Source organism: Mesoplodon densirostris, chromosome 5 (genome assembly GCF_025265405.1).
Source record: "Mesoplodon densirostris isolate mMesDen1 chromosome 5, mMesDen1 primary haplotype, whole genome shotgun sequence".
In the NCBI taxonomy this organism is placed as follows: Eukaryota; Metazoa; Chordata; class Mammalia; order Artiodactyla; family Ziphiidae; genus Mesoplodon; species Mesoplodon densirostris.
In genome coordinates, this window is record NC_082665.1 from 12,820,944 (window position 1) to 12,963,075 (window position 142,132).

General features: G+C 47.3%; 3 protein-coding genes across 4 annotated transcripts; 2 read left to right on the forward strand and 1 right to left on the reverse strand.

Moving 5' to 3' along the window:
* Window positions 1–1,362: 1,362 nt before the first annotated feature.
* URB1 (URB1 ribosome biogenesis homolog) lies at window positions 1,363–67,715 on the forward strand. 2 transcript variants are annotated; one of them, XM_060098555.1, is made up of 39 exons: window positions 1,363–1,595; window positions 3,921–4,060; window positions 4,785–4,936; window positions 5,856–5,988; window positions 10,548–10,644; window positions 13,073–13,158; window positions 14,714–14,839; window positions 16,778–16,902; window positions 20,700–20,895; window positions 22,406–22,543; window positions 25,266–25,439; window positions 26,017–26,146; window positions 26,901–27,017; window positions 28,185–28,297; window positions 30,156–30,275; window positions 31,658–31,774; window positions 32,236–32,374; window positions 33,151–33,321; window positions 34,347–34,540; window positions 36,280–36,528; window positions 37,792–37,971; window positions 39,418–40,273; window positions 41,187–41,388; window positions 42,301–42,484; window positions 44,549–44,607; window positions 46,440–46,633; window positions 47,585–47,695; window positions 47,789–47,852; window positions 49,605–49,776; window positions 50,164–50,266; window positions 57,455–57,615; window positions 58,060–58,171; window positions 59,855–59,961; window positions 60,480–60,623; window positions 61,599–61,708; window positions 63,208–63,405; window positions 64,580–64,821; window positions 65,367–65,936; window positions 66,979–67,715. In XM_060098555.1, exons 1-39 carry the CDS (start codon window positions 1,454–1,456, stop codon window positions 67,158–67,160), a joined length of 6,810 nt encoding a protein of 2,269 aa, XP_059954538.1. In that variant the 5' UTR covers window positions 1,363–1,453; the 3' UTR covers window positions 67,161–67,715. The 2 variants fall into 2 exon arrangements, with proteins under 2 accessions (XP_059954538.1, XP_059954539.1); XM_060098556.1 differs by having other exon boundaries at window positions 60,483–60,623.
* Window positions 67,716–69,436: 1,721 nt separating this feature from the next.
* On the reverse strand, window positions 69,437–86,859 carry MRAP (melanocortin 2 receptor accessory protein). Its single transcript, XM_060098775.1, is given in 4 exon segments — window positions 69,437–69,685; window positions 69,687–69,795; window positions 72,027–72,150; window positions 86,754–86,859. Coding segments are annotated over 4 exon segments (588 nt in total).
* A 21,983-nt stretch (window positions 86,860–108,842) lies between these two features.
* Window positions 108,843–120,213, forward strand: MIS18A (MIS18 kinetochore protein A). Its single transcript, XM_060098557.1, has 5 exons — window positions 108,843–109,208; window positions 113,257–113,323; window positions 115,793–115,915; window positions 118,272–118,368; window positions 118,948–120,213. The coding sequence occupies exons 1-5, from the start codon at window positions 108,866–108,868 to the stop codon at window positions 119,026–119,028; spliced, it is 711 nt and encodes a 236-aa protein (XP_059954540.1). The 5' UTR covers window positions 108,843–108,865; the 3' UTR covers window positions 119,029–120,213.
* Window positions 120,214–142,132: the final 21,919 nt, after the last annotated feature.

Consider the following 142,132-nt stretch of genomic DNA (forward strand, 5'->3'; position numbering starts at 1 on the left):
CAATTAACCACAGAAGAGAACCCGTGTGGACAACTAGTCAGAATTAAGTTCGTCTTTGCTAACAAGAGTATTGCCCTTTACAGCCTGAATTTTGGGCATATCCCCTTCTCTTAGTACCGCTGCAAGAGCTCAGATCTTTTCAGGCCACTCCCTCTGACCTGCCTACAAGGTAGACATTTCCACAGGCACAATAGTCTTGTCAGGTGAGGGACTCAGGGTCAAGCCCATAGATTTTTTCTATAAGAGACTCTGAAACTCCAACAGGCCACAAAAAAAACCACGTTCTCAGATGCTCACTACAGATCTGCTTACAGAACACAGGAGGGTACTTCCTGAAACTAAAGGACAAGCTGACAGACAATTCCTGCAATCACCAAATTACTCATCTAATGGTTCATGATTTATTTGAACACATAACCAAGTATTGATGAAGTTGTATTAAAAAATGCACCAGCCTGTTTTTACTTATTTATGCCTCCATTTTATTTCAGAACATTTAATGTGACTCTCAAGCCAATTAATAACATCTTACAAAAACACACAGTACTTTTTTTCCCGTCAGAGCAGTTTTTCATGCATTGCATCATTTTCTCCACTCAGGACAGCTGGCTTTGCTGTCTCCATTTTAATGATGGTGGCTTAGATGTCGAGACCGATGTGCTGTCCACGAAGGGTTTTCACAGACGTTACTTCATTTGATCCTTTCCTCCCACCCTGCACGGCCGGAAGGGTGCCCGTCCTCCCATTAGTTTGGGGGAAGTGGAGGTCACTCTGGGGCGACATGCCACCAAACAAGCTAGTCTTGGTCCGAGATGTGAGATACGCTAGGGGTCAGGGTTAGGGGAGTCCACACGACCTCGGACCGGGTGTCTGACCAAGGACCTCCCCGCAGAAGCCCGCCTGGCATTTAGCCAGGGGCATCCACCCTCCCGGCCAACCCGCAGGGCCTCGAATAGGCAAAGCATCGAATCCCGCTGCATGACAATCAAGTTCAAAAGGCTTCATCAGAGCGCCCTCAGGTCAAGAACTAATCTGACTGTGCTGCTACCAGTCAGGTAGCAGCTCGGGCCCTCCGGGAGTGAAGGACCTGGGGGTTCTTCCTTCCAAGAACGCTCGAGAAGGCCGCCGATGGGCCTCTCCCCGCCGCGGCCGAGCGGGGGTGTCGTGGAGTGTCAGCTTGCCCCGAGTCGCCAGCAAGCCAGCTGGACCATTAGCACCAAGGGGGAACCCAAGACGCCGGGCTCCCGCACCTTCACTACCTGCTTCCCGTCGGACCGCCCTTCTCAGAGGTCCCGCCCCTTCCGCCGACCTCCCTCCGGAGGTCCTTCCTCTTCCGCCAGCCCCGCCCCTTTCAGCCCACGTGTTAGTCCGAGACACGCGTTGGTTCTCCGCGCGTGTCCTGTTGTCAGGCCCCCGGGTGTGTGGATCCCGGCGCGCCCCCGCCCTCTCGGCCATGGGGGGCCCCAAGAGGAAGGCCCCGGGCGGCCAGGACGGCGCGGTTCCCCCAGCGGGCGCAGCCAAGCGGGCCCGCACCGAAGAGCTCACGGGCGTGCGCTTCAAGGCTCAGCTGAGGGACCCGCAGGGCACTAGGCCGGGTGAGTGTGGGGCTCGGGGAAGAGAGTGCGGGCGTGCGAGGCTGTCTCCCGGCTTCGGTCTGGGTGGGGCCTCCTTGTGCAGACACAGCCACTCCTTTCTGCAGAGACCAGTCTCCCGATTTGCAGTCGGGAAACCGAGACCCGGGTGCGTTCGAGTCCAGGGCCCCGACTTGCTTGATTGTGACAGTTCCCTGCGACTGTATGCTTCCCTTTCCTGGGCAGCATCCCTCAGCAAGCTCTAAAATTCTTTACTGCAACTGCTAGGAAAGTGAATAACCGTACTACTCATTCACACCACAAATGATTTGTCGAGTCCTGTCTGTGAGTCATCTCGGGGCTGTTCAGTGAGCAGGCTTCCTACTACCATGGCTGTCAGCCCTGTTTTCCGTAGCTCTGATTCTCCAACGCTCACACTGACCCGATAACAGGTAATAAGCTATCACATGAAGCCACCACAGGACTTGTCAGTTGACCCGGATTAGACTAGTGACTGATACGAAGCAGATTCTCTAATTTCACTTTTTGAAAAGTGTGACCACCCGTCACAACTCCTGGTAATCCATCAGAAAGTATTTAGTTTACAAGGACGAAACACAATTGCATATGCTAGTATGTGGAAACACTTGGCACTGTGTCAAAATGAAACAGTGACAGTGTTTCTCTCAACTGAAAAGTTATTAAGTTAATGGCCAGAATCTCCTCAGTTTCCAGTTTGTCGTCCACAGATTTTGTTTTTAGGCGTTGGATACCTGCAACTGCTAGCCAGTGCTAGGAAGATGATACCTGCTGTAGCACAGAATTATTCATTTCATACATTCATTTGTTCATTATTTACAAGGGGTTGTTATTTGCTAGGGTAGAGATAAAATGGTGAGTAAGAATCACATGGGCCCAGCCACCGTGAAGCTTCTGCATAATCAGGTGGAAAGGCAGATATCAATCCATAAAATCACGTACAGTCTGTCCCAGCACAAGTCCTCTAAAGGACAGGGATAGGAAACTTTCTGGTGGAAGAAAGAGCACGTTTAATTGTTTGAAGGATTGTAACCGTAGACACGTTTGTGGTTTTGCCCAGAGCTCTGTACTTCTGGGCACTGCATTTGAACTGGTTGCAGAAGGAAACCAGGGTTGACAGGTGCTGGGTGCAGATGAAGGAGGTGGGAGGTGTGGCAGGGCTGAAGGCAGTGGGTGAAAGTGGGAATCCCTTGTGTGAGGCTCTGTTGGATTTGTGTTTGAATCTGGTCTCGGATTCTCCCTCCCTTTTGATATGTTCTCGTAACTTTCTGTGATAGGATCACCTCACTGGACCATCAGAGAAGTGGATTTGATCAATGTTAGGGGGTTTTGTTTTCATCCAGCTTTTAGGGAAGGTTTTTTTTCTGTTGTGTTTTGTTTTGTTTTTCCAGCTTTATTGAGATATTATTAACATACAGCATATGTAAGTTTCAGGTGTACAATGTGGTGATTTGATGCACATGTACAGCGTGAAATCATTACCCAAATAAGGTTAGTCAACACTTCCATCCCCTCATGTAATTACCACTTTTTTTGTGGTGACAGCATTTAAGATCTACTCTCTTAATAACTTGGAAGTATATGATACAGTATTGTTAACTATAGTCACAATGCTGTACATTCGATTCCTTGGAACTTATGCATCTTAGAGCTATACGTTTATACCCTTTGACCAACATCTCCTCATTTTGCCCATCCCCCAGTCCCTGGCAACCTCCATTCTACTCTCTGCTTCTATGAGTTTGGCTTTTTTAGATTCCACATATAACTGAGAACATACAGTATTCGCCTTTCCCTGTCTGACTTATTTCACTTAATGCCCTCAAGGTCCATGCATGTTGTCTCAAAAGGCAGAGTTTCCTTCTTTTTTAAAGGCTGCATAATATTCCATTGTGTATATTTCTGTATATAGGTCTAGATATACCACATTTTCTTTATCCATTATAGTCCCTTCATGGTGGTGGGGGAGGGGTGGGTAGGAGGGGAGAGCAGGGTTAGATTGATAAAGGCCCAGAGGGTGCTCAGGAGTGGATGGGTATCGACATCAGGGAGGATACCTGCATCCGGAAGCGTTCTGCTCTAAACCAGTGCCCTTGAAAGATGTTGCCTGTGACTTAGTGGTGATGGAGGAAAGATCGTGTCCTAACTCTTGATCTCCCCGTCTCCTCCCTGCTACTCTGTTCTCCCATCTCAGTCAGTGGTACTTCCAGTCACCTGGATGTTCCTGCTGAAATCTCCCTCTGTTGCAGTAGCGGCTGAGATTGTTTCTAGACTGTCCTCGTTCACATTTGATCCTACCTCTCATTTCAGCCTTGGAAGCGTTTGTTTCTGCGGCCAAGAAGCTGCCACGAGAAGATGTGTATGATGTCGTGGAGGGGTACATAAAGATTTCTGTTGAGTGTGCAGAGATTTTCCAGCTCCTGAGTGGGGAGAAGCACCCTGAAAGTGAAGTATGCTATTTCTTACCTGGCCTGATGGAGAGAAGAAGAAGTTAATGCCACTGTTGTGTTAAGCTTGATGAAGAGAAATGTGATATAAATTTCTAAGACATTACCAGCTTTCTGCAGAAAATGATGCTCTGTGCCTGTGCTGTAGGGATACGTTCATTTTTGCATTATAACCTTTGAAAGCATTTTAGTGGAAAATAGTAACTTGTTATTGGTGAATAATACCAGAAGGAAAGATCATAGATTCTTAATCTAAATCCACTTAGTCTCACCATGGTTTGCTTTAACAGAAGGAAAATAGGTAAAGACTGTGTGTCACAGGTACACACATATATTGAGCTGACTGTTGTTTTCTGGTTCCAAAGAGGTTCAAAATTTGGGATATTTATGAACCTGTTGAAATCTCAGGATTATTGCCATAAGGCTGTAGACCTGAATATCCCCAAAGCAGCGAGGCTGAATCAATAGCAGAAATTTCTCTTTTAATTTCATTTGGTTTAATTGTAAGCAAGCTTATCTCTATTTAGCTAGACAGTTGGAACAAGGCTAATTCCAGAGCCTGGGGCCTGGCAGATCCCTGTGTTTGGCTTGGGATGTGGGTAGGCGTCATCCTGCAAGTTGAAGGTTTTAAACCTGCAGGTGGCTGTGGCTAAGACGAGAGGAAAACATACGTAGAAGAGGAAAAGAAAGGAGGTGGTTCGTAACCATCTCAGTTCTGTCTTCGCAGATGCTTTTAATATTTCAAGTTTTCGAGGCCATATTATTGCGGACAGCCAGTGACCTTTCCCATTTTCATGTGGTGGGAACCAACATCGTGAAAAAGCTAATGAATAACCACATGAAGCTCATCTGTGAGTCCCTGTACGCTTCGGGTTACAGGTAAGTTGCCCGCCTTTCCGTGGCAGGACTGGCCTTGGGCTTGGTCTGCCTTCAGCGCCCCACAAGTGCCCGTGACCTTTCCTCCACTCGCAAACAGCGCGGAGCAGTTTCCGAGGCCGTCAGGACCATGGCTCTGCCCCTCGTCCTGTTGACCGGCCCCTCACCCAACCCTCTGCCACCAGGTGTCCCTCTCCTCCTGCCCTGCTGCTCTCTCTCCCGTCTCGGGAGCACTTCAGACCTCCTTCAAGCTGCCTGTCCTTTTGTCCCAACAGCTCTTCCCCGAGGTCCTCACGGGCACCCTCCCTCTCTGCCTTCAGGGCTTTGCAGAGGTATCATCTCAGGGAGGCCCTCTCTGGCCGCCGCATCCACGGCTATGCATGTGACCTAATATCCATATCCACATCCTGACTCGCTGTCTCTCTCCCCTAGAACTCAGGGTACCTGCAGGTGGAGGCCTTGACCGTCCTGTAAAACGCCATCCTCCCAGCACCTGAACGGTGCCTAGTATGTAGTAGGTGCTCCGTAACCGTGAATTTTGGGTAACTGCAGGATGGGAAGGCAGCCAGGAGCTTGCATTTGGAGATGCCCGCCGTGCAGAAGTGTTCCTCGTGCCCTGCAAAGGCAGGGGTGGTGTGGGTCCAGATTCATGACCATTTACTGGACACAGACGCGGCCATCTTCTTCTGACCTTGCCTTCTGTGTTCTTGGATCCTACTCAAACTCAGATTTTTAGCTTTCTTTGAAGATTTCCTGAGGGTTTTTTTTTTTTAAAGAAAGAGCGTGTCTGCATGTCTCCCTCCTTCCGTTTTCTGGTTTGGGGTTAGCAGACCACACAGCCAGGTGTGCAGCTGCTTCTCGGGGGGTGGCTTTGTGTTTCTGCTGTCCTGACACTCCTGCTTTCCTTCTTGTCTCTGCACAGGATGGCTCGAGCCTGCCTGAACCTGATGGCCGCCATGGTGACCCAGGGTCCCGAGGCTGCCAGGGACGTCTGCAGTCATTTCGATTTGAATAAAAAGACCTTGTACACGCTGGTGACCAAGAGGGATTCAAAGGTAGGAGTGCCGAGCGTCCTTTCCCTTTGAGGGGGCCAAAGTGTTTCACGTGTCCTCCTCTCTCTGGCCTCGGTCATCGCGTAGATGGGGCGGGAGGCCCCTGTGTGGAGAGACGTGTGCCTCGGCGGCCGCTGGAGCGTGTGACGAAGGGAGGCCTCACTCCTGGCTGGCGGTGAGGGTCCGGTCGCCTGCAGAGCCCGAGTGGCAGGGACGTCTGAGGCCAGCTTCTCTGGGGGCTCAGCATCGCAGTGCCTTCCTGGCCTGTGAGGGGGATGTAGCTTGTGAGCGTCTTCACAGAGCAGCGGAGACGGTCTCCACGTGCCTCGTGGTGAGGCCCTGGTGGTGGCCTCGTCCTCCCGTGCGGGTTCCGTCCACTTTGCAGAAAAGCCTTGGGAGGCCAAGCCAGTGACCTCATCAAAGAGGACGTTTATGGCTTTTTACTCTGTTTCTTGCGCCTCCCAGTTATAAGTCTTATCATGAGTAGGGGCTGGCTTGTGCCAAAGAGAATTAGAAGTGTAAATGCTTGGTTTTCAGGAGAGCTGTTAAAAAAAAAAAGTTTCCTGGTGGCTCCAGAAGTTTCACTTGGGTTCGGAAAGGTTCTTGAGGAAAGAGTATGAGTTTCAGGCCTCATAGGCTGGAGCAAGGGCGCCCTCCCGACACGTGTGCCGGCTGCGGGCTGCCGAAGCGCCTGTTCCCGTTTGTGCGTCCACTCTCCCTGCTGGTGCCCCGGTGGCAGGGCCACAGCCGCCCGGGCTCCGTGCTCCACGCCCCCTTCCTGAGCACCGGGACCAGGCCACAGAGGCCCACCCCTGTCTGCCCCGGTGGAGGAGCCACGTTAGAATAAGTGACTTCTGCAGCCAGGCGTCACCTCGTTCTCCAGCGCTTCCCGGGAGTTGAGAGTTTCTGCGTTGCCAGGTAGTAGACTGAAGGTTAATCGTGGGAACAGCAGTGTTGAGGGTTTTCCTCGGTTATGAGGAGAAAATTCCGGGTGTTAGTGTTTCATGGATACTACGATTAATGTGTCAGAAGTTCCATTTAATGAGTGCCGGTTCCTGGCGTCTAAGTGCATGTCTAATAAAAGGAATGTGTGTCCTGTTTGCATGCCAGGGCAGATGTCATGGCTCTTTGGTCTTCCCTGGCAATCAGCCTGGCAGTAATTACCTGACAGAATCCCTTCCCTTTCCCACCCCGTGTCTTGACCTCAGCCAGCCTAGCCATCTAAGTAAAGTACATGTCAGTGGACAGGCCAGTCGCCAGGACCCAGTGTGGGAAAACCCAAGCTGGGCTTCCAGGCCCGGATCCAGCTGCAGGACGGCACACGTGCTGCTTCATCTCAGGGCCTCGCACGTTATTTGACATCTCTCTTGATCTGTAAAACGGGAGTTGTTGAAATGAAAGTGTTTTTTTTACTTTCTTTAATCATCTGTATCAAGTATCTTAAATACTCTGTATATTGTAGGAAATGGTTTCTAGACATTAAAAATTTTTTCTAGTATGAGAAACAGCAGGGCCATTCAAAAATAGAGAACGGCACAATAAATTCCCACGTACCTGTCGTCCAGCTTCGGACCCCGTCACCCCTCCCACCTTTTGGGTTGTTTTGGGGTAGTCTTACAGCACATCCCACATACATTTCACCGTCAGTATTTCAGTGTGTATCTCTAACAGAAAGAACATGTTAGAAAACAAAACCATGGTGCCATCATTGTACACCATTAATAATTTCTCAACATCATCTAACGCCCCGGGTGGCCTCAGCTTTTCCCCGACTGTCTCAGAAACGTCTTTACACTTCGTGGTTCAAATCAGGGTCCAAACAAGAGCTGCACGTTGTGTTGGTTGATACCTTTCTTAAATCTCTTCATTGCTTTGAGTTTTCTGCCTCTCCCCCACCTTTTTTTTTTTTAAATGCCATTTAGTTATTGAAGAAGCTGGGAGATAAATTTTTTTGAGTGTTTTTAACATTTCAGAGGGACTTATTAAAGCTTCATGAAGAAAGAGGATTATGAATATTTTTTCATCCAAAGAAAGCACTGTTAAAAATCCTGTGCCAAAGAACAGTTTTACCAAATATGTGTTGGTCTATTTTAGACAGTGTTTTGCAGAACAAGCTGTAGAGTTCAGGATGTTTTCCTCCTGGGATAATAACCCTGTGAATTCACAGGGCGGGAATGAAGAGTAGGCGTGTGGCCTTCTTGCCTCTGATGGAGTTCGCTGGAGGTGGAAGGTGGGGCTCCAGGGCAGTGAGGGGCTGTGGTCAGGTGGAGAGGCCTGGTGGTGGCTGCTGGAGAGGGGCAGGGGCTATGTCTCGGGGGTTTTGTTCTCCACAATGTCAGGAATCTGAAATTTGGGGTGCTCTGGGATATACAAGGTGGATGCCAGCAGATGAGAGCTAACCTCTGTTTCAGTTCAGAATCCATTGCTGGAGGCACCCCTGAGAGGATCTGGTCCAACTCTGCTGTGTTTGCGCAGGATAGAAAGACCTGCAAGGACAGGTTGGGGCCAACATTCCAGGGCCCTGACTCCCAATACTTCAGTGGAGGAAAAAAACCCTAAAACTTGTGGAACCTTTCCTACTCTCTGGGAAAGGATAAAACCTAATTTAATTTTATAAGGCAAGTGTTAGCATTCTGCCAGAATTCTTTTGAAATGTAAGGTGTACGTAGACCAGGATAACAAGTTAACTGTGCTTGAATTAGGTGACACGTTTGTTTGAACGGTGAGACGTCTGGATGGCTTGGGAGCGGTTGTTACTTTAAGCTTCCTGAGGACAGGGGCAGTATCTGAGTCACCTTTGCATCCTCTCAGCCTGAGTTTATGGCATCTTGAGTGTAATTGGTGTTTTATTAACATCGAGTTCGTGAATGAAGCACTGGAGCGTCGCTGACAGTCTGAGGAGTGCAGCTCACTTTCAAGACTTCAGCCATCATTGTACCCAAACCCATATTGTGAAGAGGCCCACAGGGTGGTCCCCAGAACAAGAGGGTAGTTTGGGGCTCTTAGTGTATTTGGCATAAAGCAGCATTGATCTTGTGAGGTCTTGCTGACGTGTGTTCTGTGCTGTGGATGGAGATAAACTCCCCATCAGTACAAGGAACAAGCGAGGCCTCCGCCCAGATGTTACAGACCAGGGCTCGGGTGCTCGTTCTTTTCTCCAGAAGAAACATATCCAATAAAACAAGACAGAATTCATTAAGTACATAGAGGCCTAAATGGTGCCAACTGCGGTCCTTGCACCCTGAGAAAAAGTGGAACGAAGATGCCATGGGACCCCCGAGAAGAAGGAACTTCTCTGTAGGCAGAGGTGAAGCTGGGCATGAAGCAGTGTGTTTGTATGGATATTTCATATCATTCCAGTTCCAGTACTTACTCACGTAGTAGTTATGTAACCTTAAGCAAGGTTTTTAAAACCTCAGTTTCCCCATCTGTAAAACGGGTATTGTGGGCCTCTGTACCTCAGATCGTTATAAGGAGTAAATGAGATAACAGATATGTAGCGTCTGACATAGTGTCTGGCACATAGTAAGTGCTCGGTGAATGTTATTGATATCATCACCACCATCATCACCATCATCACTACTGCCCCCACCTCTGCTGCCACTACTAAGTGGAATGGGACTCTTGGAAGGCGGAGACTCCTTAATTTTTTCAGGCAGTGATTTTTCAGGGCAATGATTCTCCGTGATGTTCACTTACTTCTTGTCATCAAATTAAAGTACCTTTGGAATAACTGAAATAGGGGAAAGTTTTCGGTGTAAGCAGTGGAGGATCTGAGCATGTGTGCTAGTTCTGGTCCAACTGACGAGACCTGCATGATCCTATGCTGTGGGTTCTTTGGATGTAAAAAAGGAACGTGAGACACGGGTTTGTCTTAAAGTTACTGGGAGGGAAAACTGATCAGGTGGCCCTAGTGGTTTCCCCTGAGGTGTTGGCTGTTGGTCATGGCCTTTGGGCCCTCGCTGAGGATGCTCTCCCGGGTAATGGCTGATGCCTGCGGGACGGTGCAGATTGCAGTCCTGGGAAGGCCATGGTGGGTTTGTAATCAGACAGCATCTGTACTTGGGTGTCTGATGTAAATTTATAATGTAAAAGCCAGACGTCACCTCATTGATGTCTCATCAGAGTCAGCAGTAGCCTTTCCATTATCTCTGGGTTTTCAAAAACATAGATGTATTATTTCATTACACTAGAGTAGGTCATATCTGGACAGGCTGAGAGTCTTCTGCTGTATACCGAAGTGGTCCATGAACTAAAAGTGTGTATATATCACGGTCGGGGAAGGGGAGACCTAGACTTTTGTATTTAGAGAGAGTTTGAAAGAGAGGGAGAAACAGAGTAGAAGATTGAGGGGAAAGGGCAGAGGAAAAAACCCTTTGTTTACATAAAGAGATGACCGGTGGTTTTAGACTTAGACCCGCTAAGGGCACAAGCCCGGCAGGCCTCTGTGATACTGGGACGGGCGGGGCGTGCCTGCTGCGTGTCCCTGCTTCCCGGGGCAGGGGGTGGAGTGGGGTGGGGTGTGGATACGCACATGACACGCGGGTCTCCTTTGCCCCCAGGGAGTGCATGACGTCCGGCTGGCCTACATTCAGTTCGCGCTTTCCTTCTTGATCACAGGCGACGACAGCACGATCGCACAAGTGCTGGAGTTGAAAGGTAGGTGTGTCTCTTTGTCTCGGGGCACAGCCTGCTCGTGATTGTTTTGAAAAACCTACCACAGAGCATTTTGCAGGTTAATAAAAGTCTGCAGCCTTTGCAGCTGCCCTGTACACTGGGGTAAAGCGTGTGTGTGGCGCAAGACTTTGGTCAGTGCGGTTTTTTTTTTTTTTTTTTTTTTTTTTTTTGCTGTACGCGGGCCTCTCACTGCTGTGGCCTCTCCCGTTGCGGAGCACAGGCTCCGGACACACAGGCCCCGCGGCCATGGCTCACGGGCCCAGCCGCTCCGCGGCATGTGGGATCCTCCGGGATCGGGGCACGAACCCGTGTCCCCTGCATCGGCAGGCGGACTCTCAACCACTGCGCCACCAGGGAGGCCCCAGTGCGGTTTTGATATCGCTGGTCAGTGCGGACAGAGATATCCCTGTTTCGCTAGCTGGATGCTGAGCGGGCCTAACAAAGGAGAAGTGCACACTTCAGAGACTCCTGCAGACAAAGGAGGCTTTGTGGTTCCAGAAAGTACATGGATTCATAGCCGTGGCTACCCTGCTTTCCTTAGTAAGTGTGTTTTAAAAAAAATGCCCAGTGTTACCAGAATATTAGTAGTGGAGCTTCAGAGAATTCCACCAGCACCACCTTCCGATGCCAGTGTCTCTAGAGCAAGGCTTGGCGTAGTTTAATCTATTGGGGCTACTTGTGTTTTATCAAGACTGTGAATGGCAGCACGGAGAGGGCAGTTGTCCAGTAAGATCCCCCGGGATCAAGCCCTGTCTGGGGTGAGAAGCTGGTGTCCCAGCTGGGGCCCAGGGACTTGTCGGGGGAGGGACAGCACGGGGCCGCCAGCCTTTCCCCCACCTCCCCCAGCGTGGGAGCCCAGAGCCCCCTCCAGAACGAGCTGCAGAGACCATTTACGAGCAGGTGCGGGTACTGCTCCCTGTGTGTTATCAGCCTGGTCTGTATAGCAGCCCCTTGGAGGCGATGCTTCCTTTGCGTGGTGCAGTGGACACGTCCTGCTCGTTGCCGGGCCCGTGTGGGATGCCCTCCGCAACCAGGGCTGGGCGTTTCTTCAGAATCCTTCTGGGTCTTCTCAGCGTCTGGCCATTTATTAAATAAAGGGCACTGATTTGGGGTTATACATCCATGCTGCTTAAGGGGCAGGGATGCACTTCTGTTAAAGTTTCTGCAGGGCAGTTAGGCTGGTCCAGCCATTCCGCATCTAGTCATTTATACTAAGGAAATAATTAAGGATGTGAGCAGAGGTTTTGTTAGGGGACATTTTTTCATATTAGCTGAAGATTGGACTCCTCCTAACTACCCACCAGCAAGGGATTGAGCAATTTGAGGACTGGTCATAAGGAGGAATGCAGCTATTAACAATGATGTAGAAATATATATATAGATGTCAGATGTTTTAAGGATATAGGATTGGGTGTAAACTCAGTTATAAAACTGGTAAAGTATGATCCCATTTTACTGAAAGTTACATTTAACACAATATGGATATATCAGAAGGTTAACAGTTAACTGGTAACCCAGACATCAACAGTGTTAACTTTTGGGTAGTAGAGTTATGGTTGATTTTAAATTTCTGTCTGGTATTTTCTGAATTTTTTTTTAAGAATAATGAATTTGCTTTTGTAGAAATTATGTGTGCCCATTAAGCATGTATGGAGGAAGAGAAATTGTAATTGCTTTGCTGCTTTTCACCAGTATGTTAGTAATAATACAGCTTCAAGCCGTGGAGGCTGAGTCCTTGGTGATCCCAAAAGTATGAAGAGAAAGCAAATAAATAAATCAGTCCAAGTTCTACCGCGAGTCAATAAAGTGACAACCATCACTTTATTTTTATTTTTTTTATTATTATATATTTTTACAACTTTATTGGAGTATAATTGCTTCACAGTGGTGTATAAGTTTCTGCTTTATAACAAAGTGAATCACTTATACACATACATCTGTTCCCATATCCCTTCCCTCTTGCGTCTCCCTTCCTCCCACCCTCCCTATCCCACACGACCATCACTTTAAATACATCTCTGAGCAAATCTAAGCGAAGAAACTTTGGAAAACTGTAATCGTACCATACATTCTCTTTCAAACCGTCAGTATTAAATTAACTTTACCAAAGTTAATGAGAAAAGGAAAGTAAACCAGAACTAAAGGAACTATTGAACTTTAATGGTTCAGTCATTGTTTTGCCTTTAGATATTTATTTCCTATGTCACAAAAACAGTTTTTCCTATTGTGAACTTGTATAATTAAAAAAGACAAAACTTAAAAAACAAAAAGAAAAGGCAAGTAAATGGCATTGTTTGCTGTACCATTTTAAGAATGGTACAGCAAACAAACACTTGAAGAAGTAATGTTCTCTCATCGGTTTTCATTCAAAGTATTGTTGAGTCTAATGCTTTGAAACTTTTACTTTCAGAATTTATTCCTTGCATTTTCAGCTCAGGCATGAAGGAAGATAGGATCTCTACCATCAATATTTTGTTATCCACACTGAAAACAAAGGTACGTTTTTGGTGATCAATGTTCCTATCATTTGTTTGCTCCAGAGTTTTACAGGACTTTAGAGCTATAACATCGTAGGTTATGTGGGTTGTTGTACAGGTTGAATGGGAAACCATTTCTTAAGCAGAAACGTGGTGGTGATGAGCCAGTCCTGAAGGTTACAGGCACTGAAGCCACCATTTCAGTTCAGGTGAGGCTGTTGTTTCATCACAACAGGAGAAAAGCTGCTCCCTGCTCCCCGCTATTTCACAGGAAGCCACTGGGGTAACTGAGCTGTAAATACAACTCTTCTTCATTTTCTCACCTGGCAAAATGTTATTTTGTGTCATCTTGCATGTTCTGCCTTTTACACGCATCTTACAGAAATTTTAAAACTTGCTGAAAGGATAACTGTCTTTGATACAGAAGCCCCTTAAATGATCAGTTAGAAAAACTCTATGATCCTCCCAACATAAATAGTTGTCAAAAGGCCATGAACTGGCAGCCCACGTGAAAATGGCTAATTAGCACAGTATTTAGTGCTTCTCAGTGGGGCGCAGGTCTGCCCTCCACGGGCCATCTGGCAATTTTTGGTTGCCATAACTGGAGAAATGCAACTGACATCTGGTGAGTAGAGACCAGGGATGCTGTTCAACATCCTACAGTGCACAAGACAGCCCCTCACAACAGTTATTTGGTCCAAAATGTCAGTAGTGCTCAGGTTGAGAAACCCTGATTCAGAGCAGTGCAAGTAATGAGGTACAGGTCTTTTCACCTACCAGATTGGCATTGACTTTTCAAAACAGTGATATTCAGTGCCAGCAAAGATGCTCTGAGTCAGGTACTTTCCTGGAGGAGGTGTTGCAGCCCCTCTGGAAGACAGCAGGTCCAGCAGTATGTGTCAGAGGTTTTAAAAACGTTTGTACACCTGGAGTGAGGGATGGGATTGCCACAGAATCACCCAGGGAACGTATCTGAAATACATAAACCCTCAGAGATATGAGCTGGGGGGGGTAGGTTTGTGTGGAGCTGAGAACTGATGCCACGATTCCAAGTCCAGAGTCAGGGTTGTAGGGCAGGCTTTGTACAGGGATGCTGCTAGTCATGGCCAGAGTTTGGAAGCAACCTAATTATACACACCTGGGAAATGGTTAAATAAGTTATAATCGCTCATAGGATAGAATGACGTTCAGCCCTCCAAAATGATGTTCTAAAGGAATTTTTAATGATGTGGAGACAGCTCATGCTGCATTAAGTAAAAGCAGGCGCAAAACGATAATTAAATATATTCTCAAAGAAGCCAAGAAAAACCCCACCCCAACAAGAACCTAATCCATACACATGTATGTTTTGTGTGGTTGATGGGGACGGGGAGGCTGAAAGGAAATATACCAAAATGTGAGCTGTGAGTGTCCTAGGGTGGTGGCAATATTGGTGAATGTGTTCTCTTTACGTTTTTTCTTTTTCTGGCTAAATATTTTGCCGCAGGCCTACATTATTTTTATAATGACGAAATCCAATAAACACGATTTTAAAAATCAACTTCCTTGAAATTCATTTGTTTTTTTGTTTTTAGGTAGTTCACAACAAAAATATCACAAAAACCCAGAAGGTGCGTTTCTTCACCGGGCAAGTGCTGAACCACATAGCGTCTCTGTACAGCTGGAAGGGGATTGTCGACGTGAGCCTGGAGAATATTGAGGTATAGTCGTTTTTGGCTTTCGCTTGGCCTCACTGTTAGTGTGTGATACCCAGAGCCGGGAGACTGAAGAATCTACACATACACCTGCCTTCAAGAAAGTCCCCCATTTGGTGTTTCTTTTGGCTTGTGGTTATGTTAATTCCCAACTTAGTTGCAATATGATTTAAGAAAAAAATTTTTTTTTACAATAAGATTTTTTTCTAATCTCTGAGGTAGCATGATATTAAACTTTTTTTTTAAATGTGGAAACCGTCATTCCCTTTAGCTGTGTGGCATCTGAATTTTCCCTGCAGCTTGCACAGTAGACGTACAGGGTTGATCCTTGCTACCTCTCCCGCCTCACTTCCCTCTCCTCTCCCATCCATTCTTTTCACACTTTTCCAGCAGTTGGAGTTTCAAGGCCTGTTGCTTCTACTTCAGGATCCTAAGTACCTAGGGAGCCTCAATTTCCTCACCTACTGACATGTAGAGTTTACTTTGTAACAAGTGCTAAATTAGAACACTTACTCTCACATGGACCCAAAGCCAGTGTACTTTTTAATTCTCCTCATTTGGATTTTCCTCAGAGTGTTTCTGAACATGGACTTGGCCAGAGTCATGAAGGCTCAGACTTCCTGTTAACTCTATGATACTTCACCTCTCAAGAGCCCACTGTTTTGCTTCCTTTTATCTCCACGACTTGCCTATGTCCTCTTGTTTTGGACATGTTTTGTCTGTTCTATAACCGGGAAGCCTCAGGGGCTTAATAAAAACACTCCCAAATGCGGAACTTTATTCAAAAGAGCAAGAGAAATTAAGTCATTCATAAGCTTGTTTGAAAATACAGGTTTAAACTTGCCCCTCTTAAGAGTATTTTTTTTTTTTTTTTTTTTTTTTTTTTTGGCCATGCCACGTGGCTTGTGGGATCTTAGTTCCCCGACAAGGGATGGAAGCCGGGCCCAAGGCAGTGAGTGTCGAGTCCTAACCACTGGAGCGCCAGGGAAGTCCCGAGTTTGTTTTTGTTTGTTTTAATGGTTCTATTTTATAGGTGAGGACATTCAGAATCAGGGAATTAAGTGATGTTCTCATTACGGGTCACACTCTGGCATCCAGACCCCATCCTGAAGCTCTCCTGGGGCCCATTACGAGTTGCCTCATTAGAATGAAAGATGCCCCTATCACCTAGGAGATTCTGAGAGATTTAGGAGCTCTGTGCCAGGAGCTGGAGACAATGACCAAATATTTATTTCTTCTGTCACAGTATCACAATGCAGAAGCAAGAAAAAGCTTAGAAAAAATGTTCTATTTAAAGCATATGCTGTAAACAGAGAATCTTTAGTGCTGGGGATGCTAATACTGACGTGCCGTGTACTTCCTAACTCAGTGATGACTTCAGCTGTCTCATCCACAGTTTGCTCATTCGTGAGATGGGTGTCATCATGTTTGCCCTGCCAGACTCACGGGGCTGCTATAAGAATTATTGTGAAGTGCTCGGAAACAATAGCAAATGACATGAAATCTCAAGTTATCTGTAGTTTCTTGTTGTTCCAGCAACTCCCTGTTGGTTCAACTTTAAAAAGAACATTTTAACTTCAATTTATTTAAAGTAAAAAATAAACAAACAGAAAACCCCAGTGGACCCGTTTTTTCCCAGCCCCTTGACCCCCACTTCTGGCAGCCACTGATCGGCTCTCTGTATCTGTGAGCTTTTTAAAAAAATTGTTATTGTTTTATTTATTTATTTTGTTTAGATTCCACCTGTAAGAGTATTTTTAAATTTTGATTGGTGTTTCTGTTTTTTTGTGGGGTTTTTTTGTTTTTGAATTACACCAGATGTTCAATTTAAAATGTTTTCTAAGTTGCCATTAGGCATGTGATATGGTCCAGTTTTTACCCTGTAGTTGTTCGTAAGACTTACGAACTTGGGATTGTCACTGAATTTCTTTGAAACCCTCGTAGACTTCTGCTGAAGACGCAGGGAGAACCATGGTGAGGCAGCTCGTTCATAACTTCCTGATGGATCTCTGCTGTTCGCTCAAGCATGGGATTAATTTTTATGACGCGTCTCTTGGTACCTTCGGCAGGTAAAGTGTAACGCCCGTGTGAATCCTGAGTGTGAGTTCTCAGAGGTCATCACGTACGTGACTTACAGTGGAAATCTGTTAAGTAACGGAACTGTAGTGGGTTAGAACTAGCATTTTAGGCGTTATCTGACTCATTTTAGGGATGAACTCAGAATAGGACCCGGAGGGCTCCCGTTCGTTGTGTGCCTTTGGGGCAGAGTCTCAGGGTAGCAGTTGACTCAGACACACAGTGTGAGGGTATCTCACCCAGGAAGGTTCTGTGTGTGTTCACTCGGCAGCTATGTGCCAGCTGGATCTGAGAATAATTCTGTTACATCCTTCTTCCCAGAGATGGGGTGCCCTCTCATGCCTCACCACAGTCCTAGGCGGGTACCATTGTTACCCCAGTCTTGCAGATGAGGAAAATGGGCCCACAGAGGGCAGGTCACTCACCGTGAAGGTGGCCGAGCTCAGACTGGAACCTAGGCGATCTGGTTCCCAGCCCACGCTCGTGACAGCTACACAGCCCTTGTCTCCTCGGGGGCAGCTGCTGATGAGTTGGGATTTCACAGTTTTGTTTTTACGTTTTATTTCATATTTCACCATTCTGATAACATTTCATCAGTAAGGAAACAAAGTCCACAGCTAATGATTTAGATTATGTTCTTTTGGACTTTCTCTTTAGAGTCATAGACCTATAATACATATCCACGTTATTAATATTTAAACCAGAACGGCCTACTGTTAGATATATTGTTCATTAACCTGCTTTTTTCCCATTTGACAATTAAAAATATTGGACATATTTTCTGGTCATTGTGAGTGACCCTTAGTTTTACCCCCTTGACATTTTATTATAAGGATAGAGATGGTTTGATTCGGTTTCAACCGGTCAGAAAATGACTCATCCCTCGTAATGGGATTCATTCGGTGGGAATTCTTTTCCCTGCTTGTGGCTTTGAACTTGTTTTCATTCTGTGATTATTATGAATTAACTTGCCATGTCATTCCTTTTTCTTCTAATTTTGTTTTGGTGATATTGTAGCTTTTCTCTCATCAGTGAGAGAAAGCTTGCTTTCTTGCTGAAATGTAAGAGCAGACTTTTTGAGTCTTAATACAATATAACACCATGCTAAAAAGGCTTGTTTTCCCTATTAAGGAGACCCATAAAATAGATGATCATTTAATGAGCATATTGAGTTAACTAGCGGTTGTGGGTGTGTTTAAATAAGGTATGGTTTATGTAAAATTTTTCAGCCATGGGCAAAAGACAAATGTTTGTGCTTAGGAGAGAGGAAGGGAGTTTTGTTTGTGGGGTGTTAATGGAAAGCTTTGAGAAAATTGAAATGCCTCCTTTCCCAGTGGTCGTAAAGCTCCCTCGTTTCCTGTAGGTCTCCGTGCAGATGTCGCCACGTCAGAGAGGCCTTCCCTGGCAGCCCTCTTCTGAGATAGTCCTTCCACTGTCACTGCCCTTTGGCCTGGCCCTTGCTTCTGATGGTGACTTATCGCCATCTTGCATATTTATTTATTTGCTTGTTCACTACCCAATAGGCAAGAATTGGTGAGCACAGAGACTAGTCTGTTTTGAATCCCCAGAGCCTACGACTAGTCTGTTTTGAATCCCCGTGTGCCTGCCTGGCACGTAGTAGGCATTGAAAGTGAGGCATTATAGTGTAGGCAAGGGTTGGCAAACTTTTTCTCTGAAGGTCCAGGCAGTAAGTATTTTAGGGTTAGTGTGCCATACAGTCCCTACTGTGCCCACTCAACCGTGCCATTGTGGTACCCAAGCAGCCATGCTATAAATAAACAAATGGGTGTAACTGTGTTCTAATAAAGCTTTATTGACAACGGCAGGTGGTGGGCCAGAGCTTGCTGAGCCTTACTGTGGAGGTTCAGAGAACACTTTCTGGAGTGCCTCTGAGACCTCAGCGGGTTACTGTTTCTCTCTGCCAATGTCGCCTCATCTATAAAAAGGAAATACAATTAGTGCCCACCCCAGAGAGAGGCAGTGTGTGGTAACTGCCTCGAGCAGTATCTGGCACGTGTTGCAAACTCTAAATTAAATGCTATTCATTTTATTACATCGTTGATTAAAATTGTGTGTGTGTCTAGTATTTTTGGCACTCTCCGCAAATTTTTTTTTTTGAAGTTTCTAGGTAAACCTTTTTTTTTTTTTAATTTATTTTTGGCTGCATCAGGTCTTAGTTGCGGCACACAGGATCTTTCATTGCGGCACACGGGCTTTTCTCTAGTTGCGGCGTCCGGGTTTTCTCTTCTCTAGTTGTGGCATGGGCTCCAGGGCACGTGGGCTCTGTAGTTTGCGGCACGTGAGCTCTCTAGTTGAGGCACGCAAGCTCAGTAGCTGTGGCACGTGGGCTTAGTTGCCCCGTGGCATGTGGGATCTAAGTTCCCTGACCAGGGATTGAACCCATGTCCACTGCACTGTAAGGTGGATTCTTTACCACTGGATCCCCAGGGAAGTCCCACTCTTTGCAAATTTAACATTCCATGCATTTGAAAGCACAAACTATGTTTTGCTCATGATATTTTCCTATTAAGAATTCTAAGCTTTTTAAAGAATAGCTTTCTGATCAAAATTATACTCTTTCTAATTCAATTTTGGAAAAATTTTTATTGTCTGTAAAGTGTCATATTGCATCTTAGTTTTGGTCAGTTTATAAGGGGCTGCAAAACAGTGGTGATCCCAGAAGCCATCAACATGACACGCCAACGAGGCAAATTTTGATTTTTTTCTGGATATTATGACTTCCCAGGGACAAGCAGATATGAAAAGACATCTTTTCTTAAAAGGTATCTGGGGGTAAAACCTACTTGGCCATGTAGATCCTAGGCCAGGTGCTCCCTTTCTCCAAGTTTTAATATCTAGGTTTTCCTGTTTGTATCATCTTCTTATATTTTTGAAAACTGCCCACTTTGGGACAAATTTTGACTCTTCATACAGTAGATTATTCTCCCTATATTAGCTTCTTTTGGCTGTGAAGTGAAAGCGTCGGAGTTTGAAATTAGCTAGAAACAGAGGAAGCAGAAAGCCGTAGAAGGACTCTGTGCCATCTGGTTGAGTTTTAGAAATAATTTTGTGGCACTCTGGACTGTGGCAATTTGTGAGCACTTCATGGGGAAAAAACCATAATCCTTTTTTTTTTTTTTTTTTTTTTTGGTGGTACGTGGGCTTCTCACTGTTGTGGCCTCTCCCGTTGCAGAGCACAGGCTCCGGACGCTCAGGCTCAGTGGCCATGGTTCACGGGCCCAGCCGCTCCGCGGCATGTGGGATCTTCCCGGACTGGGGCACGAACCCGCGTCCCCTGCATCGGCAGGCGGACTCTCAACCACTGCGCCACCAGGGAAGCCCAACCGTAATCCTTTTAAAAGAAAAATGCGTTCTCTGTGTTTTTATAGTCAACGCACACATACATCTTTACATATGTGCTTTTCTGTGTGTGGTTGGAGGGAAGTGGTCAGTAAAATCACAAAAGAAAATTTTAAAATTTCCTCTTCTTTAAAAGTCAGCTGGAACTCAAGGGAGGGAAGGAGAGGTGGGGAACAGAACAAGGTAGAGACTTTTTCAGCCACTCAGAAGTGGAGGAGTGAAGTTCAGGCCCTCTGGTGGACAGCGGGAGCCCTACAGACCATGAAAACATCTCACTTTCTGACGGGAGGGAAATTCACCAGAAATGAAATTTGCCCATCCCTGTGTCACAGCCGTGTTGACCGAGCGGAGCTACCCCCGTCATCCTGAGCTCTGAGTGCTTTGTGAAGGCGCCCTGCTCACCCCTCTCTCTCCCCTCTCTCCCTGGCAGGGGAGGAAACCTGACTCTCCTGCACTTCCTGCTGGGTTTGAAAACTGCAGCAGACGACGAGCTGGTCGCTGAACTTGTGGTGAACATCCTGAAAGTGTGCCCGGACTTACTGAACAAGTACTTCAAGGAAGTGACGTTTTCCTTTCTCCCAAGGGTGCAGTCCACTTGGTCCAGTAACATCAAACTGCTCAACAAGGTGAAGGCCAGGGGCATTTCGAAGTCCGCTAGCTGGGGCCGTGGGCGGGTGGGCGTGAGGAGTTGGTAGTGGTGGGGGGTGAGTGACGCTCTGATGAACTCTGCAGGCTGAGGGGCTTCTTTCAGCCGCTCTTCACGGCGTACTTTAGACGATGTTAATTTGGTGTCTTTATCCTCTAAGGACATTTGACTTTTCACTGAGCTGAGTTTTGAGGTTTATGCTTTTGAATCCCTTGAGCCAGTTGCATGTTCTTCAACCAGAGTTTGCTCAGGGTGAGATCTTGATGAGTTTCGGCACAGCTGGGCCGGACTCAGTGAAATGTCTGAACCGTACAATAGTTTTTAAAGATTGCTGTTTCAAGTACTTAGAACAACTTGAAATAAGCTGTGATTGGTGGTCTGTCCAAGTGGATATGAATTAATTTCCATCTGATCATGGATGTCAACCTCCCCTCATCCACCAAAGGGAGTGCCTGCTACAGATGCTTAGGCAGTAATGCCCGGCTCGCTTCACCTCTCTCTCTCTCTCTCTCTCTCTCTCTCTCTCTCTCTCTCTCTCTCCCTCTCCCTCTCTCTGATTTATGGACTGCCTAATGGTGACGCACCTGGGATTATTGTCTTGTGCTTTGACCTGGGCATGGGGTTACCTGTAAAACAAACTTTTATTCACATATTCCCTCATTTTCCTTGAATGCCTGTGTGCGCGGTGGTCCCAGCGTGTATTTGGGTGTTTGCTTTTTTTTTCTTTTTATGGCCACACCACGTGGCTTGCGGGATCTTAGTTCCCTACCAGGGATCGAACCTGCACCCTTGGCAGTGAAAGCGCTGAGCCCTAACCATTGGACCACCAGGGAATTCCCTCCCAGTGTGTATTTGGGACAAGAAGGAGGCACTCTGCCCCCCACTTCGGTGACGGTATCCCTGTGGCCACCACCCGTGTCGGGAGCTGCCCTGCCGCTGCTCTCCGGAGGGGCAGGGACAGGCGCACGGCCGTCGCAGGGCAGGATGGGAGTCCTTGCTTCTCTGCCTTCTAGCCTCGTGGCCCTAGAGAAATTACTTAGCCTCATCGAGGTCCAGTTGTGTCATCTGTAAACATGTTTTATCTTGATATAAAATAGCCCTACCCCAAAGGGTTGTCATGAAGTGTTGAAAAGATGACATACTTGGTTAGGTGCCTGCCGAGTGCAGTAACTGGTGAGTCGATAATCCGGTTGTGAGTTCTAGCAGTGACTTGTTTGCCATCAGAGGTTTTAAGAGGCTCCCCAGACCACAGACCAGGCTCTGCTTTGAAGATCGCTGTCGCCAGTAACAGTCTCATGACCCGACTTGTCTCTAACAAGTGGATTTTGGGGTTAATATTCCAGACCTTGTTCCTTGTGGCGAGCCTTGGACCTTCGTTACTGTCGTTGTTTCACTGCAGCGGCTTTACTGTTGGGTACCTACAATTAGACAGACTCAGGCTTGCAAGCTAACCTCCGCCACCAGCTCATTCTCCGTTCTCCCTTCCCTAGATCTACGCCGCCCAGCCAGACATCTCCCGGGCGTTTCAGACCAGAGAGTTCATCCCGCTCCCCCGGCTCCTGGCCATGGTGATGGTGACCACTGCGCCCCTGGTGTGCACCAAGGTCATGTTCACCCAAGCCCTGAACGTGAGTGGGGACCCTGCCTCCAGACTCTCTCCCGCTTGCCCCACTGGCCGTGCTGGGGACTGTGCTGAGGATACCGGCCTGCATGTATTGGTTTGCGTTTTGTCAGAACCTCTGAGGCTTTCCACGTGTCCACTCGCCCGCGGACGGTGCGCTGGGGCCCGAGGCGCATGCCTGCCCTGCTCCAGCACAGAGCCGGGACGGCGGGACCCCTCCACGGCTCTGGGCCTTCCCAAGGGTGGGAGGGGAAGTGTGCTCAGCTACGGCCTAATGTCATGTGTTAAAGTCTCATTACTTTAGGAACTCTGGATAGGGCAGGACTGAAGTTTGCCTAGCAGATCCTTTCTTTTGTGGTTTAAATGAATAGTGTTAAGTTTTCTGGGGCACATTTACTTTGAGGACCAGCTGTTTCAGGAGTTGGGGGAGGACATGTTCAAGGAAAAAATGGATACTTCAAGTCCGTGTCATGATTTATTACAAAGGGTCCCGAGTCCCATCAGAAACCACACTGTGAGGGACCCGTGCCTTTTTCACCATAAATCATGGCCTTAGGTGAACAGCCATGAATTGTTGGCATACACGGGTCCTAGGCCAGCCAGCCCCTCCTAAACCCAGGTTGCCTCAAGACCCACCTAGGGGAGACCAGGTGTTCAGAGGAGTGCAGGGCCTGGGCTTTCCTCGGTGTGGGCGGAGTCCCCATCCTTCAGCAGGCTGGGTTGTTACCTGAACACAGCAGGACCAGGTCTGCCGTAGTGGGTCGACTCCGGTGGTGATGGGGCAGTTACCGTAAATTAGTGAAGACTCATTGGACTGGGCGGTGGGATGGAGCATTTCTTGATGCCCATCCAGGGGTTGTGCTGAGAGCGGCCAGGGGGCCGTGGGGAGGCGCTGGAGTAAAGAGGAAGAGGCCTGGGTGGGACCAGCCAGGAAGGACTTTTGCTGTGGTTGCCAAATCACAGAATCAAGGTTAGGACCCAGCTAGCTTGCCCGTCTGTTTTGTGAGAGACACAAGATGTCTTATTCCAGGGACTTGCAAAGTAGAATTGAAAGGAAGGTGTCTGATGCCGCCTCTTCACGGGTAGAAGATGGTTTCGATCTGGCCGCCTGCACTTACACTGCCCCTTGAGCTGACCCCGGTACATACCCCAGTCTGCGATATAAAAGGCTGTCTCGCTCCCTGTCACGCTGTTTCAGCAGAGAGGGGTTGTGCCCCTAGGGGGTGTTCCATCCGCCGGACGGGGTGGCCTTGGGTTGGGGAGAGCTCATGGCCTCCTCTTCTGCCGAGGCTGCTGTCCTGGGCAGGCCCAGGGCCAGCGGAGGGGAAGCCACAGCTTCGCCTTCTCGTCACTGGCGCTTTCTGAGCTGTGACAGTGTGTTCGTACAAGTGACACCAGAGACAGGTGTGTCTGGGGGGTGGACTTAGGAGTGCGTGGGGTTTTTTAATGACGTTTTTCTCGTATTCTTTACGGTGTTATCTGCAGAATTTTAATGGCGTGCATTTTAGATCAGAAAGAAAAGAGTGAGGGCTTCCCTGGTGGCGCAGTGGTTGGGAGTCCGCCTGCCGATGCAGGGGACACGGGTTCGTGCCCCGGTCCGGGAGGATCCCACATGCCGCAGAGCGGCTGGGCCCGTGAGCCATGGCCGCTGGGCCTGCGCGTCCGGAGCCTGTGCTCCGCAACGGGAGAGGCCACAACAGTGAGAGGCCCGCGTACCACAAAAAAAAAAAAAAAAGAAAGAAAGAAAAGAGTGAGCTCGTTTTAGAAGCAGGAAGCAAGAACGTGTTTGGAGACAGGGTCTCAGGCTGTGGACTGAGCTTTGCGCTCCAAGCTGGTGGGTGTAACACTCGTTTGGGTCCTGCCTTCGAAGTGATGACGGGTTAGGCGTGGTTATTGGTTTAAGACATTTAATGTAGCGCTGCTTTAGCGTACAATGTCCATGTAAAATGAGACGCCAGCCAGCTGGAGCGCTGGGGGCCTGGGGTGTTATTAAACTGAAGGCCCGTCAGAAAACCTTGTTTCTACCTGACTGTAAAGCTGCAGCATCCCAGCTAGTGCTCCCCGGACTTCTCTGTACTTGGGAGTCACCCGGGGCTGATGGCATTGGGCTGGGCTGAGCCTGAGATCGAACGTGTCTCCCAAGTGCCCAGGAGACATCCTCGCTGCTGCTGGCCCAGGGACATACTGCCACTGGCCAGGGCCTAGCCTTTCCCCCTTTGTGGTAATAGCACAGGTTCTTGAATCTCTTCAGCGAATGAGGATTTTGAAGGCCCTCCTGGCTGTCTGAATCCAGGTAGAGAGTTTGGATGTGGGAGGCCTGGGGTGGAGGCTGTGCGCCTAGAGGTGGCTGGCCGGACTCGGGTGCCTGGTGCCATTGCCCGTCACCTCTCCACCTGACGATAAGTGGAGAGGCCGGTCGGGTCCCGGTGGGATCTCGGCTGTTGTCGAGGCAGGTAATCTGTGGAGCCGAGTGGTGGTCAGGGAAGACTTTACCAAAAACAGACTGTGGAACAGCAGTTAAGAATAACTATCAGACGCCACCTTTAGTAACTGTGCTCCCGGCACCTGCTGAGGTCACATCTGCAGGAGGAGAAGCGGGCAGGGTCCCTGGGCCACCTCTGCACAGCGCAGAGGTCCGGCGGGCTCCTGCAGAGGGCCGGGGCCTGAGCACTCTGTGTCCACCAGTGCGGTCTGAAGACACTTGTGGATTTACCTCTTTTTCTTCCCAGCTGGACAGCAAATCAGTGAAACACACAGCTTTATCCCTTATTTCCGTCATTTTGAAGAGAGCCTTAAAGACCATTGACTACTGCCTGAATAAAGGGGCCTGGCAGGAGTCGGGCGTGTACACGGCCGCGATGATGGAGGACTTCGTGCGGCTCTTCAGAGAAGCCCTGAGCAAGGTAGGCCCGGGAGCCAGGCTTGGGCTTTGCTCACAGGGGTCGCAGGCGAGCACACCAGAGGGAAAAGGCAAGCTTGAGGGCCCAGAGGGCGGGTGCGAAGTGAAGGGAGGGGGTTGGGGTGCTCCTGGGACTCAGGTCTCATCAGGACTGGGGCTGCAGTGATGGGTAGCCTGCTACTTCCTCCCTGGGGCTCGGTCTGGTGATCAGGGAGGCCAGGCATCCACAGACTGGGTGGCTGCCCGGAAGAGCCAAGGGCTTGCTGGGCTGGGTACCCCCAGCCGGTCGTAAGGATGAGTTTCTTGGTTCCCAGTGTCCGGCTCCGGTGAACGAGTCTTCAGGGGTTTGTTTTAATGATCGGTGCTTGTGTTTTCACCACATTCTTACAGTGTTCAGTTCTGGGAATTACACCCCGAAACAGAGCTGCCAGAGGCCGGGACCCCTTTCAGTCACACACACACACTTGCACGTGCTGGCCCCTCTCCTCTGTTCTTTGCTTCTCCTCCTTAGTAGGTTCAGTTCCTTTGTTTCTCTTCCTTTTAACGTGACTGATTTTCTGTTTCTTTGTTTTCCCTTTTAGATTTTACCAGATCTGAACGCCATCGTGTGGGTCTGGCAGTCACTTAGGAAGCAGGAGACAGAACAGGATGATGACAAAGCAAAGAAAAGGGGCAACAGGACCCCTGCTACCTGCGTGGCTCCCCAGAGCGGTGAGGGGCCTCTTCTGTTTGCAGATACCACTAACACAGGCAGCCTGGGAGCCTCCTGTCCAGGGGGGCTGGTCTCGAGGGACTTGTGAAGGCCTCTCTGGCTCTGAATGAATCCTGTGTCCTTCTTTGCTTAGGGAGAAGAATGAGCATGGCATTGTACATTGAGTTGTTTTTTTGTTTTTTGGTTTTTGTTTTTATACATTGAGTTTTAACATCTGTTAGAAATGTGCCCAAGATTTATGCAAGCACCGTGTCTCTCCAAAAACTTGGATGATGAGTGTGATGTGCTCTGGCCTTTCCGTGAGGGAGGAGGCCCCTCTTTTGTTCTGCGGAGAGCAGTGGGCTACACAGTCCCCCTGGAAGTAAGATGTGTTGACTCAGACCTTGTCACTGGTGAAGCGGTGGGCTTCACGTCTTATATCTCTGTCCTGTTTCATCCTCGCGCGGCCCTGGAGGGGTAAGCACTGCTGCGTGTCCCCATTTTTCAGACGAGGACGCTGAAGCACAGAGAGGCAGAGTAGCTTCACCCTGTCCAAGTTCACAGCGGTGAAATCGGGATTTAGACCCAGCCTGTGTGAACCGCTTTGACTTTGACCACGTTGACTCCTTAAATCTCGCTCCGTGGGGATCTGTGTGCCCCTTCAGCGTTCCACACGCAGTTGACCGGGATGGGTCCCGGGTGGTTCGATCGCTCACGGGTTGAGGACAGAGAACAAGCATGTTTCCTGATTCAGGCTGTTTAATTCTGGTTCAGATGATGCAGAAACCATTCTTCTGAAAGCCGTCCTGCTCCAGGTCATCTGCCTCTACCAGGAGGTGGTCCCGCACGTGGTCACGCAGTACAACTTCGACTTCAGCAAGCTCCTGAGAGGTGCGTCTTGAGGGGTGGGGGGTGCCCCTCCGCTGGCCCTGCCGGTGGGGGTGAAGGAAGTGTGGATACACTGGAGCAGACGCTCCAGAGCCGAGGACTGGGAAGGCTGCTGGGCATTGTGGCCGGCGTGTGTGATCCACCAGCCTGGTGTTTTCATCCGGACCAGTGTTTTTTAAGTAGCTGGTCTTCCTTAAGGAGGTATCAGATGCACACTTGGCAACATCAAGAGAGAAGGGAGAAGCCAGCCAGGCTGAGTTGCCTGCCATGGGTGATAGACAGATGAGATTATGTGATGTTATTTCTAAAGCCTCTTTGCAAAGGAAGAGGGGTGCAGAAATGAGAGCCCCTTAGAAGGAGGTCCCGTTCATGCACAGGCACTTCTGACATAGTTACTCATATTTTACCCAGTGACGTTCAAACCACATCTTGTAAAAGTAACATTATGCTTGTCTGGCCCCGTTTCCTTGATGGAAAAGTTTGTCTAATAAAACTGACTTTGTGATTGGGCCTACGGAGGAAGACTTGCAGAAATATCATTCTTGGAATTTATATAAGCTACTGAAATAATCCTATTCAAAAAGCTGTAATTAACTTCTTGATGGTTTAAAGGCAAAAAGTTCTCTTGCTGTGAGAATATGAGATTTACTATAAAGTGGCCATGTAACATTTGGTACCACGTCCTTCCCAAGCAAAGGATTAACCCAGAAATCAGGCCAGAGGCTGAGGACTCTTTCTCAGACCCAGGCGGCCGCAGGCTGTGCGCAAGATGCTTGCTGTCTAGGGAGCAAGGCCTGTGCCCCGCACCAGGGGTCACACTCATGAGAGACTGTACCTGGAGGGCAGTGTGCACGGGGAGCTTTGAGCTGTAGGAGGAGGTGACTGTGGGCCGAGTGCAGGGAGGGGCAGACAGCACCCCCACTCTTTGGTGAAGGATTTGGCTAGACCTTGGGATGGGGGGATGTGTCCATGAGGTGTGTGGGCAGGAGAGTGGGCACAGCCTGTGTGAGGGTGACCGCAGGACAAGGACGGATGGAACCCCACGTCTTCTGCCTAGTTCCCTGGACAGTTCCCTGTCCCGTCCTCGTGGCCAGGGCGGCAGTAGCTGGGCCCCTGTGCCTGCCCCCCACCCCCCAACATCTCATCTATCTTCCTCTTTCCCACCCACAGGTGTCATCTCAGAGGAGGGCCTGCGTGAGGAGGTGCCTGTCACCCTGCAGCACCTTCTTCTCAAGGTGGCCCTGGTACTGCCCGCCAGCAAGTTTCTGTGGTTAAAGGCCCAGGTAGGAGGCCATGACCCCGCCTTTGTTGTTAGCTCACCTGCAGGTTTGTCGGCTTTCTGGCCTGGGAATTTCTAGCTGCATCAGAACCCTGACTGCTGGTTGCGAAGGAAGACGTTGACGGTTCTTTTAGAGAGAAGCCTCTAGAGCGGAGGCTAGGTCCTGATTTGTGAACCAGGAATCTCTTTGCTTTGCAAAGTAAGGTGCTTAGCTATCCTTACTGAAAATATATTATTGCTGGGTGCTGGGAGTTTTTTTTTACTTTTTTTCTCTTGACTCTTACATTTTTCTCGTCCTTTAAAAACCCTTTTGGAAATAAACAAAATACATTTCCTTCTCCTTTGTCCTCATCCTGGAAGGACTTAAGACAGAGATGGGAATAGACACCAAGCCACGAGAGGGTTGAGGCTGGTGGAAAAATCCGTCAAGATTGCTGGCATTGTTTTCTCTGTCTTTGCTAATGTCTTCTAGGGTTTCTGGAGAACATAATGTTGAATCGTAAAGGGAACTCAAGATGTAACAGATACTTACCTCTGTATTTAAACACAGGATGCCATGTCACTTCTATCCAAAGAGGGAAAATGACCAGGCCAAATTAAGCGTTGTCTGAGTGTGCTTCTCAGTAGCTCAGAGGACTTGTTTTAATGACTTAACGTCTTCTTTGGGTTCTTGTATGGAACCAGTAGTGCGGAAACGTACACTGGCACTTTCAGAGGTGATATGTCCAGAAAGGTAGAAAAACACCATGGCACTGGGATCTCTGTGTTCCCCTAAGTCCTCTTTCTAAGGTTCACCTGCCTCATAGTTGGGATAGTTCTCACTGAGAACTTACTGAATGCCAGGCTTGGCACGAGTGTGCTATGTATCATCTCATTTATCACCACTTACAGACGAGACAGCTGGAGTGCAGAGTGGTTAGGAGACTTCCGTGGGGTCCCAGCCGTAAGTAGGGGATCCAGGATTGGACCCAGGCAGTGTTGCCCAGACCCTGCTCTCAACTTGACAACCCCCGTAAGGTCGCTGCCAGGACTCCAGTGAGATGACGGATGAGTCTGGGGTGTTTAGTTTTTTACCCCAGCTGAACTGGGCCATTGGGGTCTTGACGATTTAGTTGGAAACGGAACAGAGGCCTCTTACCTTGAAAGAACTGGTATTAACATACTAGTTTATATCCCATGCTTCGTTTTTTGCTCATAAGATGGGTCTGCTGGGCTTTGTGAACGGTAGCCCTCACGTGCTCAGATCGGGGCTGCGGGGACGCTCCAGGGAGACACAGATGCATCGGAGTCTGGGCTGGGAATCTGGAGCTCCGCGTGTTCAAAGCCCAGAAGCCTTTGTTAAGAGGCTTGCTTATGTGTAAGGAACCGATTATATCTGCGCCGGCGTCTTGCTGAAATGCAGCAAGCGTGGCGTTGGACGGAGTCAGGCAGCCCTGGGTGGTGTGTTTTCCCGCCAGCCAGTGCTGCGTCTGCGCCAGGGCTCCTGGGCTTGAGTCCCACCTCGGTCATTAAACAGCCGTTACCTCCTTGTGCCTCAGTGTCTGCACATGTGAAATGGGGGTGACGGTTGTCCCCACCACAGGCTTGTTGGGAGGACAACGTGAGTCAGCGTATGTGAAGCACCTGCAGGGCCCCCGTGCTTCCTGCTGTGACTGTTGTTAACCTACAGCTGCTCTCGGGGGGGTGGGAGGAGCTCCTAACTCCTGAGGTTCCTCGTGTGTAGCATCCCGGCAGGCTTGCCGCGTGGTGGTTAAAATGAGATGAGATGAGAGGCCGGGAGGAACACTGGGCACGCAGTACCTGTTCGCTCAGCAAGCAGTGGCCTTTGTTCCATTTATCATATTCTGTCGTTCAAACTCCAGGAAGGCCCAGATGCAGAAATTATTGGAGGAAAGCGATCCGTGTTTTACTTACTGATGAAGATGTTTGTGACCAGTAGCCATTCGCATCTCAAGTCATCAACCAAACTTCTGATCGTGAAGGTGAGCCTTTTCTACCAGTTCCTAGTTCTAGAAGCGTTTTGTACAATCTTCCTTATAGTAGATGCTTAGTCAACAGTTGTTGAATTAAGGATGTATTAAGACTGAAGGTTTTATGGCAGTTTTAATGTATTCTGTCTTAACCTGGCTGTGTTCCCAAGAGGCAGCCTGGTGAAATGGGAAAAGCGGGCACTTTGAAGTCCTGTTCCAAGATCTGAGTCCTGGTTCTGCCGTTCCTGGGTGGCACTGGACAAATCGCTTAACTTCTCTGAACTTAGTTTTTTCGTGGTGAACAGGAATAACAGAACCATAGGATTGCAAGGGAGGTTACATGTGATCAAATAGTAGGCCATGCCTGGCACATTCTAGACTCAGTAAACATGAGATTTCGGCCCTCTGGGGAACAATTTAATAGGCGATGCCTCTTCCCTCAGCTCCAGACGCAGCCTTCTCCGGGGCCCTGGCGATTGACCGCAGCCATCACCCACGGCACAGGTGTCGCCAGAGTCAGCGGAAGGGAGTGAGGAGTTTGTTGGCATCTCTTCTTTCTTACACTTGAACTCATTTTCCAGGGCTACGTCAGGTCTTGCTGCAGCACTAGGAAATCTAGTTCCTTGGTTCCACTGGGCAGCAGACATCCCGGTCAGGGCCGGGGCCGGGCGGGTTGCTAGAAAAATCACATGCATTGTATTTAGGGTACAGAGATCTTACCTTTGACGTGCGAGTAGTCTTGCCACCCTTCAGCCTCACCTGAGCTGCTTGGAGGACGCGAAAGTCTAGGTCGTGACCTCTGCAAGGTTGTGCAGGTGTGATTTCGTGATCACTCCCTGCATGTGGGTGGAATGGCGCGTCAGGCTCTCCCTCGGAGCACTCTGCAGGGCTCATGCCGAGGGGCTGCCGAGACCCCGAGCTGTGTCGTCGGGCCGTTTGGGGACGTCATTTCACCAGGTGCTGCCTCGCTACAAGTTCTGCTCCCTTAGAACAGAACTAAGCTGGTGCTTCTGGCCCAGGCCTGGGTCTTGAGAAGCCACACTGAGATGATTCGGCCTGACTGGGTCACTGTCTTGGAGAATTTCATGCAGGCTGAGGGTTGAGTGGCTGGGAGGAGTCAAGTCCCAGGTTGAAAAGCAGACATTCAAGTAGCACCGGGATATTTTCCCTTTTTATTGTTTAGGAGTTGAAGGAGAGGAATAAGCAGCAGCGAGACGAGGGACTGTGTTGTCCTTGATCGAGCCCAGGGCGACCTCTTTTCCTCGTTTCCCTCAACAGTGGGTGTTGTTCTGAAGCGTAGCTTTTAGGGTAAAACTGGATGGAACATTTACCCGCTCTGTGCCCCGTGGGTCTCAGAGGACCCACGGAAAGCAGGTTCTTCCCTGACTTTTCAGATCCTGCGGGACACAGGGGTGTTTGAGCACACCTGGCAGGAGCTGGAGCTGTGGCTGGAGCACCTGGATGACACCGCAGAGGAGAACAAGGAGGCCGTGATTCAGTTTTTGGAACGCGTGAGCACGTATTTCCCACGTAAAGAAGCATGTTCGGGACGACGTACTAAGTGATCCTCTGTATAATGAAGGCATTTCTGATGTGCCAGAGCCCAGAGGCCTCTCCTCCTGACTCACTTCCTAATTCTTGCTGAGATGTCAGAACTATTTAGTTTTAGAATCTGTAAAATGGGACTATATTCCTGTGTGCTGTTAACTTCCTTTTGGGCGTTTGTTTTTGTAGGAGGGATTAGTGGTACACTAAGAGCAGTATTAAAAGCAATAGTCTGATGCGAAAAGGAGATATTTTTTAAAATTCTACAACAAAAAGTTTTTTTAAAAAAACTTTGCAGAAAAACTGTTGTTCTTTGAAGGCCTGTTAAGGTTTTTGCTCTTCCCTTTATTTTACCTGCGACATTTGGGGGCATTTTTCATTTCACGTGTGACCATCTAAGTATTTCCTACTTAACTCTAATGCTCAGGTTCTCCTGACATTGGTGGCGAATCCCTATTCATACACGGACAAAGCGTCTGACTTTGTCCAGGAAGCCAGCGCCCTGCAGGCCTCCGTGACGCGGCAGGACGCCGATGATGTCAGCATTCCCATCTCCCACATTGACGGTGGGTGCCGCTCCCCGCGCTCCTCGGGCTTCTGAAGAGCCAGCCTCGGTGGCGTATTAGAGGCAAAACAGAATTGCACTGAAGCCTTGTGCGGAGGGCAGACGTCCCATTTCTTTGCATCAGAGATCAGCCGCCTCTGGAATTGGAAATCCCCTTATTTGTTTATGTAACAGGAAATATGTACAGGGCTTATTAGCTGCGTTGTTTTTATTTGTGCAGTGTTTATACTTTGTGCCAGGTGATGCTCTAAGCTCTTAATAAATCCTAATTCATGTAACCTCATAAACAACCCCAAGTTGGGGGAGATTATCCTCATTTTATGTATTGACAAGGCAGCTGAGGCACAGAGAGGTTAAGCAATCTGCTCAGCCTCACACAGCGAGGACGTAGCAAAGTCAGGATTTGACTTCAGACACTCTGGCCCTAGTCTGTGCGTCAACCCTTATGCTCTGTGGCTTCTCAGATTTTGGCTTATTTCCATGAGTATCCAGGTTAAAGTTTCTGGGCTTCTCAGTGTCACGCGAGGAAACTTCAACCTGTTATCACCTGAGCTGGATAGTCCTGCATTTTGTCTGGCAGAGATCTTAAGATTTTATAGATAATGCCCTTATTTGTTTAGAATCAAACATTACACTAAGCATTTTCCCCCAAGAGAAGTTTAGCTTTTATTTTTTCCTCTTTTTGCAAACGTTCTCTTGCTTGCCCTACCTGTGGGATTCTTGCAGTAGACTCCTTGCACCTCTTGCCTGGCCTTGATTCCCAACTTTCTGCCTCAGATGTTCTCGACATGGTGGATGTCCTGGTGGAGGGCAGCGAAGGCTTGGATGAGGAGGTTGGATTCTTACTGAATGAAGACATGATCCTGCTCACATTCCCGTTCAGTGCTGTGGTCCCCGCTGCCCTGGAAGCCAGGAATAAGTTGCTCCTTGGAACAGAAAGTGAAGCAGGTACCTGTGTGTAGTGAGGATGTTCTGGCTGCATCAGGCCAGCTGGGTCTCTGTGGGGTAGGAGGTGGGATTCCAAGGGCTTTGGAAATAATTGCTGAAAACCCAAGGCAGCAAGGGTTCAGACCCACCAAAGTGATAGCTGCACAGCTGGTAGAACTAAGTGTACAGGAGTAGGAATCTAGAGGTTGGCTAGGCTGTTGGGAAATGGGTCGTTTGACGGATGAGTCTGAAGTAATGTGTTTGCGTGGCTGCACAGACACCTGCTGTAACACCGGTATTTTCTCTTCAGTCTTTATTCTTGATATCTTGATGCTAAGGTGCAAGTCCTTCATCCTTACTGGCTATCCAGGCAACAAAGAACCGAGAAAGCACTCACAGATCGCAGTGGTGTAATTAGTAAGGATTGCTCAGGCTTTGCTGCAGTAACACATACGCCCCAATGCGTCAGTGGTTTAAGGAATAAAGGTCTGTCTCTCGACTGTGTCATAGTCCAGGACAGGTCAGGTGCTCCCCTGAGTGGCTGTTGTCCAGGAGGTAGCTCAGGGATCCTGGCTGCTCCCATCCTGTAACTGCCATCTCAACATATGGCTTCCAAGGTCACTGTGGAAGAGGAAGAGAGAGTGGACAGTCAAGCGGAGGTGTTCTGGCCAGGCCTGGAAGTGGCTAAGCGAGTCGTGTGGTCCCAGCCTAACTGCAAGGGAGGCTTGTGCGCCAAGGAAGTGGAAATGGATTGGTTTGCACCAAGCAAGTCCCTGTCCCGGGTGGCCTTGGCCTCACCTCTTCAGTGCCTGGGTCTCCACTTCTGGGCCTCAGCACCCCAAGTCTGACTGTGTGCTGTATGTTTAATAAAAGTCTGGCATGGTCTGCAGTGGTAGCATCTGCCTTCCAGCGTGGTGGTGTGATCGCTTGCAGAATGGTCATGACTCTTTCTGGGTCTTGGATATGGGTGGGAGTTGGTGTTATTGATGGGTCACAGAAGGGTGGTCCCCGCAAGCCTCTCCCAGCCGTGTCTCCCTCCTTTGCAGGAGAAAGCATCGTGGCGTATCTGACAGGGGTGCTGACGGACCTCCTTCACACCCAGAGAGACCCGCTGGCTCTGTGTCTTCTGCTTCAGTCCTACGACAAGTTGGAGCCTCCGCTCCCACCTTGCTGCCGTCAGCTGTCCAATTTCAACAGATACTACAGCCTCTGGATCCCAGAGCCAGCCCGGGAGGCCTTGGTGAGCTGCAGCGACCGCCACTCCTGCGGAAACCTAGAAAGCCCCGGAGGTTCCTCCCTGTGGGCCATGGCGGGCTGTACCCCAGCTGTGCAGCTTTCACAGCTTCACAGGGTGAACGGTCTTCGCCTTCTCGTTTCCCCAGAGTAGGAGAGAAAGGCACGTGGTGTCTCTGCCGCTCAGCTAACGTGACGAGACCCCGAGGGGCTCCGCGATGCAGCAGAACTGAATTCGCCGCTGGCTGCACGTTTGGGCTTTGAGGCTGGGGTTGGGGGCGGGGTCCCCTTCTCCTCCCTTCCCGAGTGGTCTGTGTGCGCTCGCCTCACGGCCCTCGTCTGCACACCTCAGCGGCCCCTAGACTTGGCGTGCTCAGCGGTTAGACCTGAAGGCCGCTAGCAGGCTACGCTCTGCTAGACGGGAAAGTGAAAAAAGAAAGAAAGAAATGATTTTCTCTTGGTGGGGACTGCATTCTTAAAAGGGGTGCTGCAGGTCCTGCTCTGATGCAGCGTGCTTAGGATTGCTGGGTGGAGCAAGAAATTCACTTTGTGTGTGCGCTTTTGTGTGTTCACTCAGTTGTGGCTGTGCTTGAAAAAGCAGGCCGCTCAGGAGGACCTCTTCCTCTTATGAACTTGGTAGCCGGAGCCTGTGTTGATTTCATGTTCGCGGTTTGTTAGGGCCTCATCCCTAAGTGCATCACACATATTTTATGCCATTTAATCCTCACAACTCAGAGAGGGGTCTGGACTTAACTATCCTCCTTGTACACGTGGGGAAACTGAGATTCAGAGAAGTTCTGCCCCCAGGCAGTGGTGGACTCAGGATCCGGGCAGGCCTCTGGGCTCTAGAGCCCAGGCCCATCACAGCTATCGCCGCCTTCCCCCACTGACAGGCCGTGGTCAGGAGGTGGTCAGAGCCACACAGCAGCTTCCGTGGGTGTCAGCAGTCTGTGCGATGCTGCACGATGCTCCAGGTGTAGGCGTCCACTCCGTGGAGTCAGGCACTTGGAGGTTCTCACCCGTGAGGGCGTGTCAGGATCCCCCAGACGCTCGTTTAGACGTGGTCTCTGGGCGTGTGATTCAGCAGGTCTGGGGTGGGTCCGGGAATTTGCATCTCTAGCAAGTTCCCAGGTCACGCTGTTGCTGGTCCAGGGTCGAGCCCTGCTGAGTTTCAGGGCACCATGCAGCCTAGTTGTACTGGCCTTAGGAAACAGTGTTTGGAGTTATAACAAGAAAAGCCATGTTGGGTGAATAAAGAAGGCAGTTTGGGAATTAAGTTAGAAGAAATGACCCACTTGGAGAGGGAATGACTTCAGGAACTTATCTTCTGTCCGACCACGTCCTTTCATCCCCCTGTCCTCCTGGGGGAGGCCTTTGGAAGGCGTGCAGCTCACCCAGCCGGCTCCTTCCCAGGGTGGCATTTCCCAGTTTCCAGGGATTAATCACAGTGACTCCTGTGCCTAAAATCCTGTCTCTGTGCCGCGTGGCTCCTGTTCTCCAGAGCGTGTAAATACCTCCCTGGCTCAGTGCCCTCACGTGGACACACGCTAGGAGAATACGTGTGACTGAGCGTGTTGGGACTTCACGTGAATAAAATGCCACAGGGTCCCATAGATTTTAGTATCAGTAGGTGATTTTTGTGAAACGTCCCTGTGCGCGCGTCGCCCTGTCCCTGCTTTAGCACCCTGTGCCCTTTGCCCCTGGTGCTGATCTGTCTTTTCTCTTTCCTCCTCTGCTGTCTCCCAGGCGCTACAGACGTCAGGCAGCCCTGCTCTGCCGGACTCCCCGGCCCCCTCCTTCAGTGCCCTACTGCAGATGGCCTACACGGGCCAGGGCCAAGGTCAGGGCCAGGGCCCGGGCGCATTCCCGCTCCTGGATGAGGGGGTCCAGGGGCGGCTGCGGGCCGCCCTCCTGCACCTCCCGACGCACCAGGCCCTGCGCTCCGCCAAACACCTGCTGCTGTACATCAGGAGCGCCGTGGAGAACTTCGGCCAGGTCAGCACTGCCCCCGCTCCCTGGCTTCGCCACCTGCAGAGAGCGTGGCCTTCTGCCGGTCGGGTCCACGCTGAGTGACGGTGTAGATGGAGGCCTGGGGCCCAACCGGCGCCCCGTTCGTCCGCACGCGGGGAGGGCGGTGGCCAGTGTGCAGGGCCCCGAGCGGGCCGCGGTTTGGGAGCCCCGGCTCCCAGTGCTGTGCCCTCTCCCCGGGGCAGAGGCGCAGATCTCAGACTGGGAGCCACGCGCAGCTGAACGAGGTCGCTGGGGCAGCCGAGGCCGGGCGGGGCCCCTCCCACGGCTGAGCGGGTCCGCGGCACGACCAGGCGTCCCCTCTGCCTTCATAAGTTTTAAGTCGGCGGCTCATTGTTGGGCCTTCTGTCCCTGAGGTGGTTTACAGACTTTTAGTTTAGGTTTGTTGTTGTTGTTGTTGTTTTAATATTTATTTATTTGGCTGCTCCGGGTCTTAGTTGCCACGTGTGGGATCTTTTTTAGTTGCGGCAGGTGAACTCTTAGGTGCGGCATGTGGGATCTAATTCCCTGACCAGGGATTGTACCTGGGACCCCTGCATTGGGAGCGCAGAGTCTTAGCCACTGGACCACCAGGGAAGTCCCTTAGTTTAGGTTCTGAGGTGGGCTTTTCCCCCTCATCTTGGTCAAAATAAATCTGTGTGTTTCATCAAGATTTAGGAGGACGTATCTTATTAATAAATGACTTTGAGGGCTTCCCTGGTGGCGCAGTGGCTAAGAATCCACCTGCCAATGCAGGGGACACGGGTTCGAGCCCTGGTCCGGGAAGATCCCATGTGCTGCAGAGCAACTAAGCCCGTGCACCACAACTACTGAGCCTGCGCTCTAGAGCCTGCGAGCCACAACTACTGAACCCATGTGCCACAACTACTGAGCCCATGGCGCCTAGAGCCCGTGCTCTGCAACAAGAGAAGCCACCGCAATGAGAAGCCCGTGCACCGCAACAAAGAGTAGCCCTCGCCCGCCGCAACTAGAGAAAGCCCACGCGCAGCAACGAAGGCTGAACGCAGCCAAAAATAAATAAATTAATTAAAAAAACTTTTATAAGAAAAACAGAAATGACTTTGAGGTTGTTGGCAGTTTACTGGGAGTTGCCATTTTAGCCTGCTTCCCTCCTTGATTCTTGTTTCTGGCAACTCGCCCCTTCTGGCCCTGGGGGGACGCGGCAGTCAGTGTTCTGGTGACTGTCAGCCCTTCCTGGGCCTGAGGATTGTGTGTCTCTCGTCTTCACAGCTGGGCAGGAGGATGGGGCCTCCCCTGCTGCAGTTCCTCCTGGACCTCCTCAGGCACCTGGTCATCCACTGTCAGCAGCTGGACGCCCAGAACCAGCAGAAGCGCCAGGCCGCCCAGGCTGAGTCCGACCTCTTTTTGGACGTGGAGTCCGTGGCCTCGTTGGAGTCGGCCGATGACAAGGTACCGCCGCCCGTCCTCCCTGGGTCTCCTTCCGGTTCGCCTTCTCCTGTGAGGTCACAGCCACTGGCTTTCCCTCCGTTCTGGTTAAAAGCAAGTACGTGTTCATTGCAGGGAAGTAGGGAGACGCGGAGAACTCCAGAGGAGGCCCTGAGTGCCGTCCCCTGCCCACCCCGAGAGGAGCACCGTTTACTTGGGGCGCTCGTCTCTCCAGTCACTTCTCTGCTCACGCTTGGCCCTGCTGCGAGCACTTTCCCTCCCACCGTGCCGTGAGCGTCCTGAGAACTCGGGCTGCGTATTTTCCTCTTAAAGGGCTGCAGCCTGTGTTGAGCAAAGGCTGGGCAGTGGGTGGGGCCCTTCCTCGTGAACACACGCGGCGACCACACTGCCTGGGGAAGAGTGAGCCTTCCTCTCCTGCTGGCAGTCTCGTGAGTCCGCTTTTTACCTGGGGCCAGGCCACATCTTTCTCACCATTTGCCATTTGACCTGTTGTACTGGGTTCGGGTGCAGGCATGTGCCTCAGTTCACAGTCGAACGCATGGCTCCCTTCCTTTGATCTCCAAGGGGGGCTTTCTTGGGGGGGCATTTGTTGGTGCAAGACCGCCTGTTAGCCAGTCGTTGGGCAAAGCACTCCTGGTGTGTGCTTTTCTGTTTTTCTTTCTATTTGGGGAAGCTCAGCTGGAAGGTGTCATAGACTCCTCTTTCCTTCCTGAAGAGTAAATAAGGAAAAAAGTTTATTTCTGTCCCCGGGGACAGGGTGGCTTCATTGACCAGGAATCGCGTTCACCGAGGCTGCATCAGATCATCATCTAATCCAGCCGAGCACACTCAGCGGCTCTCTGCTCAGTGGTTGAAACTAGTCTTGGGGTCAGAGCTAGTTCTCAGGGGGTCACTCGAGGCCCAGTCTCCTTCTGAAAGTGGACGCAGTTTCACCTTCAGTTCTGGATCGTTGAACCCCTACCCATCTTCCCCAGCCACAGAGTCTCTCCAGAGCCAGGGTAGCCCTGCCCTGGTGGTCGGGTGGTACCCACGTCCCTCAACCAGATTTATTTAGGAGGGCAGGGCTGCTAGGGAGGAACCAGGAGACAATCGATCGTCATCCCATTTTGGCATTTCTGTGTGGCCCGGCCCTGCCCGAGTGACCGTGGAGGGCAGTTTCACTGCACAGTAAATTCATTCAGGCTGCATTCATCAGATTCCTGCTGGTCCGGGGGTCGCTGACTGAGTCACAGTCCAGGCCCCGTCATTGTACAGGGGAGGAGGTGCATTAGGATGGGGTTAGAGCTTTGGGCTCGGGTTGGGGTGCCGCGGGCACCCCTGAGGGGGGCACTGGGACTTGGGCTTGAGGCTGGAGTGGCTTAGGAAAGCTGCCTTCTGCTCTGCGTCCTCCTGAGTGGCAGCCGCTGGCTGGGCTGTGGGTGAGGCCTGTGCCCCGTCACTGTGTTTCAGACGCTGGAGGAGGTGCTCGTGGCCATCCTCAAGCACCCCACGCTGGAGGGCTGGTACCTGGCCCTGGAGCAGCAGGCACTTCCCCCGCACGCCCTCAGTCCTGTCCTCGTGAAGCTCCTGGCGGCCCACCTCAGCGCGGGGGTCCTTCGGCTGCTGGTGGCCAGTGCCCCAGTCCTCCAGAGCCTTGGTCAGCTGGGGCTCCTGGCCAGGTACTCGGAGGCCGTCACCCAGAGCGTCCTGAAAGAGCTGCGGAACCGGAGGGCCCACGCAGCCACGCCGATGCCGAAGACCCTTCCTCAGCTCGAAGCCCTGCAGGGGCTGCACCCGTACATGGAGGGTGCCCAGCTCCGGGAGGTCACCCTGGCCCTGCTGAGCCTGCCCGAGGCCCACCTGGTGGACCAGCGACCCACTAAGTCCCGCCAGAAGGAGAGACACCTGAACGCTCTCGGGGAGACCCTGGTCCAGCTGCTGACCAGCCGCCCCCAGGAGCAGCTGCAGAGCGGCGAACTCCTCCGGGCCTCCGAGTACGTGAGAGGCCTGGGGGCCTTGCTGCCCACGCTGGCCGTGGACGAGCTGGACGCCGTGCTCCTCCAGGCTCTGCAGAGAGAGCCGGCTCTGGCCCCCGCCGTCGGGGTCGCTCTGCTCGACTACTGCCTGGCCCGGCGGACGCCGGTGACCCTGGGCACCGCGGCCCTGCTCCTGCAGCACAGCTGTCCCCACCTGCTGCGGTTTGAGCGGTGGTGCAGGCGGGCCAGCCTGGGGCTCTGCCTGCAGGAGGCCCTGGACGACTTCCTTCCTGTCGTCCACACGTACCTTCAGTGCAGGACCCGGGAACACTTCATGCGCCCCGCAGGAGGTACAGGAAGGGGGGGCTTCGGGCAGCCGGGGGGGGCTGAGAACTGTGTGTCTACCCTTAAGCCCTGGGGCTTCACGTTCTGGGGATACCGTTTAGTTCTGTTTCTCCTCCGGTGTCTGACGCAGCTCTGAGGATGGAGCTCCCACCGACCCTGAGTTACCCACGGGAAGCTGGGGCCGGCGGTGGGTGGTAGCTATGGCCGTTGGGGGCCAAGGAAGGAGCGGCCCCGGCTGGGTCTTGTTAGGTCGAGGGAGTGGCGCGGGTGATGGTCCTTTGCCCCGTCTCCCTCTCCCCACTGCTGGGAGCGTTGGTGAGTCCGTGCTGAGCTGAGGCACTCGGCTGGGCCCCGCTCTCTCTCCTCTCTCCACCCACTGGGTTTCAGATCCAAGGCACTTCCTGATCACCTCCAATTCAACTTAATTCATTTTTATCGTGTGTATGAATGATTTTTCGCTCACTGCTTTGCCTCTGTGCTGCATAGCTTCATATCATCCATAACAGATGTTTTTAAAAAGTAAGAGCGCCCCTGCAGGAGGGCGCCTTCCGGCCAGTGGTTCTCAGGGCTCTTCTCATTCCCGAGTGAGTTCAGGACCTGGGTGCTCACCATCTCGTCATGACCCTCGAGCTGGGGCTATGCCCAGGGCCTGCGGGACTGAGCAGTCCCTGTCAGGGTTGAGTGATGAGAGGTGACCAGTGGCGTGCTGGTAAATGTTTTAACCACTGGCTCTTGGGGGAGACTGATTTGTAGCATTGCCAATTTCCGTGGCATCACAGCTCCTGCCGTGGTCCGTCTCGTGCTACCAGTGGGACATCACCCAGGTCACAGGTTTCCTGAAACAGAGCCCCAGCCCTTGTAAGCCGGTTGTAGCGCTCCACGGCGCTCACCTCCCTCTCCTGCTTGTCTCTGCCCCAGTATCCTCTGCTGTCATTCCTGTCTTGAGGAAGGCCCTGTGGAGGCCGCTGCAGACCAGGCTTCTCAGTGCTGACGGGCCCCTAGAGTCTGGGCTGCATCAGGAGATCCTGGCCCAGCTGGTCCCATTTGCAAGAGCCAAGGACCTCCGTGTCCTCATGGACCGACTGCCCCGCTTGCTTCAGGCTCCAGGCAGTCACAAGAGGTATGAAGGCTCAGATCGTTTAATGGCTCTCCCTGTCTCAGCTTCCCTTTTCCCTGTAGCGGTTATAAAGCAGTGGAACTTGCTGCATTGCTGTTGTGCAGTTGGGGAGAACGCAGTTCCTCCGAGAACTCTACTTCCATCCTGGCTGGAGCAAGTTCATCTCCATAAGTGGGTGGTTCTGATTCCCTTAGAGCCGTGGTTATCAACCAGGGGTGATTTTGCCCGCTCCAGGGAACATTTGGCAACGTCTGACACCTTTTACTGTCACGATATGGGTATGGGGGGCTTGTTGCTTCTGGCTGCTAGAGGGTGGAGGCCAAGGGTGCTGCTAAATATCCTGTCATGCATAGGACAGGCCCCCTCCCCTCATTTCAAAGGGCAAACTTTGAAATGATGAGCCATCTTTCATCAGGAATGGTTGCAGGAATTTGTCAGAATGCTTTTTTGTTGTTTTTTTGTCAGAATGCTTTTTTGTTGCATCTACTGAGATGGTTATATGGTATTGTTTTTTGTTTTGACTGTTAATGGGGTGAATTATATTAACTGATTTTTGAATGTTAAACCAGCCTTGCATTCCTAGAATAAACCTAATTCTCAAAGAGAGAATTATCTGGCCTAAAATGTCAGTAGTGCTGAGGCTGAGATAGCCTGATTTAGACAAAGTCTGGACAATATATCCTTTTTCTGGTGTGCTAATACTGTTTCCCCTAGTCGTAAAAGTTCTGGTACGTCTTTGAAGTTTGCATAAGGGGCAGGGGAAGCCTGTGATCTCTGTGCTTGGGTAGTTAGTGTAGGGACCAGGGCTCAGGGCATCTGCCTCATACGGCCCATTGTGATGTTGGATTATATATACTTAAAGCTAGCGGGATTCGGGCCATGCCTGTAACTCTTGAGTTTTGTCTTCTGCCGCAGTTGGGTCGTGGCTGACCCTGTCTCGGCTGTCCTGGAAGGGTCGGCAGAAGAGCTGCGTGCTTGGAAAAAGACTCTGCTGGAGGCCTGTGTACAGTGGCTGATCGCGTCCTTTAGCGGCGGCCAGCAAGATGATGGTACCCAGGATCGAGAGAAGCAGATGCTGCTAAGATTAAACGAACTGTTGGTAGGTGTCTCTTATTAGAGCCCCTGGTTAAATTTTTAAGGGAAAGAGTGAGATAGACAAACCCAGGTTTGCAGATACATTCAAGCCAGGTGGCGTGAATTCGACCCGGTGGGGGATGAGAGGAGCCATGTCTAGGAGGCGAAGGGCTGGTGGAGGGCAAACCTTGAAATGATGAGCCATCTTTTATCAGGAATGGTTGCAGGAATTTGTCAGAATGCTTTTTTGTTGCATCTACTGAGATGGTTATATGGTATTGTTTTTTGTTTTGATTGTTAATGGGGTGAATTATGTTAACTGATTTTTGAATGTTAAACCAGCCCTGCATTCCTAGAATAAACCTACTTGGTCATAATATGTTGTCATTTTTATGTAGTGTTGGATTTGATTTGCTGACACTTTACCAAGAAATTTTCTATCTGTGTGCATGAGGGGTATTAGCTTATAATTTTATTTTCTTGCAGTGTCCTTGTCTGGCTTTAGGATCAGGTAATACTGGCCTCAGGTTGAGTTAGGAAGAGTTTCACTGGGTACAAAATTCCAGGTTAACAGTTTTTATTTTCTTCAGGCATTTTAAAGATGTTGCTTTACTGTCTTCTGGTGTGCATTGTTTCTGATAAGAAATCTCATTCTTATCTGTATTTCTCTTTACATGATGCCTTTTTTCTCCAGCAGCTTTGAGGATTTTTTTCTTTACATTGCTTAAACAACATGGTTGCAATATGCCTGAGCGTCGTTTCTTCAGCTTTTCTGTGCTTTGGGTTCAGTGAGCTTCCTGGCTCTGTGAGTTTTGAGCTTTCATAAAATTTGGAAATATTTAGCTGTTTGGGGCCTTTATTTTCTTTCTTTTTTTTTTTTTTTTTTGCCGTATGCGGGCCTCTCACTGTTGTGGCCTCTCCCGTTGCGGAGCACAGGCTCTGGATGCACAGGCCAAGCGGCCATGGCTCATGGGCCCAGCCGCTCTGAGGCATGTGGGATCTTCCCGGACTGGGGCACGAACCCATGTCCTCTGCATCAGCAGGCGGACTCTCAACCACTGCGCCACCAGGGAAGCCCCCTCTTTTGTTTTTAATGCTACATTTTTGCACAGAGATCATTAGCATCCTGAAGCACTTAATGAGTTGTGTTACAGGATTGTGAACTTAAGGCGTGTAGAACCCTGACCCCGTAGAGCTAGGAAAGAGGAGGAGAAGCATTCCTGGGATGTGAGGGAGCCGAGCTGTGGAGCCGGGGGTGCTGGGCTCTGCTCTTCTAGGGATTTGTGTTCTCGGGACAGGTCTCCCTCCTTACCCGACTTGGCTGTTTTCTTTCTCTCTCTCTCTGGCTCTTGCTTCCCCCCCGCCTTTTTTAATAGACTTAACTTTTTAGAGCAGTTTTAGGTTCACAGCAAAATTGGGCGGAAGCTCAGAGTTGGCACGTGCCCCCTTCTCCCACACGTGCACAGCTTCCTCACCATCAGCATCTCCAGCAGCCCTTTCCTTGCAATTGAGGTGTGGTTTTCATCTCGTGGAATATGAGGTCTTAAGTGTGTAGTTCAGTGCTGACAGATACAAGTACCCCTGTGCTATCCAAGATTTTCATCATTCCAGAAAGCTCTCTTGTGCTTTCTCCCAGTTGGTCCCCTTCCCCCCAGAGCAGCCACTCTTCCGATGTAACATAATGCACCACGTTTGGAGATTTTTCTCCACGTCAGGGACTGTGGATCTCCGTTGGCCCTGTTAGGGCACAGTGGCCTTGCTCTGGGTTTAAACAGTCACATGTGGCTGCACTGCTGTGTGTTGCGGATCAGTCAGTGCTATTCACAATGGTGGACAAAGGGGAAAGTTACACAGCTATCTTGGGAATTTTCTTTAGGTCATTTGGTGATCATAGGTATGCTAAGACAGAGCTACTAGTGGAAATAACAAAACAATTTAAAAAAATCAAAGTAAGAAGCAACTATAAGCTTTTGCGAATTGCTTAGATAACTATATTCCATATTTACTGTAGGGCTGTAATTTAAATTCTGCGTGTATTTTAAATTAATTCGGATATTCCACATATATTTCTTGCTTACCTTATTCCTAGAATTCACTTAATGAAGTTGATCCTGGTGACTGGCAGAAATTTGTGAAGACTGGACTCAAGTAAGTTGAATTTATTTTCTTGGTGCTGTTCAGTAAGGCGGTGAGTGTCTTTGCTGGTGCAGGGCCAGCGGTGTAGCTTGTTATTAGCGTAAAGGACGTGGTGGAGCAGATGCTGCTACCATTTTGGGCAGACGAGACGAGACGGCACTGTTGGGGAGGGAAGATGATTTGCCCGTTGACATGTGTGTGCTTCTAACAGCGATGGGAGAAGCAGCCTTTAAAAAGTGAAATATTTGGGGGGAATTCCCTGGTGGTCCAGTGGTTAGGACTCTGTGCTCCCACTGCCAAGGACCCGGGTTCAATCCCTGGTCAGGGAACTAACATCCCACAAGCCACGCAGCACGGCCGAAAAAAATAATAATAAATAAATTTTTTTACTGAAATATTTTTTAAAAGCCAGAAATGTGCAGAGAACAACACAGGAGCACCCAGAGTTAATAAGTGCTGACAGTTTTCCCTATTTGCCCTAATTGCGTCTTTTCCCTCCCCTGCCCCAAAGTGTCACTCTTCTGAGGTTGAGTTTTGTCATGGCCCTGTGTGTTTAACACTTTGGTTGCATGTCAGTATGTCTCTAAACAGTAAACCACAGTGTTTATTGAGTTTGACATTGTATACAGATGTATGACTCTATTGTCCCTTTTTTGCACTCAGAAGTTTTTGAGTTACCCATGTTGATACATGGAGATCCGAGTCATTGCTTTTTACCGCTGTGGGGCATTCTGTCTTACGACCGTGCCCCAGTTCATGCAGGCCGGTGTCCTACTTGTGGACAGGATCTCCCTCCTTTCCTTCCCTCCTCCCTCCCAACCCTGCAGTGAACGTTGCATGTCTCCTTGTGCCCAGGTGCCAGATTTTCTGGGGGAGGGGTCGCTTGCTGGCTCTTAATGTGGGCACAACTCCAGTTTTACTAGATTTTTTTTTTTTTTTTTTTTTTTTTTTGTGGTACGCGGGCTTCTCACTGCTGTGGCCTCTCCCGTTGCGGAGCACAGGCTCCGGACGCGCAGGCTCAGCGGCCATGACTCACGGGCCCAGCCGCTCCGCGGCATGTGGGATCTTCCCAGACCGGGGCACGAACCCGTGTCCCCTGCATCGGCAGGCGTACTCTCAACCACTGCGCCACCAGGGAAGCCCTCACTAGATTGTTCTCCAAGCTAACGTAACATGGTGTGGAAGTTCGTTTTGTCCCCGCTTCCTCACCAGCAGTGATGTGGTCAGACTCTTTCTTTTTGGCAGTCAGGTAGTCATGAAACGGTATTTCATTGCACCTGTAATTTTCATTTCCCTGATTATTCATCAGTTTGAAACAGAGAAAAATACCCAAGAGAGAGAAATAAGTGAAGGTGAGTCAGAGGTTAATGGCAACGGAGGATTACCTTCGTGACATGACGACATTTCTTTGAGTCTCTGGTTCATTTGCGTTTCTAGAATGTTCCCTGTGTGCTAAGTGATTCTTACCAATATTCACATATGGCTAGAAACGTTTTTCTCCAGAGCATGATGCTTTCATTTCTTTAGTGGGTTCTAAAGGGATTTAAGATGAGAAGGCTTCTGAACCGTTGGAGGGGCGTTTTGAGTAGCTGAAAGGAAGGAAGGAGGGAAGCTGACCTGGCAGGTAGGCCAGGTCAGAAATGCTCCCTGTGATGGGCGGGCGACGAGGTGTGGGATGCTGCAGGTGTGCTGCAGCGGCACGGGTAGTTTGGGTGACGGGTGTATGACTGTGTGCTCTAGGGTTCTCGCCTGTGTGGCACGTTGGAAGTTTTCCTTGATAAAATGTCGAGAAAAAAGGTTTTCTATTGTTTATGAAGCTAGTTTTCCCTTTGGTTTTCCCTTAGATTTCGGTACCAGGACCATGCATTTTTAAAGGCCCTTTGTGCTGCCGTCCAGCTCCTGTATCTCCCGGAAAGCGCCACGCGCTCGCGGCTCACTCAGCTGTCGGTGGTCCACGTGATGCTCACCCAGCACTCCCTGTTCCTGCCCACTTTGCTGACGTCTGGAGAGGAGGAAACCCCAGGCAGTCCCGTCAGAGGTGATTCCTTACCCCACCTCCCACTTCAGACGCGGAGCTTATTTCCGGATTTCATGTGTTCTCAGAGCTAAGGAAGCATTACCCAAACGGTGTCCGAATATTTCATGTCTGTCAAATCCAAGCTCAAGAAATGTTTCCTCTGACTTGGGGTCACACAGCAAACGCAGACCTCTCTTCAGAGCCTATTCTGGCCTGCAGAAGCCAGATTTAAGGTTTTCTGCCGTATCGTGGGCGAGCGTTAAAACCTGGGAGTTAGGGGGAGTTAGGAGCAGGGGTTTCTCACCTGGGAGAAATTGTTTAGTTGCATTAAATGTGTTAATGGGGTGATTGAAACTTTTATCAAGGGTGAAGGGTTCTAAGGTCCCTGTTGGTGGGTCCCTGCTAGGGACTCGTACAGCCCAGGCTTCTTGCCTAGTCGGTTTGGTGAGCGTTTACGTTAGCATGGCGAAGGCTGTGGGAGATGGCAGAGGTCTGAGGGGTCCTGCCCTCCCGAAACCATACCCTGTTTAGAGACAAAATTGACATCCCCAAACTGTTAGGAATCACTGCAGAGCTGGTCTGTAATAAACTGCTGAACTGGAGAGAACCCTTACCCAAGTTCCTGGTACAGGCAGTAGAAAAAGTAGAAAGGCTCCCCGCTTTCAGGCAGGAGTAGAAATATTAGAGATTTTGGTAACATAATCATGGAGAAAAATGCTTAGGTTTAAAAATCTTTGTTGCCTTAAAGTTTGGGAGGGGGCTTGGAGAGGTTGATGGCAGCCTCGTCAAAGTTGTGTTTATTTTTAAAAAGGAAAAAGCAGGGAAGGGACCGGGTATAGTCCTCAGACCAGTGTTGTCTAGAGAAGGATATCTCAAGCATTTGTGTTTGCTGAAGTGCTTCCTTCTCCATGTTTACTCTGCATGTGCCCATCCCCCTGAATTGCTGGGCATCTCAGTGTTCTTTTCTTCCAGAAGCGCTGGTGGACCTAATGTCGGTGGCAGTGAGGCTGTGCCCCTCTGTCTGCGAGAACAGCCACTTCGCCGTGCTCCTCGGGGCCTACGGAGCCTCTCTCAGCGTCCTGGGTGAGGGTGCGGGGACTGGGCGGTGCGATCAGAGCGTATGAGATCTCGGGGGTCACCAGGAAGCTTTCTAAACTGACCCTCAACTGACTTTAGACCAGAAGATCTTACTTCTCCTGCGGGCCTACGAACAGAACAACCATAGCCTGGTCAACTTCAGGTGAGCGCTGGGCCTGGAGGTGAGAACGGCAGGCCTTGAAGGCCCCACCCAGTAAGCTCCCCCAGGGAAAAGGGGGGCTGGGTGGACCCCTCGGTTCACACACCATTGCCAGCGTGGGCTGCTCTGGCCTCTCACTGTGAGGATGGTCCCCAATGGCCGGGCCTGTCTGGGCTGGGCCACCTCACTGGTTGACAGTGTGTGTCTGTCACAGACCTGCCCTCGGACTCACTCCTGACCTGGGGGTCATTTAGTTGATTCTTCTGAAAACCTTTCTCTTGGTGCGTTCCTTTAGGTGGGAGTGACTTAGGTGGGGATCTGGGAAAAGACTGAGGAGCGCTGGCTGGATGTTAATTCCGCCCTCTTCCTTGTCTGTGTGTGCGTGCGTGCGTGTGTGTGTGTGCACGCGCACACGGTGTCTGTCCCTAGATTTGTCTCTTTCCTGTCTGTCTGTCTCTGTGTCTGTCTGTCTCTCCTGGGTTCCCAGGGGCCGCTTGCTCCTTGGCCAGCACAGCTTTGGGCCCTGAGGGGCTGGGCTGACGCCTCTCCCTTTGGGCCCTGCCTGAGCTCTGCGAGGGCCGGGGTTAAGCTATTCATAGACAGCATCTGAGATTCTCTTTGCCGCCCTAGTTTCTTTTCTCCTTAATTTGGGACCAGCACCCCAGCATCTGCCCAGTACATAAGAAGAGCTTTGTGTGCTGAGACAGGAAGTAAGCTTACTGGGCCAAGAAAAATAGTTCAGGAGAACTCTGCAGGGAAGGGAAAAATATATTTCCCTTGTAGAATTCTTTTTTTTTTTTAAAGATTAAAGATGTATTAGCCTAGAAGTCCCCCCTCCCCCGAAAAAAAAAAAAAAAACAGTAAAGAGAACCATTTTCTGCCTCTTAAAAGAGCCCAGGTCATGAATAAACATTGTCTCTCCCTTCCCCTCGTGGCCTCACCCACTTACTGCCTTGGAGGTGGTGCTGCGTCAGTGGTATTCTTTCTGGAATAAACAGCCCCTGTGCACATGAGGGAGAGGAGAGAAAACAGAAGCAGTCTCCCTCACGGTGAAGAGCGAGCCGTCCTACCCAACCCCCGCGGCCTCAGAACCCCGTCTCGGGTTAATGGACGGGTTCAGTCGCTTTCCAGGAGGAAGGCAAGGTGACCTCTCTGGGCGGCTGCCATGGGGACTGGTGGCGCGAAAGGGAGAGCTGGGGACCTGGTCCGCTCACGGCCCCGTGGCAACAAGGAAAGGTCTGTAACAGTAGAGCATCGTTGAGCTGCCAGGGTTCTGCCACTGTGTCCAGCACAGACTCTGGAGCCAGGCTCCCCAAATGTGAATTCCTGCTCTGCGACTCACCAGCTGGGCAGGGGACCAGCTGAGCAACGTTCCAGATCCTCTCTGTGTCTCTCTTCCCACATTTGCACAATAGGGATGACCATAGTACCTACCTTACGGGATAGCCGTGCAGATTACGTGAAATGAATACACCTGAAAGGCTTAGAATAGTGCCCGGCACGTCGTAAACTCTCCGAAAGTGTTGGCCTCCATCATCCCCGACACGGTCACACCACCTCATCACTGTCAACCTCTCCATCACTCCCACCTTCCCCCGAAGTTATCATGGGGATTAAATGATACGACACAGGACATGTACTCAGTGCCTGGCGTCCTAGCTGCTTGACAAAGCCACCTGCAGCGCCATCATCACCATCGTCGTCCCTGTTCCCGAGGGGGCCCTGTGACCAGTCTGCTCTCCCATCCGGCTCTAGGCTGCTAGCGTGGGGCCCAGCGGCCGTGGAGCATCAGAAGACGTGCCAGAGCCTGGGCAAGTCACTGTGGCAGCAGCCGAGCGTCGGGGACATCCTCCGCCTGCTGGATCCGGACCGCATGATGAAGACTGTCCTCCACTTCCCCCAGAACCGGAGGCTGCTGCCCGCCGAGGTGCGGGGGGGGCCCAGGGGGAAGCCATCCGGTTTTAGCCGCTATAAAATACAAGCACTGCTTTTCTTGTGATTTGTTAACTTTTTATAAGTAGAATTCCAACCATATGCAAAGGTACAGAGACAGGACCCGTATACCCACCACCCAGCTTCAAAACTTATCAGCACTGGCCATACTTGTTTCTCTTATAACTTCTTTCCACAAAAGCAAATATCAAAGGTATAATTTCATGTACAAGCACTGTTGTTGTTTTTTAATAGAACCATTTTTTAATGGGCTTGAATATTCAAAATAATTTGAACTCTAGGTAATAGTGGGCAAACATTCACATGGTGTTACACTTAGGCAGTCGAACCACACGTTTCTGTTTGTCTCGGGCTATTTCAGGACACAGAGGACCCGATATTTAAAGACAGGAGCATGATGGATCTCAGTGACCTTTATGACCCCTGTTTCCTCCTTCATCTCTTCAGTGAATTGACCAGGCCAGGTAATTGCAGCCTTCCGGGTGGGTTGAGGGGGCATGATTATTACCATAATTACCAAATTAGGACCTTAGTCTTGAAAATAATTCTTGAAGGATCTTCAGCTGCCTTCTCACCTTTCCATTCCAGTGATTTTCAGCAAAGTAACAGTTAATGTTTTGAATACACAGTGATTTTTTTTTAATTATAATTTTAAAATCTGGGAGTGTCCCTTTGTCTTTGATGTTTTCCTAATTTTAATGACGAGCCTTTTCTGAATTTTCACTGAATAGTGGTCACGTACCAGCAGAAATGAGAGACTTTGTCTTTGACAATGAGTGAGAGCCTGCTAAGGTTGGCTTTTTCTTGGTTTAAGTATATTTTTGAAATTGCATATTGTGTCTACTACCCTGAGGGTGGGAATCTTTGTGGGTGAATGCTTCGGAGAGACTGAAAGAACAGAAATGTGTATCAGTACACGCTGGTAAAGACCAGCGTCTGATTCCCAGGCCGGTCAGGTCTGGTGGTTTGGGGCATTTTGTCGGTGATTGGTGTGTACTGCTATCTCACTGTGGTTTGAATTTGCTTTTTTTTTTTTTTTTTTGCGGTACGCGGGCCTCTCACTGTTGTGGCCTCTCCTGTTGCGGAGCACAGGCTCCGGACGCGCAGGCTCAGCGGCCATGGCTCACGGGCCCAGCCGCTCCGCGGCACGTGGGATCTTCCCGGACCGGGGCACGAACCCGCGTCCCCTGCATCGGCAGGCGGACTCTCAACCACTGCACCACCAGGGAAGCCCTGAATTTGCATTTTCTTAATGGCTAATGATGGTGAACATCTTGTGGCTTACTTACCATCTGTAATCCTCTTTGGTAAAACATCAGTTCACGTCTTTTGCCCATTCTAATGGGTTTTGTTTGTTTATTTGTTTTTACTGTTGAGTTTTGAGGGTTCTTTATATATTGTACCTATTAGTCCTTTGTTTGGTATGTGATTTGCAAATATTTTCTCCCACTGTGTAGCTTATCTTTTCACCTTCTTAACAGTTAAGAGAGCAGCAGTTTTCAATTTTGATGAAGTCCAGTTTATCAGTTTTTCCTCTTACGGGTCATGCTTTGATGTCAAGTCTTAAGAACTCTTTGCCCATCGCTCCATCCTGAAGAATTTCTCCCATGTTTATTTCTGAAAGTTTTATAGTTGTAGGTTTTACATGTAAGTCTGCAGCCTGTTTTGAGTTAATTTTTATATAAGGTGTGAAGTTTAGGTCCAGCTTCATTTTTTCGCCTGTGGGTGTTCCAATCCCGTCCCCACTTGTCGGTCCTCCATCTGTTCTCCTCGCCCTACCTCCTGGTTACTGCCGGGCTGGGGAGTCCTGGCGCCCCTGCACTGACACTTCCTGGCTGGGAGGGCGGGAGTGGCCATTACTGCTCCTCACGTGGCCTCCACTGGCACCAAGCGGGAGCCTCGTCCTTCCTCTGTATTAGGGTCCCTCTGATGCCCAGTGGGGACCAGCCAGCGTGATGCCTGAGGGGCTCTCTCACTCCTCCTCCCTCCTGGTTGTAATGGCCATGTAGATGAGGTGCACCCGGAAACCATGCCTCACTGATTGCCCTGTGTTCTCCCCTTTTAAACTTGATGGTCTTTTTATACTCAAATGCTCTTCCCTTGGCTCCTAACAGAAAGATGGTCTTTGTTTTTTGTTTGTTTGTTTGTTTTTGCGATATGCGGGCCTCTCACTGTTGTGGCCTCTTCCGTTGCGGAGCACAGGCTCCGGACGTGCAGGCTCAGCGGCCATGGCTCACGGGCCCAGCCGCCCCGCGGCACGTGGGATCCTCCCGGACTGGGGCACGAACCCGTGTCCCCCACTTCGGCAGGCGGACTCTCAACTACTGCGCCACTAGGGAAACCCCTTGATGGTCTTTTTATACTCAAATGCTCTTCCTTATGGATTTGCTGATCCTCCACCACTGTCCTTAGCTCCTAACAGAAAGAGGAGAGGGCTGTGTTCTCAGAGACTAGTCTCCCCATGACCACTGGGTTCTGTGGCTGAGCTAGAGTTTCTTTGCAAGAGAGCAGGGGCATTTCATTTCATGCAAATGTCAGATGATGATGATGGCCAGCAGATATCTTAACTGCCCCGGTGGCTGCTAGCAGCGGCTAAGTGAGGCACATCTACTACGCTCTTTGATTCCCCCCAGGTCTTGGCAGTGCTGGCTAAGTCTGTTTCTCATCAAACATGAAAATAGATTTTCCACAGTCTAAAAATATGATGCAGCTTTAGTGAATTACAACAAATCATTTAGTCTGTTGCTCTTTCAGGAGAGCTTTTAGGAGATAGAAGGCAAAGGCTTGGAAAACAGTAGAGAGATATTAAAATCAGGACAGTGTTTTTCCCAGAATCTTGAATAGTTGGGGTAAGGGGGAAGGACAGGATCTGGAAGGCCTTTTGTGAAGAGAGAACTAGTAAATGCTCTTTCAAGTTAGGGAAATCTCCAAATACAGCCACGTTTACATTTTATTGGTATAATATAGGTAGAAAAATTTGCAGAGCATGTCTACCCAGAAAGGATTTGCAGTAGCTTAAAATACTGCTTACACCAAAATCATTCATGTTGAAGTAGAAAATTTTAAAAAGCATATAAGTGGATAGGGAAATAGATATGCAAAACAAATAAGCAAACCAAGAAAAACTAGGTTCATTAAATTTTGCTCTGGGCTACTTATAATCCAGAACAAAAAAAAAATGGAAGCATAATATTTTAAACAAATTTCATCATCTGATAAAAGGAAGTATACCAGTTCAACAGGAGAGGAAAATTCCTAGCAGTAAAATGATAAGTTGAACAGAACAGAAATCTGTGAACTGTACAATGGCCAAAGGTTTACTGTGGTTGAATTGTCACGAATCTTTTTTTTCTTTTTATTATTTTTTAAAAAGTTACTATTCCATTTACTGTTGCCCTGGTGGATAACTAAACATGAATAATGTTTTAAGTAAACTTTTATTGAAGTGTGATATGTAGACACCAGTGCAAATCATATATGTATGGCTCAAGTTTTGGTGAAACCACTGGCCAGATAGGAACAGAACATAATCGGCGGCTCCTCCTCAGGCCCCTTCCTGGCCAGTACCCCTTCCTCCCCAGAAGGGACCAGTGTCCTGTATTTGAACTTTATGTAAATGGCATTAAACACTTTATATTCTTTTGTATCAGCTTCATTTATCTGCATTATATTGGTGAGATTCATCCATGCTGTGTGTAGCAGAAGTTCTCCACAGCATGTCTTTACTTCCTGCAGTGGCACCTAGGTCCAAGTGTTGCTAAACATTCTGCAGTCCTAAATTGGGTGTGTGATTAGTTTGTGTGTGTGGTGGCCAGGCTTCAGAGAAACTCGTCTCACTGCTCCAGGTCAACCCTTTGCTGAAAACGGAACCTGTTTTCTTAACCTTACTGCTTCTTTTCTTTGAGTCCTTGGCCGAAAAGCAGGGCCAGCCAAGGCTGTTAGCAATGGCAGTGACAAATGCTTTTTCCACAGCAAATTCTTGTCCTCAAGAGAACCGGGCTGAACTCTTTGGCTCCTAATTCACAGAACAGGGAGGCCCACGTGTGGTTCTCACCAGACCACTGGACATAGGCTCCATGGACCCCTCCCTGTGACGAGGCTTCCTGGCCGGGCTGCCTCTAGGAGATGGTGTGAGAGGAGGCGTGACGAACGGCTCTTTCTGCTCCGACAGCACAGCTGCACTGCCACCAAAGCCCGTAAAATGTGGGGTGCTTTTTCTTTTAATCCTTGATAATTGTCCTGGTTAAGCCATTTTGGTTTGAAAATCTGTTATCACAAGGCCGAATTTCTATTTATGAGGTTCTTAAAACAAAGAGAATGGTATTTATAACTATTTTTTGATAGCCTATTATGTTTTCAACACTCAAGGGCAGCTCTTTTCCATACATGTTACAAAGCCAAGACTTCCGGAGAATAACAGAGATGACTACAGAACATGAAATTGACTTTTCCTCATGGACACGTGGAAAATCCTTTTCTCTTAGAGCGTGTCAGTGATTACTAAAAATACCCCTGCTAAGTACTAGCTATTTTTAGTGAGTGTAATATTAAATGTTGAGAGTGTTCTCTTTTCCAGATTTATTCCATTTATGTGTGTTTGTTATGTAGGTATGTGGGTGTATCTTAAACATATCTCATCTTTTCCAAAACAATATAATTTTATCCCTCAGTTTGATGCTTTGTAAAGCATTTGGCATTTTTTCCCCTTCCCATCAAAAGTAGTCACTTGTTAGAAATGAGAAAATTTAGTCCATAAGCTGTTAGAGCCCAAGAGTCTTCTAATTATTCTTTTTCCATCCTTTTACTTTTTCTTTCCTTCCAGTTTTATTGAGATATAATTGGCATACAGCACTGTATAAGTTTAAGGTGTACAACATAGTGATTTGACTTAACATACATCATGCAGTGATTACGACAGTAAGTTTAGTGAACATCCGTCATCTCATATACATATAGAATTAAAGAAATATAAAAAATTTTTTCCTTGTGACGAGAACTCAGCGTTTACTCTCTTAACAACTTCCATATATAACATGCGGCAGTGTTAATTATATTTACCATGTTGTACATTGCATCCCTCGTACTTATTTATCTTATAGCTGGAAGTTTGTGCCTTTTGACCGCCTTCATCCATTTTCCCTCCTCCTACCTCCTGCCTCTGGTGACCACAAATCTGACCTCTTTTCCTGTGGGTTTGTTTGTTTGTTGTTTTCAAGTATAGTTGACCTACAACACTGTTAGTTCCTGGTGCATAACATAGTGATTACCTATTTCTCTACATTTCAAAATAATCACCACTCCATCCTTTTACTTAAAATCTGCATCTTGAGGTTAAAAGTGGTTTCTTGTAGACAGCGTATACTTGGGTTTTGTTTTTATATCCAATCTGACCATCTCTGCCTTTTAATTGGAATGTATACACCATTTACATTTAATGTGATTATCGATCTGATTCCACTTTATTTTCTTTTTTGGCTTTTAGCTATAATTTGTGTGTATGCTTGTCAGCATATGTACGTGTGTGTGTGTGTATACGTGTTTTGTGTGCATGTGTGTGTTGGTTGCTTTAGGGTTTATGGGATATGTCTTCAATTTATTGTGGTTTACTTTCAAGTGAGATTATACCACTTCATGGACAGTAGAAGCACCTTACAATAGTATATATCTCTCCCCTCCTGGCTTTGCGCTATAATTATCATACATTTTCCATCTATTGATAAATGTTAAAAAGCCTACAATATGTGGTTGGGTTTTTTTGTTTGTTTTTTTTTTTTACCACTGTTGTGGCCTCTCCCGCTGCAGAGCACAGGCTCCGGACGCGCAGGCTCAGCGGCCATGGCTCACGGGCCACGCTGCTCCGTGGCATGTGGGATCTTCCCAAACCAGGGCACGAACCCGTGTCCCCTGCATTGGCAGGCGGACTCTCAACCACTGCGCCACCAGGGAAGCCCTATGTGGTTGTTTTTGCTTCAGACTGTCAATTACCTTTTCAAGGGATTTAAATATTTTGTTTACCCCATAGTTATCATTCCTTGTTCTCTTCATTCCTTTGTGTAGATCCAGATTTCCATCTTCTATCATTTTCCTTCTCCTCAGAATACTTTTAAGAATTCTTATAGTTCAAGGCTGTTGGTGATCAATTCTTTCAGCTTTTAATCTTAACTTTTGAAAGATTTTCATGGGGTAGGAAATTCTCAGTTGACAGGTTTTTTTCTTATTGTCCTTTAAAGATGTTGCCACCTTGATTCTGGATTGCATTGTTTCTAACAAGAAGCAGTGTTCTTATCTTTGTTCCACTCTATGTTTTGTGACCACTTTTAAGATTTTTTAAATCACCAGTTTCAAGCAATTCGATTATGATAAGCTTGGGTGTAATTTTCTTTATGTTTTTTGGTGGTGTTCATTATGTTTGGGGTGTTCATTGAGCTTCCTGGGCCTGTAGGTTTGTGGTTTTGTCAAATTTGGAAAAGTTTTGGCCATTATTTCTTCATTTTTAGGGACTCCAGTTATACATGTATTAGCCTGCTTGAAATTGTCCCACAGCTCAGTGATGCTCATGTTTTTAAAATTCTTCTTTCTCTCTGTGTTTCAGTTCAGTTAGATTCTGTTGCTGTCTTCAGGTTCACTGTTCTTGTTTTCTTCAATGTCTAATCTGCTGATCAGCCCATCTAGTGCATTTTTCTTTTTTGTTTGTTTGGTCTTTTGTTTGTTTTATTGAAGTATAGTTGATCTACAATGTATTTATGTCAAACCTAATCTCCCAGTTCATCTCATCCTCCCCAGGTGACCTATCCCTGTTCTGAGGTTTTTCTTGACAACGTTTATATTGTAAAAAGGCCTGGGTTTTTGTTAAAGAGGAGTTGAAGTGTCCCAAATTGCAGGTGTGATCAAGTGGGTCCCCTCATGTATCCGACCTTCTCTCCCGTCACATCCTCTCCTGGAGTAACGTGAGTTTTTCAGGGCCTCACAGGTGATGAGAGAATATCAGCCAGCAAGCTCTGGGCTGTAGCTTTTGTTCAGGCTTGGTGAGCCACTCTTCTGTGAGATTTCGTCATTTGTTTGAAGAAAGAACTAGGGTTGCAGAGTGGATATAAGTTAATCCTTCGTAAAATCCATAGTCCAGCTCAGATCAGTTCACATTGGCTGTATCTCCCAGCATCGCCGCCTTACGTATTTTCCTTGGCCGTGTTTGTAGGTGGGAACTCAGAGGCCGAGGGCTGAACAGGGTAGACCCGAGAGCCGGCTTTCTCTGCTGACCCTCCGGTTGTGTCCCCCAGGCCTCCGCATGCTGGGATCTCAGTGGTGGGTCCGAATGTCACCTCTGATCTCTGGTTCACTGGGTATTTGTGAGAAGTAATGAAAGATTCCTGGGATTATTGGGATTTACAAGCATCTTAGAAACTGAAGGCATGTGATTATTGCCATGGAAGAGGAGATAGTCTTTTACCCGGCTTTAGCAGAAGTTAAGGAGAGCAGGAGGAAGACTTGCATTTCTTGTACCGAGCACACACATGTAGCTGATGGTGGTAAGACGCAAGAACAAATGGAATTCTCTGTGTTGCACGAGCGTCACGGAATCATAGCATGTGCGTGTGTGTGTGTGTGTGTGTGTGTGTGTGTGTGTAGTTGATGCTGTATTTTATTTCCCTCAGAATTTGTGGTGGATTGTCGGAAATTTGTGGATTCAAATGCTCTGGGCCTAACTGTCACAGCCCTCAGCAGCTATGACCCCCCGATGCGAGCCGCGGCCTACTCCGTGCTGGCAGCCTACTACTCACAGCTGGAGGGGGCACGCTTCCGGGAGCAGCCCCAGGTGAGCGGGTCTGCGGGGACGGCTCTCCGCCCGGCCTGGTGGAAGGATTTCCTAAAGAAATCGGAGGCGTTGCAGGGAGATGATACAGGACAAAGTCTGTCCCCTGCTGGGGGAGGGTGGGTGATGCCTGAGGCTGTCTCGGGTCCTCAGCCCCGGGAGATGGAGACAGGTCTCCCCTTACAAGTGGTCTTCTTGTGTCGCGGTGGGCAGAGCAGTTCTAATTTCTGTTGAACTCAGGGGTGATGGCAGCTGTCACCCAGGACACACAGAGCCTCAGAAGCCGCGCCCTGAGGTGGTGGGGACAGGCGTCACCTTGGGTGGTCCCTGGGGCACGAGAAGCAGGCCACTCTGCAAAGCTGTGGCTTAGGCTGTATGAGATAAGGCTGCTCACAGCCGTTCTGCAAATTTTCTTTTTCTGTTTTCCCCCTTTTTCCTGGTTTGAAGGTACTGTACCTGTTGGACGTAGTCCGGAACGGGATCCGAACGAAGAACATGAGACTCACCTTCACCTTGACTCTCTTCATCGCCAAAGCAGCCTTGCAAATTTTGAAACCAGGTACCACTGACAGAATCAGGTTGGGGTGAGGTGGAAGTTTTGAGGCTGAGCAAGGCCACTTGGAGGCGTTCATCCCGCAGGCATCACCAGTCCACCACACGTGTGAGGGAGACGGATCAGGGTCACACGTGCCAGGCGCAGAAGAGTGTGTGTGATGGGGGAAGATCGTGTGCTCCTGTTTGCCTGTGGGGGTATAAAGCTGTGGTGAAAGCAAATCACAGCTCCCACCACAGGGACTGCTCGAGGGCGTCACGGATCCATACGTGAGCGCTTAGAGGGACCTGACACAGAGGCCCGTCCGTGCTGGCAGCTGCCGCTCTGAGCTCGGGGGTCAGCGTCAGTGTAGCATACCGCCTAGAGGACAAGCGGCCTGTGAGTCCCAGTGCAGGTGTCACCCAGAGCGTGGAACACAAAACACTCTGCTTTGTTCCTCACAGCAGGGCACTGCCGAGGTAGTGTGAGCACAAGTCAGTCTATCATAGGACCTTTTTTTTTTTTTTTGGTAATTAGTGAAAGGTCATAGAATGTTGATAACGTTAGGGACCACAGGGTTGTTTTTAGATGAGGAGACAGCCTCCCAGCTGGGGCCCCCAAGGTTCAATAGCTTGTTCAAGCCCCACAATCAATCTGTAGTCAAGTTGCTGTTAGAATTCAGATTTGATTTTCATCTCCTCCGTATCTTTATTTTTGGCTGCGTCGGGTCTTCGTTGCTGCACGTGGGCTTTCTCTAGTTGTGGCGAGCGGGGGCTACTCTTCGTTGTGGTGCGCGGGCTTCTCATTGCAGCGGCTTCTCTTGTTGCGGAGCACGGGCTCTAGGCACTCGGGCTTCAGTAGTTGTGGCTCGCGGGCTCCAGAGCGCAGGCTCAGTAATTGTGGCGCACGGGCTTAGTTGCTCCGCGGCACGTGGAATCTTCCCAGACCAGGGCTTGAACCTGTGTCCCCTGCATTGGCAGGCGGATTCTTAACCACTGCACCACCAGGGAAGTCCCCCCGTATCATTTTTATTACATGGTTTTTTCTTTACCTTAGAAATTACGGGAGGAAAGAAGGTAATTAGCCATTTAGACTCCAAAGGAACAAACTCTTCTGTGAAAATACCCCAGCAGAGGTCAAGGTGGATGGTCTTGGCCTCCCATCTAGTCTGTGCCCTCTAGGCAAGCTGTCCCACATCAGACCTCATGTCGGTGTTGGAGCACAGGGCAGCATCAGTGGTCCAGGGTTGGAACCAGGGGAGGAGGTGTCGGCCCCGTTGCACTCAAGAGCCAAGTGACTCAGGGTGCGTGTGAGCCCCCTTTGCTGTGGCAGTTGCCTCAGCGGGAGGCTGATGGGCTGGGTGTTAGCCCTGTGCTGTCTTAAGTGTGGCCAGGCCCCACTCTCCCCACCAGCTGATTAGAGTTTAGGCAGTGGGCTGATGCCCGGGGAGGGGTGACGTCTCCGAAGGACTGGACATCCTCACGTAGTTCCTGGGCTGCAAAAGAAGCCCGTGTGCTGTGTAGAACTAAGGTGTCTTAACTGCGTTTTAATTCTTGAGAACTAAAAACCTGGATCAGGATTGGAAAGCCCTGAGGGGGCAGGGGTTTATGTCTGACCCCCCACCCCGCCAGGGCCCTACTACACTACTCCAGCCGGCCACGGGCTGTCCTGTTGGCGCTCTGGTGAGTGACTGTCTGCTTGTGTTCACAGAGGAGCACATGTATTTGAAGGTCAACAAGTTCTTGCTGTCCCATGAGTACCTGAACATGAACAAAGTTCCAGGCTTCTACCAGTTCTTCTACAGCTCGGACTTCGAGGTAACGCTCTGAGGTCTCGGGGTCCTGGAAAGACTCCTAAATGGGATGCTCAGCCACTGCGCTGACGTTTCCCCGAGGAGACTGTCAGCTACAGAGCAGAGGCTGGGGTGGAGCCGGGGGCCAGGCGGGCCTGTGTGTGGAAACGCTTCCCATTCCACATCTTGATTCTTGGGTGGCTTCTCAGACCTCACAGACTACTCCAGAGGCCTCGAGTCATGGCATCCTCGTTGTATTTTCTTGGTGAAGCACTGGCTGGAATACTAATGTGCTTTTACAGAACACCCCCTGTGAGTGAGCACAGTTCACTGGGTAAACTTGACCTGGTCCCTTATTCCTGACCTGGAGAAATGGAAGCAGAGAGGAGATGGAGGATTTTTAATAACATACCCAGAAACGGAGGGTGGGGGCAGCCATGCTGCAGCCTTTGCCCCCAGTTGAAAGTACTGGTGTTGGAAGGGTTTTCAGGGGAAAAGGCCTTCACTTATTTAACGATAATTTCTTGGTTGCTTGGGTTACAGCAGAAGACGGAGCGGGAGTGGATGTTCGGGCTCCTGCGCCAGGGGATGCGGGACAAGTACTGCTGCAAGCTCTGCGCCAGGCGGGGCGTCCTCCACGTCATCCTGTCCTTCTTCAGCAGCCCGCTCTGCGACGACGTGGCCCAGGTAGGCGGCCAGCGCTCCTGGGGGGCCGAGGCCTGGGCCCTTGCGCGGGGTTCCACCTGCCAGTCAAGTCCCCGTGGAGCCTCACCCAGCCTGGCCTCCCGATTCTACAGTAGCTTCCGGTGCCCTGGCCTGGGGGCGGGGCCTGTGGAGAGGGAGGGAGGTAATGAGTACCCAGGTGGCTCTGGAACGGCTGAGAGCTCTAGAAACTCGTCACCCCATAAATGACTGAGGTGCTTGGAGACACGCCCGAGCCACCAGGATGTCTCACGATGCACAGAAGCTGCAGGTTATCAAAACTCGGCTGGGAAAATGAGTCACGAGTCGAAACTGCCTGCCTCACGGCTGACGAGGGAGTGTGCACATTAGCTCGGCCCCTGGTGCCAGAGCTCATGTCGCGTGAGACGTAACTGGGAGAATTCATCCGTATTTTGATTAATTTCTAGCCCGGTCAGCTTCTGCTTCTGGTATCATGTAAAATGTGGGTAAATAAGAGTGAGTTTGAATAAACCAAATTCGAGTGTGGTAGATTTCTGTTTTTTACAGCATGTGAGAACCCTAAAGCCCCCAGTTAACAGTTCCAGCGGGAGTCCCATCTTTCTATCCTCTCCAGGTGGTAAAATGAAGGCAATGAATGAGCCGCCAGCCGTTCGTGGCTGGGCTCGAAATGGGTCCGCCCTCCTCCCCACTCAGGCTGCCACAGATGCAGGCCGTGTGGCTTCCATGCTGTGTCTCTGCTTGTGATGGGTTAGCGGGTGGGCGTCCCCGGGCCTGAGCTCGCTGTGGCCGTCTGTGTCCTCTGGCTGTCATTGTGGGGAAGGGTGGTCCCCCATGGCCACCACCCTTACAGACTTAGCAGATGTCACGTGCAGCCACTGCCTGTAATTGGAACCTACCATTCTATTTTTTAAAGTGTTCCCTGGATCAAGTAAGTCAGGTTTTCCCACTGAAGAGTAACTTTTTGTTTTGGGTTTGCAGAATTGGATTTTGGAAATTCTGCAGAACGCTGCCCGGGATGCCAAATCTGCCTATGAGATCCTGCGGGATTACAGCCTCTTAACGTGGATCCTACACATCCTGGAGAGCAAGTAAGCACCGTGTGTGTTTGTGTGTCTGTGTGTGTGTGTGTCTCTGTGTGTGTGTCTCTGTGTGTATCTGTATCTGTGTGTGTCTGTGTGACTGTGTCTGTGTCTCTGTCTCTGTCTGTGTCTCTGTCTCTGTCTGTGTCTCTGTGTGTGTGTGTGAGAGCAGGAGAGTGTGTGTGCTGTGTGTCAAGCAGAAGGAGGTGACGCGGAGACCGGGGTGCCTCCTGCCGTGTCTCGTGTCCGCTGGAAGTGTCCCGGAGAATCTGTGTTCCCGAAACAGCATCCTCTACACCATCTTTCCGTCTCCTGTGCCAGGTCCAGGCTCCTCCCCTGGAGTGGCGTCCCCCATCCGAGGTGTCAAGGTCTCTGCCCTTCCTGAGGCAGAAACAGGGAGCTCCTGTTTCAGGCACGCTCGTGCGGTGATGTGGGTTCGCACTCCACTCCCGCCCGGGGTCAAGGTGCTGGGCGAAGAGCCGGTGCCGGAGCAGCGTCGAGGGCTGGAGTGGGTGTTTGTCTTGTTACTGGGGCTGCCGTCACCGGGCGGCTTAAACGACACAGTTTCATTTTCTCGCCTTCTGGAGGCTGGAAGTCCGAGATCAGGGAGTCAGCATGGTTGGGTTTGGTGACAGCTCGTTTCCTGGCAGACACGCTGCTGACTGTGTCCTCACGTGACCAGGGAGAGAGAATGAGAGAGCTCTGGTCTCCTTCTCTTCTTACAGGACATTAATCCCATCGTGGGGGCTCCATCCTCATGACTTCTAAGCCTAATGGCTTCCCAAAGGCCCCACCTCCAAATATAGTCCCATTGGGGTTAGGGCTTCAGCATCTGAATGGGGCGGGGGACACAGTTCAGTCCATAGTGCGATCTGTTTTGATTCCTAACACTCTCCTAAGTTTGAGGCTGTGTGAAAAGATGAAGACCTTGTCTCAGCAGACAGCCCTTGGTGGCAGGGATCTTTCTTTCAGACAGCTACCTATGATGATAAGCCTGGGGACATCCAGGCTCTTTCATGCATTTTTTTTTCCTTTTGTGCATTTTTAAAAAAGAATTAAAAGATTTTTCTCTGAAAGAAAGTGATGTCTTATATCTAAAGGCAGCATCGGCTGATTATCTGTTCCTGGCTGTTACCTTTATGCTTTAGGGTTGAGTTGTTCTCGTGGGCGGGAAGGCTCTTCTTAGGGTGCCGCAGCGGCTCCAGAATGTCCTTTAGTGGGGACTGAGGTGGTTGGCTGTCTAGAAAGGAGGGTTGGGGCCTCGCCCTGGGGTGGAGCTGCATTTCTGGAGCAGATGTCCTGTGTTCACTCAGACGCTGCGTCCCCCTCTTTGGGGGCTGCAGCGGGAGGTGCGAGGATAGACGGTTGGGGGAGAGGGGAGAAGTCTGCCACTCGGGAAGCTCACCGCCGTCGCGGTCTCCTGCATGGTTGCCGCCCACGCCCTCCGGGAGACGTCACTGGGAGGAGAGGATGGGACAGGCAGTGGACTCGCCCACGTGTGGTTTCAGGTTCCTGGAGGCTCCGCTGCTCGGCAGCCTCATCTCCCTGCTGCACACGCTGTGGGTGACCACGCTGGGGGACAGAGGCGTGCAGCCAGGGGAGCGGCCTCCTCGCAAGCCCGGGTCCCAGGAGCCCCCGAAGCTGCTCGCCCTGCATTTGGTCGACGAGTTCCTCCACGTCCTCCTTGTGCTCACGAAGCACCTGAGGTAAGCCCCTCCCCACTGGCCACGACCCCTTGGAGGTCACCTGTCGGCCTCCCCTTAGTCACGGCTCCACAGGTGGGCTCTGGGGCGGGGGGGCTGCCGTCCCTGCGGTGACGCCGGGAAACCTCCTTCAGCTGCTCGTCTTCCCGCGTCAACTTCAGGAGGTTCCTTTCAAGACCGTGAGAACCGAGCACATGTGAAAAACCTAAAGCCTGACGTGCCAGGTCATTTTTAGCAGGCAAACCGTCTATTGGAGTTTTGGATCCAAGCACTCAAAATGTTTTATAGAAAGAACGTATTTTCCATGATCTAAGCCTAGGAAAGTTAAGCTGTTCCCAAACTCGCCTCCGCCTTCATTGGCCTATGGGCTCCCTTATCCATGAATTTCCTTGAAAATGTCAGTATTTTCCCCTTGGAATTACACTCTTGGTTTCCTCAGGAGAGCTCAGTTCTTCTCAGATTCTACTGTGTTAGAGAAAGTACACCGTGTGCCCTCAGATTTCTGGTTTGGGAACAGGGGTATGCTGATTGAAACCAGAGGATCGATAGCAAATGGATTGTCATCTCAGAATGAAACTTTCTTGATAAAGGACAGGGCATTTGGTTTTCTGTTTTCTGAATTCAATTGTTGGATTCATGCCAGAGCGCCCGTTTCTTATTTTGGGGTTGTCTCTGAGAACCGATTCTTATTCAGAATACTGATCATAAATGTTAAAATTGTGGAAGGCAGATGGTTTTGAATTTTAAATTCCTTAGAACTCGGAGGGATGTGCGTCTTCGCAGCGCCCACCAGTCAGGTTTGGCCGTGGGTGGTGCCGTCCCCGGGCTTTGCCGAGCCTTTTCCCTCGAGGCTGAGAGCTCCTGAGTCGGAGAGGAACTGGCGGTCCTGGAACTGTTTAGCGTGGCAGCTGGCGCCCTCACCGCAGGCTCTGCCCAGCTCTCCCGGTTTCCAGAGCGCTTTCGGTGCCCGCAGGGTGGAGCTCAGACTCCGGGCCCCGTTCTGCCTCCCCTGGAGGGGCTCCCCGTTTCCTGTGCTGTGCGCTGGGCTCCACGCTCTTGTCTGTTGTAAAGGGTCGCCCGGGCTGTGAGTGGACGGTGTGCTGAGCCGCAGGACGAGGTCCTGGGCTGCCGGACGAGGAGGTGGCCCTGGCTCAGTCCGTGGCGTTGGCTCCCGCAGGCCCGCCTTGGCCCCCACCCAGCTCACCAGCTTCTTCGGGGCACTGGACTCCGTGCTGAGGTACCGGGCCACCGTGCTGCAGGCCTTCAGGGACATGAACCGCTTCACCGTGAACGAGACTGTGCTGTCCACCAGGGATGCCCTCGTCCTCCTGCACCAGTGGGGCCGCGTCGAGAGAGACGTCAGGCTCCAGGAGGACCTGAGAGCCGCCGCGGAGAGATGCCAAGTCAGGGAGCTGCTGAGTGAGTGTCGGACCCGCTCCCTAAGCTGTGCTCGCTGCCCCGCGGAGCAGCCGGCGTCTTACCGTCCCTGAGCGGCATGTCTGCAGCTTAGAGACAGGGCCTGTCCGACTTTGTAGCCCGAGAGGGGGCTGGGGGCCGGCTTTGAGTCCCAGCTCTGCCGCTGACCAGCGCTCGGCTGCTACGATAACAGTAACGACGGGTCACAGGGAAGCACTGAGCACTCGCTGTGCTCCAAGCGTGGGGACGCGTCCCGGGAGGGCACAGCCCGTGGGCCGCCCTACCATCTGCATGTGAGTGTGTTTGGGGGTGGGCGGAACACTAGTCTCACCGCCTTTTCTCTTTCCTCTGTGTGTGTGTGTGTGCGTGTGTGCGTGCGTGCGTGCGTGTGTGCATGTGTGTGTGTGTGCATGTGCGTATGTGCGCGCGTGCACGTGTGCGTGTATGTGTGTGCATATGTGTTTGTGCGTGTGTGTGCGCGCGCGTGTGTGTGCGTGCACGTGTGTTGTGCATGTGTGTGTGCACGCACACGTGTGTGTGTGAGACAGAAATGCTCAAGGATAAGAACAAGCCAGTTGGGCCAGCCCGAGCCAAAGGCCCCCGGGGCCGGAAGCGGAGGCCTGGGGAGGCCGAGGAGGCGGTGGACCCTGAGCTGCCGGCATCCACCTTGGAGGCGTGCAGGGGCCTCCTGAGGTCCATCCTGACCCACTGGGGGCCCGCGTTTCCTGACCCCGAACCTGAGAGCGAAGGCCCAGGCCCCGTGGGCGCCGTCACCGTCCTGGTGGCCAGCTGGGTGCTGCGCTCCGCGGCCGCGAGCCCGCTCAGTCGGGCGGAGACGGCGGGCCTCCTGGTCTGGCTCAGGAGCCGCATCTTGCCACAGCCGGCGGTCGTGGCCGACCTCCTTCAGGACAGCGCCGTGGCGAGCGGCGTGTTCAGGCTGTACAGCCGGTTCTGCGGCGCTGAGGGGCTGGCGGGGACCGAGCAGAGCGCGGCCGGCCTCTTCAACGCCGTCATGCTGCAGCTGGGGGTGGCCCGCGGCCCCGCCGGGAGCCCCTACTGGCCGATGCTCGAGCCCGTCCACCTCTCTTCTCTGAACGCGGAGGATGCAGCCACGCGAGGTAAGCCTGGTGCTCAGGTCGGAGGCTGAAGAAACGCGGGAGTGGGCCGGGGGTGGGGAGCATCTCCTGTTCCTTAGAGCCTGTCGTAAGCCTTTGGGGGCTCTCTCCATGGTTCTGGGGATTGCGGAGAGGGCCACGGGACCCTGAGTGTAGGGGGAGACGAAGTCTCTGCCTTTGCCTTCAGGTGAAAGAAACCTTTAGTGATGTTTTTGCTTATAGTGGAGAAACATGCTCACGTCACAACCTTGTGTCCCACCGGGACGCTCTACTGCAGAGCAGTGGCTTCCCTAAGTTTCTACTGTTATTACCCACATGAAGAGTTATGTTTCATGTCGTGGCCAGGTGTGTGTGTGTGTGTGTGTCTGTGTGTACACTCGAGCACACGTGCACAAGAGCGCACACAAACACACAAGTCACACAATTTATGTGCTTGGTGCTTAGCAGGTTCTTAATAAAGGTGTGACTGCACAGACGAGGGAACAGCAAAGGCTGTAGGAGGACAGGAGGGAGGCTGTGACCATGTGCAGGTGGCTTCTCCATCCGGGAGGGTGGACCCTTCACTGAGGGATGGGGGACACGACGGGGAGCAGGGAAGGGGGCGGGCCCACAGCGCGGCAGGTGGGCTCACCTGGTAGCCGGGGTGCCCTGCCCTCTCCTGTGGCCGCAGTCGGGGAGTTGAGTCTGGGCCTGTAAACCTTCTCACCTGTGCCACTGAGGTGATGATGGGAAGTGACTCCGGGCTGCTCCTCCCGATCTTCGGTTGTGGTTCTCGGCCTGGGTGGTCAGCACCAAGGAAGAGGCTTGACTTGTAGTAACTTTTTTTTTACATTTCACACACATTCATTCATCACATGAAAAGATAATTTTAAAATGAACAAGAAAGGTTAACCTAGAAGTCAAGCAAAGGTGGAATTAATTTATGGCAGTGGACGCTCACTGCCATCTCGGGCTTCGCACAGCCCCGGGCCCCTGTGCATGTGGGCGGGTGACTTGTTTTCCGACTGACCGGATTGCGTTCTAATGGCCTTGTCCCTTTCCTCAGCCACTGCTGCGTTCCTGGTGTCTCTGTACATTAAGGACGTCTGGCTGGGGGCCCAGCGGCCAGACACCCTCTTGACCCACGTCCGGATGGTCCTCGATGCCTCGGAGGACGTGGAAGGTGGTGACGAGGAGGCCGTCGTCAGGCTCTGCAAGGACATTGCGGCTGCGATCCCTGACACTTAACCCCCTGCGGCTGGCGCTTCCGGCTCCCGGCTCTAGGAGTCAGGTTGAGTCAAGGGTTTCCATGGAAGGCCTGCGAGATGACAAGCTCTGAATGTTGACCAGGTGTCCTGACAGGAAAAGTTGGCTTCATTTAACTGACTGATAAATAATAAGCTCAAGGGACCACATGTGCGAAGTGGTCAGGGTTACAGTGGGCTTGGGGACCTTCGGGCCGTGAGCCCCAGTCAGCGAAGACCCTTCCTCTTAGGGGCTCGTTGTTCCTCAAAGAAATACCACAGATCGAGGTTGTGCTTCTGAGTGCTTAAGGGATTCATGGACTTTAAAGCTGAAGTGTCCAGAGATATGTCAGACAGAAGAGCAAGAAGAGAGACGTTTAAAGTTTGCCTTAAGGCTTTAAAACAAAGCTTTGTGTAACTTTTTGAATAAATAAGCCTTGCCAGTGTTGTGTTAAATTACTTTAGTAAATAAAAAGGATGTTACACTAAATCCTTAAAGTATAAAATTGTTTTGACTTATGCTTTGGAAAGACAGCCTATATTTTTAAAATTCTGTTTCAAAGGGGGATTTAGAATTTTATAACTTGTTAATAAATGTCTATTTTTGTTAGGTTTTTGTGTTTTGTTTAATTGTTTTAATCACAGGCTATTTTTATTCTACAGAGACCTGCATTTCAGAGGTCAGGATTTGACTTTTAAGATTCCTACATTAATTGATATTGTAGCTGACGAACGTTGAATATGAAGTTTCATGGGTTTCCCAGATAAAATTTGGTCCTGATCATTTAAAGCTCTGCATGTACCCTCCTGCACACCCAGGTAGGTGCCCAGGGGTCTGCTGGGCCCTCGTGCCACGTCAGCACACGCATTCCCTGTCTGCCACCTGGGAGGTGGCTGTTGATTTGCCCATATGATGTTTATAGCACTGGCATGGCTTGGTTTCAGCTTAAACATTTACACTTTTGTCTCCTTCCAGTGTCGTTTAGACTCTTTTCTGGTTTCTTGATGACTTAAGATTTTTACCAAGACAAGAGTAACGCTTCTGTGCATTTGTCCCCTTCCCACAAGTGGGGCTCATCGTCTAGAAAACAAGGAGCATTTACCTCCCCAGCAAAACACCCACAACAATGTTCTTAGAATATCATGAAGCCAGAATCCTACGCTTAGATTCAAGTTGGAAAGCCTCTGTGGTCCTTTCTGCCCTCTTTCTGCATCTCTGGAGCCCATCAGTCTCCCTTCCCCCATCTTCCCTTCTGACCCACTGTCCCCCAGGCTGGCAAGGCCAGGCCTAGCCCTCACCTTACAGAATTATTTTTCAGTCTCCTGGGATGGGGTGGGGTGAGGTTTATGGGCTTTGTGGTATGGTACTGGCACCCTGCCAGGGGCAGGCTGTTGGGCACTAGAGAACTAGGTCCATCGGGGGTCTCAGATCAGAGGTCACATGAAGTCACACAGCATGGGATCCTCCTGCCACTTGGGCTTAAGCCTTGCCTGCTGGACCCGACTGCCCTGTCCGGGGAGACGCCTCCCTGGGCTCTCTCTGTGAAAGGCCTTGGGGAGGTCGGAGGTGTGGCTCAGGTCCCCTGACCACAGTCAGCGAGTCTGGCCGGGCACACACGGCCCCATCTTAGTTACAGTGGGTGTCAGTGGGGGATGGAGGCGAACCTGGCAGGCACTCCCTGGGCGTCCTAAAAAAGGTGCAGATCAGGGCTTCCCTGGTGGCATAGCGGTTGAGAGTCCGCCTGCCGATGCAGGGGACATGGGTTCGTGTCCCAGTCCGGGAAGATCCCACATGCTGCGGAGCAGCTGGACCTGTGAGCCATGGCCGCTGAGCCTGCGCGTCCGGAGCCTGTGCTCCGCAACGGGAGAGGCCACAACAGTGAGAGGCCCGCGTACCACAAAACAAACAAACAAAAAGGTGCAGATCAGCCAAGTGAACTCAAGAGTTGATAAAAAAACATTGCAGAAGTAATAGCTGAAACTATAAAGTGACATAGTAGAGATCAGTGAATATTTTTTAATCTTAATTCATCCATATTTTACTTTTCTATCCTTCCCAAAGCAAGCATAAGCAGTAAATAAGCAGGTTAAGTGCACTAAATAAAAAGCAATATTTGGGACTTCCCCCCTTAGCCAGATGGGCTGTTGCCAGCCTTGGGTAAATGCATACATGCGCCCCCTTGTACAGTCATTCTTGACCTAGTTGCACATCCTGCTACCTGTAAACAGGCTCTCAGACGGCACGTGCATGTCCGGGTTGGTTTGAGTTCCCCGGCTCACTCAACAGTGGCCCTGGTTTGAGCTGTTGGTTCTGCCATCGAGAGGTTCTGTCTGCAGGGGAGGCTCATTGGGCTTGAAGTTCCTGGCGTCAGCTGGTGCCGTGCGGGTCCCCATCGAGGGCCAGTTCCCAGAGGAGAGCAGGGTGGCCCTGGGGGTGGCAGGGGCCCGAGGTGGAGGGACTCTCCCGCTGCAGCTGCTGGGTGGGGCCCGATGCTCCGCCACCTGCTTCCTCGACTGAGCTCGGTAGAGGCGACGGGGTCCCCTGGGGGGCCCCCTGGTGCTGGGGTTGCTTCCACACACAGACGGGGAGGTTGAGGCCGAGACTCCATGGGCATGTTGGGTGGTGCTGGGCATTGTTCCTGCGGACAGAGCAGAGGGAAGGAAGCATTCAAGCTGCCCGGAGAACTGTCCTTCCCCGGGTTGGGGAGGGGACTCCCTGCTGCACCCTCCTGCCTGGCCAAAGCCTGCAGGGGAGAGTCACAGGGCGAGAGCCCCTCTGCCAGGGAAGCAGGCCCAGGAAGTGGGGGTGGGGCTCAGCCTGGCTCACCAAGGCTACCACAGTGGAGAAATGGAAGAGGAAGTGCTCGATGGTGACCCTGACCTTGGGGCTTTCCCTCTGACCTCACGTCACAGATTCACAGCTGGCGGAGGCAGCGGTGGGGGGATGGGAGGGGGGGAGGTTGACCTTCCGTCCATCCACGTGTCTGAGTGCAGCTCATCTCGTGTCCGTACCTCACGCCAACTTGTATCTGAGCCAGAAATCCATCCTCCCTAGATGGACCCTCCTGCACTCGAGGTGCTGGGGGCGCGGGACGCATCCCGCCTGCCTTTAGTTTCATTGGTGAAGTGGGATGATAACTGCCTTGTGGGGATCAGGACGAGCTGAGGCCATGTCCCGATAGCTGTCTAAGCTAGAGAACTAGTTCAAACGTGGTTATAATTGGAACGTGAATGAAGAAGGCCAGGAAGGGAGCACGAGGGCGCTAAGCCCTCCTTCCGGATGACTCAGGTGAGACTAGCACAATCTTTTTTTTTTTTTTTCCCCCCCCAGCATGAAAAGAATGACTCTTCGGGAAGCAACTCAGCATTCTCTTTCCTAAATCTAACTAAGGATCTATTTGGCCGCCCTGAGCATTCCTTGTCACAAAATTCCCAGAGAGCATTTTCTGTACTAAGCCACGCGGCCAGTCAGGGCAAAGAGCGTCACTATTTTGCCCTGTTGTAAAACTGTAGCCCAGAAGATGTGCAAAACCCCTGTGTGCTCACCAGACCGGGGAACCTTCCGCTGGGAGGGTAGCTGAGTCTCCTCGCAAACTGGCCCTAGCACAGGGCTTGCTCCAGGTCACCTCAGAAGAGTAGAAAAGAAAGTCAATTGCATTAGTTTGTCCCTCGGGGATCTCTTGGGGGGTAAATATCTGCTTGGCTTCAACGTGAGTTCTGAAGACTGAAAGAATGGATTTCTTCATTGCCCGAAAGCTGGTCCCCGCCTCCCACATGTGGCCAAGGGAACCAGAATGACCTGCTGTGTCTAGACCCGGTGCTTGAGACACTATGGACAGGGCGGGTGGACGAGGGGGTAGGAGAGACAGAGGCCCCTCCAGCCAGGTCTGTGAATCTGCAAATCCACAGGCCCTCGGGGAACTGGCAGGGGGACCCCGTCAGGCAGAGGGGCTGCCCTCTGGTTCTTTCAGGGGCTTGGAGGCTCCTCTTGCCCTCCTCTCAGAACGGCTCTGCCCACCTCTCCCTGCTCCCAGCTGCCTGTGCTGACTCACGGTTCCCACACCCCAGGACTTCTTGGTCCATAATGACACCCAGCCACCATCTTCCTCCGGCCCCCTCAGTGCCTCGTGGCCCCAGCTCCCCTGCCAGGCCATATGTTTCTAGGGCCAGTGGCCAGCCCTGGACCAGCCCTCTCCGGGTTGGTTGCCCACCCCTGGTCCCATGAGCTATGGCAGGGAGAGAGGTGGTATAGGGCCCCTTGTAAGCATTGTCCTTAGGACAGCGGTGGCTGTGTTGAGCGGATTCAGCTGGAAGGGAAAGTTGGATGCGGGAGGCCAATTGCGTAGCACAGGAGAATTAACGTACAACGAGCTCGGCTCTAGTTACTACTTGGAACGCATGGATTGTACCTCCAGTTTAACTTCTGCTTCACGGTCTGTAACAGCTTAACTGAGTTAGAGTCTACACACCACAAAGTTCACCCGTTTAAAGTTTATAATTCAATGGTCTTTAGTACGTTCCCTGAGTTGTGTGACCATCACCACAGTCCATGTTGGAATCATTACCTCGTGCCCCAAAGAAACCCTGTGCCCCTTAGCAGTCAGCCCCGCTTACTCTGCCTTCTCCCAGCCTTGGGCAACCGCCAGTCTGCTTCCTGTCTGTGGGTTTGCCTCTTGTAGACATTTCACATCCAGGGAATCACACCACGTGTGGTCTTCGGTGCCTCACCTCTTTCACATAGCACAGTGTTTCCAAGGGTCATCCACGTTGTGGCATGAATCAGGGCTTTATTCCTTTTGATGGCCAAATAATATTCCACCTGGGACATACAGACACCCCCTATTTAGCCCCTCAGGTGGCCACTTACCACATACCTCCGCCTGTCCTTACTTTCCTCGTCTGCGGGGAGGCTGGCCAGGACATGGACAGCAGCAGCAGGAACAGGAACACCACGAAAGCTGCCAGGCTCACCCAGAAGGCGATGACGATTGAATCTGTGGGAGGTGGACACGCATCAGTGTGATGTCACAGGGCCCCGGGAAGCGAGGGCCCGCATGTGCTGGGGATGGGGCTCTGGGGCTAAGTCTTCTCGGCTGTGATGGGGGGGCGGTGGAGGTACAGGGGCAGATTTTTCCATTAATGACAACCTTGGGAAGGAAATGGTCAACAGCAGGGACCTGGCGTTTTCCCAGGGCCACGGGCCTCTGCGTGAGTTTAGGGGGCTTCCTGAGGGGAAAACACAGTAAATGAAGTTGGGTGACACCTCATGGGTTTGCTTTTTCGGCTGCTACTGATGCTCAGAGAATGGATTTCCCCTCCTCCCTTCCTCTGGGGAGGGAGAAGAAAGAGCTGTGAGCAACTTCTCGTGGCAAGACGGCCTCCCCTCCCCTGTGAGGGCGGCAGCCCCTACCAGCCTGGTTAGGGACAGCTTCAAAGACCCCAAGATCAGAGACTTAGAAAAAAAGATGTGCGCTAGGCCACTGTGCCAGCCTGCCGCATGACGGGCCAGGCCCTTCCTGCTGTGGAGTTGTCACCCAAGGCCTGCCACGGCCAGCCTGCTAGAGGTGGAAAGAGCTTGTCCCTTTCTTTCCGAGGGACAGGCCCAGCTGCGGGGCAGTGGAAGGAGGAAAAAGCACTATCGCAGCCACTACTCTGGCTGTATCTGTGGCCGGAGGTGAAAGGACATAGGGAAAACAGAAAAGATGCTTAGTCTCTTCTGGGCCCTGGGTAGAACCTGGCAGGCCAGGAGGTTCCTTTCTCTGAGACTCAGGGTCTGGAACTTTCGGCAAGTTGCTAGGGAACTGCAGGGGTATAGTTTCTCGTGGGGGTTGTCTTTAGCTCTGGGCACAGAGTACCAGGCTCATAATAAGTGTCTGCAAGTATCTTATCCCAGACACACTCATGCCCCCAGGACAAGATGCCCCAGACCAGGATAGGCTAGGCACCTACATGTGTGACCAAAGGAAGCCACTGAAGGATGGTAATCAACACGCATGTATTAAGCACGTACAGGAGCCAGGCTTTGCTGGGGGCTGCTAAGGATTCAGAGGGGGCCAACCTAGCCCACCAGAAATCGCTGACCCCCTTCAGGAGGCTGCATCTCTCCCCCAGCCTCCTCCTCGGCACTCCTGCTGCACTGCCTGTGCTAGCCATGCCCTGCCTTCTGTTGGATTCTGTTCAAACAAAAGATGTCCTTGTGATGGATTCAAATGAAAAGATGTTTATAAATGGGCGAACAAATGAACAAATAACTGAATGAATGAATGGAGGATTAGAGATCTATGAGTCAGTCGTGGGGTAAATAATAGTAATTCAGTAAAGATCGTTACCTCTGCCCTCTATGATCCAAGACAGGCAGAGGGAGGAACTGAGACCTTGTAAGAGTTGATTTTAGGTCCTAAAAGTGTCAAAAATAGGTGATAAGGAAAAGATGCAGTATTTGCAAAAGGAGTCATGGACCTCCACCACCTAGTAATGCATCAGCAACTTGGCACTCACACTGAAGACAGGCAAGGACAGCAAAGCCCCCCAGGCTGACTCTCACATCCTCCCTGCTTTCTGTCCCTGACCTGAGAAACCGCTGGGGGTGCCCTAGAGCAACAAACTGTTGAAGGGGACGTATGGGCTCCTGGGAAATAGGAAATGAGGTGGTTGCCATCTGTCTTAAGCTTAAGGACTTTTCTTTAAATTTTTTATTGGAGTATAGTTGATTTACAATGTTATGTTAGTTTCAGGTATACAACAAAGTGAATCAGTTATACGTATACATATATCCACTCTTTTTTTTAGATTCTTTTCCCATATAGGCCATTACAGAGTATTTATTTATTTATTTATTTTTGTGGTACGCGGGCCTCTCACTGTTGCGGCCTCTCCCGTTGCGGAGCACAGGCTCCGGACGTGCAGGCTCAGCGGCCATGGCTCACGGGCCCAGCCGCTCCGCGGCATGTGGGATCTTCCTGGACTGGGGCACGAACCCGTGTCCCCTGCATCAGCAGGCAGACTCTCAACCACTGCGCCACCAGGGAAGCCCCCATTACAGAGTATTGAGTAGAGTTTCCTGTGCTGTACGGTAGGTTCTTATTAGTTATCTATTTCATATACAGTAGTGTGTATATGTCAATCAAAAGAAGCCTCTGGGGCTTCCCTGGTGACACAGTGATTGAGAGTCCACCTGCCGATGCAGGGGACACAGGTTCGTGCCCCGGTCCGGGAAGATCCCACATGCCACGGAGCGGCTGGGCCCATGAGCCATGGCCGCTGGGCCTGCGCGTCCGGAGCCTGTGCTCCGCAACGGGAGAGGCCACAACAGTGAGAGGCCTGCGTACCGCAAAAAAAAAAAAAAAAAAAAGAAGCCTCTGACTTTCTTAGTGTTCCTTGCCTGCTCACTGTGTATTATTCCACAATATCTGCTTCAGTTCAACTCTGTCCCAAAGAGTCACCATTTATTGTATAACCCTCAAAGTATAGGAGTATGTATGTTTTCAGAAAATATGGTTTGGGATTTTTATTGTATAAGGAAGTTTCAGATGTCTGCAGACACTAACGCTCTTTTACTTTCATAAAAGTAATGCAGGATTTGAGGTCTTTGGCACCCAAGTAAGTTCCGTCAGAGCCTCTAAGAAAACAGCTTCCAAACCTGAGCAGTTGAGACGCCCCCCCTCCCCTCTCCCAGGCTCACACTGTCTGTCCCAGCCCTTGGTCATTATCTCCAGATGCTGAGCAGGAAATGAGATGTTACCGCTCCCAGAACGCAGCGTCTTCAGAGAAGTGAAATTTTAATTTCGCCAGACCAAAAAGGCAAACAGTAGCCACTAGCTGTTTCCTGTACTGTATTCTATTTCATTGTGTTCTGTTGAAAAAGGCAACCAAGAAAATAGGGTTTTTTCCTCTTCTTCCTGAAGGTTCTGCCTAAGTGCTTGAGAGAACATTTTGTACCAAGGGTGAGAGCTGTCATTCCCCCGTGTTGGAAATGTTTAACCATCCGTGGGCTTGTCTTTACAACAAGGAGCGCCAGGCTGGCTTGACCATGAAACTGGTCCGGCCACGGAAATCTCCCCTTCCCTTCCCTCTTCTCCAAGGTCCTAGAATAAAATTAACCCCAAGGGTTTTCCCTTCTTGGGGAATAATAACAAGGTTAAGGGCCTAGGCTCTGGAGGCTAACAAATTCTGACTTGGTCATTTCCTAGCTGTTTGATCTCAGGCAATCTGAGATTTTTACATCTCTAAATTTATTAACAGATAAACTCCTTATCTGTTAAATGGGGATAACAGTATGTGTTTTTTGGCTGTTAGGCAAATTAAATAAACTAATATGTATATGCAATGTACATGGCACAATTCCTTGTTTAATGGTCGTGAACCAAGGTATAAATAGAACTAATATTATTTCAGTTATGAGGGCTTTGTGGCAAGTAATATCACGGCATCCTTCAAGCTCACTACAATGTAAGCTACGAGTGAAGGTAATTGTAGCATAGACTGCTGGCTGTCAATCCTAATGTTTGCTTTCGCATGCTTCCATAATAATAGAACCCCTCTTTTAGCAGGTCACATGGCTTCCTGGCATGAAGACTACATTTCCCAGCCTCCCTTTCAGTTAGTAGGGTCATGAGACAAGGTTCTGGCCAATGAGATGTGAGTGGAGCAGTTACAGGACAGCTTCTAGGAGTCCTTCTGCAGAGATGGTTGGATTTCTAAAACCCATGTCCCTTCTTATGCCCTTACTCCACTTTGTTGCCCAGAACATGGATGTGATGGCTAGAGCCAGGCTTGGATGGCAGGGATGGCAGAGATATGAGCTAGAACAAAGCCACTTCTTGAAGATTTCATGGAGCTGACCTACCATCCCATCTTCAAACTTGTACATGAAAGAGAAATCAACATCTGTTTTATCTGGAACTCTGTTAATTTAACCAATTTTCTCTATTGAATCTATAAAAAAAATGGACTTTTTAAATGAACATATCAAAACTGACAAATCCAAATGAATGCGGACTTTCAAAATAATCATCCGCTCTCTACCACAGAGTCATCTAAATTTTCCTAAAATACATACGATGATCAAACATTTATAAATTCTTCTTTTGCAATTACCTTGAAGGACACACACACACACACACACACACACACACACACACACACACCAATTTTGCTACTTTATGAGATATTTTATTTTTGACACCCAGCTGGTATCAATCAGCTTAAGTCCATTCACCTGATTGGTTTCTGGGTGATTCTTAACTATTTCCCAGAAGCAAATCCACTCTCCAAAGAAATACATAATTTATCTCTGTGGGCATTTCATAGAACGTGTCATGGCCACCAAAGTCATTTCCAAAGTAAGAGTTCCAAGCAGTTTTTGAGCAATGACAGACTCATTCAAGTTTGGCAGTTCCACATGGGGCTAGCTAGATGGGAAATTTGTTCCAAGGTAAACATACTCATATCTTTGTTTAAAAATCACTTTCACTGTTTACGTCATGTCCATGGGACTGACCATTTGCTGAAGACTTAAACATCATAATTAAATTTGTAACCTGAACTTGATCCCTCTGACCAAAAGAGAAGAGTTATATATAGGTCCTTTGTTCAATCTTTACCCTGAAGTCTATGCATTGTGTTCAGAAGAGATTGGTTAGTGGTGTGCTTTTGTTCTTCCTTTCCTAGCTGTCAGAGAAGCAGATGAATAGACTGCCTTATTATTATTTATTCTTTAACATCTTTATTGGAGTATTATTGCTTTACAATGGTGTGTTAGTTTCTGCTGTATAACAAAGTGAATCAGCTATACATACACATATATCCCCATATCTCCTCCCTCTTGCGTCTCCCTCCCACACTCCCTATCCCACCCCTCTAGGTGGTCACAAAGCACCAAGCTGATCTCCCTGTGCTATGAGGCTGCTTCTCACTAGCTACCTCTTTTACATTTGGTAGTGTCTATATGTCCATGCCACTCTCTCACTTCATCCCAGCTTACCAGACTTCCTTATTATTGAAGCCGCCAGAGGCAGTGCATCAGCAGAAGTCAATATGGGCCATGACAAATTCTTCCTAACCCCTAATTAAAGGAAGAAGACATATTGACCTGAGAAGTAAATAATATAGCAGTAAAGCCAGACACTACCCAAGGAAAATCAACTCATCTCACTGCTCCCTGCAAGGGAGTACTTGAGTAGTATCTGGTGACTCATGGTATTAAAATAATCTGTATGGTTGCTATAAGATTGGAATATGGGCTGCTTTTTTCTCCTAAGCTTAGCCGCTGAAAAGGGAACAAATAGAAGATCAAACGTGTAATCATTCTGTTCAGGCAGGGTCTCAGGAAACAGATTTGCATTTTCCACCTTTCTGACGGTGCTGGGAAGATTCTTAACCTTTCCGTGAAACAGAAGCCACGTCTGAAAAATCACAAGGCTAACAATCCTTGTGATGTCCCTGTAACAGAATCACACCAGACTTTAAGCCATCCTGGGAAAGGGCAACCCACAGCCTTCAAGTGAGCACTGAATGCTCATAAAAATATATCTAAATCCCTAGACGTTTCCAATTATCTGCCCAACCATGATGGAATAAATTGCACTGTCTGGGCATGAACACAAAAATCTTAAATTCCTTCCTGCTTGTTAGGTTAACACATGAGCTCGGGGATTTTTTCTTCTATTTTTGTCTTCTCTACTTGACATAGGAGTTGAACCCAGCCTGGACTTCGCCATGCCTACCAGCCGCCCTAGGTGACCTTCTAGTGAGACCATCTGAGCGAGAGCTTTGCCTCTTTGCCCAAAGCATTCCCAGCATCTTTCTGTCTTTGATGTGCACCCCTGCAGAGACCTGGGATAGGATGATTTCTGATTTGTTTGACTGGGTTGGCGATCCAGCCCAGAGGAACCGGCAGGGAGAGAAAGTCACATTGGTCAGCAAAGGAGGTCACCTGCTTGCTGTGGTTGACCTCTGTCCACCCTCACCTGGACTCACGCTTACCTTACCTTACCTTCGAAGCCAAGTAACAGAACATCCCTGAGACTGCCCAGTGCTGCCTTTTGCTGATCATCCCAGAAAACAAAAGTGACACAGTGATAAGGGGAGCACAGAGATTGGATGAGGGAAATTTCTGCTTTTGCACTTTTTAGGCTTTTTCTTTTTTAGTGAACTTTTTTGAATTCAAATACTAAGGACAAAAATAGGCGAGACATCTTTACTTAACACACAACAGTGGCAGAAGTATTTCTCTCCCCAAGGCCACTGCTTATAAGAGCAAAATTCTGCAAACGTAAGGTAGATAGATAGTGGGAAGCAGCCGCAGAGCACAGGGAGATCAGCTCGGTGCTTTGTGACCGCCCGGAGGGGTGGGATGGGGAGGGTGGGAGGGAGGGAGATGCATGAGGGAAGGGATGTGGGAACAGATGTATATGTATGACTGATTCACTTTGTTATAAAGCAGAAACTAATAAAAATAAATAAATAAATAAAATAAAATAAAATAAAATGTTTAATCAACCCCAAAAATAAATAAATAATTCTAAAACTTAAAAAAAAAAAAAGCAAAATTCTGGAAACATTCTATATGTTCAAAGATACATATTTCTAGAACACCATGCAGCTATTTGGCAAAATTTTTGTGAAAGAATATTTAACAACATGGGAAAACAAAATACTGTGAGGTCAGTAAGAGCAGGGTACAAAATAGCATGCACAGCCAGATCTGATGTGAAATACATCTAGGAGACAGGATGTGCAGAGCGAATTCTCTCTGTCTGCTTCAGCTGATGGCCAAGACAAAGGTGCTACTATAGACTGAATGTTTGTGTCCCCTCCCCACCATTCATATGTGGAAGCCCTAATCCCCAGTGTGATGATTTCTGGACGTGGGGCCTTTGAGAGGTAATTAGGGTTAGAGGAGGTCATGAGGGTGGAGCCCTCATTAGGATTAGCGACCTCATAAGAAGAGAAAGAGACACACATACACTCTTTCACCATTTGCACCAAGGAAAGGCCCTGTGAGCAGACAAAGGGAAGGTGGCCATCTACAAGCCAGGAAGCAAGTCCTCACCAGGCAGAGACTCTACTGCCACATTGATCTTGGACTTCCAGCCTCCAGAACTGTGAGAAATAAATGTCTGTTACTGAAGCCACCCAGCCTGTGATATTTTGTTATAGCAGCCCAAGGAGACTAAGACAGGACTTGACTACTTAAAATCTGACTTGGTGATGCTTAGCTCTAAGGAATTTTCTTTAGAGACAGTAGGTAGTATTTGGAGTCCCCCAAGACCCTCATCCTGTAGGAGAGGGTGCCCTGCCCTCGAGTCCATGGGGACAATCCAGGGCATTTCCTATGTGTCTGTTGCATACTTCCCAGCCTGCAGACCTGTGGGAAATAAATTTCTGTTGTTTATAATCCACCCAGTCTATAGTATTTTGTTATAGCAGCCTGAAAGGACTAATACAGGCTGCTGTAACAAAGTACCGTGTCTGGGGTAACTTAAACAACAGAAATTAATTTTCTCACAGCTCCAGAGGTTGGAGGTCCAAGACCAAAGTGTCAGCAGGGTTGGTTTCTTCTGGGGCCTCTCTCCTTGGCCTGTCTTAACCTGGGTCCTCCCATGGTCACCCCCCTGTGTGTGTCTGTGTTCTAATCTCTTCTTACAAGGGCACCAGTCGCTCTGGATTACGGCCCAGCCTAATGACCTCATTTTAACTTAATCATCTCTGTAAAGGTCTGATCTCCAAATACAATCACCTTCTGGGGTACTGGGAGTTAGAACCTCAACATAAGAATTTGGTGGGGGGCCGGGGGACACAATTCAGCCTATAACACCAAGGAAAGACAAACTTGGAAGGGGTTCAGACCTCCCTGGAGGAGATGTGGTTTGACCACTGCATGGCAGAGGGGGTAGGTCGTTCAGCCAGGCCTGAGCTTGCCTGGAGCTGCTGGACAAACCGTGGAGAGCCCTCTGGAGGCCTGGTGGGTGTGTGTGTGTTGGGGGGGGGGGTGTTGAGGGGGAAGGGATGAAGATGGAGGAGTTGTGGCGCCTCCCCCACCGACCACAGTTGCCCGGGAGCTTTGATTTCTTTGTCTACATGGCTGTAGAGAGGTTATTGCCACACCGAGGCTGCAAGATCTCAGGGAGACGGTGTTCTGGGCCAGGGACCACGGCTAGTTCCCCCAGACATCCCCACGCCCTCACTGCTGAACCCCCAACCCCGGTGCTCCAGCGGTGCCCTCCAGAGCCCTCTTCTGAGAAAGCCTAACACATGCTCACTTTAAAGAAAATTCCATCGTTGATCACAGAGCCTATTTTGAAGGGCGCATTCAGAGCTGAGAGGCAATAAATTGATCATTGGTGCAAATATTCATCATAAAAATTAATAAGGTGTGCAAGAGCCGCCTACTTCACATTAGTTTATTCATTCGTCCAGCAAACAGCTATTGTGTGCCTACTGTGTGCTAGGCACTGTTTAGGAGCTCGGGAGAGAGAGAGAGAGGTGGACAAAGGTTCCTGCTCTGCTGGACCTGACATCCTGGTGAGAATCTGCCCCCTGATCATGACAAGTGTCCTGGGAAGAGTCCTGAGGCATCAGAGCTGGAATTTAGGTCCTGACTGTGTGACTAGTCAGCTGGGTGACATTAAGTAAGTCACTTGGCCTCTCTGAGCCTCACATACTTCTATTCCCATGGCTGTAACACCAGAGCACGCTCATTCGTTCATTTATGCGGCCACTCCCTCCTATACTGTGAACTCCTAAGGGTAGGGATCTTTTCAACTTTATGCTTCCAGCCCCAGCACATGGCCGTTTCCTGCCCACATGCCACCACTACCCTACTGACCCTCACATTTATAAGTTCACCAGAGCCATTTTCTTAGCAAGCAAATTGGCCCTTGTCTCTTCCCTGCTTACAATTTTAAATGACTCCCTGCAGTTTACAGGGATCCTCTGAGGCTGGCCTGCAAGAATCTGGCCCCCGGGGATCTGGAGCTCATCCTTTGTCACTCTTCCCAAAACACCCTCCCCTCCCGGAAGCACATCTTTTATATACAGGAGTGTAACTGTTCTCTACCCTGCGCCCGCCCCCTGAGTAGCAGGCAAATTCCCATCGATTTTTTAGACTCAGCTTTGCCACCTCTTCCCTGGGAAGCCTTCCTTCACCTCTTACTTCTCCCCAGGAGTGTCCTTCTCTGTGCTCTGTGGGCAACTTTTGCAAATCTCCAGCCTAACACCATTAACTGAATAAACGTTTATTACTGATCAGTATCTCCCACTTGACCTGACGGTTGAGGATAAACAGAGTGACCTGCTTGATCTCTTCCTCGAGCCAGTGCCATCTACAAAAAGGGTCTGGTCTAGACTAAGAGAGACTCCAGGGACTAGACGCAGCTCATCAGCATAGAGTGGACAAAATAGCTCTCATGCACATTTGGGGGGAACTGGGAAAATTTGCATATAGACCGGAGATTAGATGATACTGAGAAATAATTGTTGAAGAGTTTAGATGTACTGTGATGTCCTAACTTTTAATAGTTGCCTAAATTTGCTGGAGGAGTGTCATGAGGTCTGTAACCTACTTGGAAATACATCAGCACAAAATAGATCAACATGGTAATAAAATAAAATAGTTGTTAAAAAAAATCGAGGATGTGGATTTAGTCCACTTGCTTTTATACGTCCAGCTCCCAGTGCAACTGTCTGACGTGTAATGGATAGTACAGAATTTTGATTGTTGACTTAATCATGAGCAATGGCCAGAAGGTGGGAAAAGGTATGGAGTGTTTCTGGTCTGGTGCGGAAGTGGATGTCTTTGAAAAGATTGAAAACAAAATTGACAGTGCCTAATTTCAGTGGGACTAGCAGGAGGAAAAGCAGGCGTAGACCTATTGGGGAGGGCAGAGGCAGGGAAATGAGCAAAGGGCACGTGGTTGAACCTGGAGTCCCTCCTATGCAAGGACGCCATGAACAGTTACACAGGCTGCACACTGCTCAAGGGACCCCACCTGAATGGGCTGTGATTAGCTGTGTGCCCAAAGGAGGAGGCTTTTTTCTAATTTTATCTACCATGGGGGTTAGTGGCAGCCCTGTTCTTATGTTTGTGGGGCTTGAGGAAGGAGAGGAGAATTAAGGTGACCATCCGATGTGCCTGGGTTTCTCAATATGCATTCATAGGACAGTCCTGGACAAGCCTAGAAGGTTGGTTGCCCTCAGGAGAGTGCAGCAAGAGAAAGAAGAGGTTGAGGAGATGGAAGTGAAGATGGAGAGAGACTGAAACCAGGGGGAAGAAGAAGATAAGCTTGTAGGGTGATGTTTTCCAAAGGGACCAGAAAATGGAGTCATGGTCACCAGCTGATAACACAACTTCCCGCAAGCTCAGCGGCCTGTCCTCCCCACCTGAGCTCTGCTGAGCATCCATAGGAGAGGATGTCTACTTTCCCACCCACTGGACCCAGCTTCATACAGTTACAGACAGGCCCAGGGAGGAGAGAGGGGACCCAAGGGAGTTCTCAGTTTCCCCTCAGCAGCTCCAGGCAGGAGTTATTACAAAACAGCACACAAAGTAGGAGTGCAATTGTATGTGGGTTTATAGGTGTGTGTGTATGCCCATGCATGCACATGTGTATGTGCCTGTGTGCACATGGGGATACAGACACAGAACAACCCTAATTGGCTAGGCACTGAAACGTTAACACTGATTTTTTTTCTGACTGGTAGAGTGAAGTAATTTACTAAGGAGCACATCAACCTTTAAAAAATATATTTTAAAAATGTGGTCAGGGCTTCCCTGGTGGCACAGTGGTTGGGAATCCGCCTGCCGATGCAGGGGACGCGGGTTCGTGCCCCGGTCTGGGAAGATCCCACATGCCGCAGAGCGGCTGGGCCCATGAGCCATGGCCGCTGAGCCTGCGTGTCCGGAGCCTGTGCTCTGCAACGGGAGAGGCCACAACAGTGAGAGGCCCGCGCATCACACACACACAAAAAAAAAAAAAAAAAAAAATGTGGTCATAGTAACACACCATCATTTATTTAGCCCATCTCCTGCATCTGCCTATGACATACAGTGCTGCAGTGAACATCGAAATACATGCATCCTTGTGGACACATGCAAGCATCTCCCGAGGTGGATGCCTGGGAGAGGGATGCTGAATGATGCCTGTGAACATCTGCAGCATCTCTGGTCCTTGCCAAGGTGCTCTCCCAGACGGTGAACCTAGATTTCATCCCATCAGCGGCATTTGACAGCACTGATTTCTGTACTTCTTACTCCAACACTTGAAATTTAATACCTTTTAATTTTTGCTGATCCAATGGGTGGGAAATGGTACCGGATTGTTCTTTCCCAGTGCATTTCCCTGATGACTTTTGACATTGAGCATTTTCTCATGTTCCTTGGCCATCTGAGTTCCTTCTGCTATTGTCTTTACATATCGATTGCCCATATGTTTCTATTATTTTTGTTTTTGTTGATGGATGGGTTGTGTGGACTTATGAAATAATAAAGTGGTTTCCATTTTAAGAGAAAAACAATATTTCCAAAGTAGTTTCCAAAAATATAAGGGAATAGTCACTGCAGTCTCTTTGTCATTCCTGGAATACACCAGGCGCTCCCCTGCCTCAGAGCCTTTGCCCTTGGTATTCCTGCTGCTTAAAAGACTCCTTCCCAAGACATCCTCAAGGCTTGATCTCTCACCTCTTCACAGGTCACCTTGGAGAGGCCTTTACCAACCACCCTAGTCAGGGTGTCAACCCTTCCTTGGGCCCCAGCTCTCCTAACCACCCTTCCTATTTGATTTTTCTGTGGAGCACATCTTGCCATCTGCCATATTTTTGTTGTTTATTGTGAATTGAAGACTGCCTCCAGTTTTTAATGCTTCTCCCACTAGAACCCATCTAATTCCCTCCTCCTGAATCTGGCCTGGCCTTGCTAACTTATTTGCCCACAATCACGGAGCTAGTAAGTAGCAGAGCTCAGATGTGAATTACAGCGGACAGGCTTGGGAGTCCATGCACCTAGCCCTGACGTAGCCACGGCCCCATGGCTGGCCATCCAGAAAAAACAAGACAATTAATCTATTCAGGGCATAAACACCCTGGTGGGGTAGGGATTTTTGCCTAGCCCCAAAATTCTTTTCCAGAGACATTAGAAATTAAATTCAGATAAGACATGAAGCCTGGGATACGTAAGACAGAAACAGGAATAAAGGATCCCAGAAGGAGCACCTCTCCCTGTGGGTGTCAAAGATTCCTGATACCTAGGGGTTGGGTATAAAATGGTATCTGATATCCATTGTAATAAATCTGGAGTTAACTTTCTAAGACACTAGGACATTTTTTGAGACAGAATATTCTTTTAAAATGGATTTTTTTAATAAATGAGATTTTAAAATTATTTTATTTTATTTTTTAATTAGTTAATTAATTTTTGGCCACACCACCACATGGCTTGTGGGATCTTAGCTCCCCGACCAGGGATCGAACCTGGTGCCCTCGGCAGTGAAAGTGCCGAGTCCTAACCACTGGGCCACCAGGGAATTTCCTTAAGATGGATTTCTTGATAGTTTAATTTATTTGTTTGGGGTTCCAATAAGCTGGGTGAGTTTCTTCAAATTGTAGATATCATGTTTTCTATTGTCTGTATGCAGATATGGGAGAGTTATTTTGTCAGTCCCCTAAGATGCATAACTTGAATCCTTGCTATGAAAATACCAATCGAGAGCTTCCCTGGTGGCGCAGTGGTTGAGAGTCCGCCTGCCGATGCAGGGGACATGGGTTCGTGCCCCGGTCTGGGAGGATCCCACATGCCACGGAGCGGCTGAGCCTGTGAGCCATGGCCGCTGAGCCTGCGTGTCCGGAGCCTGTGCTCCGCAGCGGGAGAGGCCACAACAGTGAGAGGCCCGAGTACCGCAAAAAAAAAAAAAAAAAAAGAAAATACCAATCGATGTTTACTCTTCATGGGAGTGATGACCCAGCAACTGGCTTCCCCCTGTAGGAGTCAAAAGCCCCCAACATCTAGCTTGTCTGGGGGGTGGCAAAGCAGTGTCTCTCTGGTAAGATTCCTCACTGAGATCATCTTTACTGGGTTTGGGAGTTTGAGGAGGAATTTCTTATTTGACCTCATTTCTAGCTCCCCAGGTTGTAAACTTCCAACTCTAGTTCAAGTGTGCAGGAAAGAACATCTCAAACCTCATACACAATTTAGAGAACACTAGCCGTTTTCGTCAGAAATGGAAGTTGTTTGTGGGGAAGGGGGGAAGGGCAAAGGACTGAGATCACGGGTTCTAAGACTCTAGAGTTGCAAACGGCCCTCCCACCCAAAGCAGCTGGGAGACTCTTTGCAGCCCAGGTGGTGGCTGAGAGGGGTGTCTGGCACACAAAAGGACAGGAGTGTCTGAAGCTGAGTCAGAATTTTATTTAATTCGTGTTAATTTCAAAAAGTCTTTCCTGAATGCAGATCTACATGTTGTCCAGATCAATATGTGTCCCGAAGTCCTGAACTTTTGATAATATACTTATGTGGGCTTTTATTTCAAATCTGCCACTTTCTCCCTATTACTATATGTCTTCCTTACTGTGAGTCCTAGGTGAAAAGAAATCTGCATTTTAATGTCATGATTATATACCTTGTATCAGAAAACACATGCCAAATCATTTTCCCTCCAGAGGTTTTGCTACAGTGCCAGGGATACAGGAAGTCCTCAGCAAACATGAAACAGAAGTCCTCAGCTTTTGCAAGTTGTAAATGAAACAGGAAACAGGAACACTTCCTAACCAGACATTCTATAGCACTTTCCCCAAGGGCCCTGCCAGGGATATGCCTCCTTTTATTAAATGATACCATCCGAGTTTTTCAGTTTTGAGCTGGTGTGTAACAGACTATCTTTCTTTTCATACGAGAAACATCGGTTCCTTCTAAGGACTGCGTTCATTTTTTGAAGGACATAGTGTGTGATGGTAGTGAAATCCCAAGGAACGCAAGGGACTTCAGAATAGGCAGAGAGGGTGGGCTCCTGAAACTGAGACTTTGTTTGTGTTTTGTTTTGTTTTTCATGTTAATTCACTCAGTTAACTCATTATCTTGACTGACTAGCTGGAATAATCAGAGGAGATTGCTGACAAAGTACCAAGTTACGCAAGAGATAAAGACTGGGCAGGGGCAAGGAGGAAAAGAATGTTTACTTGTCTGGTTGTCTTTTCTGAGACTGTGAAGATGAAACACTGGTGGGTATTTTAATAAGAATTAGTAAGTCACACATCTTAGGAGTGGACACAGTAACTCTCTCCCACATCTGTATAGAGACAACAGAAAACGTGAAATCTGCAATTTGAAGAAACTCATCTAGCTTATTGGAATCCCAGACAAATCTAACTCTATCAAGAAATCTATCTTACCAGTAGATTCTGCTCCCAAAGTGTCTTAGTTTCTCAGGAGGTTACTTCCAAACTTATTACAGAAGATAACAGATACACCCCCCATTCCCTTATATCCACGAGCTCAAGTCATGTTCTGGCTTCCCGGTGACATCTGTTGTAGTTCTTAAGTGAATGGAGAAAAGTCATTTGGGCCAAACCCCAGCCTCTGCCTGGCCAGCTTTCCCAGTTCGGGACTCACGTTTGTTGGCTTTCAGCTTCTTCTCATCCACGGGAATGAGGTCCAAGTAGTCCAGATAGTATTCGTAGCTGTAGTATGCGGTAGAGGCGTTGGTCCGGTTGGCCATGCCTGCGGCACTGGCAGGTGGCCCCTCCGGAGCTGCTCAGAGCTCTACCAGGAGGTTGCCCAGCTGATTTCTGTAAAATCATCCAAGTGTGTCTGTGGGTCTCCAGACTCAAGGCCTGCCCACTTATCAGAGCCGTTGGGCTCAGAGGAAGGTCAGAGGGGTGGGCCTGACATCTTCAGGGTTCAAGTAGAGCGTTCCATCGTGCCCTGCTTGACGGAACTCCAAAACAAACAGAGCCACAAGGCTGGAGCCTGCAGTCCCAGTGCAGTTCCAGGTTGGCCCTCAGCGTCAGGACAGGAAAACAGATCCCCCAGGGCCCCTTGAAAAGCAAGATGTGGACTAGGATTGGAAAGGACAGTCACTTTTTACCTTAAGTACTTAAAAAGTTAATCAACAAATCAAAAGCATGGCAGTGCCCTTGACTTGCATTAAGGCAGCGCTTGGTGCTATTAAGCAACCAGCAAATCACTGGCTTAGATTCCTTATCCGAGGGCCTGAGTGATGTCAGCCCTGAACTTGCAACCTCTCATGTCCACATCGGCAATTAATTAAACCAAAAGAACACTCCTCTCCAATTGAGCACACTTCCCAGCTTTCATCTGAGCCCCCAAGAAACAATCAGTCAGTTGCCTCTGTTCAGACAGGCTGTTTTTCGTGTCAAGATCCCACATGGATTGTGCTCTTGGGCAATAGGGCCCCAGGGTGAATAGGGTTCACCAGCCCTCTGCTGACGACACATGGGACAAGGATTCTGCTGGTCAGGGCCTGACTCCAAGTTGTACAGTCACTTTTCTAAGAGCACAGATGCAATCAAGAGGAACATTCCAAGTACTGGGAATAAGCAGGGCTAAATGTGAGAGGATCCCTAGAATTAGTTATGAAATCAAAATGCACAGAATGATGGGGACTTTCCCTCCAATATATGAACATTCCAGTCTTCTTGATTCAGGTCTACACTGCCAGAGGAAAGCTGGGCACTGATGGTGTAGACAGTGAACCAGATAACTTCAGGCCCACCGGGGGGGCGGGCCTGCAGCATTCCACGGGGACCCCTCCTCCTGACTGAACCTCGGTGGTTCAGTCGATTAGAAAGGGAGAAGTGAGCTCCTGCGTTTCCAAAGTGAGGAGATGAAAGATCCACTTGAAAAGACACTCCGTACAGCATGCACATCCCTGTGCACGTACGTCCAGCTGTGGCTGTGCATGCTGCTGTGCACGTGTCTCCTGGGAGTCATTGGTTAAGGGACAGTAGAGTGTAGGGGACACAAGCATGGCTTCTGGAGCCAGGCTGCCCACTTTGCATCCTAGCTGTAGCTCTTCCCAGCAGTGTGGCCCTGGACAAGTGACTTAAGCTCTCTGCAGCTGGCTTTCCTCAGCCGTGAAATGGGCATGACCACATCATGTGTCTCCTGGGCAGGGGGTGGGGGTGGGGGGGCTGGGAAGTATGAATGGGCACAGCCAGGCACGGGACTTACAGCAGCCTTGTCCGTAGGAGGCGCCCGTAAATATAAGCTGTTTTGCTGTCACCTGCCAGCAAAGGTGGCCTTTCCTCCCACCCCACCACGCTTCTTTTCTCATTTCTCATCCTCCATCGAGCCCATCTCCTCTTCATCTCTACTTTCACCCCCGCTCTTATAATCCATCCATCTCTTTCTGTGTACAACACCAACCTTGGATACAGATGAACTCCTTCTATTTCTTGCCTTAAATATTCACGTTCTCCAGCTCTCTGCCTGTCCTTTAAGGAGAACCTCTAGGAAAAAGTTTCCCAACCTCAGGTGACCATCATCACCCACCAGCATGCACCCATGTGCACGTGTGCACGCACACACACACACAGTATTTTCCAGAAAGTTAAGTGACATGTTCAGGCTTACCCAGCCAATTAGTGATTGAGTCCAGATAAGAACCCGAGTCTCCCGACTCCCAGCCTGCTGAGCTGCCCTTGGCACTAGGCAGTCTTCATGGACGTGACTTACAAAAAGCAATTGACAAAGAACATCATGCTCTTAAGACACAGGCATGGATACAGGGAGGGAGAAGAGACAGGGACTCCTTCTCCGCTGGGAATCGAAGGTCAAATGAGGTGACCTAGGCTATTAGCAGCAAAGCAATGTGACCAAAGAGCGGTTCAGTTTCAAGGCTGAGTGGGATCTTGTTCATAAAAAGATAAAGATAAAGGATCTCTGACTTTTTTTAAATTACTTTTTTATTGGAGTATAGTTGCTTTACAATATTGTGCTAGTTTCTACTGTACAGCAAAGTGAATCAGCTATATGTGTACATATATCCCCTCTTTTCTGGATTTCATTCTTATTTAGGCCACCACAGAGCACTGAGTAGAGTTCCCTGTGCTATACAGTAGGTTCTCATTAGTGATGGTTTTTTTTTGTAAATTTATTTATTTATTTGTTTATTTATTTATGGCTGCATTGGGTCTTCGTTGCAGCACGCGGGCTTCTCATTGCAGTGGCTTCTCTTGTTGTGGAGCACGGGCTCTAGGCACGTGGGCTCAGTAGTCGTGGCTCACGGGCCCTAGAGTGCAGGCTCAGTAGTTGTGGCGCACAGGCTTAGTTGCTCCACGGCATGTGGGATCTTCCTGGACCAGGGCTCGAACCCGTGTCCCCTGCATTGGCAGGCGGATTCTTAACCACTGCGCCACCAGGGAAGTCCAGTGATCTATTTTATACATAGTATCAATAGTGTATATATGTCACTCCCAATCTCCCAATTCATCCCACCCCCACCTTTCCCCTTTGGTATCCATACGTTTGTTCTCTATGTCTGTGTCTGTATTTCTGCTTTGTAAATAAGAGGATCTCTGACTTTTAAGGATGTGTTGAAACAAACAATTATGCTACCAGCTCTACCTTAATTGTGGTCGTACATGTTTTTACACTTTTAAGCAATTTAACATGTACCTGTCCAAGTCACTATAATTTTTTCTTCTCTCATTTTAAGCTGAGGAGGTTGGAAGGTTGGAGTCAAGGGGATTTGCAAAATTGGCAGGTGGGCTGATGCAGAGTGTGAGAATAGCTGGGTCAAGAGGGAGTGCTTGCCCCTTTCTCGGCCAATCCCTGGATCTTCCTCCTATTCGGTTCCTTCAAGTGCAAGCTCCCCATGGCCCAAGACCACTTCTCTGATCCTGCCGGGCCCCAGTGACTTTCCCTCCCCTCAACGCTAATCACATGTATTTGGCATCACTACCACCCTTTAAAAAACTATTTTAAAACTGATGTATAACTTACAATTAAATGCAAACACCTTATGGATATACCTTGATGACTATTATGCACACAGAAACATACACACACGTGAGCATCATCTAGATCAAGATACAGAACGTTTCCAGTGCCCCAGCAGGTTCCCTCGGGATCCTTCCTGGTGGATAACCAGCCTCCACTCTTCATACACACCAAGGAAACTGCTGTTCTGATTTCTATCATCACAGATTAGTTTTGCTTAATTTCAAACCTCATATAAATCTAATCATGCACTACAATATGTACTCTTTTGTATCTCACTTATTTTATTCACCATGTTCCTTCTTTTCCTCTGTGGTATTCCATTGTATGAATATTCTGTAATTTATTTATCCATTCTCCTCTTGATGAACACTTGAGTTCTTTTCACTTTTTTGGCTATTATGAATAAATGGGCTATGAACATTCCTTTTTTAAAAAAATATTTTATTTATTTATTTTATTTGGTTGCACCGGGTCTTAGTTGCAGGAGGTGGGCTCCTTAGTTGAAGCTCACTGGCTCCTTAGTTGTGGCATGCAGTCTTCTTGGTTGTGGCAATGGAACTCTTAGTTGCAGCATGCACGTGGGATCTAGTACCCTGACCAGGGATCGAACCTGGGCCCCCTGCATTGGGAGGGTGGAGTCTTATCCACTTCACCACCAGGGAAGGCCCCGAACATTCTTTTTCACATACGTGGTGGACATAAGTACTAATTTATATATCAGGTATATATCAGGAGTGGAATTGATGGGGATAGCTTTACTAGGTATAGCTAAACAGTTTTCAAAAGTGTCAATACCAGTTTACATGCTCACAAGTATATGTATGGAGTATTGCAAAAATGCCTACCATCCTCTTCCTTATATACCCAGTGACTTTATATTCTCTTCACATCAAAAAATGAAGCACATTTCTCCTTGATTTTGTGACTTGTTTTGGCTTTGACTAATAAGTAGGACTATTAAGTTTTGTATGTTTTAGGCCAACATATTAAGGCCTTAAGGCCATGTGCCCCCCCACCCCCACTGTCCCAGACCCCTGCCCAGGTACTCTGTGAATAAGCAGAAGCGAGCCTGCTGGGTGATCAGAGACGTGTTGCCCAGTCAACAGCCAGCTAATCTCTAGGAATGGAGCACTCCAGCTGACCAGCAGCTGACTGTAGACCCATGGGTGAGCACAGCCAAAATCCAAAGAACACCCAGCTGAGCCTGACTTACATGGATGATCCATCGAATCATGAGATTTTGAGCAGGTGGAATGGTTTTTCTTTTTTTTTTTTTTAATTAATTTATTTTTGGCTGCATTGGGTCTTTGTTGTTGCTCGCAGGCTTCCTCCGGTTGCGGCAAGCGGGGACCACTCTTCGTTGCGGTGTGCGGGCCTCTCCTTGCGGTGGCTTCTCCCGTTGCGGAGCACGGGCTCTAGAAGCATGGGCTCAGTAGCTGTGGCACACGGGCCCAGTCGCTCCGTGGCATGTGGGATCCTCCCGGACCAGGGCTCGAACCTGTGTTCCCCGCATTGGCAGGTGGATTCCCAACAAATGAGCCACCAGGGAAGTCCAGGTTGTTCTTTTTTGTTTGTTTGTTTTTAATTTTATTTTTTTATTGAAGTATAGTTAATTTACAATGTTGTAGTTTCAGGTGTACAGAAAAGTGATTCAGTTATACATATATATATATAACTGTATATAAAAAATACATATATTTTTCAGCTTCTTTTCCATTATAGGTTATTACAAGATATTGAATATAGTCCCCTGTACTATACAGTAGGTCTTTGTTGTTTATCTATTTTATATATATAGTGTGTATCTATTAATCCCAAACTTCTAATTTATCCCTCTCCTCCCACTCCTTTCCCTTTTGGTAACCATAAGTGAATGGTTGTTCTTTTAAGCCGTTAATTTCGGGGTGATTTGTTACACAGAAAAAGGTAACTGATAAAATATGAGATTTCCAGTTGCTCCACATCTTCACCAACCTTTGTTATTGTCAAATGCTTAAATACTCTGGTAAGGACCTACCACATTTTAAAATTCACTTCCGTACATGTCCTTACTTGCTTAACTGCTTTTTAAAGTTTTTGAAGACAAAGACCATGCTTTATACAATAACTATAATATCAGTATTTGTTGATAGTATCAATCATACTAAAAGCTTTCCATGAGATAAACAAAACTTATTCCTAACAACAAGAAATCTTAAGGCTGCAAAGAATGATGTAACAGCCGTCAGCTAATTCAGGTGCTTGAGGTACGAAATTATGAAATTAAAACCCAATCAAATAGTTTTCAATAATTGTGGAATGGTGTGTATCACACTAACCAGCCCACAGATAACAATTATAAAATCTGGATGATAAAGCAACTATTTGGAGGCACTGGAGAGGGGCTGAAAGCAGGCAGAAACTGAAGGGAAGCCAACTCTTGAGAAAGGGAACTGCACTGGGTGACATTTGTATTTATACAGCAGTTTCTCTGCTTGTATGTTTCCTCAGTCCTCATAGCATGGAACAGCTTGAACTCAAACAGAAAACTAAAGTTTCATTGGCTCGAGGAGTCAGGGGACAGAGCTTGGGGCAACAGACTGAATAATTGGAAAGTGGGAGGAGGGGAGTCCTGGAAAGTACAGGGTCACAGAAGAATAAACCCTCAAATCTGTGTGTCAACATTGCTCAGATCCTTGGCTATGGTACAGAACCAACCTGAAAGTGATCATGATAGCCAAATCTGGAACAACTTGAGCAAAATATATATTTAACAACAGTGTTGGATTATAACCCATAGGATAAACTAAATATCCATGAACCCACACTGATATAAATAAATGACTAAATAAACAAATGGTAGAGAAAGAATGGCCCTTCCTAACAGAAGAATTATAATAAATAAATGGAGAAGTAAGGATAGAAATAGAAAACCACCACTACAACACCATAGTAGTAATCGTTGGCAGGCAAGATCCACTGATGGATGCTGAAGTTAGTGGGTGAAAGTATTTGAAGAAAAACTACAGTTGCATAGTTTAAAACATAGGTACTCCAAATTATTTATTAGTTACACAGATAAAAATGATAACTTTACAATGAGAAATCCAGCAGATAACACCTTACACAAGTGATCAAGTTACCATCATCAGTTATAAGATATAGTGACATCAGGTACCCACTGAGGAGAGCACGTCACCTCAGCAGTATTCTTGCTAAAATGCATAAGCTCAATCTAATCATGATAAAACACCAGGAAACACCACATTGAAGGACATTCTACAAAATAACTGACCAGTCTTCTTCAAAGCGGTCAAGGTGATGAAAGTCAAGGAAAAATTGAGGAACTATCACAAACTGGTGCAGACTAAAGAAACGTAACAAGTAATGGGACGTAACATTCTGAATTGGCTCCTGGATCAGAAAAAAGACATTATTATGTTGTACACCTTAAACGTACACATGTTGTATGTCAAATATATCTTAATAAAACTGGAAAAAGTATTTTTTTAATTAAAAAGGACATTAGTGGGAAATCTGGTGAGATCAATATAAAATCTATAGCTTAGTTAATAGTATTCCAGCAATGTTAATTTCTTGGTTTTGCCGATGCTGGGGGCTCTTTGTACTATTTTTGAACACTTCTGTATGTCTTACATTATTTCAAAATATAAATTAACAAAAAATCCTTGGGTCACTCCTGAGCTGTATATGTGCAAGGGGAGAGTCAAAGGAGCCCGGTGGAAAGTAACAACTGAAAGGTTGAAAGAACGGAATGATTTCAGCTACCTCTCATTTCAGGAGAAGCAGAGTCTGGAGTCTGGATCCAGAAAAGTTAACTGCCTGTAGATAAAAAAATCAACACTGCAGAGTCTGATAATAGAATCCAGAGTCTCCATAACATGTCATCCACAATGTTCAGTATACAATAGAAAAACTAGAATTACAAAGACATAGGAAAGACGTAACTTCTCTCTCATCTGAAGAAAAGGAAGTCAATTGAAAGCAGCACTGAGATCATCTAGATATTGGAATTAGCAGGTAAGGACCTTAAAGCAACTATTATAAATATGTCCAAATGTCTAAAAAGAAAACATAACCAAAATGAATGAACAAATGGGGGAATCTGAACAAAGAAAGGGAAACTGAAAACAAAAACAAAACACAAATGGGAAGTCCAGACCTGAAAAAGTACGGCACGTGTAATGAAAAATTCTCTGGATGGGCTGAACACAGAATGGAGATGGTAGTGGGCACGGCTGGGGAACTTGAGGGGTGATAATCAGAACTTATTCTATCTGAAAAACAAAGAGAAAAGAGGTTTAGAAAATAGACGCTGCGATATGTGGGACAGTATAAAGCATTCTTGCATATGGGTAAATTGTACCCCAGAGAGCAAGAATGAGAGAATGGGACAGAAAAAAAATATTGACAATGTAATGGCTGAAAATTCCCTAAATCAGGTAAAAAGCAGAAATTTAGGGATTTAAGTTAGGGTCTTTAAAGATATAATTAAGTTCAAATGAGGCCATTAAAATGGGCCCTAGTCCAATATGCTGGTGACCTCATAAGAAGAGAAGACTAGGACAGACACATACAGAGGAAAGACCACGTCAGGATACAGCGAGAAGGTGGTTGTCTACAGCCAAGGAGAGAGGCCCCAGAATGAAACCAACGCTACTGACACCTTGATCTCAGATTTCTCGCCTCTGAAATTGTGAGAAAATAAATTTCTCTTGCTTAAGCCACCCAGTCTTTGGTACTTTGCTGTGGTAGCCCTAGCAAACTCAAACAACGATCAATCATCTAGACCTTATTGTTTGTATAGAACACTATACCCTCCAGTTGCAGAATACACATCTTTTCAAGTATAATTTATGCTTTCTGATACTATTAAAACTGTCTGCTGTTGTGTAAAAATAAGACCTATAACTACATAGGAATAAAATTAACAAAAGATGGGCAAGACTGAAAACAGCAAAATATTGCTGAGAGAAATTAAATAAGGCCTAAAACTTAGAGACAGAAACCATGCTTATGGGCGAAGCCATACCCATTGGTGTTATTAAGATGTCAACTGACCCCAAATTGATTTATATATTCAATGCAATCCCAATCATAATCTCAGTAGCTTTTTAAAAAATAGAAATTGGCATAGGGATAAACTGTATTTGGCCAAAATTAAAAAATTCTGCTTATCAAAAAAGACCATTCAGAAAATGAACAGGCAAGCCACATACTGGAAGAAAACATTTACAAGTTATATATCTGATAAAGAATTTATATACAGAATATATAACTCAATAATAAAAAAACCCAACCCAATTAAAAAATTGGCAATAGACTTGAATTGCACAAAGATATGAGAATAGCCAATAAGCACATTAAAAAGTGCTTAATAGAATTAGCTATCAGGGAAATGCGAATAAATCCAGTATATTTCATATATGTGAACTGCTAAAAAAGGCCAAAACTATGCCAAAAAATTTTTTTAGTTGCTTCTGGGGATGGCAGTTGGGGAGAGACTGGGAATAGGCAAAAAGGAACTTTCTGAGCGTGATAGAAATGTTTTCTATGTCGACACAGATGTGTTACATGAGCATATGCATTTTTCAAAACACTGAATTGTGCACTTAAGATATAATATATGCTTTTTCACTGTACGTAAATTTTACCTGATCTGTAAATAAAATAAATTGTCTTTAAAAGGACCGTTTCAAAACAACAGCAACAACAACAAAAAAACCCCGCTTAAGTCAATTTCCCCTGTCTAAAGGAATCACATCTGTAAATTACTGGAATTCACACTTCAGATTGTTAAAAATGAATTTATTGGTCTGGTAATAATCTTGACTTTTAAATACCCATGAAAGTGCCCTGGTAGAAAAACAGATTAAAAAAAATTTTTTTCCCCTTTGACATAAGTAAGAACTAATACTCCCATCAAGGTCAGTTCTCCGAGATAATAATGACATGTTTATATTAACAAATACCTCGAAGACCTTGACATTTGGTATTGTTTTTCTTCTCACTTTAATTTATAACCCCAAACTTGAAGGTAAAGTTGTTTTTCCTTCAATGTTTTCTCTTCCAGGAAATGCGCATGCTTGTTAGCTATCTTGTGATTACAGATGGAGTACAGGGGAGAAGGTAAAGGAAGAGAAGAAAGGAGGGAACAAACATTTACTGGACACTGACCTGAGCTGGCCACTGTGTTCTGTGTTTTCTGCGATTCTCACAATACACTACTCAGGTGTTGGGAGCCCCATTTTCTGGGATACAGGCAGGTAGGGCAGCCTGCAAGCTCTGCCCAGGACACCTTGGACTTGCAAACTGGGTGTATTCAGGCCCTATGGTTGCCATGACAAGTTACCACGGACATGGTGGCTGAAAACAACACAGATTTATTCTCTTACAGTCCTGGGAGTCAGAAATTCAAAATGAGTTCTGGGGCTCAAATCAAGGTGTTGCCAAGACTGGTTCCTTCTGGTGGCCTTTCTGGAGAAATCTGTTTCCTTGCCTTTTTCAGCTTCTGGAGGCTGCTCTCATTCCTCAGCTTGTGTTCCCGCCACGCATTTTTTCCTCTTGATTCCTTTGTCACATCACCTTCTTCTCATGTAGTCAAATCTCTCTTTTCCTACTTATGAAGATACATATGACATTGTGTCCACCCAGACAATCCAGGATAATCTCTCCATCTCAAAATCCTTAATTCAGTCACATCTGCAAAGTCCCATTTGCCATAAAGAGTAATATTCACATGGTTCCAGGCATTAGATGTGGACGTTTTGGGGGGCTATTATTCAGCCTGCCACATGGGGCAGAGAATGTCATGTTGTGGGTATACAAATCCTTAATGTAAGCACAGCACTTCTCTCTGGGGTATCCATTGCTGTCAAAGATTTCTGGTAAAAAGTTACATTTTAATATTGAAACAAGCATAGATATATAACAGAGTAAATACAAACTTTGCACGACTTTTTTGAAGAAATAAATTTTTATCATAGACAATTTCAAACTTTTGCAAAAGCAGCAAGAATAGTATTATAAAACTCCATGGAGGGCTTCCCTGGTGGCACAGTGGTTGAGAATCTGCCTGCCAGTGCAGGGGACACGGGTTCGAGCCCTGGTCTGGGAGGATCCCACATGCTGTGGAGCGACTGGGCCCATGCGCCACAACTACTGAGCCTGCGCTCCTGGAGCCTGTGCTCCGTAACAAGAGAGGCCGCGACAGTGAGAGGCCCGCGCACCGCGATGAAGAGCGGCCCCCGCTAGCCGCAACTGGAGAAAGCCCTCGCACAGCAACGAAGACCCAACACAGCCAAAAATAAGTAAATAAATAAATAAATAAAAATTAAAAAAAACCTCCATGGAACCATCACTCGACTTCAACAAGCATCAAGTCGTGGGTAATTTAGTTGCATCTGTAGCTCCCTCCACACTCCCAGTTGTGGACTATTGTGTAGCAAATCCTAAGTACATCATTTCATCTGTAAATATTTTAGTATGTATCTCTGAAGGAGGATTTTTTTTAAGTAAAACCATAATACTGTTATCCCACTAAAAATGAATAGCAGTTAATTGCATCAAATATCTAGTCAATGTTAAGATTTTCCCAGTGTGTCTCATAATTTCTTTATAGTTAATTTGTTCAAATCAGGAGCAAATAAGTTGCATGTGTTGCAATTGGTTGAAATGACTCTGAAGTCTTCTTGTTAAATTTGTAAGGCTTCCTCTCCCTCCTACTTTTTAAAATTTAATTTGGAATTTGTTTGTTGAGGAAATGAGTATTCGCCCCGAAGGGTTTGCCAGTTGGATCCCATGTGGGGTTAGTCATGTTCCCCATTCCCTGTATTTCCTGGAAAGTGAAGTTAGATCTGGAGGCTGGATCAGATTTACATTCAATTTTTTTTCTTTTTTGGCAAGAATACCTCATATGTGGTGTGGTGTCCTACACTCAGGAGACGCAGAGTGTCCAGTTGTGTCTTTTTGTGTGATGTTATCAGCCAGTGAGACCCTTTAACGCATTAAGCATTGTAAAAATGGTGATTTCTTTATTCCATCATTCCTTCTTCACTTATTAGCTACCATCCTTCTGAAAAAACAAAAGAAAATGAAACAACAACAAAAAAGAAAACAAACAAACAAACAAAGAAACCCTTCCTTTATGAACTATTTGGTTACTTGAGGTACAGTTCATATCAAGGTGGGACAAATATTTGATTTACTTGTTTGTTTCCTTCTTTCCTTTTCTTTTTGCCAGTTTTCAAAATAATAGTTGGATTTTCTAGCATCTTCTAGTAGTGAACAGTGAGAGGTTTTGTTTGTTTGTTTGTTTTCATTTTTATTCTGAATCACCGTGAACTCGTGCAATTAAACCTGTGTGCTCCAATCCATTACAGCTATTATCTTTACTGATGCACAGATTACCTCATACAGTATTTGGACTGTGAGAGCCTCTTCATGTTGGTTATATTAGTAGTTTGGTTTGTTTTGGTTTTTATAGCTTCTTTGCTTTCTGGAATGACAAGATATTCCAGGCTCATTTTGTACATTTCTTACCCCAGATTGTGGATTAAGCCATTTCTGCAAGGACTCCTGGTTTCTTTTAGTAGGAAATATTTAGCTATCATAATCTGGGTGCTAAGAGTGCTTATTGCTACTGAATTGGTTACAATGTTCAGGCCTAGTCAATGTAGAGAGCTAGGAAACATTTATTTTTTAAGGTAAAAAAATAATCAGTTCATACTGATATTTTGTTTGTTTTTTGTGCTTCTTTTCCTGTTTTTAATTATTTTCTTTGTTCTCACACTGATACTTTTAAATTCAAAATCATCACCGTGGAGGTTTTAATTAACCTTAACCTTCTTAGCTGCATCTCTTTTTTCCAAAATTTAAAATCCTATTCCCCCCAATAATTATAATTACTCAATATACAATACGCATACAATCTCAGAATAATAATATGAATATCAACAACATGATTACTGAAAACAGTTTTAGATCTTTTTTGGGGGGTTGGGGCAGGGTTTTTTTTTGCTGTTGCTGTTGTTCTTGGAGTATCTCCTACAAGATATGTATAGTCAACTTCATGTTTTAGTCACTTGAAATTGTTCTTCTGTATGAAGTTATGCTACCGCTAAATATATTAAATATTGCAATATTTAGAGATCATTTTAAAAGTTTTATTTTGTTTTATAATTATGTAATATTTATAATTATAAAATTTTTACCTGACTCCAAAATCAAATATACAAAATAAGGTGTATCTACAGAGCTCTAGCTTCTAGTCTTCTCTCTTCCTGTTACTTTCCACCCAGGTAAGCACTTTAGAAAAACAAGTTTTTGGTTTATCCTTCAATTAAAAATAAGTAAATAAATATGTATATATACTCATTCTTTCCCTTTCTCCCTTTTTAGATGTGCAGTAGCAAACTACATTTCTTTTTTTGTTTTTTACATCTTGCTTTTTTTCACTTAATTTATTCTGGTGACTTCTCCGTGGCATGTAGAGATATTTTTTCTTTTTTACAGATACATAATGCTGCCCTTGTGTAGATATATATGACAACTTATCCATCCAGTTTCCAGATGGTGGCTGTTTGGGTTGTTTTCAGTCTTTGTTATTGCAGATAGTGCTGTGATACCTTGGGTTCATGTTTTTATCATATTTTTGTCATTGCATTTTTGGAATCGATTCCTGAAAGTGAGAATTCTGTGTCAAGGGATACATACATATGTAATTGTGTTAGACGTTGACAATTCCTTTCTGTAGAAGTTATAATATCTTGCATTCTCATCAGGTAGGAAACTTATCTGTTTTCCAGGACAATAGTCTGGGCAACTGATTATGTTGTTAAACTTTCGGATTTTATCAAACTGATAGGTGAGCTGTTGCTTTTCAGTGTAGTTTAAAAATCAGGGTGGTGGAGAATCTCTTCATATGTTAAATATTTGCTTTTCTTTAACTGTGACCTTGCTCTCACATTTCTTGTTGCAACACATTTTTGAATAAGAAAGGATACGTTTAAGAAACATTTCTGAAGTCCAGTTATGTCTGAAAATGTCAACAGTACATGGATCATGATTCAAGTGGGTAATTCCCGTCTAAATATTATTTGCCCTCTGAACTTTGAACTTTCTAGCTTCTGAAATTGAGTTTCTGTTGAGAAGTCTAACACCATTCTGATTCTTGTACCTGTTTTTTTCTGTGAAACTTTGGAATCTTTTCTGAAAGTTGGAGTTCTGATATTTTACAATGCTAAGTCTTGGTGTGAGATTATTTCATTCTTTGTACTGGGCAGTTGGTATATCCTTTCTATCTGAAGAGTCATAATTTTCAGCTCTGAGAAATTATATTATTCCTTTGATTATTTGTTCTCCTTTATTTTTGCCTTTCCTGTCTGTTTGAACAACCTGTTAGTCAGACGTTGGACCTCTTGGACTGATTGCTTATGCCTCTCATCTTTTTTCCCACTTTTTATATTTCTTAGTTATTTTACTATATTTTCTGTGAATTTTCTTCAATGTTATCTTCCAGTCCTTCTACCATGGATGCAACATTGCCTCAAATCTCTTTAAAGGTACATAATTTATATCTTTGATACTTAAAGTCTCTCTAGTATTATTGCCGATCCAGGAGTCACAATCTTCACTTTTGGATCCGTCTGTGTTGAGTTTAGGTGTTTGGTATGGGTGTTAAAAACTATTCCCTAATTGAGACCTTCCTCTGGTTCTACACAAAAAAAGATGAAAAGCACTAGGGGGAAACAAAGTGGTGCTTGGAAAGAAAGGGACTGACTTAAGAATTTTATACTGGAAATATATATTCTTCCCTTACATGATACTGTAATTCTCGAGTCAGCCCCCTTGAGGGACTATATTTTGAAAACTACAAGGCATTATCAAATGTATGGTGTTGAATTTCAACGATCTGGTGTAGTGGTATGACCACTGTATTTAGGGTCAAGAGTCTGAGGTTCGGGATTCCGTGGTGGCGCAGTGGTTGAGAGTCTGCCTGCCGATGCAGGGGACACGGGTTCGTGCCCCGGTCCGGGAAGATCCCACATGCTGCAGAGCAGCTGGGCCCGTGAGCCATGGCCACTGAGCCTGCGCGTCTGGAGCCTGTGCTCCGTAACGGGAGAAGCCACAACAGTGAGAGGCCCGCGTACTGCAAAAAAAAAAAAAAAGAAAGAAAGAAAAAAAAAAGAGTCTGAGGTTCTAGACTGGAATCTGTGTATTTGTCACAACTCTTGGTAGTAAGTGACAGAAACCCGATTCTAACTAGCTTAATCACCAGTGGGTTTTAACGGGAACACTTTGTGAGGGGTGCCTGCAGAACTGGGGGGCAGTGTGGTGGGAACCGGGATGCTGCTGTTACTCTTGATCTCCACCTCACATCATGCTTCTCTCTGACGGTCAGTGTCACGCCAGGCTGTTCCACCTAGCTGGGGACATGGCTGATGACAGTTCTGGGCTCATGAGTCAAGAGGAAAGGGTGAGCAGAGGACACTCTCTCCAAGCTTTGACATGAAAAGCTCCAGGGATGGACTTGGACAGGCTCTAGTTCTGACACCTGCTCACCGAGACCCAACCTCTGTGGCCAGGAAGGTGGTGGCTGAGACTGGTGAGACCCCACCTCTGGGATGGGGCAGGAGTCGGGTAAGACCCTCAAGATGGGAAGCCCCACCACAACCATGCTGTTGCGGGGGAAGGGGAAACAGTTTTCCCAAGAAAGGGGAATAGCGCTGGACATCTAACAGCCCGGATGTCCACTGTTCTCTTTCACCAGCCAGATCCATGACTTCTGAGCCAAACCAGATCTCACTCTTCTATTTGTAGATACTTCATGAGGATGAAGTATCTCTGTGATTCTTTTCCAGCTCAAACACATGATTTTGCTGAAAAGTCACAAGTTCTTCTCCTTATTCTTTTTTAACTTGCCTGAGAATTAAACATCTCTGTTAAAGACCGGAAAATCGTGATTCCACACATTAACCAGGAGAGGGAAACAGAACTATTTAAAGAACATCCTGCCTCTGAGAATTTTTCAGAAGGTAAAGCATATTCCTGTAGTTATTGTTTCACCCCTGGAACACAGATATAAATATCTAACCACCCTTCTCCTACAGTGTATTTTATCGCCCTAAGGAGGCACGGATTGCAGCAGAAGGTCCCTGGGGGCTGACTACGTGGCATGGCTTTCTCTTGGTGCCAGCTAGTCGGCAGTGCAAGTGCCACTTGGCTCCCAGACACCTCTCTACCGGTAAGAGTTGGACAAAACACTCTTCAAATGCAGCTGCAGCCAGCTCCCTAAATACTAAAGGGGCTAGCTGTCTGACTCGGATGACCTGTAATCACACCTCTTTATCATTCTTTTTTTTTTTCTTTCTTTTTTCCGTGATCATTTCACAATACACACCTCATTGTCATTTCTATGTGTAAGTGTAAGGAAGTGCATGCAATTAACGTCTAGCCCCTGATTGTAAACAGACACCATTAATTTCTGATTTTCCCCAGTTGCCAGAGGACTTTTAAAAAGTCATAAATTTTTTCCATCAAAACTGTCAAGGTCTCATGCATTTCTTCTCCCACTTTTCCTGTTCCTTCTCTACCCTAGTTATAGTTTCTTGCTTCACCTCTTTCTCTTTCTCTAATGCTGGCCATAGATATTAAATTAGACTAGCATTTGTCTGTTAATTAGCCAGAAATGAGGGTTGAATCAGATAGTCCAAGTAACTGGTATGTTGGGCAAGATGGACCAAAGGATAGGGACTTCCCTGGTGGCACAGTGGTTAAGAATCCGCCTGCCAATGCAGGGGACACAGGTTCGAGCCCTGGTCTGGGAAGATCCCACATGTTGTGGAGCAACAAAGCCTGTGAGCCACAATTACTGAGCCTGTGCTCTAGAGCCCGCGAGCCACAACTACTGAGCCTGCACGCCACAACTACTGAAGCCTGAGCACCTAGAGCCTGTGCTCCGCAACAAGAGAAGCCACTGCAATGAGAAGCCTGCTCACCTTAATGAAGAGTAGCCCCCGCTCGCCGCAACTAGAGAAAGCCCGCGTGCAGCAATGAAGACCCAACACAGCCAAAAATACAGTATAAATAAATAAATAAATAAATTTATTTTTAAAAAAAGAAGATGGACTGAAGGATAGTATCAAGACAGACCTTATTTTGAACTTTGCTTCCTATTATGCCCTAAGAACTTATTTGGCGAGGATGGACTTCCCGTGCTCCTGGGCAAAGGTGGGCTGTGTGTGGGTTTCCTTCCAGTTGCCCCTCCAGATCCACTGTCTAACTGGATGTGTACGGATCACATCAATATGCTTCGTGCCCTCTGGGTTCCAGTTGGATTTGGGCAATGGGGAGCTCCAGCAGGAAACTGGAGGGAGGGATGAGAACATGGTCAAGGAATTTAAGTTACAGTCTTCCTCCCTGGGAGGTCAGCTCAGCTGGCTGCATCCCCTGATGGAAGGGTGATCCTCTCAAGGTGGTCTGCTCCTCCTATCTGTTTCCCTCCCTGCATACCTGTGGGTTGAGGGAGGGGTGGTGTCAGTTCCAATGCTATTAACCTAGGTTCCTTCTATCCCTGAGGTTTTCTCCTGCCACGCAGTCTCCACCTTTGTTATTTGACACTTTGTAAAGCAACCTTCCCCATGTTATTGGAATTTGAGTACTCCCCCACCCTCCCACTTAGGGAGTAAACAATTTTTTATTTTTATTTTTTTGCAGTACGCGGGCCTCTCACTGTTGTGGCCTCTCCCATTGCGGAGCACAGGCTCCGGACGCGCAGGCTCAGCGGCCATGGCTCACGGGCCCAGCCGCTCCGTGGCATGTGGGATCTTCCCAGACCGGGGCACGAACCCGTGTCCCCTGCATCAACAGGCGGACTCTCAACCACTGCGCCACCAGGGAAGCCCCCGGGAGTAAACAATTTTGCAGCCACTTTAGTTGCAAACAGAATCTCAATGATGAAAGGACAGCAGTCAGTCCAAGATGTTAATCAGCACTGCAATCCTCACTCCGGCATAAGTCTCATCCCCCGCCCCCAGGTAGGATGTGTAAGTGGGCTCCTGCCTCTAGTGGGGGAGGGCACGTGGCTGTCTCTGCTCCTTTTCACACCTCAGGTGGCCCCTGCTGATCCCATTCCTAGACTGAAGTGGGGGACAAAGGGGACAGGGCAGTTTCACTTGAACTGGTTCTGTCATAACCTGGTTTTGCACCCTCTGGCCTGGCATGATTAGAACCAGCTCTCTCTCCTGGTCCCTCAGAAACTCCCTGTACCCCACCCCCCAGCGGCACAGCCATGAGCGGGAAGTCTCCCCTTGGGCTGCTGCTCCCCTGGTTCTGCAGGGGCCCTTTCACACTTGGATGCTCCCTGTTGGAGAATCTTCATCCTTCCAGGTCATCTTCTTGGGCAGAACTTAAAATTCTAGGTGACCCTCCCACCAGCAAAATTCGAATCTAGTTGACAATCTATCTGGCTCACCTTTTTTTTTTAATGTATACATGTTTAATTAATTAATTTAATTTATTTAGTTTTGGCTGTGTTGGGTCTTCGTTGCTGCATGCAGGCTTTCTCTAGTTGCGGCAAGCGGGGGCTACTCTTTGCTGCAGTGTGTGTGCTTCTCATTGCGGTGACTTCTCTTGTTGCGGAGCACAGGTTCTAGGTGAGCAGGCTTCAGTAGTTGTGGCTCGTGGGCTCAGTAGTTGTGGCTCGAAGGCTCAGTAGTTGTGGCTTGCGGGCTCTAGAGCGCAGGCTCCGTAGTTGTGGCACACAGGCTTAGTTGCTCTGCGGCATGTGGGATCTTCCCGGACCAGGGCCCGAACCCGTGTCCCCTGCATTGGCAGGCGGATTCCTCACCACTGTGCCACCAGGGAAGTCCCTATCTGGCTCACCTTTGTTGTGTCCCCCCCCCACCCCCCCAAAACAACTCAACAGACGAATTCTCCTGCAGGCCACTGTGTCTGCAAACACCTGGGGACACACAGGCTCTGGAATGGTTCCTTGAAGTCTCCTCTCAGCCAGACTGAAGCAAGTGGGCAGATACCCTTCACCCTATGTATTGGGGAAGAGGACTGGAACTCACAACCCAGCCAGTCTCCAAAGAAACGCTCATGAAGTCATCCCTGTCACCACTTACGCCAATCTCTAATATTCCCCAAATGTGGGAGGAGGTTTAAGGGTAGGAGGGAATTAGTTCTCCAATATCTGCTCTGAAGATTCCTCCCGGGCGTGGGGTGGGAGAAGCAATGGGTCTCACACATTCTGGTAAGTCATCTTTACCTCATCTTGGACTCTCAGTCAAAACCTCAATTTTAACAGACTGTTATCTATGCTCTTTTTTTTTTTTTTTTTTTTTGCGGTACGCGGGCCTCACTGTTGTGGCCTCTCCCGTTGCGGAGCACAGGCTCCGGACGCACAGGCTCAGCGGCCATGGCTCACGGGCCCAGCCGCTCCGCGGCACGTGGGATCTTCCTGGACCGGGGCATGAACCCGTGTCCCCTGCATCGGCAGGCAGACTCCCAACCACTGTGTCACCAGGGAAGCCCCATATGCTCTTAATTGCTAGTAAAAAGATACAAAACAAAACAGTTCAGACTGGCTTCCACAATACAGAGAATTTATTGGTTCACATAATTGAAAAAGTCCAGCCATCAGGTGCTCCATTTCTCTGTAATTCTCTCAGTTCTGCCCATCTGTGTTTACAAGGTGGTTGCCATACAACATGGGTATGTGCTTCCTTGTGCACATCCAGCGAACAAAGAGGATATCTCTTCCCTCAACCACTGAACAAGAGTCTTGAGATTTACTCTGACTGCATAAAATTTGACAACATAGGTCAAGTTCTTATCCCGAGTCAATTCCTAAAGCCAGGGGAGCACCATGTGCCGATTGGCTCAAGTCTGGGGTAGGAGCCATCCCTGCTCAGTCACAGTGGGAGAGACATGGGTTAAACCTCTGGGGACCCATTCTTGGAATTGGCGGTGATGGTCGTGGTGGTGATGGGGCTTAGACTCAGCCTTATCCACACCTCCTAGTTGTGTAATTAAGAAGAAGGGTGGGAAGGGTTGTTCAGCAAGCAATTACACCCACCCAGTCCAAGGTCATCGTACCCAAGCATCCTTTTGTCCCTACATAAAACATGATTTTGTGGGTATCTAAATATTTTATATTCGTAATACAAACATACTCATGACTTTAAAAGGCGTTTATTTTGCCTTGGGGACGACTTTTCCATTAGACACAGTGCTGAGGGCCTGTGATATTTTTAGGGCCCCACGAAAATGTTTTCATTTTGAAGTCAGCAGGAAAAAAATGAACTTTTAGGTCAAAGAATATTTTAAAATATAATATTTGTATACGTATCTTTATAGCAATACTGTTGTAAACTATTAATATTATTATGATTTATTTGAAAACAATTTTTTAAAATTTAAATGGAGGAATGGGCCCAGCAAGGCACAAGTTCCTAGGACCACTGAAAGTCATCAGGCAGTCCTGCTCTGCATTCCTTCCTTACTGGGATATCCCACAGTATTTAATGTTGCCAGTAGGAACCCAAAGTCTGAGGCAAAGAGATTATCCCTTGAATTCCAAGATTATTACCCATTTACTTGTACCAGAGATATTGTGCTTGAAAACAGCAGTCCTGCGAGGTCAGGCTTGCCTCCACAAAAGCAGCAGAGGAGGGAAGGCAATTCCACAGGTGAAATAAAAGCCTAAAATATCTGAAGAATTTTCTCCCACTTGGAGACTAATGAACATGGGCACAGTTTGCTAAAGTATTTTCATGCATATTATATCACGATCCCCATAACAACCCCACTGCAGTACGGACCCACATAAACCATGAAAAATTAGACTCAGGGAAGGCAAGTAGCCTTTCCGGTTTCCTACATGGTTATACCTCCTGGAGGGTTAGGTCAACCCAAGGCTTTTGACTCCAAAGTTTTTGCTTGTTGCTGGTGGCCAGAGGCACTAAAGTTGGAAGCAAATTTTTTGGTAGATAGTTTACCTGACCAAGCAAAGTGGGCAGTGACTTAGGACACACCCAAAGGATTCTAAGAGCAGATGTAGGAACTTGGGGGTACTTTTCTTCCCAGATATGCCGCCAGGCTGTCCATGATGCAGCTGGTCTATTTCCCACCATCCTTTCCTGTCCTAACCTGTGGTGCTTTAAAGTCAGAGGCCAGCTTTCTGGGGCAGCTGAGGAAGGCTGTCCTTACCAGACAGAAGGAATGCTCACTTGGTGCAAGGGGCGAGGGGCTCCCAGATCCAGACAGCAGAGGCACTTCCATGCTTCCCAGCAACACTACTGCTGCCTACACCCACCTTTCCAGCTTGTCCTTGCAGTGCTAGCCTGAGTGATCTGGGGCCCTTTCCGGGGTCTCGTTAGAGCAATAACAATGCATAAAAGGAACATGTGACAGGGTGGCTCCCCAACAATCCTTGCTTTCTCCACCTCAAGGAAGTTAGGCAGACAAACTAGAGCAGTGGCAACCAAAAGTGGAGGGGCCCTGACTGACAGCATCCGCATCCCCCAGGAGCCTGTTAAGCAAATTCTCGGGCCCATCCTGACCTATTGATGGAGAATCTGTGAAGGGGGTGTGGACGAAGAATGGTGCCTGCCATAGGAATAAACAAAGGATGTTTTGGCTATCAAGCCATCAGCCACTGTAGCTGACCTGATTTCAATGAGCCCAGATTCTTGCATCTTCCCATATATAAAAAAGCGCTAAATTCATTAACTTGAGATGTCTGGTTTTCTTTAATTAACAGGGATCATTTGGGACTTCCCTGGTGGTCCAGTGTGTAAGATTCCACGCTCCCAGTGCAGGGGGCCCGGGTTTGATCCCTGGTCAGGGAACCAGATCCTGCATGCCTGCCGCAACTAAGTGTTCACATGACGCAACTTAAGAGTCCGTATGCCACAACTAGAGCCACAACTATGAAGGTCAGTCTCAGGCCGCAACTAAAGGTGCCGCATGCCGCAACTAAGACCTGGCACAGCCAAAATAAATAAGTAAATAAATGTTTTAAAAAAGACAATGATCATTTGATGTTCCAACTACCTGCTTTTGTTGTTGTTGCTGATCTGTCTGTTTTTCCAATATCTCCTATGCATCCTGGCTCCTTCCTTACCTCTTTGGAGCAGTCCCTCCCAACTATCTGACAGGCTGCCTCCTGGGCTGAAGTCCCCAGCGAGTCCACCACATAAAACATAATTCTCAACTTTTAAGTCGTGCATTGTTTTTTCAGTCCACAGTGGGACTCAGAAATCTGTGTCCCATCTAGCTCCCAGGTGACTCTCAGGCACGCTAAATTTGAGGGGTTGTAGCCACAGAAACATAGAGGGAGGAGGCCGGAGAAAGCAGGACTGCACCCCAACTCCTCTATCTCTGAGCGGTGTATAGGCGGCATATTCTCTTTCGTAACCATTGCCAAGGTCTCCGTGAGGGGCTGGTAATGTAGTTCGGTGGGACTAACTTTTTCAAAGACGCTTCCCCTCCTATGTAAGAGCCTGAACTCTCTCCCCAAGCAGCCTAGCGAGCGGATCTCGGGCAGCCTCAATTTCCCAAGGCTGGAAAGCACGATGCAGGCTCAGTGACTCCCCCGCCAGGCCCAGCTCCACGGCGAGCAAGCGCGCTCCCAAGCCGTCTGCCGCCCCTCCTCCCTCACCCTGCGCCGCCCTGCGCCGCCCTGTCCCGCCTCACGCATGCGCAACGGCGTCTTTCCCGTGACCCTCCGCGGCGCAGGCAATTTGTCGATAATGGCGGGTTCCTGGTCTCAGGCTTATTGCAAAAGATGCTCCTCTACTAGCTGTGCGTGTGGCGACAAGGGCAAGTGGAGCAACTCCTCGCTCTTAGGCAAGCGGCTCTCAGAAGACTCGAGCCGCCACCAGCTGCTGCAGAAGTGGGCGAGCATGTGGAGCTGCGTGAGCGGGGACGCGTCGGTGGCCTGCACGGAAGGGACGCGGCGCGAGGAGGCTGCGGAGCCGGCGGAGGAGGAGGACAGGCCGCTGGTGTTTCTGTGCTCTGGTTGCCGGCGGCCGCTGGGCGACTCGCTGAGCTGGGTGACGAGCCAGGAAGACACCAACTGCATCCTGCTGCGCTGTCAGTTAGGGCGGGGGGCTTAGGACTTAAGACCGCCTTCTTCTGGGTGTGCCGCACCTGGGCGGCCCCGGAGGAGGCGGAGGTGTTTTGGAGCCTCCCGGGGTCTTTATTTTTATTTATTTGTTTATTTATTTTTAATAAATTTATTTATTTATATATTTATTTTATTTTTGGCTGCGTTGGGTTTTTCGTTGCTGCACGCGGGCTTTCTCTAGTTGGGGCGAGCGGGGGCTACTCTTTGTTGCGGTGCGCGGGCTTCTCATTGTGGTGGCTTCTCTTGTTGCGGAGCACGGGCTCTAGGCGCGCGGGCTTTGGTAGTTGTGGCATATGGGTTCAGTAGTTGTGACTCGCGGGCTCCAGAGCGCAGGCTCAGTAGTTGTGGCACACAGGCTTAGTTGCTCCGCGGCAAGTGGGATCTTCCCGGACAAGGGCTCGAACCCGAGTCCCTGCATTGGTAGGCAGGTTCTTAACCACTGTGCCACCAGGGAAGACCCTCCCAGGGTCTTTAAAAGCAGAAAAGTCTGAGACGGTGAGCTGTCCCAGAAAAAGGGGAGGAGGAGAGTCATCCCGGCACCTTGGACTCACGAGTGACAGGTTCTTTTCTGAGGTTCCCCCATCCCAGAAGAGCAGTGGATGAATCAGTGTCGTCGTGAGCATTACTTAGAAAAAAATGACCAACTAGGTTGTAAGCATTTAGGGTGTAGCTATTCTGTGTTACTCCTCATAGAAATTAGCGGGCTGTTAATCGGTAAATACTATTGTTAATGGTTTAGGACATTAAGCTTTTCAGCTGCCTGCTTCCTTCGGGGGATGTCAGGGTTGATTTCTCAAGTCTTTATAGTTGTATCAGCGGACACCTTTACCGTCTGAAATGTTAACAGCCGTAGAGTTGACAGAACATAATGGTATCAAAAAAATTAAAGGAGACTTGCAATAAAAGCACCAACAACCCTATCAAAATTGGAGAGGAAGGAGGATGTAGTAAACGTACAGGTAACTGATAGAGCCAGTATCTTTTGAAACCTGTATGTTTCCCCAACGTTTCCTGGTTTTGTTGTTTTCATAGTATTTATATAGGGGAGTGGTTCACATATTTTTTCTGAGTTGGTGTAAAAATGGCTGTTCTTTTTGGACTTGTGGTTTTCAAGATGAAATTTATGCTCTGTTTGAATTCTGTAAATATTTTATGGCAGAAATTCACCACCGATTCGTTGACATTTGTGGAATGTTTTCCTTCCCGGCATATATTGGGAAGAAAGCAGGACAGCAGTGTCCACCTGTTAACCTGAAACTTTTTGGAACTTCTTTTCCTTAAGGATGCAATGAACGATAATTGCTGAGTCCCTTTCAGTTGTTAAACAAAAGCCTAAGAACATACATTTCCCATACAACTCATTGAGATTAACCCTTTGCAGCTATTAAAATCAATGCAAAAGGACTTATCCCCCAATGCTGACACTCTCATGTCCCCAGAGTTCAACATGCTTTATTCTCATTTATACTTCCAGATACTCTCCGTGCATGTATGAGCATGTTTAAATATGTAAATTTTTTGGAACTCCCTAAACATGTAAATTTTTCAAAACATACTTGAGATGATATTATTTATACTGTTAAGCATCCTTACTTTTTTATTCTGCACATACATTCTGAGTGTTTTTCCATATTAGTGCATATAGATATACTTCACGTTTTTAATAGCTGCTTGTTGTACCCCCGCTGAGAGGCAGTATAGATGATGGCCCTCAACTGTATGGGTTTGAATCCTGGCCTGCCACTTACTAGCTGTGTCTTTTGGGGCAAGCTACTTAGTCTCTCTGTGCCTCAGTTTTCTCCTCTGTAAAAATGGGGATAATACTTAATGGGGTGATTAGGAGGATTAAGTGAGTTAATGTGTATCATATGCTCAGAAGACATAAGAAGTGCCTCGTAAGTGATATCTTTAATGGAGATGCCGTTCCTCCTCCCAGTCTGCCCCTGTTGGCAGAGGTCTGGGTTTTTTCCCAGTGTTGCCACCATTAGAACAACATGTATGTATTTGGGTTGATTTTGATACAGTAGGAGAAGCTCTTCCTTTTAGTAGGTGAGTTTACGTCATTTACATAAATGTCATTGACATTTGTGTCATTTATGTTATTTTTAAGAAATAATATATGTTTGGTGTTAAATCTTTACCATCCTTTCTGTTTTTACGTCTTTTCTCTCCTTTATCACGTGGGCGCTTTTGTTTTATCTATGAAAACACTATTCTGTTATTTAGTTTGTCTGTACCAGTAGTTTTTAAAATTTAAAAAGTGTATATAAATATCCTTTTTTATCAGCTTTAGACAAATTGATTAAACCCCCTCCCCCCCCGCTTCCTCCCAGTGAAAGATTAGAAAATGAACATTGGATTAATTTCCACTCCCCTCCCCGCTCCAATTGGAGTTAGTTTAATTATTTTTACTTTGTCAAGGTTTATAACGTTTACATACTGTTCCGTAGCCATAGCATCATCATTTAGCTTTAATGTAATGTTTCTCTGAACTTATTTCTCTAGTCCAGGACTCTTATTAATAATGAGAAAGCTTATTAATAGCTTTCTCATTCCTGAGTTGTTTATTTGATTAATCTTCACCATGGTTTCCCCATCCCCAAGAAAACTTCAAGTTTGAGTGCTTGAAAATGTCTTTCTGTTGTCTTTATACAGGCCTGTCAACTTGGCTGCATGTTCAGTTCTGGTGTCATGCTCTTTGCTTTTTCCAGGCACAGGGAGCAGCGAGTGCAAAGGCCTTGAGGCTAGCAAGGCTAGCGAGGAATAGTAGATTAAAGATAAGATTTAGGGAGGAAGGAAGGGGCCAGAAAATTTAGGGCCTTGTAGGCTGTTCTATGGAATGAGAATCTATTCTAGTGAGTGAGTTGTTGTTTAAGCAGGAGAGTGATATGACCCAGTTTTTTCTTTGGAGGATGCACTGAAGAGAAGAATAAGCACGGAAGTGGGCAGGAGCTAGTGCAGCTGTCCGGGCAGAGGAGGTGGTGGTGGTGGTTTGGGGGCTGGACTGAGGGTTGTGAGGTAGAATTGACAGGACTTACCTGTGGAGCGTCTGTGCGGGGAGAAGGGTAAGGAGACAATGAATTGGGTGATACCGGTTCCTGATTTGAGCGATGGGTAGATGGAAGTGGAATTTACTGAGTTAAGGTAGACTGTAGAGGAGGCGAAATCAAGAGTCTGTTCTGGCCATTGTAGGTCTGATGTCCTTTCTTCATGTCTCTCTGCTCCGGATTCCCCGCCTTTAGTGTGTTCTGAACTTGGGAAACGGGAATGTTTCCTGCTGCTTCTGGGGTTCAGCTGTGATCCCTGTCCAGGTTGTGGTCTAAAAGGTTTTTGGCTGAGCTCCTGAGGACCCTCTCAATTACTTCTAGAGAAACGAGCTCTGCGTGTGAGATCTGGAGATGTACGCACAGGCTTTTATCCTCTTCCTTGGGTTGATCTTAGTTTTACTGTGTCTGGCAGGTATTCTTTTTTTTTTTGCTGTACGCGGGCCTCTCACTGTTGTGGCCTCTCCTGTTGCGGAGCACAGGCTCCGGACGTGCAGGCTCCAGACGCGCAGGCTCAGCGGCCATGGCTCACAGGCCCAGCCGCTCCGCGGCATGTGGGATCTTCCCAGACCAGGGCACGAACCCATGTCCCCTGCATTGGCAGGCAGACTCTCAACCACTGCGCCACCAGGGAAACCCCTATGGCGGGTATTCTTGATAGTCTGTGATTTGAGGTTCTAATTGTCCCAAATTTTACTGTCAGTTGAATTTTTTCTTCCTAATTTTATTCACTTTGTTAATTTCAGTGTTTTCTGGGAATGGAAGGAAATAACTCTTATTCTGCTATCTTTTTCCAGAAGACCCTGTACATTTAGTTTTAAACTACCCTGTGTGTATGACTTTTGAGCCTTTATTTTTTTTCTGGCCTTCTGGGTTCTAAAATAAAAGTTGAATTAGAAGTTCTCTCAATGTCTGCATGTGTATTGTAACAAACTGCATTAATAAATTATTGTTACTTTCTTCTTTCTAGGTGTTTCCTGTAATGTTTCTGTGGATAAGGAACAGATACTATCCAAACGTAAAAATGAAAATGGTTGGTGAGTAAGGCTCTATCTATGTGAATATGTCCATTAGAGAAAATGTTTATTTTTCAAATAAAAGTCTTTAAGGAGATCATCAGCAGTAAGATTTGGGATAAAACTTTTTTCATGGTAATCAGTATAAAATCAGTCATTCTAATATAGCAATTCTTGAGTGCTGGTGGTCTCCTTTAGATATGAGATGGAAGAGTTTCTAAACCTCTCAGGGCACATTCTGACACTCCCTTTTTGGGTGTTTGTGCTTGTTGTGAAGAAAATCGAAAATAAAAATAGGAAAGGAAAATATCTGTATCATGGAATCTCCAAGCCAAAGGATGCTTTAGATTAATGCTCCCTACCTTTTTCATGTCATGGCACCCATAGAAAATGCTAAGGTCATGCATACACACATATACGGTCTATTGAGGTAAACAGACAGGGCTGCAGAAACAACAGCATGGGGCCTCCACTCACAGGCCCTGAGCTGCCACTCCAATGGTTGAAGTGGTCAATATCTTGCTAAACCTGCCACGCATCTGCTGCAAGTGGCATACTCGGCAAACTGAAGGGGAAGTTCTGCCTCCTAGTGTTGTTGCCCAAAACATGTCATCCTGATGTATATGAATAAGTGGTACACAAGCAGTTAAACAGAAATTAAGAATCATGTATTTTTTTATTTTAAAATGTTGGTTTTTAATTTTAGGAACGTTAGATTGTCCCATTCAAATAAAGTATTTTAATTTAAAAAATTACTCTATTTAAGGAGAATTAAATTCATAATAGGACCGGTAGTATGTGCATATAACAAAAATTGTACTGTTGGCATGCTGGTGATTACAAGTTGGAAAACCCAGCCTTAGATCATTTCTCATTTTGTAGATGAAGAAAGCAAGGCCTGGGGAGGTTACGACTTCACTAAGGACACAGGACTAATTAGTAAGAGCTAGGATGATGCTGTTATTTCTCTTTGTTTCCTGCAGAGTGTGCTCTACTTCCCAACTCTAGTCATTTTGATGTCAGCCTTACCATTTTTGCCATATGCATGTGACAGCTGTGCTCTCATGTACTTAATAGTTTTCATTAAATTGACTCCTCTTTTTTTTTTTTTTTTTTTTTTTTTTTTTTTTTTCTTTTTTTGCGGTATGCGGGCCTCTCACTGTTGTGGCCTCTCCCGTTGCGGAGCACAGGCTCCGGATGCGCAGGCCCAGCGGCCATGGCTCACGGGCCCAGCTGCTCCGCGGCATATGGGATCCTCCCAGACCGGGGCACGAACCCGTATCCCCTGCATCGGCAGGCGGACTCTTAACCACTGCGCCACCAGGGAGGCCCTGACTCCTCATTTTTATTTGAATTTATTGAAAAAGGAATCTTTATATTACTGCCACAAATGTGTCATTTGCTGGAACTGGAAAGTCACCGTGAAGATAATTACACTGAAAACACATGTTATTAAATTCTAGCTGAGATCGTATTGCCTGGCTGGTTCTGAGCCCGAGGTCTGTTCTCTTACTGTTGAAAGATTTGCAACTGTGAGATACAGGTTAAAGGCATTCTAGCACCAGACCGAGACTTTCTTCTCTTTATATATAACCAGGATTGTTAGAGAATTGAAAAGGGAATTGACTCGCTCTGAACCAGTGTTGCTAAGTCCTGTTCACTTGTATCACCTGAACCCGTCCGTTATGCCAAACTATGGCCCATGGGCCAAGCACCGGTTTGTTTGGGTTTTTTTTTAAGATTTTTTTTTTTGATGTGGACCATTTTTAAAGTCTTTATTGAATTTGTTACAATATTGCTTCTGTTTTATGTTTTGGTTTTCTGGCCCCGAGGCATGCGGGATCTTAGTTCCCCCACCAGGGATCAAACCCGCACCCCCTGCACTGGAAGGCGAAGTCTCAACCGCTGGACCGCCAGGGAAGTCCCAAGCATCTGTTTTTGTAAATACATTGTTATTGGAATACAGATCAGTTATGTGTTATCTGTGACAGCGTCTGTGCTGACAGTGGTAGAGGCAAGGAGTTGCAACAGACACCATATGGCCTGAGAGCCTAAAATATTTGTTCTCTGGATCATTACAGAAAAAAATTCGCCTCTCCCTTCCCCAGAATGTTAATGATCCTTGGTGGACAATATAACATTAAAAGGACATGTAGAATCTTTTTGTCTTATTTCAAAATTTTCGTTAATTCTTCTTAATACTGAATTGAGGCGTTTGCATTCTAGGAAAACACCACCTTAGTACACTCTCTTCTTGTCACTTTTGTACATGCCCTTTGTCACTGGATACTTAAGGCAGTGCCGCCTGGAGGTGACTGTCTACATTTCTGATGTGAGCATCTTACTATCACTTTATTCCTTTTTTTGCATATGACTTAGTAGGGTCAGAATAACATACTTTAGCAACTTAAGCGTTTAGGTTTTTATGGAGCTCAACAATGGGATTTTTGTTATAACCAGTTGCTAAAGCAGTGGCATTTCTTGTTGCAGCATCCTGGAGACTTTGTACTGCACAGGATGTTCACTCAACCTCGGCTACGTATACAGATGCACACCCAAGAATCTAGACTACAAGAGGGACTTGTTCTGCCTCAGTGTTGAAGCCATTGAAAGGTAAGTTTGATGTGTAAATGAATAGCTCATAACTGAATTCTCAGAAACTTGCTTGCAGAGACATTGGTATGAAAACATTGAAACTAAATCAACACTGGTTAAAATATATTTTTAAATAACTTCTGACAATAAAGCTAGTGACTTTTTGTTTGGACCCGATTTATTTGGTATTGGAAAAGTCTGTCTTTCTAAATTGTAGGAGAAAACACTGAGAACATTTTTCAGAGTAAAAATACGTTGTTTTTCTTAACAATCGAATTTAGTTTAATAGGATTTTTTTTAAAAGCCATTGTGTGGATCAATGTATTTTGTCCATTTTATTTTTCCCTCTAGTTTTTAGTCTCCTAGAATATCATAAAGAAATAGGAATTTCAGAAATGGTCAGGAAAGAAGTCTCTTTGGTGTTCTGGAAAAGTAGAAATACAAAGTCCAACTATTTCCTTGAGGGTGGTGAATAATTGTCTGCTTTTTTTTGAGAGATGCAAGGAAGTACCTTCATTTTTCAAGACTTCTAAAAAGCGTTAGGAGACAAGGTGAATTAGGGTCTGATGACAGATATCTTAATGGCCCTCTAATTCACTAGCCTTTTTAAAATAGGAAACAGAATTAATCAGTTGACCCCAGTGTATTTTCACTTATCCTGGAAAAGATGTAACCCTCAAGATTTTAAAGATGCCGAGGAAACCTTAAGTATCAGGAAAGAAGAACAATTTAAGAAAAAAAAAAAAAAAGCCTACACTTTTATTACTCGAGGTATTTCGTCACTCTGGTTGAATTTCTTAGAGTTTCTTTTTAAAGAATGTAAAACAGTATTCTTACTATAATTTTTCATTTAATTATTCTTTGATAACTGCAGTTTTGCCACCTTCTTTGAAACTAGACAGGTTTAGGTCAAAGTTATAAACTCTGCAAACTTTTTATATTCCTTACACGAGAGAATAATATAGCAAGCACTGCTCATTGATGTAAAGCATGTAGGCCTGCCTAGAGAGAGATCAGATCTGTTTTGGTTTTAAATAGAAGACCCAGGCCCAAACAACTGCTCCCTTAATCTCCATGAGAATTTTACTAAGATTTGTGAAAATTATGTGGGGGGGGAAGAGTACAGGTATAAACAACGTGAACTCTTCAGTACAGTTGGTACAGAACTTTAAAAGTGATGCATATCTGTATAAAAGAAAATGTGTGGAAGATTTCTCCATAGAGGGTCATAGTATTGAAGCTATTTTTTCCTGAACAGTTGAATACCTCTTGGGACAGAATTTTAATGACAAGGAGCCTGGTTTGTTTTAGAAATGGATGCCCTCTCTAATGTTTATTTACAGTGTTATAAATTACTCAATACCATTTAATTTCCCCCCATCTCATTTTTCTTTTCTAAACAGGATATTAATTGCCTTCTGCAATTTTGCCTCCCATGACATTTTTCAGAAATTTAATCAATTTAATCTTGGGTTTCCAAGAGAAGACTGTTCTTATTTGACGAAAGAAGTGACATATTGAAGTTGTTAACATGTAATGAAAGACTTCTACTAAAGAAATGCAAAAGAATCAAGTTTCTTTTTTGAGAAATACCAGCACCTTCTTCCCTACTGTTTAGATTTATTTGGTTACCAAAGCTGGGCCTCTTTTCCTTCCATTACCAGGCCAATTTTTCTGTTCTTTGTATTTTCTAAACCACAGCATCTTAGCGCCCCAGAGAGTGGAGCAAAACATAAGTTATAGGATAACTGTTGAAGTTGCCCAAACCTAGGTAATCAAGAGTTGACTACACAAATTATATACTAAAAGTCAAACTTGAAAATGCACACGTTCCTGAGAAGTTACATTAAAAAAAAAAAAAAAAAGTGATATAAAGCAGTGGCTTCTTCAGGATCTTCTAAAACTTTAAAATAGAATTTTGAGCCATGAGTGGTAATGTTTTGCCACCCAACTTACTACAGAGCAAGTTTATTTCCAATAACAAAATACTTATAATATTGGGAAATATGTAGGGCTCTCGGACAAAGCTGTTATGGAGAAAAACATGATTTCATGTAGTTCAGCTTCCTTTGTAGGTTGCTATTAGCAAAAGTAGTTGTTTTATGTGTTTACTTGGTACTAATTTATAGTTTGATATACATATTCAAGTTTTAGTATCATTATTTTTTGTATTTATTTATTTATTTATTTATGGCTGTGCTGCGCTGCATGTGAGATCATAGTTCCCCGACCAGGGATCGAACCTGTGTCCCCTACAGTGGATGCGCAGAGGCCTAACCACTGGACCACCAGGGAATTCCCTTAATATTATTCATGTAAATTTTATATTTACTCCCTTTTCATGTTTTAACTTTGTACTGTTATTATACTTCAGTTATGTTTTAGGGTCCTCTGAAAAGCAAATTGTGTCAGAAGATAAAGAGCTTTTTAATCTTGAAAGCCGAGTTGAAATAGAAAAATCTCTAAAGCAGGTAATCTTGTTCTGCACTTTTTGTATCTTTGTATGAACAACTTCCAGTCAGTGAACAAGTGCTCCTCCACGAATAATCCTTAATGTGTTTTCTGTTTTGACCTTAGCACTTTCATGGTAAGAGAGTGCTTATTTTATTCTTATTTATTTATTTCAGTTGTTAGTAAAGTTGAGTTTTTGGGGAGCCAAACTACAAATTAAGCTAAAGCTTTATCAAAAAAATAATAAAGAAGACATTTCATACTAAAATCAAAGTAGTATATATTCTAAAACTATTAAAATAGAAATATATCTTCTTAATCAAATCAATATTTCACAGTAAAAACAGCCTTGTTTTTGAATGTTAACATCCTCTCACAGATAGGCAAGATGGTGATGAATGTATAAAAAAGCTACAGGTTAGAGGTTGAGAACTACTGTTAATAAACTTATGTCTTATTTAAATGGAATTCTGTTAAATACTTAATATCTATGTGTAATGCATAACGTTCAGAAATTGTATTAATGGTGAATATTTTAGTCATATTTAACCACGTATGATTTTAATCATGTATTTTTTTTAATATTCTTAATTCAATAGATGGAAGATGTTTTGAAAGCATTGCAAACAAAGCTTTGGGAGGTTGAATCAAAGTTGCCCTTTACCAGCTGCAAAAGCTGAAATCTGTTCCAAGTCTCCCGTTCTGGAGTTCTTCGCTGATGGACACTTGTTTCATATGTAGCAATTCTTATTATAATTTACTTCACTTAGAACTGAAAGAATTCAAAATGATCATGTACTTTACATTCTCTTGAACTGATCAAATGAGAAGAATTGTAGAATTACTTTTCCAGCTGTATTTGATGGTAAAAAGATGATTGTTTCCTAAATTCCAATTTTAAAGTCATGATACTTCCTGGAAGTGAAATTTCGTAGTTTTTATTTTGATAAACTGCCATAATTTTCTGAACGGTTTTCTCCTCAGTACCAAATTCGTTATTCTTTATTTCTTATTTTTTTTTAAACTTTATTTCACCTTTAATACTTTGAACAATATTGAATATTGAGTGGTAAGAAAATCTTAGAAGTTTTCCCACCCACTGTGTGGTTGAACCTCCTCTGAAAACTATTGCGTACAGCTCTGTGGAGAAACTGGTCAGTTGAGTTATCTGTCAGAACTATTCAAAACCTTGCACAAGAGCAGAATAGCATGTATTCTAGTGGCGGTAGAATTCCACTTGATCCTGTTTATTTACTACTATGTGCCAAAAAAACCTGGCAGAATATTTACCAAAAAGAGTAGTAATCATTTCTGAGGGTGGGATTCTGGGGAAGTTTTCAGTTTTCCAGTTTTCTATGATGTAAGACTTAGAGTAAGCACATGTTATTTTTATAATGAGGGAGAAAATAAAGATTAAAACAAGGTGCTTTACAGTTGATTTTTCCAAAACAGTTATTTAGCTGAGCTCAGAAATCCTGGTGTCATGAATTCTACACGTTTACTGGGCATGGCAGTGTGAGGGTCCACCTTAGGACCGTCAAGGTAACCCCACGTTTCCCCAGGCCGTCTCTGCTTTTGAGTGGACATGAGGCCATGTAATGTTGGTACTCAGCATGTTTGAGAACTTCCCTCATTATGTCTGAGGAGACTTAAAGTTGTCGTATAAAAGTTCCCAAGTCAGGGCCTCCCTGGTGGCGCAGTGGTTGAGAGTCCGCCTGCCGATGCAGGGGACACGGGTTCGTGCCCCGATCCCGGAGGATCCCACATGCCGCGGAGCGGCTGGGCCCGTGAGCCATGGCCGCGGGGCCTGTGTGTCCGGAGCCTGTGCTCCGCAACGGGAGAGGCCACAGCAGTGAGAGGCCCGCGTACAGCAAAAAAAAAAAAAAAAAAAAAAAAAAAAAGTTCCCAAGTCAAATTGACTCGATCATTGATCATTCACAATTATTGAGTTCTTTTTTGATGTATCTGTCTGCAGCCTCTAATAATTTGAAATTAGGGAAGCCGTCCAGGTCTCTTCTCAACACCTGCTGGCAGCAAAACAGTCATCCTGCCTCAGGATGCTTGAGGAAGTCCCAAGGGTCTGCGCTTTTAGATGCTTCAGTGGTACTTGCATGAAAGTTCATTTAGAACAGATGGGGGAGTATTTTAACAGCGAGATTCAGCTAAGTTTCTGGTTGCACGGGTAACAGAATTCTCCAACAGTCACTTTCCGGGCCATTCCAAAGAGGTAGGCAGTTTGGCTCCCTGATTCCTCTTACCCTGTTCATTCTGGGGCAGAATTTCTAGCTAACCCATACATCTTGAAAACTACTCATTTCACCAACAAAGAGTAATTTCTAAAATCCACAGTGCTAACCAAGCCTCTGTTGTGGTTTGGGTAATAAACAACCCAAGTGCCTTTGTGGCTTCTCCAAGTGTGGGCCTTTGATTAGTGTTGCCCTGCAAATTCGCCCCCCCACCCCGGAATTTTATCTCCAGTTAGGGTCCTTCAGATGAAGTTAACTAACCGCCCCTGGGGTGTAGGTGGAGAGCTCGCGCACATTTGTATCACGTGGTCTTTGCTGAAGCATCTAAAAGCAAATCCCAGGAAATATATATATTTATATATAATATATATATTTATAAAATATATATCTCTCTGTAAGGCACAGTCCATATCTTTGGCTTCTGCCTGTGATGTCACTGAAGGGATGCCCTTGCCATCCCCATGGGGGAGAGGGCTCTGAGGCTCCCACACTGCTTGCTCGAGGGGTCCACGTGGGACTGCTTCCTCCTCCCTGTGTGCTGCTCTGTGGCGCTTAGGAGGAGGGGGACCTTGCTCACACTCCGGGCCAGCCTCTCCTGAGGCCACCTGTTCCCTGAAGGCTGGTGGCCTGGCTTTTCTGGCTTTGCATGATGTCTCATCAGAATGTTATTATTATTATTTTTTAAACTTGCCTTATGTAGCCACGTACTAAAACCTATGACTTGAGGAATGAGTTCTTGTTCCTGTTCCTTATCGCTGAATAATGCTGTGCGCTGTTGTTTCTGGTTCCTAAGCCCTGGCAAAGCACTGCCCATGAGCAGGAGTAAGGGTCCTGAAGCAAGAAATGGACATTCCAGTGCACGTTGCACAGGACTCAACAAAGAGGCTTCAGATAGGATCTAGCCAGAATATGTTTCTTCAGCCATCTCTGTGAAGGGAGAGTCCTTTAGGGCGAAGCTGTGGAGGCTAGTATCAGGATCTGTTACATGACATTTACAGATCATTGTAAATGCATGTGTGTAGACCATTGTACATGGTTTTCATCCCAGAGTGTGGGTTCTGCTGTTCTCAGCAAGCTATCCTGTTATGTTCATAAACTTCCAAGCTGAAGCGCTTGCTCTGGGGGTTGCTTGTGTAGGATTGATGCCTGGATGGAGTGCGTCCTCCCTGGTGATTCTAGTCAGGCTTCCGGCATTTAAAATGGGCAAAACCAGGAGAGTGCCTCCTCGCAGAGGTGGGTCTGGGTGTTCAGTAGGAACTTCTTGAGAGAAGGGCCCCTGATGAGCAATGTGATGAGATTTTGAGGGAAATCTCAGGGGTAGCAGAAATCCTGGGCTAGAGTCCCCCCTTTAATTGCTTTATTAGCCATGTGACCTTGGGCAAATCATTTAGTCATTTTGAGCCTGTTTCCTCTTCTGTAAAATGAAGTATAATAACCTGCTTCCCTTGCATCAGATAAATTAGACAGTGCTTATGATGGTACTTTGAAAGCTGTAAAGCATCAAAAAACAAGTGACAAAGATTTAACCTTGTTTAAATAGGGTTGACCTGGTTTAGTCTTCTAGCCAGTCTACCCATAAGATTGTATGGATGTAAAAGAAAAAAATATGAAACACCGTATTAAAAATATATATATATATATATATATATATATATACACTGGATTTAGTTGTTTCTCTAATTACAAATACATGAACATTGTAGAAAATTTGAAAAGTAGATCAATAGTAGAAAGAACAAAATAAAACCCACACACAATCTCACAACTAGAATAATTATTCACTTTTTGGAGTATATCCTTGTTTTATATGCAAATTTGGAATTGTTCTTGTCATATTGTTTTTAATAAAAATATAAACATTTGTGCATCATTAAACATTCCTTTATCACCTGATTTTAATGACTACCTAGGATGAAATATCTACTTTAAAACCTGTTTAAAAGTGATCCTATGGTATGAAATTCACACTGTTTAGTGGCTTAACAATTTTTACTTGTCAAATAAGACAGGAGGCATGAAAGAAATCTTCATCCAGTCACCTCTTCGTCTAACGCCAGGGTGTGCAAGAGCTGAGAGCCAATGGTTAAAATTTCAGGAATTTGTGAGCCAGTTGTTCAATCCTTGGTAGCTTCAAATTGGCCATGATGAGGAATATTTACACCAGAGAACTTTGCAAGTCCTAAAAAACTCAGGATTTCTTCCCCCCAAAGAGCTGGTTTCCCAGCACATTACTGTGTGTTTTGAACCTCCCTCTATACTGTTTGACTTGAAGTTTGAGAAGAGAAAATGACTTCTCTATTCAACACCCAGAAGACCAAGTCCTAAGATCTTTTCATTAAATAAATCTAAAATGAAATGCTGTATCTTTAGACCTTAGTGATACAGTAGTCACAGTCTTCACCTCTTCTGAGGAAAAAATAAAATACCTGAAAGCAAATGACTTAAGATTTTATATAGTCAGTGTTGCACACGTCTTTTTTGTTCTTCCTGAATAAGATAAATTACTGGGCAGTTGCTTGCCTGGGAACATGCAGAGAAAGTTCATTTGCCATCACTTTTGAACTGAGGGAAGATAATTACTCTTCAACCCAGACATGTTCTGGCTACTGATGGTAAATTTTGTTGAATGAGAGCGGGGTTCCATCTGTAGGGTGTTTTGTTATCCAGTCCTCTGATCACGATGGTCCAAGTGCAGTCAAGGCCAGTCTATATAATTGTAGTCTCTTTGGAGTGTTTACACTTGCCTAAAATCTTGTGATAATAATCTGAGAGGCAGAGAGTGTGAAGTGAGGGGATCTGAGGAAGGGATGTGCTGGAGTCTGGAGTTTTATTGGCCCAAATGTGATTTCAAAGAGAACTGGCCTCATTTCGTTCAAATCAGCCCCCTCTTGACTTCTGGGAGCTTGACAAAATTTAATGAACTCGATAACTTTTTTCCCCTAAACAGTGACCACCGTGGTTTTTAGATCCTCTATTTAATTTTAAGGAGGAGAGGGGGACAAGGTAATTTCTCGAGGGCCCTTTGAACCTTACAACTCATGTAAGCTGAAAGGAAACCAGAAATAACTCAAAGGAAGGAAATGAGAATCCAGGAGCTGACTTTGAAGACTTGAGGATAATTTAGTTCTCTTAAAGCCGTCACCTTTGTGTCTCTTTCAGCTGCAGGCTTGTAATTTCAGAGGCTTCTTGAGAATCATAGAAATTTTGCAGAAGTAGGGTGTATGTTCCATTGGGTAGCACTTTCCAAAGCAAATACAAGAGTGACCATTTTGAAGGGAAACCTTGGGAAGCCATCAAGGAGTTTTCCCTGAAGGGGACAGATAGCTGCTTTTGACTGTCACAGTTTCCTTCCCAGGGGTGACCTTTCTGTTCTTAGGCAGCTTTCAGTGATCATTTACTGTGTACCAAGGGCTGTGCTCGGAGCTCCACCTAGCTTGTCTCACCCCATTCTCAAAAAACTGTCTTTCGTAGAAATCCTTATTCCCATTTTATAGATGCAGAAACTGAGGCTCAGAGAAGTTAAAGTGCCTGAAGTCCCGCTCAGCTGATGGACGGAGCCTGGGCTTTCCTCCTGTGCAATGCTCCTTGTTCTTTACACTGGGTGCATTTGTGGTGCTTCCTTGCTTCCTAGCAGTAAAACACATAAAGGGAAGCTATATCCGTTACTGTAGTATTAGCAATTTAGTGTCCAGAGGGTTTAGAAGTCATGAGCTTCTCCCTTGTTTTTTTCCTATAGTTGAAGCTGATTGAGCCCCCTTGATGTGAGTTGCCTTCCCTTCCTTTGTCCCTACCTTGAGATTCTCTGGCTGTCGTATCTCCCGGCCTCTCCCCTGCTCTGCCCAGAGGTGCTGGCTGGCCTGTTTCAGGCTCTCACCTTTCCATGTATCTTACGTCTCCCTTGCAGCCACCTTCCGTGTGTCATTGATTTTACTGCACTTATCACAATGAACATCATATTTTATGTTTGTGTGTTTAATGTCTGTCTCTATTGGAGTGTTATCTCCACGAGGGCAGTGATTTTATCTGTCTTTTGTGCTGCAAGGAATGCGGCCACGTGGTAAATGCTCATTTATTGTTCAACGGACTGAATGAAGATTGCTGCATCACGTACCTATTTTCTCACACCGTCAGCCTCTGTCCGCTCTGGTTTCTCAAATCTCACCCTGCAAGCATGCCCAGGTCCCTTCTTGGGGACAGACCTCCTCCGTGTGACCCTGCTGTCCTACTTGTAACTGTACCCACTCCACCCTCTGTGGTATTCCACCCTGGGCATTACTGAATACACTCTTTTGAAAGCCACCAAGGAGCTCCTTCAAAGTGCTACCGTCTCTGAAAGCCCTAAAACTTCCAACACTTTAAAATTGTCCTCCCCTTTAAGATTCTCTTCTCAGTTGTCCGTATTTGTCAGTGACACATGATGAAATATGCAGGCGCAAGATGCCATGAGGCCTGGGATTTGCTGTAAAACGTTTCAGTAAAGTAAGTATACAGCAAGAGGGAGGGACCGCATGGGCATGGCTTGATCACTGGTCATGGTTGCATGGGTATTGGGCTTCATTATATCTTTATTGTTGTGTGTGTGAAAGGTTTTGTTTGTTTGTTTGTTTGTTTTTTGTGGTACGCGGGCCTCTCACCATTGGGGCCTCTCCCGTTGCGGAGCACAGGCTCCGGACTCGCAGGCTCAGCGGCCATGGCTCACGGGCCCAGCCGCTCCATGGCATGTGGGATCTTCCCGGACCGGGGCATGAACCCGTGTCCCCTGCATCGGCAGGCGGACTCTCAACCGCTGTGCCACCAGGGAAGCGCCGAAAGTTTTTTTAATAAATTTATTTATTTATTTATTTTTAGCTGCGTTGGATCTTCATTGCTGCACGCGGGCTTTCTCTAGTTGCATCGAGCAGGGGCTACTCTTCATTGTGGTGCGCAGGCCTCTCATTGCGGTGGCTTCTCTTGTTGCAGAGCACGGGCTCTAGGCACACGGGCTTCAGTGGTTGTGGTGTGTGGGCTCAGTGGTTGTGGCTCACGGGCTCTAGAGCGCAGGCTCAGTAGTTGTGGCGCACAGGCTTAGTTGCAGCATGTGGGATCTTCCCGGACCAGGGTTCGAACCCTTGTCCCCTGCATTGGCAGGCGGATTCTTAACTACTGAGCCCCCAGGGAAGTCCCTGTGCGAAAGTGTTTGTCGGACCAAAAAACAAACGCTCTCGTGCTCCATCCTTAATGGCATCTGAGCTGCCCTCCTCCTTGCTGCCCTTGCCGGCCGCTCTCCTTCCTGTTGCCTCCCTTTGCTTCTCCCCTTGCCTCTGCCCTTGCCTTTGTTTTTCTCTCTCTAGGCTCTCTTGGATACTTCCCACCCTGCCATGACCTCAGTGGCCAGTGCTGGGTCTCTAACTCCTACAGCCCTGAACTGTCTCCCCAGGCCCTGCTCTGAATTCCCAACGACCTGAATCCCTCCACCACCCTAGCCCCATGCCCTCCAGATGCACGCAGCATGTTTGCTCTGATGGGAACTGACCGTTTCTTCTCAAGGCCCTGCACACCCCTGTCCCCTTCCCATGCCTCCCGAGTTCTCAGTGACATTGTCCTCCTTCCTGTGCCCTGGTCGAAAAACCCTAGAGTCACACAGCCTCTTCGCCATTCCTTGCCCCACCTCCAGTCAACTGTCAGGTGCCCTCTCTTCTTTCCCAAAGCCTCTCCTTCCCCTCCCTGCCCATTTCTCCGTTACCATTTATCCTTATTCAGGCTTCATTTCTTGCCTGAATTATTGCTTAGTTGGTCTTCATGCTTTAATTCCTACCCCCTGATCCAATGAACTCAACATTGTCAAATGAATCTTCTCACGTTCGGCATTACATCACAGCACACGGAATACAGTCCTCTTAATCTGAGACTCCAGTTCTCCTGATCTGGCCCCAGATGGCTTCCCAGCTATGTTGCCCACTTTTCCTATCTGGCACTCTGAGCTTTTGTCAACCAGAACACGCTTGTGTCTCACCCCTGCCCTTTTTCTACATATATAGTTCTTACTGTCCTTCGGGGTCCTGCTTGAATGCCACTTCTTCCAGGAAGCCCTTGCTGATTTCTCAGTCAGAAGTAACTTCTTCCACCTCACCATTCCTGAATCACTTCAGGATGTTCTTCTTGCCTCATATGATTGCATATAATAATTTTGTGGGAAACTTTCCTGCAAGACTAGGATTTTTTTTTTCCCCATGGCCCAATGTGTTACGAGACTTTGTATGCTGGAGATAATTAATACTTGTTAAATAAGAGGAGAATTTTAATCTCTTGTCTACTTTGTACAGTTATGATGATAAACGGGAAAATGTGAAAAAGGTCTAAGCTGAGAAAAAATTTTATACCCAAGCATTCTGAATTGCTTTTAATATTTCAGAACTGACATATAAGACTAAAAAGAAACTGCCCCAAAATGCAGTGGTGGTGTGGGGTTAGAATTCATTGTTAACCAATGTAAATAGGAATTCAAGGGGAAAATACCAAATTGAACTCATTTACATGTGTAATTACCCACCTGTGATCACTCCACTGTCTTATGTATTCCATCTTTCTCCTCCCACATCCAGTTAAAAATACTTTGTATCATTTTTTTTCCTAACAAAATACAATGAATTCTTGGAATTGGGGGGTGGTGGGGTGTGGATGCAACTCTGTCACTTGAAGCAAGATGCAAACGGGCCTCACGTGTGCGGTCAGTGTGGGACGGAAGCTAAGCAGATAAACATTTAAGCCACATTCAAATAGGCAAGGGGAGGTTTGGAAGTAAAGGGCATTGGAAATATCCTGCTGCTTTCAGCCATCAGGAGAGCCACGAAAGAAAACCACAGCTCTTAATAACGTGGAAACCCACCCTATGGTAACCTGAAATCGTTGCTTCCTCTCATGAGAAGGTACTCGATAGGGTAGGAAGGTGTCAGGGGCTTTGCCTTCTCAAAACACTCTTTTTGGGGGTAGTAAAGGATATCTCAGAGCTTGGGGAGAGAGGCCCTTGAGCTTGAAGAGGCAAAAGAAAAGTGGTTATTTGGGTTCCTTAGTGTCTGGGTGCGGGAAGGAATTGTAATGCCTGGGGATGCTCTCCAGGGCGCCTGTGGTCCACAGTGCAGGGCTCTGATGGAGCAGCCCTGGCTCACCTAGAGGGCAGGGGCCTTCCCGCGAGCCCCTGGCCACTCACAGCAGGGGCATCGCCTCCCAGACCCCACCAGGCCCGCCGTGAACCAGAACCCGAATTCAACAAGACCCCCGGTAATCCACACGCACGTTTACATTTGAGATGCGCTGCTTAGAGGACAGGGAATAAACGCCCCTTTCGTAGGCTCATCTGTTTGGTCACGATTATTAATGCCTCTGAACACCAGTCATTTTTTCAGCGCCTCATTTGACACTTGTAAAGTAGGTTAGTATTACTCTCCGGCCTTTGAGGTGGTTTTTTTTTTTTTTTTTCCTTAATCAGACCACAAGGGGCCGCATGTCACCGCATAAATACTCATCGCATCCAGCCTGATCACAACCACATTGGCAAACGGAGTTGCTGCAGAAGCCGCTTCCCAGAAGTAGGCTCCTGAGCCTCAACCTGGAGTTTATCCCTCTCAGCTCTTGTAACCAAGCTCCTTAATTAAAGTAACGGGCAAGGCTTCTCCCCGCCAGCCCCCCACCAGTGCCAAGGGCTTGGGTTACTCAGCATTCGTTCTGAAATTGTCTACACCTACACTCCCACAAGCTTTCCCCCAAGAGATTTACATTTTACACTGGGAAGTTAATTATGTTTTCTCTTTCAGTCATTTCTTATGTTTCCATGACTCAGGTTCATTACTAAGTCCCCTCCCTCAGTGCTTTTGAGACCTTAATGCTGCGTTTGCCAGCTCCCTGTGGAATTGCCAAGAGGGGTGTCAGCCTTCCCAAGGAAGCACATTTCTGATCACCTGGCTCATGTGTCTGACTCACAAGACTTCCCAGGAATCCTCGTCTGTATCTGTACCGTTTATTCCTTTGGAAACATTAAGGGACACTTATTTCTTTATAGGATGAGGCATCAAAAGCATTTTATTCATATTAAAGCATTTTCCAACATCTTAAATAAATTCAGACAATTCCCTTTTGAATCAGACTTCTATTCTCTGAAACAGAAGATTGTTTTTTTATACTCGTGCATTAAATTATTTTGCTCAACAGAATATAGCTGAGGCAAACAAATAATGCTGTGAGGTCGGACCAGACTAGGAAGCCTGGCGCCTTAGGGTCTGGGTCCCGCTGTGCTCTAACTAGCAGAGCAATTCGCGTCCTCGGCTTCCTATCTCCCAGCCTCAGTTTCTTCAACTGTATAATGAGGAGGCTGAACTAGAATGGTCTATATGTCTCCTCCTTTAATTAATCCAGTAAAAGCAATCAGAAGTTTTGTTGTTTTAATTAAGCATTGATTTGAAATCGAAAACTTGATCAATAGCTGATAGGGAATCATACCAAGCATCTGTAATCTGATGGGCATTGACAGTATTCTGTCCTTTAGAGAATCAGGACCACAAAAGAGACTTCACATGGAAGCACAGCTCGCATTTGCTGCTGCTGCTTAATTAACAGTCGTAGGTGGCTGGCAGGTGGCGCGTCTTGAAGATATTCTTGAATCAGCTCACGGAATCCTGAATAGGATTAACACATGGATGTGTGAACATTTAACAGCATCTCTGGTCACCAACGTTTGATTGAGAATCTTAATTATTAAAATACATTAGTGATTTCTTTTGTCACTACTTGAATTGCTTTCAGTGAAAAAAAAATCCCTCCTTCTGTAGTCATTTCACTTTTGCTTGTCCTCCTGTTCTCTCCCCCGGCCCCATCACCGTGTCCCCTTAGCAAAGACATAACCAACCAGAACTTAAATTAGTCAGGGTTGGATGTCAGCCACAGGGTAGGGCGAGTGAAATCCCATGATTCCAGCTCACCAGGCAGAGTTTCCAAGGCAACCGCTGTTGTCTGTGTCTTCACTCTGAAGGGAAACCTAGGAGAATCTGGTCCTGACGTGGCTCCGAAGAGAACCAGCGTGGGGTGAAATGATCGGTGAATGAGGAGACTTTGATTCCCGCCCTGTGTTTGTTTTGCCTCTGTAAGGATAGATCTTATTCACATTTATTTTCCCTAGCTCTGAAATGAGGATTTGAATTGAACTATTTGGGGATGGGCAGTTAAAAACATATTTAAAATATACACACACTACGGGTCTGAGAATCACTAGATGATCTTCCAATGATGAAGAAGTGACAGAGACAGAAGTCTCACAGGAAAAAGAAATAATTTTTGTCATTAAATGAAGGAAGGATTAGCATGGGCCAAGACGCAGAAAAAAGGGCAGAGAACAGTCCCCAACCAGAACAGCTTCCGTCTTCAAGATTTTCTCATTGTTAGTGAAACTATAGCATCTATTGTCCAAACGAAGACACATTAGAGGGTAAAAGGGGGAGATATAATAATTAAAGGTCAGGCCAGGATGACAGATGTAAACCTTCCCAGGCTAGCCAGTGTGTACATCACCCACCCGTCTTTTGCACTGCATGGTAAGAAGGCTTTGGAACAAAGATCCCCTCGGCTAAAAGAGTTTGAAAACCGCTAGGCTCAAGTGATGAAGATTCTGGGTCATCCGTTGAGACTTAATCAGGTGGGAGTGGAATAGAAAAATGGAGAAACATGGGAGGGTTTGAACAGTCATTCGGGGAGACTTGACAGGGAATCAAACAGAAATGAATGGAAAAGGCTTGGAGGTCTTGGTTGTCGCTGAGGGAGCACAGTTTTCGTTGGCCCCAGTCAGCAGATTTGTGACTTTATCCAGTAAAGGCTAGAGTAATGATGATTTACCTTTGAGTAGGTTTCTGGGGATAAAAGAATCCCAACACAATAAACATGAAAACAGTTTGTGGTTATGATTAATCCTGTTTTCTGTGAAGAAATTCACTCGAAGTGGACATCAGTAAGCTTATGAAATATACTTATTGTTATCCTCAAAGAAATAAACTGAGTTTGCCATATATTGCAAGTTAATGATAAGATAAAATAAGTGGAAAAGCCTGCAGTCCTTTTATAGTGTTAAATATACTTACCTCAGGTGTAAGCACATGTTTGTCTTTTAGCCAGATGAGGTTTCCTGACATAATAATCTTAAAAGTTTAAAATTATGTCTTACTTCGGGCTGCTATAACAAAATACCACAGACTGAGTGGCTTATAAACAACAGAAATTTATTTCTCAACAGTTCTGGAGACTGGAAGTCTAAGATCCAGGGGGCAGTACCACTGGGTTCTGGGAAGAACCCTCTTCCAGGTTGCAGACAGCTGTTTTCTTGTTGTTTCCTCCTGTGGTGGCAAGAGGGTCAGAGAACTCTCTGGGGTCTCTTTTATGAGGGGACTAATCTCATTTATGAGGGCTCCACCTTCATGACCTAATAGGCCTCACCTCCTAATAATATCACACTGGGAGTTAACATTTCAACATATGAATTTGGGGTGGGGGTCAAAACACAAACATTTTCAGATCATTGAAAAGTAATCCAGAAATGTACTTTTATTGTAGAAAAATTAGAAAATACAGGTAACTGAAATAAAGACAATAAAACCATCTGTAAATCTAAACACTGTTAATATTTTAGTATGGATCCTTCCACACTATTTCCTGTGCATTTATGTATACGTATAATTATGAAAATGACAGCTGCAGTAATTATTATTATTAATTATGAAGTTTTCCATGTTAACAAACATACTTTTACAACATTGTTTTAATGACTGTATAATAGTTCACAATATTAAATAGTTCATTTAACCAAACTCCTGGCATTAGGTAGAAGTTTGTTTCCAGACTTTTTGTATTATAAACAATGTGGTATTGAACATCTTCTAGTGAAATCTTTGTGCACATATAGTGAATGAACCTGGAGTGTGTGATGCAGCGGTAGGTCTGAGAGCTGAGATCTGTTAGCTCTGGGCTCCATTTGTGATTCACCTGTGGAATGAACACATGATAAGAATGGAAGAGGAGATGTGGGTTTTGGTTCCCACCCAGATACACAATCCTGAGCATGTCACTTAACCATTTCATGGTTCAGTTTTCTTATTTGTAATGACTTTACAAAAAAATAGAGATGATGAATGAATCTGACTCTTGAACTGGACAAATGTGAGGATTAGATGGGGTAAGTTATAAAGCCATTTACGGTATAGGGGCATATTCTTTTCTTTTCAAAATGCTATTTAAATTTTTTCTATTAAGTCGACTAAAACTGTTTCTAATTTTTGACATTCTCCAGAAAATGGATTTTCCTGAGCCAATCAACAAGTGTTGGGTAATTTGGAAGTTGTGGTCCCTGAATGGGCACTTCCAGGCAGAAGCTAATAGAAAGCTTCAGGCGCATCAGGCAGCCTGGCCACTTCCTGGATGATCACACACCAAAGGCAGAGGGAGCACTCCTTGCTGTGTGATCCTGGGGGGCGGCGAGTTCACTCCCTGGCCCCTTCGCCCTCCCTCCTGCTCCTGTCAGCCAGGAGGCTACTCTGAAGCTGGAGTGTGATTTGGGCCTGATCCTGTCCAGCCTGAGAGAGACAGAGGCCAGCCTGCTGTCAGAGATAACAACGGCTGTTACAAGGGAAATCTGGGGAAAATATTTTAAAAAAGAATCCTGGGAATTCCAGCTCCAGTTGGATGAGGGCCCTAAAGGGACACGTAGGGAGCATGAATGGAAATTTGCAGCCTGAGGACAAGGGACAAACGTACAGCTGGAAACTGCATGCCTCCCACGTACCTGTCACTCACCCATAAGATGGAAAAGCAAAGGGTGAAATGCTATCCACCAAACATGAAGGGGTCTAGAGCCTTCCTTCCCTCTGTTCCTTGTCCCCAGGATGCCCCACGCTGGTGGGCGGGCACCATTCACACGGTGTTGTGTGAGATAGTGCAACCCCTCGTGCTGGAGAGGCCCCATGGGCCGCACACACTCTGTCTCTTTCCTCCTCCCCTGCCTCGGGCAGATGTTGAACACATAGTAGGTGCTCATTGTGTGCTCACCAAATGGAGGAGTAAACAGTACAGGACACAAAGAGGCGAAGCTGAGGACCTCCTACCCACCCATGGGAGACCTTGGCACCCCTAGCCTGCCAACGATGAGGCCTGCAGGACCTGCACGGTAATTCTCGGCTTCCTAAAGAAAATAACTTTATTCCCACCCACGTAGGAGGAAGATGTCTTGGGTTAGAAGGAAAGGGGTAAATGCAAAATTGTAAAGACGACAATTCTGAGTTATCTGAAATGTGCATTGTAAAGCTAACATATTTTCCATCCATGGAGAGGTCCCCAAACTGGAACTCAGTGTGGTAGGAATACATCTGAGTTAAGTAAGGGAGAAAGCAAAGGCTATTTCTGGCCACATGCTGGAGCTGACCACCAAGAGTCCACTCATTTTACTAGAGCAGAGACGGACAAGTGCTAGGCTTTTAAAAGACCTTTGTTTGTTGTAGGTATCTCGGTTGCAATTTTTAAAAGTTCTCCCAGCTAACTTAAGTATGATATATAATGCTGACCAATTAAACATCCCAGCACATTTCCCCAACTGTCTCTTGTTTTTTTCTGCGGTACGCGGGCCTCTCACTGTTGTGGCCTCTCCCGTTGCGGAGCACAGGCTCCGGACGCGCAGGCTCAGCGGCCATGGCTCACGGGCCCAGCCGCTCCGCAGCATGTGGGATCTTCCCGGACCGGGTCACGAACTCGTGTACCCTGCAGCGGCAGGCGGACTCTCAACCACTGCGCCACCAGGGAAGCCTCCCAATTCTCTTAAACTGTATGATGATGGTGTGTAAGACGGGGAGCCCTATTAGTAAAACTGACCTTTATTTTATTTGCTATTTATAGAGAAAGACTTAGAGTACCGGATAAATATGAGGCAGTGTCCTATTATAGGCCATAGACAATGAAACATGAATGCTTCCAAGGGTCATTAATCTCATGTGCACATGGAGACGGTCTCCTGCCTGCAGGAAATAGAGGCTGGAAAAAGGCGTTCGTTTGGAGTAAATAGCTAACTTTTGTGGTGGCCTTCAAATATCAAGTTTCTATTTTTGTTTGATGACTTCAGTTTTTCAATTGCTGGCAAATCATAACGGGCGGGACAGATTGATATGGGTTTATTCTCTTAAATGTTAAGTTCACAAAGGGATATTCAAAAGCTTCATTTGGGAGCTGAGAGGTTAAAGTTATGTCTCTGTTTTGAGCTTCCCAGACCCCAGCATAAAGTGCTTAAGGGGAAACTTTTTTTTTTTTAATTGAAGCATACTTAATTTACAATGCTTTGTTAGTTTCTGGTGTACAACAAAGTGGTTCAGATACATATACACATATATATACTTTAAACTATTTTTTCCATTATAATTTATTACAAGATATTGAATATAGTTCCCTGTGCTATGCAGTAAGACCTTGTTGTTTGTCTGTTTTATATGTAGTAGTTCATATCTGCCAATCCCAAACTCCTAATTTATCCCTCCCCACCCCTTCCCCTTTGGTAACCATAAGTGTGTTTTCTGTGTCTGTGTTTCTGTTTTGTAAATAAGTTCATTTGTATCATTTGTTTAGTTTCCACATATAAGTGATATCATACAATATTTGTCTTTGTCTGACTTACTTCACTTAGTGTGATAATCTCTAGGTCCATCTATGTTGCTGCAAATGGTATTATTTCATTCTTTTTATGGCTGAATAGTATTCCACTGTATGTATGTATATGTGTGTGTATGTATGTATATGTATATGTATATATATATATATATATACATATACATACATACACACACACACACACACACCACATCTTCTTTATTCATTCATCTGTCGATGGACATTTAGGTTGTTTCCATGTTTTAGCTATTGTGAATAGTGCTACTACGAACGTTGTGGTGCATGTATCTTTTCCAATTCGTTTTCTCCGAATATATGCCCAGGAGCGAGATTACAGGATCACATGGCAACTTTATTTTTAGTGTTTTGAAGAACCTCTGTACTGTTCTCCATAGTGGCGGCACCAATTTACATAGAGAGAATCATTTCTTAAGGGGAAGTGATGGTTAGTGATCTATGAGTTTGGGGTTAGACAACTTGAAGAGAGGGAGTGTGGGAGAAAAGAAGAGATAGCAAGAGACAAAGACAGAGAGACAGACAGTCAGACATTGTGAGTTGAATTGGTACTTTTAGGAGCCGCAGAAATCATCCTGGAATATTGTTTCCTCAAGGCGGTTCACGCAGGTGAGAGAAAGACTCACTTATACCTCGTTACCTCTTAAGGGACAGCGTTGGAGGAAATCTGTTAGAAACCCTTCCTTCTCCTTCTTTGCCACCTCCAGGGCTCACAATTTTATCAGACTTTCTGGACTGAGAAAGGGGGGAGTCTGGGTGGTTAGAGAGAAATTAGATCTTATACCTGTGCAATCAACCTATGGGCAGCAAGGCTCCTTCCAGAAGCCCTGGGGGCTCTGCTGGACCCCAGCTGGGGGAGCCAAGTGCTGTAGAGGAAAGACTATGGGCGGGGAAGGGGTGGGTGGCTGCATGTGAGCCCCCCGGGGGACTGGAGAGACAGCATGTGGAGTCCTGGCAGTCTGGATGTCAGAGCAGGGTGACCTGGTCTGGCTCCCAGCCAGTCAACATGGGAAATGGTCAGCATGCTGGTTACACATATGTGTCTCTACAAAGATAACTGGCTGTCTTTACGGATTTGTTATGGGGAGAGGGAGGCTTGGCTGGTACAGAACATCTATATTGTTCAAAAAAAATTTTTTACAGTAGTGTGTATTTTTTTTTTTTTTTTTTTTTTTTTTGTGGTACGCAGGCCTCTCACTGTTGTGGCCTCTCCCGTTGTGGAGCACAGGCTCTGGACGCGCAGGCTCAGCAGCTATGGCTCATGGGCCCAGCCGCTCCACGGCATGTGGGATCTTCCCGGACTGGGGCACGAACCCGCGTCCCCTGCATCGGCAGGCGGACTCTCAACCACTGCGCCACCAGGGAAGCCCATGTGTATTTTATAATTAGGAAAAAAAACCCAGTTTAGATATTTTCATTTTGGGGAAAAAAATTGGGGCATGAATCAAGGCTCAGTTAGGCTCAGTGTTAGGGGCTGGTGGGCCCCATGCTGTTGGTTGGCTCATGGGCTGGGCCTAATGTCAGGGAAAGAATGTTGAGTCTGAAGTCAGAAGGTGGCGCTTTTGTTTCTGCCCCGCTCTTTCCCATCAGGAAGCAGCCATCTTCTGAGCCTCAGTGTTTTCCTCTGTGAAATGGGGTGGTTGAAAGGCTTAAATGACACCCCACAGGGTGGTTGAGAGGCTTAGGTGAAAACTCCCCATAAACATTGTAAGGTCTCACCAGCAAGTTTGTGTGATTTTTTTCCCCCACTGAGGCTGGAAGATCCACGGGGCCTCCCCTTTGCCTTCACCTCCAAGACACAGTCAACTAACACTTATGTATGAGAGAAACACAAACATCAGCAATGAGTGTCTGCTCAGCATTTTGATTGCCTTTATGCTGTGTCTTTCTTCAGCTGGTAATCCTGTTTTGGGGAGACACGGAGATGCAGCGTCTCTGCAGGGCTCTGTACATACAGAGTGTTGCGTGGAGGGGGAAAAAGACCCCCATCCTCAGCCTCTCCCCTCAGGTCTGTAAATTGTCAGAGAATAATGCCCCCTCATTGCTCTGCGAGGCTGTGGTAGGAGGCCCGGGTCCCCGCCCAGACTTCAGGCCACCATGCTGAAATGCAAGACGGTGAGGACCTATCAACCAGCGTTCTCTCTGCCAGCAAACTCTTGAGTCTTGCTCAGCCTGGGAAGTTTAATGACAGCTAAGAAAGTGATCTTGGATTTATTTTGGGGGCTTTCCAAAGCTCAAGGGGAAAAGTAATTTTATTTATATAAAGAAGAAAAAAATATCCAGAAACCTTTTGCCAGCTGAGGCCTTTCTTCATCTTTTTTTTCTAGCTTCTTGACTCCTGTAACTTCCTAAGCCTGGAGTAAGGCAAGTTTACTGTCTCAAACAAAGGGTGGTTTATATTCTTTTGCTGTAAGACAGATGGGGGTGGGGAAGGAAGTAAGAGAGACTCCGGGTTCAGATCTTTCTTTCTAGAGAATATGAAGTTCTTCTGGTGAAGTAGCGCCCCTGGTCCATAGGTTAAATAAACATCACACATATGGGAAAAGTTAGAGAGGACTCATGAAGTCCACGGGGCCACAACGATGTCTTGTTGGTATGGAGTGAACCAAAGAATTCCACTGAGCGCCTATGTTAAGATCTCTGGGGCTTCCCTGGTGGCGCAGTGGTTGGGAGTCCGCCTGCCAATGCAGGGGACACGGGTTCGTGCCCCGGTCCGGGAGGATCCCACGTGCCGCGGAGCGGCGAGTCCCGTGAGCCATGGCCGCTGAGCCTGCGCGTCTGGAGCCTGTGCTCCGCAACGGGAGAGGCCACAACGGTGAGAGGCCCGCATACCGAAAAAAAAAAAAAAAAAAAAAGATCTCTGACACCATTAGGTCTGAATGAAGAAGGGAAGGAAGATGAGTTAGTTTCTGACACTAGTTTTATTTCCCTTTGGCTCCAATGGTTTGAACGTGCTGTGTATTCGTCTATGTTCTGGTCTACAAATGGGACCCAGTCCATGTGTTCGATTTGACTCAACATGCTTTTATTGAGCACCTACTATACACCTGGCTTCTAGCTGAGTATTGTAGGGGGACCACTGAAGAGATATACCAACAAGGGCCATGTGGAGAATGGAAAGGGCATGAGTACGAATCCAGCACCTGGGACCTTGGGCTAGGTACTAATGGCATTAAATCTCAGCTCCCTTGTCTGTACGATGGGGAGGGATCACCTAGAGGAGAAATTAAACTGCATGAGATAACATATATAAATGTCATGAAGTTCTTTGGGTTGCAAGGAACAAAACCCACGTCAGACAAATTTAACCAAGAAAGAGAGTTGGGTGTTAGAAGGGCATTGGGGTCTCTCCTGGAATTCACTGAAAGGATAAGTGTAGGGGCCAGAGGGAGGGCCGGACCGGGGCTATTCTGGGGTCTCAGCAGGGGGAGCGTCTTCCCCACAGAGTCTCCAGGACAAGGTTCCGCTCCAGTGTTGCTGCCTGTGCCTTGCTTCCCTCTGCCTCTCATCAGGAGGCATCTGTGTGGCCGAGTTAGCTCCGGCCAGGGAGGTAGGGCCTGGCCTAGAAGCCTGGGGAGGATGGGGAATGGCTGCCATAACGAAGTGCCACAGACCAGGAAGGGTGGGCCAGGAAGCTTAAACCACAGAAGTTGAGTTCCTCACAGTCCTGGAGGCTGGAAGTCTGAGATCAAGGTGTTGGCAGGTGTGGTTTCTTCTGAGGCCTCTCTCCTTGGCTTTCAAATGGGGGTCTTCTCACCGTGTCCTCAAGTGGTCTTTCCCCTGTGGAGGATCTGTGTCCTAATCTCCTCTTCTTATAATGGCACCAGTCACATTGGATTAGGGCCCACCCTAATGGCCTCATTTTAACTTGATTACCTCTTTAAAGACTCTATGTCTGGACACAGTCACACTGTGAGGTGCTGGGGTTTACTATATCAAATATGAATTTTTGTGGCACACAGTTCAACCCAGACCAATGCCCTCCAGCAAAGAGGGTTGTCATGGGCTGGGAAGACAAGCCCGCAGTTGTCTGCTCTGGAACAGACTGAGATCAGGGCTGGGAACATAGGAGTCTTTTTTTTTTTTGCGGTACATGGGCCTCTCACTGTTGTGGCCTCTCCCATTGCAGAGCACAGGCTCCGGACGCGCAGGCTCAGCGGCCATGGCTCACGGGCCCAGCCGCTCCGCGGCATGTGGGATCTTCCCGGACCGGGGCACGAACCCGTGTCCCCTGCATCGGCAGGCGGACTCTCAACCACTGCGCCACCAGGGAAGCCCAGGAGTCTCTTTTGAAACGTGGATCCTTTCCTCTTCTCCCTGCAAAACACTAGGTCTCCGTCATCAAGGAGCTCATCCTCCTCCAAGGAAGATTGTGCCTGGGGCCGTGAAACAAATCCCAAGCCCTGGGGAGGATAACTACTTGGGACTTGGGAGTTCGGGTCTGGGTTGTACCACTGCTCACCAAGCAGGTCAGAGGTGTCCCCTTTCAAGTCTGTTTCTTGTGTGTAAGATGGGGAGGGCAGGTAGAGGTGAGTGGGCGCAATGACCTGAGGATTCCATGATTCCAAGCCGTGCATTAGTTAAGGGCAGAGTGCCAGGGTGAGGGGTAAGTGATTGCTGTTGGCTCAAGTCACTGGGAAAGGTTTCGTGCTTGCTTAGAATGGAGTGTTTCCCATAATTTTTGCTTGGGCTGGAGCCAGCCATCCTCCATGACTGACTGACTTTCTTGGTCAAAAGTAACTCATCTCTTTTTCTTCTGGCCAAAAAAACAAAACCAAAAAATAACAAACCCCCTCAAACCGGCCCCCCCCAAACAAACAAACAAACAAAACAGAAACAAAGAAACTTCTGCTCTTCAGAGCCAAAGCAGCACAGGTTTTGGGGGGGGAGTCTCAGAGAAAGGCACTTTCTGCTGGCTTCCCTCAGCCGTCACCCTGTGTGCCGGGCTCCAGCTCTGGCCGACTCTGCTGGAATCTCTTTGCGCAGCTCCAGATGCTGCCCTGGAAATTCCGAAGTCCAGTTACTGAGAGAGAAGCCTCTGAAATGGGTCTACCTGGACCTTGGTGACAAAGTGAAGGAGTTAGAACAAGAGTCAGACAATCAGAGAGTAGGAAGATTTCCTCGGCTCTGGTTCTGGAATGTTCCCACCAGGAGCGTGCCGTCGGTTGACTGTTCATTTGAATGTCTCTTGGGGCTTTTACTTTACTCTTGTAAAGTAAAAAAAAAACCCTTGCTGGGGTTAAGGGGCTCCATAAACCGCACTCTCCCTTCCTTGCTTGAATCCTGCAATAACTGATGATCAGTAAAAAGGGACGGAGGATGAGCCCCCAGGGCACAGTCATGTTTCCTAACTGAAGCCATAGAGTCAGACACAGGCCTGTAAAACCGGTGGTTAAGAAGGAACAGACCAAACGCTGTGTCCCAGATCTAAATGCCAGGGGCTGAGTGATGACTCTCCAACAAATGACGCAAGAGTCACTGAGGGTCTTTCCAGTGAGAGGCTGAGTGTTATGCTAGTAAAGGACCTGCCTGAGGAGAGGAAATATAAGAACAGGGAAGAAAAGCTTCTCCTCCACACTGCTGTCACCCCAAGACACGCAGCCAAGACATTCAGGCGTGAGAAGTTTGGCAGGACACCAGCAGGACACCAGCAGCTTAACACGGAGTACGCACGGCTGGCCCTCCTTGTCTTTGGAAGCCCTATGGCTAGACCACCACCAGCAACTCCTCCCTGGCTTCCTCCTTCCCAAGTCCTCCTCTTGTGTTGCAGGGACGTCTGCAAAATTCTCCTTCATTTTGGCAGTTCACCTCCTCCACATCCAAGGACCATTCAGGGTCTCTGCTATCATCTCCGTTGGCATTCACCCTTTATCACCTCAGAAGAGCCAGCAGGGACTTTGCACTTTCTCTCTCCTTTGTCTGCGTAGGTGGAAGGGAACAATTTAGATATTTACTTTTCCACTGATGATGAAAGATGCCACCTTCCATTAGAAGGCAGAAGTGACTACAACCAGTTTGGGTGTTCGGGAGAATTCATTTACAGTTTATGACCCTGTCATAATGGGCTAAATGATCCCCTAAGCATTTAAGAGGGTAATGAAGTCAATGATCAGTTAACCAATTAAGGCTGTAACTTTGAGAACGTGTGAATTACAGAGCTAATGGGATTTTCTGAACAGAATCCAGATTTCAGCTCTACTTCTGCAATAGTCCATTTTTTCCCCTCTAATTTAAATTGCTGCCTAAATTATTTGCTGAATATGTACGTTGATCTGGTTTGGGACTCTCTTTTATGTCAACTGATCTATTTGTTGCTGTGCCCACAGCACACTTTGAAAATTATGATAACTTTATGGTATATTTTGATATTTCCCAGAGCAAATCTTCCCACTGTTATGCTTCTTCCAAAGTTTCTTGGCTTCATGTATGGATTTTTACCTCCCATTGATTTTTTAAAAATCAGCTTTATTGAGGTATAATTTACGTATGATAACATTAGTGGAAGATAAAGTTAGTGTACAATTTGATGAGTTTTGACAAATGGATACAGTCCTGTGACCACCATTACAATGATGATATAGAGCATTTCCTCACCCAACAAAATTCTTTCATTCCCTTCTGCAATCTCCTTCTTACCTCTGGCCCCTGGCAACTGCGGTTCTTTCTTTTGTCACTAGGGTTTTCCCTTTTCTAGAACTTTATATGAAGGGAATCAGACAGTGCACAGTCTTCAGTATCTGACTCTTCTCACTTAACATACTGCTTTTGAGATCCTCCATGTTGTTGCAGGAATGAGGAGTTTGTTCCTTTTTATTGCTGGGGGTGACCCATTGTATGGATATACTTGCAATTGGTTTATCTAGTCATCTGATGATGGACATTTGGGTTGTTTCCAATTTTTGATTATTATGAATAAAACTTGGAATGAACATTTGCATAAAAATCTTTGAGTGGTCATATGGTAAGTTTATGTTTACCTTTATAAGAAGAGTTTAGGTGTCCTTGTTTCTCTGCATCCTCACCAGCACTTGCTATTGTCAGATTTTTTTTTTTTTTTTTTTTTTTTTTTTTTCTGTACGCGGGCCTCTCACTGCTGTGGCCTCTCCCGTTGCGGAGCACAGGCTCCGGACACACAGGCTCCGCGGCCATGGCTCGCGGGCCCAGCCGCTCCGCGGCATGTGGGATCTTCCGGGATCGGGGCACGAACCCGTGTCCCCTGCATCGGCAGGCGGACTCTCAACCACTGCGCCACCAGGGAAGCCCTATTGTCAGATTTTTAATTTTAGCTATTCTAATAGGGGGGCAGTGGTACCTCATGGGCATTTTAATTTGCATTTGCCTAAGGACTAATGATGAACACCTGTTCATGTGCTTGTCTGTCACCTATACTACTTTTTGGTAAAGTGTGTCTGTTTAAGCTTTTGGACTGGGCTTCCCTGGTGGCGCAGTGGTTGAGAATCTGCCTGCCAATGCAGGGGACGCGGGTTCGGGCCCTGGTCTGGGAGGATCCCACATGCCGCGGAGCAACTAGGCCCGTGAGCCACAATTACTGAGCCTGCGCGTCTGGAGCCTGTGCTCTGCAACAAGAGAGGCCGTGATAGTGAGAGGCCCCGCGCACTGCAATGAAGAGTGGCCCCCACTTGCCACAACTAGAGAAAGCCCTCGCATAGAAATGAAGACCCAACACAGCCATAAATAAATAAATAAATAAATAAGCAAGCTTTTGGACTTTAAAAAACATTGGGACGTTTGTTTTCTTACTGCTGATTTTGGGGAGTTCTTGATATATTCTAGATACAAGTCCCCTTTATCAGATACGTGATTTTGAAATATGTAGCTTGTCTTTTTATTCTCTTAACAGCGT

Excerpts from the sequence above, each read along its gene's own strand:
- URB1 (XM_060098555.1), top strand. The coding sequence starts at position 1,454 with ATGGGGGGCCCCAAGAGGAAGGCCCCGGGCGGCCAGGACGGCGCGGTT. Across the intron at positions 13,159-14,713 it reads TATCCACACTGAAAACAAAG|GTAGTTCACAACAAAAATAT; the intron begins GTACGTTTTTGG and ends TTTTGTTTTTAG. Across the intron at positions 33,322-34,346 it reads TGGAACAGAAAGTGAAGCAG|GAGAAAGCATCGTGGCGTAT; the intron begins GTACCTGTGTGT and ends CCTCCTTTGCAG.
- MIS18A (XM_060098557.1), top strand. The coding sequence starts at position 108,866 with ATGGCGGGTTCCTGGTCTCAGGCTTATTGCAAAAGATGCTCCTCTACT. Across the intron at positions 113,324-115,792 it reads CGTAAAAATGAAAATGGTTG|CATCCTGGAGACTTTGTACT; the intron begins GTGAGTAAGGCT and ends TTCTTGTTGCAG. Across the intron at positions 115,916-118,271 it reads AGTGTTGAAGCCATTGAAAG|TTATGTTTTAGGGTCCTCTG; the intron begins GTAAGTTTGATG and ends ATTATACTTCAG.